General features: G+C 56.7%; 6 protein-coding genes and 1 long non-coding RNA gene across 24 annotated transcripts; 6 read left to right on the top strand and 1 right to left on the bottom strand.

Moving 5' to 3' along the window:
• The first annotated feature begins 254 nt into the window (after positions 1-254).
• IPO9 (importin 9) lies at positions 255-35,646 on the top strand. Of its 3 annotated transcripts, none has more exons than XR_013992626.1 (24): positions 255-485; positions 14,158-14,219; positions 14,441-14,527; positions 15,172-15,373; positions 18,284-18,372; positions 19,067-19,153; positions 19,489-19,608; positions 19,711-19,811; positions 20,003-20,061; positions 20,525-20,676; positions 21,378-21,476; positions 22,262-22,368; positions 22,736-22,875; positions 24,869-25,028; positions 28,128-28,354; positions 30,063-30,211; positions 30,641-30,769; positions 31,400-31,675; positions 31,890-32,099; positions 32,611-32,744; positions 33,417-33,539; positions 33,902-34,009; positions 34,197-34,273; positions 34,665-35,646. XR_013992626.1 is itself a non-coding variant. In XM_081038901.1 (24 exons), exons 1-24 carry the CDS (start codon positions 323-325, stop codon positions 34,773-34,775), a joined length of 3,129 nt encoding a protein of 1,042 aa, XP_080895027.1. In that variant the 5' UTR covers positions 255-322; the 3' UTR covers positions 34,776-35,646. The 3 variants fall into 3 exon arrangements, 2 of the variants coding, with proteins under 2 accessions (XP_080895027.1, XP_080895028.1); XM_081038901.1 differs by having other exon boundaries at positions 31,933-32,099; XM_081038902.1 differs by lacking the exon at positions 255-485 and adding an exon at positions 5,620-5,701 and having other exon boundaries at positions 31,933-32,099.
• A 4,902-nt stretch (positions 35,647-40,548) lies between these two features.
• SHISA4 (shisa family member 4) lies at positions 40,549-46,639 on the top strand. Its single transcript, XM_081038943.1, has 5 exons — positions 40,549-40,764; positions 41,103-41,274; positions 41,895-42,028; positions 42,552-42,668; positions 42,873-46,639. The coding sequence occupies exons 1-5, from the start codon at positions 40,719-40,721 to the stop codon at positions 42,917-42,919; spliced, it is 516 nt and encodes a 171-aa protein (XP_080895069.1). The 5' UTR covers positions 40,549-40,718; the 3' UTR covers positions 42,920-46,639.
• LMOD1 (leiomodin 1) lies at positions 43,769-70,874 on the bottom strand. Its single transcript, XM_081038942.1, has 3 exons — positions 68,413-70,874; positions 47,125-48,778; positions 43,769-46,498 (listed from the first exon to the last, which is right to left on the bottom strand). Exons 1-3 carry the CDS (start codon positions 68,671-68,673, stop codon positions 46,281-46,283), a joined length of 2,133 nt encoding a protein of 710 aa, XP_080895068.1. The 5' UTR covers positions 68,674-70,874; the 3' UTR covers positions 43,769-46,280.
• Positions 48,645-68,549, top strand: LOC308493140. Of its 9 annotated transcripts, none has more exons than XR_013992638.1 (9): positions 48,645-49,355; positions 49,476-49,648; positions 51,456-51,621; positions 53,833-53,940; positions 54,161-56,107; positions 56,666-59,923; positions 60,044-60,121; positions 66,649-66,754; positions 67,219-68,549. It is a non-coding gene; the product is annotated as an uncharacterized lncRNA (long non-coding RNA). The 9 variants fall into 9 exon arrangements; XR_013992640.1 differs by having other exon boundaries at positions 48,645-49,648; positions 54,161-54,333; positions 55,997-56,107; XR_013992641.1 differs by having other exon boundaries at positions 48,645-49,648; positions 56,666-56,816; positions 57,474-59,923.
• Positions 70,875-73,916: 3,042 nt separating the features above from the next.
• Positions 73,917-84,533, top strand: TIMM17A (translocase of inner mitochondrial membrane 17A). Its single transcript, XM_081039425.1, has 6 exons — positions 73,917-73,974; positions 78,020-78,119; positions 78,247-78,310; positions 80,649-80,777; positions 81,486-81,596; positions 83,701-84,533. The coding sequence occupies exons 1-6, from the start codon at positions 73,949-73,951 to the stop codon at positions 83,787-83,789; spliced, it is 519 nt and encodes a 172-aa protein (XP_080895551.1). The 5' UTR covers positions 73,917-73,948; the 3' UTR covers positions 83,790-84,533.
• A 2,352-nt stretch (positions 84,534-86,885) lies between these two features.
• Positions 86,886-105,186, top strand: RNPEP (arginyl aminopeptidase). 4 transcript variants are annotated; one of them, XM_081039418.1, is made up of 11 exons: positions 86,886-87,045; positions 96,500-96,640; positions 96,877-97,025; positions 98,607-98,723; positions 99,254-99,489; positions 100,558-100,671; positions 101,416-101,528; positions 101,668-101,776; positions 102,764-102,988; positions 103,838-103,980; positions 104,657-105,180. In XM_081039418.1, exons 3-11 carry the CDS (start codon positions 96,901-96,903, stop codon positions 104,813-104,815), a joined length of 1,341 nt encoding a protein of 446 aa, XP_080895544.1. In that variant the 5' UTR covers positions 86,886-87,045; positions 96,500-96,640; positions 96,877-96,900; the 3' UTR covers positions 104,816-105,180. The 4 variants fall into 4 exon arrangements, with proteins under 4 accessions (XP_080895544.1, XP_080895545.1, XP_080895542.1 ...); XM_081039419.1 differs by lacking the exon at positions 86,886-87,045 and adding an exon at positions 92,551-92,739; XM_081039416.1 differs by lacking the exon at positions 86,886-87,045 and adding an exon at positions 93,148-93,582 and having other exon boundaries at positions 104,657-105,186.
• Positions 105,187-106,281: 1,095 nt separating this feature from the next.
• On the top strand, positions 106,282-112,361 carry ELF3 (E74 like ETS transcription factor 3). Of its 5 annotated transcripts, none has more exons than XM_081039423.1 (9): positions 106,282-106,420; positions 108,714-108,884; positions 109,071-109,292; positions 109,478-109,573; positions 109,707-109,826; positions 109,958-110,047; positions 110,137-110,253; positions 110,933-111,128; positions 111,653-112,361. In XM_081039423.1, exons 2-9 carry the CDS (start codon positions 108,722-108,724, stop codon positions 111,765-111,767), a joined length of 1,119 nt encoding a protein of 372 aa, XP_080895549.1. In that variant the 5' UTR covers positions 106,282-106,420; positions 108,714-108,721; the 3' UTR covers positions 111,768-112,361. The 5 variants fall into 5 exon arrangements, with proteins under 5 accessions (XP_080895549.1, XP_080895550.1, XP_080895548.1 ...); XM_081039424.1 differs by lacking the exon at positions 106,282-106,420 and adding an exon at positions 108,254-108,336 and having other exon boundaries at positions 109,964-110,047; XM_081039422.1 differs by lacking the exon at positions 106,282-106,420 and adding an exon at positions 108,254-108,336.
• Positions 112,362-126,475: the final 14,114 nt, after the last annotated feature.

Below are 126,475 nucleotides of genomic sequence, written 5' to 3'. Positions count from 1 at the left end.
CTCCTAACGCAGTGCCTTCCACCTGGGCCGACCACGGGCTAAAGGCCTCTACTCCGGGCGCGTTTGCTAACTCGCTGGTCCCCGCCGGGAAAGCCCGCGAACGAACCGCCCCGGGGCTCCCGCAGAAACCCCGAGCGAGTCCCGGGACACGGCTGCAGTGCTCGTCCCTGCGGCAGGGGGCGCTGTCTCCGGAGGCCGCGCCCCGGCCCCGCCCCCGGCGCGCCGCCGCTGCGCACGCGCGGCTTCGCGGATTGGCCGCGCGCGGGAGCCGTCGCGCAGTGGCGGGTCCGGGCCGCGGGCCTGGCGGGCGCAGCGCGGGAAGATGGCGGCGGCGGCGGCGGCGGGCGCGGCCTCCGGGCTGCCGGGGCCGGTGGCGCAGGGCCTGAAGGAGGCGCTGGTGGACACGCTCACCGGCATCCTGTCGGCGGTGCAGGAGGTGCGCGCGGCCGCCGAGGAGCAGGTTAAGGTGCTGGAGGTGACGGAGGGTGAGTGAGGGGCCGCGCGGGGCCCGGCGCCCACGTGGGCCGCGCGGCCGGGCGAGGCGCCGTCGCGGCGCGAGTGTGGCGGGCGAGCGGGGCGTGCGCGGCTCCGTGCGGGCGGCCTGGCCCCGCCTGGTCCCGCCTGGGTCCGCCTGGTCCCGCCTGGGTCCGCCTGGTCCCGCCTGGGTCCGCCTGGTTTGGCCTGGGTCCGGCCTGGTTCCGCCTGGTCCCGCCTGGGTCCGCCTGGTCCCGCCTGGGTCCGGCCTGGTCCCGCCTGGGTCCGCCTGGTCCCGCCTGGTTCCGCCTGGTCCCGCCTGGTTCCGCCTGGTCCCGCCTGGGTCCGGCCTGGTCCCGCCTGGTCTCGCCTGGGTCCGGCCTGGGTCCGCCTGGGTCCCGCTTGGGTCCGGCCTGGTCCCGCCTGGGTCCGGCCTGGTCCCGCCTGAGTCCGGCCTGGATCCCGCCTGGGTCCGCCTGGTCCCGCCTGGGTCCGGCCTGGTCCCGCCTGGGTCCGGCCTGGTCCCGCCTGAGTCCGGCCTGGATCCCGCCTGGGTCCGCCTGGGTCCGCCTCCCGCCTGGGTCCGCCTGGTCCCGCCTGGGTCCCGCCTGGTCCCGCCTGGGTCCCGCCTGGGTCCGGCCTGGTCCCGCCTGGGTCCGCCTGGTCCCGCCTGGGTCCGCCTGGTCCCGCCTGGGTCCGCCTGGTCCCGCCTGGGTCCGCCTGGTCCCGCCTGGGTCCCGCTTGGGTCCGGCCTGGTCCCGCCTGAGTCCGGCCTGGATCCCGCCTGGGTCCGCCTGGTCCCGCCTGGGTCCGCCTGGTCCCGCCTGGGTCCCGCCTGGGTCCGGCCTGGTCCCGCCTGGGTCCGGCCTGGTCCCGCCTGAGTCCGGCCTGGATCCCGCCTGGGTCCGCCTGGTCCCGCCTGGGTCCGGCCTGGTCCCGCCTGGGTCCGGCCTGGTCCCGCCTGGGTCCGGCCTGGATCCCGCCTGGGTCCGCCTGGTCCCGCCTGGGTCCGGCCTGGGTCCGGCCTGAATCCCGCCTGGGTCCGGCCTGGTCCCGCCTGAGTCCGGCCTGGATCCCGCCTGGGTCCGCCTGGTCCCGCCTGGGTCCCGCCTGGGTCCGGCCTGGTCCCGCCTGGGTCCCGCCTGGTCCCGCCTGAGTCCGGCCTGGATCCCGCCTGGGTCCGCCTGGTCCCGCCTGGGTCCGGCCTGGTCCCGCCTGGGTCCGGCCTGGTCCCGCCTGAGTCCGGCCTGGATCCCGCCTGGGTCCGCCTGGTCCCGCCTGGTCCCGCCTGGGTCCGGCCTGAATCCCGCCTGGTCCCGCCTGGGTCCCTCCTGGGTCCGGCCTGAGTCCGGCCTGGATCCCGCCTGGTCCCGCCTGGGTCCCTCCTGGGTCCGGCCTGAGTCCGGCCTGGTCCCTCCTGGTCCCGCTGGGTCCGGCCTGGATCCCGCCTGGTCCCGCCTGGGTCCCTCCTGGGTCCGGCCTGGGTCCCTCCTGGTCCCTCCTGGTCCCGCCTGGGTCCTGCTTGGTCTCGCCTGGGTCCCTCCTGGTCCCGCCTGGTTTGGCCTGGGTCCCTCCTGGTCCCGCCTGGGTCCTGCTTGGTCTCGCCTGGGTCCCTCCTGGTCCCGCCTGGGTCCTGCTTGGTCTCGCCTAGGTCCCTCCTGGTCCCGCCTGGTTTGGCCTGGGTCCCTCCTGGTCCCGCCTGGGTCCTGCTTGGTCTCGCCTGGGTCCCTCCTGGTCCCGCCTGGTTTGGCCTGGGTCCCGCCTGGGTCCTGCTTGGTCCCTCCTGGTCCCTCCTGGTCCCGCCTGGGTCCCGCCTGGTCCGGTGTGGGTCCCGCCTGGTCCCGCCTGGGTCCCTCCTGGTCCCGCCTGGTCCCGCCTGGGTCCGGCCTGGTCCCTCCTGGTCCCTCCTGGTCCCGCTGGGTACCGCCTGGGTCCGGCTGCCGCTCCCGTGCGTCTCGCCCCCCACGCCGCGCGGGCCTCGGGGTCTGGGCGCGGCCGGGGACCCCGGGGCTCGGAGACCGCGCGGCCCGCAGGCCTTCCCACGCGGGGACTGTCCGTGGTCGGGCCGCTCTCCACGCCCTCGCTTGGCTCCCGCGGGGCTGGGGGCTTTGCTGGGAACAATTGAGCGCGTGTCCCCTACATGGAATTTGCTCTCCTCCCCCATCACGATGCCGCTGATGAAAACGAACGTCCCTCTAATGAAATACATGGCGATGTGGGACCTGACTGGTTCAGGACGACTTCGAAGGTGGGGTTGTCGTTGTCATTGTCCTCAGCATGTCAGGCCCGGAGAGGAGAGCAGCCTCCACTGGACAGAACAAAGGGACAGGAGAAAGCTGTGACAGCCGCGCTGCGGCTTCACCTGAAGGACTTGCAGCCTTCCAGGGGAAGCCGTTCAATCCCACTCATGCCTCTGCCTCCGTGGGGTGTGAAGGAGGAAGAGGGCAAAGCCAAGCAAAGGCACCTCAGCACCGCAACTTACTGTCACTACTGAAGTCAGGGCAGGTGCCCTTCCTGGTTGACTCCCGGTGTCCCTGATGCCCCAGCGCAGCGTCCTAGGAAATGTGACCCTCGCTTGTGTTGAAACTGCCCACCCGCATCCCCACTCGGGCTGTGGCCCTTCAACTCTCGCCAATGCCATGGTGTCATCTAGGCCAAGTCTGTGATAAACTTCCTAGGGTCTTTTTAAAGTTCTAGTCTCTCCCTTTCTTCATCCTTGGAGGTGAAGTGCAGAAGTTTGAATTTGGTCGAGGCCACTGATGGGAATAGACTGAACCCCTGCCCCCGCCCCTAACTGACAGGTCGTGTGCCGGCGGGCACGCCCGGGGGCATGGAGGGAGGCTAGGTACAGCTCAGCGTCAGTGGGCAGGTAGGAAGACGCGGGACTCACGGGGTGGCACGTGGTGTACAGGGTTGGCTCAAGTCTAGAGTTCAGTGCACTGCATTGGGCCCTTTGGGACTGTTTTTTTAAATAGTGTGATGCCTCGTTTATTTTAAAAGTATAGAAATTCACCCCTTTCGTTACACGGCGGATGGCGATCCATCCATCACATACAGTACCTCACCTCTCTCCTCTCCTCTCCCTGTGGCCTTTATCAAGTTGCGTTTTGCCTTTGGGCAAAGAGTCCCCCTGTCCTACGTTCTGTCTGAATCTCAGATGTTTCCTCACCATGGTCGGTAGCCACTGCCCCCCTCTTCATAAAGACACGGCACCTGACCTCCCAACCAGCGTTTAGCAATACGACTGGCCTGATGACAGCGGCAGGACGTTGCTCCTGCTGCTAGAAGGCCTGCAGGCCCAGGTGAGGAGCCAGGCTCGCAGATGAATGAACAAACAATTTTCCGCTCCTTTGGCATTGCTTCATATTTTAGGCGGGGAAGCACTTGCCTTTTGGTCCTAGGAACTTGAAGTTCCTTAAAACTTGAAGTTAATGAGAAATCTGGGCGTTAGTGTTTATTATTATTTGTGTTCTGGTAATCTTTTGATCCTTTTTTGGTGCCACGGGCTCAAGGTCGTTTCTAGTCCATCGTGCCTTCAAATAATAAGCCTTTGTGAGCCATTTTTTATTGCTGCACATGGGCGACTGGTACCAGCTGATGCCAGAGATGAATTGGTCTGTTCCTTTTGATGAGCAGGTGTGCCGCCTTCCTTGGCTGCCTCATCTTGAAGCTTAAGTGGGAGAATCTCTAATGTAATTTGGGGCAAAAGGGCACAGGTCACTTGTCAACTCCCTGTTAAATGGACAGACAAGAAAGGTTGACGTGCTCTGACCAGATTCCCGGTTAGATTCAGAAGCAGTTCTCTTAGGAAATTGAAGTTGCTGGAGCCCAAAGTACATCCTGGTCATTTAGTCTGCCAGCTGATGTTTTTCAAGTAGTAAGTTGCCTGTAATTAGTTGACATGTGTCAGCAGGAGCCCATTTGCTTAAGCCAAGGACGCATGTAATGGGAGAGAGTCACCTGACTATGGGTCAGTTTCAAAAGGCTCAGGATGGGTTCTTCCTCAGAATGGTGTCCTGGAATGACTTTCCTGAGCCCCTGTGTTTGCCATCCTCTCCACTTACGTGGTACTTGAGGACCTCAGCAAACATTTCTGAATCGTTAACGGTTAATTAGAGAACCGTCACCATCGCCACCAGCAGACTCCCATCCTGAGTTGAGAAGCCCGCCTCTGGCAAGTTGGGAATTCCTGTGTTCCCCAGTATCCCAGCAGGTGCTTGGTAACTTGCATCTTTCTTGGGGTTGAGATTTTGAGTTTGGTCAGCAGCGTTGGCAGGAATGGTGTTCTTCCTCAATAGAGCAAAAATAAAGGGCTGTTTGATCTGTGAGAGCATTTTTTTAATTCCGTTTATTTAATAGGCAGGGTCATGTCAAGTGTTTTATAAGCATAGTGGTTAAAAAGACTGGAGAGTTATGAACTGCCAAAGATCTCTTGCATCAAAGTCTTCCGTTCTCTACGCAGCTTCAGCAACGCCTCTTGTCTGGCTTACAAGATGATGACTTCTGAGAATGTCAGCGCTTGATATTTGGTGTATTTATGCCTTGCTGATTTGTATCTTAGAGGGGAGTTTTGCCTTCTTGTCTCTCGCCTTTCCTCTAAGAGCAGCGTCACTGAGTGTTGGAGTGGGTTGCTGCTTTCGTTCTCCAGACCAGCGTAGCATAGCACCTGCTTTCTTTGCTATATGGCTAGTTTAGACCCAAAGGCATTTTCTCTTTTTAGTTATTTCCTTTTGTCTGTTAGAAATGGAGACATTTCCCCCCTCATTTGACTTTGGCATAGTTTTTGCTGTCTTGCTCCCAGCACATACCGTGTTTCCTGGAAACTAAGCCCTAGCATGAATTTTCAGGATGACATCCCCTGAACATAAGCCCTAATGCATCTTTTGGAGTACAACTCAGTATAAGACCTGGCCTTATTTTCGGGGAAACACGGTATGTCACAGAAAATACTTGTTTTTCTTTCCTTCCACCACCGTTACTTGAACCGGGGAGGGGCACTCACCTCTCCCTCCTTTGTCCTGACATCAGTTGCTGCCCAGGGTCTGCGTTGCTCCCCCATCTTAGAGGCCTAGAGAGGTAACCCTGCCGGCTGGGACTTTGCTTTCTGGTTCTCATGGGCACTTTTCTGGCTCTCTTACAGTATAGCATAAGCACTGTCACCTGCGAAGGGCGCCCCTCAAGGATCCAGACGCACTCCTGGGCAGAAGGCGGCCGCGCTCGGAAAAAGGCCAGTGGTGGGGTTTTCTTTGTCCTTTCAGCTGTGGTTTTGTGGTGTTTCCCAACCCCCCAAGCCAAAAGGGGCTTCTCCAGAGCTCTGCTCAGCGCTCCTTCCTCCTAGACCATCCTGTTCACACTTCTTCGTACTGGTAGCTCCCCTGACTGTCAGAGCACTGCCAGGTGTCACGTGTCTAGCAGGCCTGTAGGACCACTGGCGTTTATGTCTTCTCCTTTGTCCTGCGTGCTCTCCTACGCCAAGGTTTAAATAGATAATGTTTTTGCCTAGTGGGGTGAAAGGGGAGCAAGGATGACGGGAGGGAGCAAAAGACTAGAAGACCAGACAAGGGGTTCAGGAAAGAGGGCAAAGAATTTTTTAGGAAGGAAGTCAGAGGATACCATTTCGGATTGGATTAAAGGCATAACCAAGAACCTAGAGTCGGACGTAAACCCAGATTAACAGAATGGGTCTGTCCTTATTTCACCTGGGGAAAAGGACCTAGAGAAATTACAGTTCTTAAGAAAAATGACTTTAGAAAGCTAACTTCATACCACCCACTTGGGAGCGATCCCCTTTGGCTGACTGCATAGATTGAATCTCAGTGTAATCTAACTGGTCCTTTCCAAACAAAAAAGGCAGCGATGTGTGTCTGTGTCTCGTATGTTTTCCTGCACTAATCATCTCCAAGTACGTTATTCAGCTGTTCTTTCTAGTGCTTTCTAAAGAAATTATGTTAAAGACACCAGTCAGCAAAACTAGAAGCCCCCCAGCACACACTAAAATAAATACAAGTCCTTTTTTTTTAATGATATACTTCATTGTATCCCTCCCAGAAAGACTGTGTTGTCTCTGTGAAGAGAATGTTGTAAATGGGGCTGTTACTGCTGAATCCAGTGAGGCTGGGAGCGACTGTTGACTAGATTTCAACAGGTCAGAGAACTTGCACTGTCCTCGCGCTTTCCCTTCTGTGCAGAGCTCACCTCCACACCGCGCCACCACCACTCCCGAAAGGCTTTTAAGTACACGGAGGTTTTCTGGTAGGAGATTCTCCCGTGGGCCTGAGGTCCCTCTAACTCCAGTTGGTGTCTGTGTAGACAGATAAATTGGGCTAAATAAAATAATAATTGGTAAGAATAATAATTGATGTTTTTTCCCTCTTGTATCCCCCTGTAACCTAGTGAGGTCTTTGTCTTTGAATTTGGGGGGTTTCCAAACCAGAACTGATCATATACATGGTAACTGTTTTTGAAACTAGGAGCTGTAGAGAAGAAAATCTCTTCTGTTCATCCATCTGGTTTTTAAATTTGTCTGTAGTTACTGGTGATGATGTTCTTTGCAGATTTTCTTTCCCATTAAGACTTTTGAGCAGAGTCGTCTTACTCGAACTTTCAAGCTGCTTCTTTCCAGTGTGGAGGAAATAAACTTTCAGAGACAATCCGTCTTCCAGACGCTTATTGCAGGTACAGACTCCTGCTGACTTGGGTCTGAGGGCCCCATCTGAATCTGAATCTGAATCTTCTGATGATCTCTCCTTGTCACCATCCATTACCATGATGAGTGGAATTGGGGGTGTGATCTTTGAAGGTCACCAGACAAGATGAAAGCGTCCCCAGCCTGGCCGTCATTAGGAAAAACGTACTCACACTAAGTTTTTCTCTAAAAAAGGAGCCTTGCCATTCTCAGGTATATGAGCAAGGACCCCAGAGCAAGCTCTGTGTGCAGTTCTCCGGGTCTTCATGCAGTAATGGCTCCTCACTCGTTCCAGCGTCCCTGAGGGGAAGTGCGTGGCTTCTGTCCTGTCTCTGAGCTGCAGTGTTACCCCGCAGCTGCGACAGTGTGTGCTTTCACTGCAAAGGTGATCGTCCGGCTCAGTTTAAGCTGTAGCATCTCACGTTTCAAGCCCTTCTCAGAAAGATTCGTTTATTCCTCTATATCTCTTTCACACTGTATTGTTAAAGATTCTATCCATCTTGATCTCGTTTTAGTTTGTCCCTGTGGTAATGAGCTAAAACCTGTGCTCTTGCCAGGGACATGAAAACCCATCCTATCGTGGTCCATACAAAAATCATTGAAATGGCGCCTTAGAAGAAAACTGTGTGGCTCAAGTGGTTTACGAATTTGCCTGACGTCATTCTGAAGGACGTCAAGGAAAGCACCCCAAAATCGGTTGGCTGTATCCAGGGAGACCAAGCCTGGTAGGCATTGACATTCTAAGCCGACTTGGGGCCATACAGTTAGCACCCGTTATCACACTACGTGTCTGAAGTCCAAGGAGGTATGAGCAGCCTTGCAAGTTCTCTTTCTCCTTCTTTGGGTGGCTTTCACACATGGATGCTTTTGGGTTCAACTTAAACATTGGTAGCCAAGAGGTCTTCCTAAATGATGTCTGACTCATCTGCATTTAGTTCTGAAAGTTGGCGCCCCTATCTTTGGGGTTGTAGACACCTACTGTTTCTTCTGCTATAAATGGGTTCTATAGCCTTACCAGACTCTGAACTAGCTGAACTAATCCTAAGAATTAGAGTGGGGTTCAATATCTTTAGAGGTAATTCTGCAGGTTTCAGGTGTTTACTGTGGTGGTATCACTTAATAAATGCTTCAGAAAGAATATGGCTTCTTTTGCAGTGGTCTTGCAAAAAGTCTTCTTTCCTGAGCGAAGTGATAGGTGTCATCAGATTGTACCGAAAACTGCAGCTTAAAATAAGGGTGTAATAAGAATGAGTTAAGTAGCTAAGATTCAATGAGGTGCCAGGACATAAAACTAAAATGCAAAAATCAATAGCCCTTATAGTCACAAACAGTAAAAGGTTAGAGGACATAATAGAGGCATTAAAAATAAAAGTTTACAATAGCAACCAGAAAGATTAAACACTTTGGAATAAAATTAACAGGAAATGTACAAGAACCTACTAGGGGAAACTTTTTAAACATTCCTGAAAAACTTAAAAGAAGACTTGAGTAAATGGAAAGACCCATGCTGTCCTTGGATAGGACTACTCAGCATTGTAGATGAATTAAACAAGTTGATTGTGAAGTTCACAGAAAAACAAGCGTGGAAGAATAGCTCCAGAATCACTGACTAAGGAAATCTATGAGGGGACTAGTTCTACCAGACATGAAAACATCGTATAAAGCCTCTGTAATTCAAACAGAGCATGGCAGTGGCATACGAATAGACAAGTGGAGCTGTGGGATAAAATAGAAAGTCCAGAAATAGTTACAGGTATCTTTGGAAATTAGTAATCCAAATAAAGGTGGCATCTCAAATCATTGGGATAAAGACAGACTTTTTTAAAAAGCTGCTGGGACATCTGGGTAGCCATTTGGAATTAGATCAGTATGTTACACCATACCAAAAATATAAGTTCCAAATGGATTAAGAATCTAAATATTAAAAAAAAATAAAACCATACAAGAAAATATTAGTGAATTTTTTTCTTTAACTTTGGCACATGGAAAGGCTTTCTGACTATGACTTGAAATCCAGAGGCAATAAAAGAAAAGGTTGATAAATTTGACTACATAAAACATTTTTAATTTGCATGACAAAAAATACCATGTAAAAAGTCAAAAGACAGCTGACAAACGTGGAAAATTTTTTCACAGCATATACTAGACAAGAGGATAATTTCCTTAATATATAAAGAGCTCTTAAAAATTAAGAGACAAAGGACCAGAACGCCAAGAGAAAAATGGGGGGAGACATGGACAGAGAATTCACCCCTTCCCCCTAGAAAAGACAGTAAAACAGCACTGGAACTTACTAAAGAAGTTTAAAGTCACTCATGATTAGAGAAATACCAGTTAAAACAACACTGAGCTACCATTTGTCATCTATCAGACTGGCAAAATGTTTCAAGTATGAGAACACATTCTGTTGGCGAGGTTATGAAGAAGCACTCTTAACATGGCTAGTGGCGATGCAGGTGCGGTCCTTCTGGGGGAACATTTGGCCACACCTGACAACACTGCGTTTCCTTTTGACCCAGAAATCCCACTTCTGGAAATCTAAACTGAACATACACCTTCAACAATATAACAATACACACCCACAATATTATTTACTGCAACATTGTTTGTAAAAGCAAAATACTGGAGGGATCTAACTGACCATACATAGGAGAGTGGTTGAATAAAGTATATACAATGGTATATTATGTAGCTGTGAAAAAGAATGAGGAATCTGAACTGGTTTAGAATGAATTCCAGGATATACCGTGTTTCCCTGAAAATAAGACCTAGCCAGACCATCAAATGTAATGCGTCTTTTGGAGCAAAAATTAATATAAGACCCGGTCTGGGTATTATACCCTGTATTATATTATTATATTATATTATGTTATATATGTTTTACCCGGTTTTATAGTAAAATAAGACCGGTCTTATATTAATTTTTGCTCCAAAAAGACACATTAGAGCTGATAGTCTGGCTAGGTCTTATTTTTGGGAGAAACACGGTACTGGAAACTGAAAGAAATCTAAGTGCGAAGGAGTATCTGTATACTACTTTTCATGTAAACGAGGGTATAAGAAAATCACATGTATCTGCTCCTTAATGCAAAAGAAACACAGGAAAGATAAACCAGAAGTAGTTCAGTTACCGACAGGGAGTGGTGGTGAAGGAGTGGAAAGAAGTTACTGGGGAGGGACATTCTTGGAAGGTTCCTTTTTGTATCACTTTGAGAGTCATCGTCATGTTTTACATACGTGCACCCAAGGGAGGCGCCCACAGTGGAATGCAAGCGGTAACAAATAAACCTACTGCATCACAAATGAGTAACATAACAATATTACCAGGTGTTGGAGGAGAAAAGAATTCACATAAGTAACTGGAAAATAGTGTCTTGACTGCATGTAGTAAGACTAAAGTCAGAAAGAACTATACACAAATTGTTTTCTCTAGTTAATACATGTTTTTCTTAAAAGTGTGGGTTAATCATTCCGTAATTAGTTTATTGGTAGAATAATATTGAACAAATAAGTAAATGTGTTATAATTAATGAGAGCCAGTGTTACCACTGTCAGAGGAAGAATTGCAAATAAGGAGGAAAGTGGAGTGAACCTCGAGGTGTTGGTTGGCCTCTGAGGCATGAGTGCAGCTGCCTCGAGCCTAGGATGCGGTATGTCCAGAAAACCTCCTAAACTGCGAATATCGTAGGTTGAAAATGCACTTAATACACCTCAGCTCCCAAAGTCCAAAGCCTGCTTAGCCTAACCTACCTTACATGTGCTCAGAACACAATTTCTAAAGAACGCTGGCAACACAGTAGACTGGAGTGGCACTGTTTACCCTCGTGGTCGCGTGGCCGTGGGAGCTGTGGAGCGATGCTGTGGGTCAGCACCATACCGCTAGCCCAGGCAAAGATCAAAATCCAAAGTACGGTTTCTGCAGAGTGCATATCGTTTGGCACCACTGCAGAGTCAAGCAATCGTAAGTGGCACCATTGTAAGTCAGGAATCCTTGTGGGTGGGTGGGTGGGTGGGCGGGAGGAAGGAGGGAAGGAAGGGTGGATGATGGATGGAGGATGGGTGGGTGGGCAGGTGGGTGGATGGACAGATGTGTAGGCTTAGGCTAGTGTAGATGACCCTTGACCCATGTGGACTTGTACTGTGCAGGTCTGCTTATACGCAGTCATCTCACGTGTGGTGTACCCACTGCAGAGGGGACAGCAGTACCTTAACGGTGGGGAAAGCCGGCAGACCCCACATTACCAGGTGACAGCGGTTAATTAATGTCACCAGGAATAAAATTGATAGACACTGCCCTCCCTGGTGTGGTGTCCTGAGGACACATCGCCTCTGGTTTTCTTGCCAAGAGCCCTCAAGTGATCAGGACAAACCTCCGTCAAAGGCACGTAGAAACAGTCTCCAAATAACTGGTCCTAACCTACCCACGTGTCCCGGTCATCAAAGGCAAGGAGAGAATGAGGGGCCGTCACCACTGGAGGAAACTGAGGGAGCAGAATAGCCCAGGACAGTGTGGGATCTTGGATTGGAAAAAAAAGACAGTGGGGGAGACTGGTCGGACTCCAGTGAAGTCCAAGTGCCGTTAACAGCAGCGCCGTGTGAGTTTCTGGTCTGGTCCCTGAATGACGGGTGGGTAAATGGTTATCATCAGGAACAGGGGTGAAGGAGAGCCAGCTTTTCTTTAAGTCTAAAACTTCAAAACAAAACATTTTAAAAAATAGAGATGTAGGTCATTTTCAGTAGTTTTTATCCTGTTACTTGGATGAGCCATGAACATGAAATGTGGCATGGACCACTTAGGTTTTCTGTTGCATAAATGCCCTTTGGACGGCTATCCCAGTGGAACTTCCCATGGAAAGAAACTTGTTACATAGATAAAAAAGACAGTGTACTCATGATGGGCAATAAAAATAAGAATAGCACAATAACTGACTTTTTTTAGTTACAGAGTTTTTATTTTTCTTGTGTTGAGAACTTTTAAGATCTATTCTTGTAGCAACTTTCGAACGTGCAATACAATATTAGCTGGGGTCACCCTGCCGTACATTATTCCATCCCCAGGACTTACTGATTTTATAACTGGAAGTTTATACCTTTTGACTCCTTTCACCCACCTCCCACCTCTGACAACCAACAATGTATTCTCTCCACCTGCAAGTTTGTTTTCTTGCTTTTGTTTTTAGATTCCACATGTAAGTAAGTATCTTTTAGTGTCTGACTTACTTCAGTTGGCATAACGCCCTGGAGGGCCTGCCGGTGGTGTTGCAAATGGGAACATTTCATTCTTTTTCCTGATTGAGTAATACTCCTTTGTTCTTTATCCATTCGTCCATCCACGGACACTTAGGTTGTTTTCATATACAGGTAAGTAATGCTGCAGTGAACATAGGGTGTAGCTATCTGTGAGTTAGTGTTTTCATTTACTTTGGAGAAATACCCAGAAACAGGATTGCTGGGTTGTGTGGTGGTTCTGTTTTTAGTATTTTGAGGACCTCTGTACTATTCCCCACAGCGGCTGCTGCGCCATTTCTACCCCACCACTGTTCACAGGCTCCAATTTCTCCACAGCTTCACCAGCCTTCGTCTGATGGTTTTCTGGTCGTCGCCATCTTAATGGGTGTAGGTGGTATCTCGTAGTTTGGACTTGAGTTTCCCTAATAATTAGTGACATTGAGCATCTTTTCATGAGTTTATTGGCCATTTGTGTGTCTTCGTTGGAGAAATGTCTGTTTGAAGTCTGTTGTCCATTTTTGAATTGGGTTATTGGTTCTTGTTGAATTCTAGTTTGCTGTATGTTCTGGATATCAATCCCTGGACAGATATATGATTTGCAAATATTTTTCCCATTCTGTAGGTTGCCTTTTTACTCTGTTATAGTGTCTTTTGATGCACCAAGTTTTTAAAATTTTATGAAGTCCAATATGTCTATTTTTCCTTTTGGTTGTCTGCACTTTTGGTATATCAAGAAATCATTTCCAAGTCTAATGTCATGAAGCTCTTCTCCTATGTTTTCTTCTAGGAGTTTTATCGGTTTAGGTCTTACATTTAGGTTCTTGATCCAGTTGAGTTAATTTTTGTATGTGTGTCAGGCATGGCTCCAGCTTCATCCTTGCACATGTGGCCGTGTAGTCGTCCAGCACCGTTTGTTGTAAAGACTGTCCTTTCCCCATTGAGTGGTCTTGGCACCCTTGTCAGAAATCATTTGACCGTGTATGAGAGGGTTTATTTGGGGCTCTGTATTCTCTGCCATGGGTCTGTATGTCTGTCTTCACTCCAGGACCACCCTGTTTTGATTCCTGTAGATTTGTACTAAGTTTTGAAATCAGGAAGCTTGAGCACTCCAGCTTTGGTCTTCTTTTCCAGGATTACGGTGACTGTTCAGGGTCCCTTGAGAATCCATATGAATTGTAGGATGGGTTTTTCTATTTCTGCGAAAAGCATCATTGGGATGTTGATGGGGATTACATGAAGCTTGTAAATTTTAACTTGGGGGTCAGAATCATTTGTAGCCTCCCACTGTGCGCTCACTGCGAGACCGCTGCTTGCCTTGCTTACTGGGCGCTGTGCATTTATGACCGCTGTTGTTTTTAGGACTAAGCCTGCGAAAGCCAGAGTTCCTTAGACTTAATCGTCTCATCTGGGGTGTGTGTCTGCGTCACTCCTGAAACCTCACCTTTGGTTTTTCTTTGGGTAACTTGGTAGTACATACCACATTCACTGGTTCAGGAGGCAGCTGCTGCCATCTTGGCAGGGAAGGTGGCTGGGAGAGGCTTTGCCGTGAAGGGAGAAGGTGAGCCGCTGCTGGAGTGCTGGCTGCACAGCGTGCCCGTGGGTCCGCGTGTTGGTCTACTGTGACTGAGTCTGAGAGGTACAGTGCTTTGGGAGGCAGCGGCTCCAGCTCCTTTCTGACGTCGTTCTTGCTGGTCTCAGGGTGAGAGCTCAGGGAATTGCTGTGGCTTTCCTGCGTGCCCTTTGACTCACGGTAACATTTTCTCTTTCAGAATTTGGTGTTCACCTGGCAGAGCTGACCGTGGACCCCCAGGGTGCGTTAGCAATTCGTCAGGTAAGTCCAGACCAATCGGTCCAATTTATAAGAAATTTCCCTTTTGCTAATGAAACTTTCTTATGGGAACGAGCAAGAATGCGGCCAGTCTATAAATAACCTAGGGTTTGGTAGCAGCTTTCGATACACTTCCCATGAATGGATCAGGCCATCTGTATGGTTTTCCGGTGTGAAGAAAGCCTTTTTCTTGCTGTGTAACATGTGCCTTCTTCTCCTCACAGCTCGCATCAGTCATTTTGAAGCAGTATGTGGAGACGCACTGGTGTGCCCAGTCAGAGAAGTTCCGGCCTCCTGAAACTACCGAAAGGGTAAGGACAGTGAGCCGGTCCGTCTGCCTGTGATTGGAGGACCCATCTGACAAGGTGGGGCCGTCCCCACTCCCGGACAGCAGGGGCAGTCAGAAGACTGCAGAGAGGCTGCGTGGGGAGCCGCGTGCGCAGATGAGAGAGCTCGGGGCAGAGGCTGGCCTGTCTCCAATCCTGTGTCTGCCCTTTGCTGGCCATGAAATACTAGGAAATATTCACCCTCTAAGCTCCAGTTTCCTAAATACCTAAAGTTAGACTGACAATTCCAACTTCCAAAGACTTGTGTGAGGGTTGAATGAGGTAGTGTTTCTACTTAGTACAGTGCTGTGCGGCCACTCCGGGCCCCAAGGAATTTTGAGGTACAAGGTGGCGAGCGAGGCAGTCTGCTGGAACTCCCTGCAGTTCCGGGCATGTTGTGTATCTGTGCTGTTGGGTATGGCAGCTGCTGGCCACACGCGGTGCCGAGCACGGAAACTGCCGGTGTGACCGAGGGACTGAATTCTTGCCCTCCTTCCGCTTTCACTGTAAATGGCTGCTGAGGCGGACGGCCAGTACCTTCTGCTCGTGGTTTCCCTCATGCGCACACCGGGTGGGACTCGGCTGCCACGTGCAGCTGGCTCTCACAGCAGGTGGCCTTTCCTCTGCAGGCGAAAATCGTCATCCGGGAGCTGCTGCCCAACGGGCTGCGAGAGTCCATCAGCAAGGTGCGCTCCAGCGTGGCCTACGCCGTGTCGGCCATCGCCCACTGGGACTGGCCGGAGGCCTGGCCGCAGCTCTTCAACCTGCTCATGGAGATGCTGGTGAGCGGAGACGTCAACGCCGTGCATGGAGCCATGCGGGTGCTGACAGGTGGGTGCCAGAGCCTCTTCCCGGGGTCGGGGGTCAGGTCGCAGGTGACCAGAGGCACACAGGAAGCTGTGGGCTGGCGGGACTCCGGCCAGCGGGACTGGAGATGTGAGCTCTCGCTGCCCACCGTGGCCCCTCCCTCCTGCTGTGCTGTCTCCATAGCCGCCCCCCCCCCAACGCCACTCCCTTCCAGGGAGTTGAGGGGGCACCGCACAGGGGCTGCCCCCAGACCTTACCACTCCAGGGTGACGGACAGTAGCTGGGCACTCATGTCAGCTCACAGTCCGCCTTTGCCTTGACCTGACTCACTAGGTCTCCTCCTCCTTGAACCAGAGTCTCCTTGTAGGTAAAATTCATGTAACGAGAGTATCTACGTCAAAGGAACGTTTGGTCGTTTAAATGAGCTAATCGACGTGAAGTGTTACTAACTGAGGCTATAAGCACACCGTAAATTTTAGCCATTATGATTGTCCTCCTTCTTACGTATGGTTTTTCTATTAATAGTTCAACCAAGTCAAAATTAAGAATTAAAATACAAGAAAGAAGGTAAAAACAGTGTAGCTATAAAACCCTGGCCTTCGTGCAGCCGGCCTAGAGAATATGTAGCCTTTGGCATCTTTTCTTTCTATTCTGAGAAGTTGATAAAGATACTTGAACTTTCAGTCCAAGATTTGATGGGTACTTTTTCTCAGCTTGGTTGACTGGTCTGTCCGTCCCTCGCAGAACCTGTCTTCACAAATCCCGAGGTCTGGCCTGAGTTTCCCCCCCTGAGTTTCCTTCTTCCTGCCCCCCCCCTGTTTTGCCTTCAAGGAATCCTTACCCGGACATCAGCCATCTTCTGTTGCCCTTTTACAAGTCCTGTTTCCCCTCTGTTCATACAGCTTTGTGGAAGTTCCACCTGTATTTCCCCTTTCCCTAGGATGTACTAGCTTACTGAAACGTATTCTTGCCTAGTGATGAGTACCGTTTCTCCTTTTGGAATCTGTTTACCGAACTTGGCATCAAGCCCCAGTTGTCCTAGCGCATGTGACAGTGATGGTCGGCAGGAGCAATTCTGTGTCCAGAAGCAAATCCCGTTTCTCCTTTCATTTCAAACCCCCTCTTCCCAGGCCTTGTATTCACACTGATTACCTGTGACAGGTGCTCACTGTGTAGAACAGAATTGCCAAAACGATGACATCGTTCCCTGCTCGGGTTTCCCCTCACGTCTCTTGTGTGACTCACTCTCCAGGCAACTTCACAGACCCCTCTCCTTGGAATTAGCCTTCCAGGATTCCTTACTCACAAGTTCTTGGCACCAAAATATCAGTGAACAGATATGTTGTCTGCCAAGCAAAGGGAACCTTGCCTTCCAGTCTCCCAACACAAGTCCAGCTTGTTCAAAACGGAGGTTGTGCATTTATCATGATTGGGAGCTAAGCGCATTCATCGTGCTGGACTGAGGGGATGGCTCTTCTGTCAGCCTCAGGAACAGCATCAGATGGGGGGGGTGCACCCTTTTGTGACGGAGCCAGCGGACATGGGACAGGGCTGCCCCATCTGTCCTCAGATAGCCCTCTGTTTTCACCTGGGGCTAGACCGTGCTCTGAGGATAGCAGAGACCTGTGTGGAGACGGCAGGACGTGGGTGTGTGGACAGGAACCCGCAGGAGGATGGGCTGGCTGTCCTCAGTCGGCCTTCTGCAAGGCTTCCCATTAAACTTAGGACATGAGAGAACCAACTCTGGCTGGCGGTGTGGAGGGAAGGCAGATGGCAGCCAAGGAGGGACACGTTGTTTCCGTCTCAGAGAATTTTGGAGATTGAGGTGTTGCTGGTGTCCCAAGCTTTTCCTGAGTTGCTCAGTGACTTCAGAAAACTTACTTCGGACTCAAGCTTATCAAGTGTTAATACATTGAGACCACCAGGAATGATTATAGGAGAGTAAAAATGTGGTTAGGCTCTTTATTCGTGGAATTAAATTATGCCACCTTTTTCAAAAAACTTGTTTTCATGAAAGGCATCCATTACACTTGTGTGGACTGATTTCCAAAATAAAACACTCGTTACTGTTCAGTTCAGGGTTTGTTCTTCAGGAAGAATGCACAGCTGCTTAAGAAGACTCAGCCTTGAATATTTGGTCTTCATTTGACTCTGGTGGTGATATTGCCCGAGAGTGTGCAGAGTATGGACTTTGGAAAAGCCCACTTGCGTTTCCTGATGTATGTCCTGAAAATGTCCCAGCCGCCTCGCTCTATCCCAGCGATAATGTGGAAGAGCCGGGAAAAGCAGGTCACATGAGCAGGCATCGGTGCTCAAGGGCTCTCACTGCACTGCTTAGGACAGGAAACCCCGGTGCCTTGTGGGGTTTGTGGACGCGAGGGGAGATGTGAGCCCGTGTCCGTCACCATCTGCGTGCAGGCGGCCCCGCGCCGCCTCTGTCTGGTGGAAATCGCTTTCTGTTGCCGTGAGCAGCAGCGTCTGGCTTCTAGGTCAGTGAGTCGTTCATTGGAAGAGCAGCGAACAGGAAGCTGAGTGTGCGCAGCTGTTCTGTTCATGGGAGCAGGGGACGACTGGAAGCAGCCGGAGGGCCCCTGAAGGGTGGCACATGGCACAAAGTAGATAATGCAGGGTTTTCCTCAGGGGGCCTCCTGGGGACTTCTGCCCACTGCTGTCACAGGTTTTCTCAGCACTTCTGTAAAGCTTTTCTTTCTTAATTGCGCTTGTTTGCCTTTATCTCTATATTGTTCTCTTTCCCCTTATAACAAATACTCAGTAACTCTTGCGACTTTCTTTCCCCAGGACAAGGCCACCAGGCCAGTGTCCATACCTGTACTCTATCTGTGGGGGTGCTACCCCCAGAAGCAGCTTGAAAACTTTCACACTCAGTGTGTTTACAAGGCAACCTAGTTTTACGATACTGCTTTTTCTTTGCAGAATTCACCCGAGAAGTGACAGACACACAGATGCCGCTCGTCGCTCCTGTCATCCTCCCAGAGATGTATAAGATCTTCACCATGGCTGAGGTACGGAATCACAGCTCAGGAGCCACTCGGGCTCCGGGCAGCCCCGCCGCCCAAGTGGGGCACTGGTGTGTTTGCTGCTGAAGATGAGAACGGACAAAGATCTGAGTCTGCATTAACCGTAGACCATTCACTTTGGGTAAAAGTGAAAGAGCCGCACTGTGTCTTCATGTGGCTTGTGCCTCCTGGCCTCCTGTGACCCTTTATGCCACCTGGAGCCTCCCGTCGAGGCACCTGTGCCCACGGAGCCCCGCTGACTGTCCGGAAGCAGCCTGTCACCTTTGCCATGCTGGGCCCCTGACACTGTACGCCTATTTGGTGGCTGAGCAGAGGGATGGTAACTCACGCCCCGGGAGTGTGAGTGCCTGAGGCGTGGTGTCTTAACCTCCCTGCTCCTCTCTGGCCCCAGCCAAGGGCCTGCATTTTGTAAGAAGAACACTGACCGTGTTGGGGTTTCAAGCAGGACCCAGCCTACTGGGTTTCGTCAGACTGGCCGCAGAGGCCTATGTCCGTGCAAGGCTCGCTCCAGTGAGCCCTGGCATTTTGCCGTCTCCTGGACACGAGTGATGGCGTGCCCCATCTCCACGGGAATCCAGCCCCGTGTCAGGGTTGAGAAGCCATAGTTGGTCTTCTGCTCACAGGTGCACAGACAGGCGCACGCAGCGATGTCATGGCCGTGCTGTAACTTTCTTCTCAGGTGTATGGCATTCGGACCCGCTCCCGAGCTGTGGAGATTTTTACCACTTGTGCCCATATGATCTGTAACATGGAGGAGCTGGAAAAGGTGAGTTGCAGGCGTCCGGCAGCAAAGTCGTCAGCAGTGCCTGTCTTCCTGCGATGTGGCAGTACCAGCACGCACACGAGCCGGGTGCTGGGTGCTCTGAGCACGGCGGGAAACTGCAGCTCCCCTTAGCCGGGATCCGTTCCGCACTCTGGGGCCCTCTCGTGGGACACAGTCCAGTGGCAAACACCGGTCCCTGTGACGTAAGAGTTGGTCTTCCGCAGTAGCTCTGAGGAGGCCGAGGGGGCCACCCGCTGCCCGTAGAGCTGCTCCCCTCCAACTGGACCCGAGCTGAGCACTGCACGTGTGCCCAGTGCTGACGTGCTTTCTCATGCCAGGGCGCAGCCAAGGTCCTGATCTTCCCCGTGGTGCAGCAGTTCACAGAGGCCTTCGTTCAGGCCCTGCAGATACCGGATGGCCCCACGGCGGACAGTGGGTTTAAGATGGAAGTGCTGAAGGTAAGCCCTGCTGCCAGGGGGGCGGGGGCACAAGTGCACGACTGATGCCGTCAGTTTCCTCCCGTGTGACTCAGCCTGGCGTCTCTTGCGTTGAACTCTCAGGCAGTGACAGCCCTGGTGAAGAACTTCCCGAAGCACATGGTGTCCTCCATGCAGCAGGTCCTGCCGATTGTGTGGAACACGCTGACCGAGAGTGCAGCTTTATATCCTTTCCAGAAGTGGGGGCCGCCAGCGCGCCGGCTGGGGATTAGCGCCCGGTCTCGCATTTTGTGAAATGAGGTCTTTGAAGGCCCCCCTCTTAGTGTTAGTGGGTGTCTACGCTCAGTCTCCACCTTCCCCTGTCGAGTGCATGCAGAGCAGACTCTGAAGTGTCTTTCTTTACTCATCATCGTACCTACGTGAGGACAGAAGTCAATTACACAGAGGAAGTCGAAGACCCTGTGGACTCCGATGGTAGGTCGTGTGTGTGATCTGACCTGGGAAAGGGGGAGAAGCAGACAGGGACGGAGGCCGCCACCCAGAGGCTCGCTCTTCACTGAATGTTCTGCGCTTGCTTCCCTTGGCGTGTAGGTGTGGGGGGAACCGGGCACCGGCCCAGCCAGCCCGCTCTGGCGTTTCACTGCTTGTAACTTGGGGGCCCCAGATGACGAGGCTTTCCTTTCTATGTTAATAGTTTTAGGAATTTAACAGCAAAAACAGAAAATGCTGTAAAATATGTTTAGTGTTTCTGATTCTTTGAGTTGAAAAACCGAAGAACGTTTACTATCCTCAGTTTCTTTCTCTGACACCTCAGCCGACTCTTCCGTTCCCTGGGGAGCAATAATTAGCAAGCGCTTTAAATATTCATTAGTTTAAAAGATAATGTAGTTTGTGTCCTTTTGCTTTCTTGTCATTCAAGCCTTCTTATTTCCTGTAGGTGAAGTGCTGGGCTTTGAAAATCTCGTCTTTAGCATTTTCGAGTTCGTCCATGCTCTTCTGGAAAACAGCAAATTCAAAAGCACTGTGAAGAAAGCCTTGCCTGAGCTGATCTACTATGTTCTCCTGTACATGCAGATCACTGAGGAGCAGGTAAACGAGACACAGGAACAGCACACGTTTGGGAAGTCTACCTTGACTGTGACACCTCGGACCAGACAGCAGTGCGTTTCTAAAAGCAGACACTAGCAGAGTAACTTCCTGTGGCGTTCTAGCGACGCGTTTGTGTCACTGTGTTGCCAGGTCCCTGGGTGTTGGGGTGTCATCTGCTCCTGTACTGGGTAATTGGGCTCTTAGAAGACTTGGACTTCACCTCTGTAGGTAGGGCCGCTAACCAGAGGCCCTGACACCTGCCAGAACCCGTTCTTTCTCTTTAAATAGTGAGACGCGGAGGTCACATCACCAGCCTGGTGCTGGGTCTAAACTAGACCAGAAAAGATCTCATAAGATAATGTCTCTCTTTGATAAGCAGCACAGGAATCGACATAAGTGTCACGTTAAATATCCCATCAGACCTAATATGTTCAGAAAATTGGCCTATTGAAGCGTCACAGCTGACTGACTTAGCAGAGCCAGTGACCTGCCACATTCTGAACTAGTGTCCTGGAGAGCGATAACCTTGTACTGATCTCGTTAGAGGATTCGCTTCTCTACGTCAAAGAGAAAAGACTTGAAGCTAGACTTTTGTTCTGGATTAACACAAAGGTTGAGGTCTTCCTATGTGCACGGATGAAACACGGGGCATGTGAACCGGAGTGGCAGTCTCATAGACACCTGCCATCGTCATCTTTCAGATTAAAGTGTGGACCGCCAACCCGCAGCAGTTTGTAGAAGACGAGGACGACGACACTTTCTCCTACACGGTCAGGATTGCAGCTCAAGACCTGCTCCTGGTAAGGGGGCCGCCTTGACGCCCCACGGTAACCCTATGCAGGCCCTCAGCTTCTCCTCTTTCTAGACCTCTGACTTTCTAGACACCTTAGACTTTGGGGGAGAAAGAACAAGAGAACATCTCAAACGAAGTGTGAGACTCGGGAATTCCAGAGTCCTAGCTCCTGGTTCTGATTGACAGGTAACTATTAGGTATAGAGTTGTGCAGAGGATAAAGTGTTCTGATCAGTAGTGGCGGTTTAGTGGGGAACATTTCCATTGAACCCCCTCTTCAGCAGGAGTCTGGAGCACAATCCAGAAGTTGGCAAACGTAAAACAAAAGTGAGATTACTGGGGGGTGACACCCAGACACCAGCTCTCTCTGCCTCTGACTGGGGCTGCAGTTCTGTGAAGAAGCTGCCCCATGCCACCTGTGGGTGGCCGGTTTGTTCTCTTTGTTGTTGAATTCTCATTAGACTTGAATATTTCTGAGCACCCTAAGTCCAGTGCGTAGATTAGCCTTTATTTCCACGGTCAGGCTCCCAGAAAATAGTGTCAGGTCCGTTGTCACCAAAGCTGGGTCTGTCGGAGCCTGGCAGTCTTTGGAACGTGGCCAGAGGGATCTGCGCATGTCGTTAGCTTTCCATCGCCTGGGCACTCAGAAATACACTCAGTACCCCGATGTCGTCAGAGGCCTGATCAGAGCTGAGCACGTGCACGTGAAAGAGTGGAACTCACGTTTGCAGCTTGCAGCTGAAATGGGTTTTGCTCCCACGGGGAGGCTTATTAGCCCGTCTCCTCTCCCCAGGCTGTGGCCACCGACTTCCAGAATGAAAGCGCAGCAGCCCTGGCTGCTGCAGCCACTCGGCATTTGCAGGAAGCCGAGCAAAGCAAGAACAGTGGCACTGAGCACTGGTGAGAGTGGGCACCAGGGGGGCCACGTGGTGGGGTGGGGGGATGTCACACGGGCACATCTTGGGTCTCGGATCTGTGGAGCCAGGCTGGCTTTGTGCCATCTGTTAAAGCGGCCCTCTCCACCTTGAAATAACTGCCTGAGGTACCTTTGTTTTGCCCCTGTTTAAAAAGCCTTGAAAGGAAGTTCTGTAGCTTTGTTTTGAATTAGAAAGCTCTCTTTACTGACTGGCTGTTTTCAGCCATAGGTTTAGGTTGGAACGGCCGGGGGATGGGCTTTGGGTCACACTGTACTGGAGCGCCCTTTCCTGAACTGCTTCCCTCGCATACTTGTCTTTGCGGCAGTGTGGTTTGCTTTCCCCTCTGGCAGGTGGAAGATCCACGAGGCCTGCATGCTTGCTCTGGGCTCAGTGAAGTCCATTATCACGGACAGTGTGAAAAACGGCCGGGTCCATTTCGACATGCATGGGTTCCTGACCGGTGTCATCCTCGCAGACCTCAACCTCTCAGGTATGTCTCGGCACGGTGCCAGGCTTCTGGAAGACTTTAGGCCTGGCGTCACCTCAGTTACGTTGTCCACTGAGATAGGTAAGCCAGGCACTCACGTGTCCTTTGGGGGAAATTCTTCTTCCTGCCCTAGAGCTCAAACTTACCTGCACCCATAAAACAGCCCAGAGACCTCGGCTCGAGCTTCACCAACTGGGAGACTAAGTTTGCCTCATTCTTCAGTCTTCCTCTCAAGCCAGCACTCAGGTCACGGCCATTTTGCGTTGGAATAGAACACACATCTGGCTGCTGTGCCGTGAGGGTTCTGGCTGAGTCCCGCCGGCAGCAGTAAGCCCAGGGTACCCTCAGGCAGTCTGTCCCCCTCATTCTTCCTGCTTGTTTCCTGTAATTTCCTCCAGCTGTATTCTTGGCTGGTGTCCACTAATTAAAATGTTCCCTTCTCGTGGCGCATTAACTCCCTGCCCTAAAAGGAAAAGGTAGCCTGATGTTTCGGCAAGGCAGAGCGCCTACGGGCCGGCATCTCCAGTCCCATCGTGGCTTCTGCCCCTGCCATCTTCCTTACAAAACGCTGTCCCCGCCAATTGTGAGCACGTAGGCCTGGACACGGGGTGGTGTCTGTGCCATTCTCGGTCCCCACCGGCCCCTTCTCCACGGGTAGCCCTTGAACACATCCTGCTCTGACGAGCAGGTACTGTCGTGTGGAATGAAAGTGTTGGAATTTCTCAAACCCATCGACGTATTCTTTGTAGGATTTGTCTTGGCAAAGAATCTTTAAAAATTCATGGAGATCTGAGGATATTTGTGTAAAGACTGGCAAAACATTTAATATTGAGCTTATCTTCATGCCTACAGCAAAGAGCTTTTTCTGCCCTCGCCATTTTTAAACTTTTTGGTCTCAGTTCCCCTTTACACTTTAAAAAATGATCAGTGATCCCAAAGAGATCATTGAATTGCTATAAATTTCATGTATTATTTAATATTAGAAATGAAAATGGAAAACGTTTTAAAATGCAAACACACATTCCATTAGCTGGCAGAGCCGTGGTGTCACACACCATGTTACCCCTGGAGAACTCCACACGGTACACTGTGAAAGAATGAGAGTGACAGGGCAGGGCATGTCCTGGGGCTACTGTGGAAATCATTCTCACATGCGGGGCTCCCAGGACAGCTGCTGCTCTATGTTCTATAAACCGGTTTGGAACGGTTAGGCTGGCAGAGTGTGTTAGGTTCTGGTCAATAGGTCCCATCACGTAAATGTTTATCGTGCATGTGACTAAATTAAGCCCTGTGCCGGGCCGAGCGGTGTGGTCCTGTCCTCACCAGCCTGTGGTGGGCGGGGTGGTCGCCCTGACACCCGGGCTGGCAGAGCAAAGTACCTGACGTGTAGGAGGCTGAAGGGGCGGCTGACAGCAGCACAGGGCTGCTAGGGTTTCTTCAGCCCGCACGGGCAGTTGGGTAATGCAAGGAGGGCTGCGGCCCAGAAACAGGACACGGGAGGTACGTTGCTGGGAGCGTGTGTTCCCGAGATTAGGAGCCGTAGAGGGAGATCACGTCATGCGAGAGCCCCTCCTCTCGGGGCCTTAAATGCCGTGCTGACGGAGGGCTCTTTACTGGGTAGACTGGAATTTATTGGCATTTTAAATAACAGAATTCCAGAGCGATGGTTTATAATGTCCCCGTTGTGGCCCAAGGCCGTGAAGACATTGAGAGGACTCACTAGTAGTCCAGCGGGAGGACAAGAGCTGGGTGGGACGGGTGGGAAGCTTTCTTAGTCTGAGAATCGCCACGGTCCCTTTCGCTGCTAGTGAGTAACGAGTGAAATGGGAAGATGATTGTGCACCGCGGGCCACACGTTGGCTTTCCCATTCTCTCAGCCGAGTGTGTGCATTGCGTGCTATCCTGTTACTGTGACTAGGCGGGCGGTGGAGGGAAGGAGGGGCGAAGAGCAGGCACGTGTACTGTCCAGCCCCTAACTGCTCTCTCTTCCTCCCAGCGTCTCCTTTCCTCTTGGGTCGGGCACTTTGGGCTGCCAGTCGGTTCACTGTTGCCATGTCCCCTGAATTGATCCAGCAGTTTCTACAGGCAACAGTTAGTGGTCTTCATGAGACACAACCCCCATCAGTTCGCATTTCTGCTGTGAGAGCCATCTGGGGGTGAGTACGCCACCTTAGGGCGATGAAAACTATTTTGAGAGAAAATTACTCAGAATAGAGGCCCCAGACAGCAGTTTTCCAGTGGACTGTGTTGCTTGGAAATGTTTGACGAAGGTCTGCAGAATGAATGTGGGACAGGAGAAGAAGCCATACCAGCAACATGGCTTCTGGGAGCCCTCGATGAGTCCCGCTCCCTCTTCCCCAGTCCCTGGGAATTCACCCCAGCTCTGGGGGCCAACGGCCTGATGCTCTGGGACATGGTCACTCGCATAGGGTGGCCCGGCAATGAATTAGAGAACAGGAGTAGAGCTCAGGTCATTTTGTGGATTGATTGCTCTGTATTAGAAACCAAAATTGGGATAATGTGGCCTGGAAACACTGCCTGTTTCTTCCCAACTTTACCTCCCTTTCACTGCTCAGTACTAGGGGCTCAACAATCATTTATTTATATTCCTGCCCAGGCTGGCGAGAGCACTGTTATTTTCAAGTCCAAATTTAAGAGTCTCAGTTGACTCCTAAACACTCCCTAAAATCCTAGAAACAAAGCTGTCTCCACCTGCCTGCACTCTTACCTTTTGAAGCAGGGATCGAGATATCGTGCATTTAGGGAGATACCGTGTCTTTAGAAAGCACTAAGGGGCAGTGATGTCAGTGGGATGGCTGAACGAGGCCTCTCCCGCATGTCTCGTCCTCATCAACACGTGCGCTTTGGGGAGCTGAGCCCCAGGGACAAGGCCGGGAAACCCCGGTGCCATCCACTTTCCAGCAGCTGACTTGACAACCGTTGTCGGCTATAGACCTGGACAGGTCCATACACCAGGGGACACTGACCCCCCCCCCACAGACCGGAGAGCCTTGTGAGACTGCAGCAGTCCAGCAGAGATGACACCCCCCATTGGGGCAGAACAGTCGAGACTGGACACTGAAGAGGGCCATCAGTCAGACCCGAGGAGGTGATGGCTCTGCAGAGGGCAGCGCCCAAGACTTTGAGGGGCGTGAGAGATCAAGGCCACACGACACCACACAGGACAGCGGTTCTTCAGGGACCAACCCCAGAGACGCCGAGATCTGCAACTCGCCCCGTAGAAAGCTGAAAATAGCTGCTTAAAGGAGCTCGGTGAGCTCCAAGGAGACACAGAAAGACAGTTTATGAAATCAGGAAACAAAATGAGAAGTTCCACTAAGAGAGAGAAATCACAGAAAAGAACCAAATGAAATCTGGTTCCAAAGAACACAATGAATGAATGAATGAAAACTGCACGGAGAGCATCAGCTGCTGAATGGCTGAAGCAGAAGGCACCTGTGAGCCAGAAGACGGGGCCTTGGAGATGATCCAGTCAAAGGAGGACAGAGAATGAAGCATGAAAAAGAATGAAAATCACCTTCGGAAGAGAGCTGTCGGCTGCATGGTGGTACCTGAAGCCACAGGATAAACATCTGGCATCTTCCTCGGGCATCAGTTTTCCGTGAAGACTCTGGGACTGAAGATGAAAGTAGGTGCTACGGATAATTTCTTAAAACGTTTGAGCTACGCTGGCTTCCACTATAAAGTGACCTCCCTCGGCATGGCGTGTAAGATCCCCTGTGATCCGACCAGGTGGTGTGCTTTCCAGACTGTCTAGTATCAAGGTCACCGAAAGGGCACAGTAACCAGGCCTTTGGCGTGGAGAAGCGGGAGGCGGCAGGGCACCAGTGAATCCATAGAGACGATGCGGAGCAGACGTGGCTGGGGAGTCGCAAGCTGAGCAGGCCAGGCGCCATGTCCACTCTGAAGAGTCAGATCAGGGCGAGCTGGTGTTGAAAGTCAGCGTGTTTTGGGCCAAGAAGAAGCCCGGACAGATCCGGGTCAGACCCCACAGTTCCCCATCACTGTGGACCTTTGAGCCCATAAGACACTTACCAGTTTGTAGAAAAACATTTATTGAGTGTCTGGGGAGGGCCGTATTCCTGTGTTAGGTTTTTTAACAGAAACCACGTTTTTATGGATTTTAATTGCCACTCTAAAGATAAACCAAAGTAAAGACTAGTGTGTTTTTAATAATTGTATCCCACTGGGCGTGGTAAACAGCACCCAGTAGTTATTGATTGACTAAGACGTGACTAAGGTGGGCGATGTATGTATGGGAAACTTCAGCCCTACAAACAGTACACCAACTTTTATGTGTGCACAGAATGTGTATCTAAATTGATCTCATGTTAGAATGCACAAAAACCCCCAAAAGTACAAAATTTACATAATGTGGAAGCTAAAAAATAATTTCCTAGTAAATAACAGTTATGTTGGAAGAGATGTTAAAACACTGTATTTGGGAAATAACAAGGAAATCGTAGCTCCGAATCTTAGGAATGTGACGAAAGCAGTAAGTAGTCTGAGGAGTCAGCATTTCACTTCATCTTCATAATTTGGATATAATGACACGAGTGGGATTTACTCCAAAACAGAGTGGGAGACGGACAGAAGTATTTGCAGGCAGTAGCAAAGACCAAAGCAGAAGTAAAGTAGAAAACAGAAATGGTCGGGGCTGGCCCGGTGGCTCAGGTGGTTAGAGCTCCATGCTCCTAACTCCGAAGGCTCCCGGTTCGATTCCCACACGGGCCAGTGGGCTCTCAACCACAAGGCTGCCAGTTCAATTCCTCGAGTCCCACAAGGGTTGGTGGGCTCCGCCCCCTGCAACTAAGATTGAACATGGCACCTTGAGCTGAGCTGCCCCTGATCTCCCAGATGGCTCGGTTGGAGCGCGTCCTCTCAACCACAAGGTTGCTGGTTCGACTCCCGCAAGGAATGGTGGGCTGCGCCCCCTGCAACTAGAAACGGCAACTAGAAACGGCAACTGGACCTGGAGCTGAGCCGCGCCTTCCACAACTAAGACTGAAAGGACAACAACTTGACTTGGAAAAAAGGCCTGGAAGTACACTGTTCCCCAATAAAGTCCTGTAAAAAAAAGAAAACAGAAAATGGTCATGCCGACATGTATAAAATATGCCACAGAAAGAGGCAGACACTCGGTCGAAGTAGCTTGGTGACGCTGCAGGTACACACGCTGTCCGCGGGGTTGGAGGGATGCCCTGCTGAGTCCCTCTTGCTTGCCTTTCTCACAGTTACTGTGACCAGCTGAAAGCCTCGGAGAGCACCCAGGTCCTCCAGCCTTTCCTGCCCAGCGTCCTGGATGGCCTGATTCACCTGGCAGCACAGTTCAGCTCCGAGGTCCTCAACCTGGTGATGGAAGCTTTGTGCATCGTCTGCACCGTGGACCCGGCATTCACGGCCAGCGTGGAGAGCAAAATCTGCCCCTTCACCATCGCCATTTTCCTGAAGTACAGCAACGGTATGCCACCGGGGAGGGGCGCCTGCTGGAGGCAGTGGGCGGTGGCTTCAGGGGAGAACCACCCTGGGGCTGGTGACCTGCAGCGTCGGAAGCAAAGAATGTGGCTGTCAGTCAGCAGAGTAGGCGCTGTCAGGGCGCCGGCCCCACTCTGATCCGAGTTAAGCGCTGCCGAGCATCGCGATAATTCAGAACTCTGACGACAGAGTCGGAAACTGAGCAACTAAGTCACAGGCTTCCTGACAGAGGCCTAGAGCTATAATTTAGAGACGGAGACAAAGGCTTGGGAACAGAGCATTTCTCCTGTGTGTTGTATGGCAGCACACGTTTGAAAATGATGAAGAGATGGATTAATTATGTCCATAAAATGGGATAATATGTAGCCTTTCAAAGCAATATTGAAAACAATGGCAGAGAGCTTATAGAATGTGAGTAGTTTTCCAGAATACATAGGACATAATCACCAGTGTAGTTTTGTTTTACCAAAGGATTTTGTATGATAGGAAAAGGATGATACGTATATAGGAAAAAGAGCAGGAAAAAACACATCAAAATGTTACGAGTACCGTGTTTCCCCAAAAATAATAACCTAGCCTGACAATCCGCTCTAATGCGTCTTTTGGAGCAAAAATTAATGTAAGACTGGTATTATATTATATTATATTATATTATATTATATTATATTATATTATACCTAGTCATATAGTAAAGTAAGACAAGGTCTTATATAAGACCCAGTCTTATATTAGTGTTTACTCCAAAAGACGCATTAGAATTGATGACTTATTTTTGGGAAAACGGTGGTTATCTCGAGGTGGTGGATTATGGGAGTTTCCTTTCATATCTTCCTGCATTTTCTGTGGTATGTTATTAATACTTTATTATCAGAAAAAAGATGGTGGGTATTTATTTTTCAAGAGGGCGCTCCAGTGTGGAATCTCAGAAGCGTGTGTTGGGCTGGGGGTTGGTTACAGGACATGACGACGTCCCAAACACTTCACAGGATTTGCTCTCTCACCTACACACATCACTGGAGTGGTTTCCACGTGACACTCTTGGAAGTGCCCGTTCCCTGCAGCCATCCCGTGGTGGTCCGTACACGGTCCACTTACCCGTCCGCGGATGGACACGCAGTCGCTTCCGTTAACACAGGCAGGCAGCAGTGACGGGAGTGTCTCCTGCGTGGGCCTTGCCTGCTCGGGCAAGGAGGACGTGGACCAGGCCGCAGCCCCACGCCCGAGGCTCTGCCTGGTGTCCTAGAATAATGGCTTCGGGGGTTCTGTCTCATGACTGCCCCTAGGACCAGACAGCCGTCCTCCTTGACACACGGGAACCGGGAAAAGTCAGTGTTGGGCACTTTTTGAAAGTTCCGTGTGTGTTAAGTATCAGTGGGACTTTTTTCCTTAAGCCTTTGGTTTCACCATCCATCTAGGTTTCCTGAGAATAAAGACAGTAAAGATTTGCCCCAGAAAAGGCTGCATTTGGTTTTAGGGGTACGTCTCACTGACTCCCCCTGACTTAGTGACCCCATGCTCACTGTGCCTCTTGGAGAACTGGCATCTCTCCTGTCCTTCCAGGTTATTCATGTGGCCCCACTAGGTCCCCGGTATGTGACACGTAATCCCAGCAGAAGCTGGTATGTAGCTTAGGGCCACACAGAAGCACATGCAGACCATCAGGCGGGGGTTCCGTGTCGCCTTTTCCTCTTCAGACCCTGTCGTCGCCTCGCTGGCCCAGGATATCTTCAAGGAGCTGTCCCAGATCGAAGCCTGCCAGGGCCCCATGCAGATGAGGCTGATCCCGACTCTGGTCAGCATCATGCAGGCGCCGGCGGACAAGCTCCCAGCAGGGCTGTGCGCGGTGAGTGGAGGGGGTGTGGGGGCGGGGCTTCTGCCAGTGCCGCCTGCACAGCCCACCCCACTGACAGCAAACCCGGAGCACCACGTCTTGGGTGATTTCACTGGGCTCCTGTGCCCACAAGAACAGTGGGTGATTCTTGGGACTTTAAGGAAACGGCTCTTGGTCCACAGGAATCCTCAGTGGATGGGGCAGAGCACCACCCCAAGTCAGCACCACTGAGTGTCACTGGCTATCTAGGCCACTGCCATGTGCCACTCGCCCGCTGGCCGGACGTGAGGAGGCTGAGAGCTCCGCCCACCTCCTCATTCCTTTTCTCTCAAAACCGTGCTCTGGTTGCTGTGTTGCTCCCACACAGGAAGGAGCCTGGTTGTGGGGCAGCCCCGGCCCCATTGTGGAAATAGTCCTGAGCCCCCTTTCTTCTCTCCTCAGACAGCCATCGACATCCTGACCACAGTCGTGCGGAGTTCAAAGCCCCCCCTTTCCCAGCTCCTCATCTGCCAGGCTTTTCCTGCTGTGGCACAGTGTACCCTGCACACAGACGACAACGCCACCATGCAGGTATCTCACCATGTGACTCACAGGGACGCCAGCCCCACAGGCACGGGCTCCTGGGAGGCAAAGGAACCGTTTCGTGCTTCTGAGATCGAAGCCTTACACCCACATTTACCCAAAGAACCAGGACGGGATATGTGCAAAAGCCGGTCATTCATGCTTCGGGGGTTCCGACTGTAGACGTGGACACCCCCCTATGTCGGTGTCACTGCTGTGGAAGAGGTGGCAGCATAGGGCTTGGGCCATAAGGAAGTCTTTTCCGGATATTTGTTCTATTGATAAAGTCAAAGTGATGGGCTTTTGGGAATCCTAGGTGCCAGCAGTCCCCAATAACTTCTGCTGCTTGGGCGGTTTTCCAGTCCCAGAGGTGGTCTTGGTGGTTACGACTGTGTGCCTGTCCACTGTCCCTTGTGATCAGAAACACGCATTCTGGAGGTAGCTGGGTAGGTAGGGCAGGGACTGAGTGTGTCTAATGGTGACTCACTGACGGGCGAGGGGGCTGAGCCCCCACAGCCCTCGGGGCTCCCCACTCTTAGGGGCCTAGGCCTCAGCGGGCAGCATTTGCTGTACGGACTGAGGGCCCTCTGCTGTCTGTCCCGCTGTTGATGATCTGGCCTGCCACCCTTGTCTCCCCAGAATGGTGGCGAATGCTTGCGGGCCTACGTGTCAGTGACGCTGGAGCAGGTGGCCCAGTGGCACGATGAGCAAGGCCACAATGGGCTGTGGTACGTGATGCAGGTGGTGAGCCAGCTCCTGGACCCCCGCACGTCCGAATTCACCGCGGCCTTCGTGGGCCGCCTCGTCTCCACCCTCATTTCCAAGGCTGGGCGGGAGCTGGGCGAGAATCTGGACCAGATTCTGCGTGCCATCCTCAGCAAGATGCAGCAGGCTGAGACGCTCAGCGTCATGCAGGTGAGGGGGTGGGAGAGATGGAGTCAGTGGTCAGGCCGAGACGCTGGGTGTCACGGGGGGCGCTTCCCTCACGCCCGGGATGGGGTGGCGTCAGCGCACGGTCCTGGTTACCGTGCTCTCGGACTGGACTGGTAGGACAGTCGAGGGAAATCGTTCTGTGTGGACTCAAGAAACGCTGGCAAGGACAGCTCCGTGTCCTGCCCTCCTGTCGCAGAGATCGGTCTCCCTGAAGGGCGCCCCCTCTCGTCGCCTCCTAGTCCCTGATCATGGTCTTCGCCCACCTGGTGCACACTCAGCTGGGGCCCCTGCTGGACTTCCTGTGCAGCCTCCCCGGGCCGACCGGCAAGCCCGCCCTGGAGTTCGTGATGGCCGAGTGGACCAGCCGCCAGCACCTCTTCTACGGGCAGTACGAGGGCAAAGTCAGGTGGGGCCTGCAGGCGTCTGTCCTTCCTGGCCGCGTCCCGGCCTCTCGGTGCCATGTCACACTGCCCCTTCCTTGTACTGCTCTTCCCTTCTCTTTATTGCTAACCTGTCTGACCGGAAGAGCTGCCACCCTGAAGTGCCCCAAAGGCAGCCCACACGGGGGCACCATGTTTCCTCATCTGTCGGCTGCAGACCCTCCTCTGTGTCAGACCTCACGCAACCGAGCACTGTGGTGGCTTCTCCTTCTGACCCTGGACTTGGGTCCCACCCACGGGTCCTGATCCCCCATCGCACCTCCTAGCAGGGAGCCCAGTGTGAAGCTTGCACACACGGCTTTGCTCCCCAAGTGTCCCCAGTGGAGCGTCTGTGGACGCTGAGCCCCAGCTGAATGGTCCTCTCCTAAGAGTAGTGATCAGACGCTCACCGTCAGACAGTCTTAGGATGTGACTGCTCAGCCCCTCGGGGGCCGTTGGGCTGGGGGCTGAGTGATCCTTCCGGACTCTTCCCGCCAGCTCTGTGGCCCTGTGTAAGCTGCTTCAGCATGGCATCAACGCAGACGACAAGCGGCTGCAGGACATCCGCGTGAAGGGCGAGGAGATCTACGGCGTGGACGAGGGCGTTCGCACGCGCTCCAAGTCAGCCAAGAGTGGGTGATGCTGGGGACGCGGGGTGGGGGCCGTGCGTTTTCATCTCTACGTTAACTATAAGTGTTAGTGCGGGCTTTGGGGAGAAGCGGCCGAAAGCAACAGGGGTAAGCAACAGGTCCAGACACGATGGTCCCTTCCTGTTGTTGGACGTCAGGAAACGTCCACTCAGGCACCAGGGACCCACCCGGCTTTGTTGGGGCTCTAGTACCAGCAACCCCGCTTTGTTGGGGCTCTAGTACCAGCGACCCCGCTTTGTTGGGGCTCTAGTACCAGCGACCCCGCTTTGTTGGGGCTCTAGTACCAGCGACCCCGCTTTGTTGGGGCTCTAGTACCAGCGACCCCGCTTTGTTGGGGCTCTAGTACCAGCGACCGCGGCGCTTTGTGGGTGGTGAGTGCACGGCTGCTCTCGGGCCTGGGGCTTCCTAGTCCCCTGTGCTGCTCCAGCGGCAGCCCCTGGGACCAGCACGTGCTCGGCAGTTACTTGGCTCCAGCCTGCTTTCTGGCAAAAATGTCGCTCCTCTAATTCCCAAGCTCTCGTGTCTCCCAACATCTGAAACCTGGTTACACCAAGTGGACTGGAATTATAGAACTGTGCGTCGCTCTCTGCTGGCAGCAGCACAGGCGTTGCCAACAGTGAGCCCAGTGACAGCCTGACTTTCTCTCCTTCCCAGACCCTGAGCGCTGGACAAACATTCCCTTGCTGGTCAAGATCCTAAAGCTGATCATCAACGAGCTGTCCAACGTCATGGAGGCCAACGCTGCCCGCCAGGCCGCTCCTGCAGAGTGGAGCCCAGGTGCCCAGGCCGCTCCGCCGGCTGCCCGCGCGCATCCCCACTGTCAGGGTGTCTGTGGGGCTGACGGAGGCGCTGCTCCCAGGCGCTCCCTGCACCTGCTCTGGCCGGCGTGCGGGGCAGGCAGAGCCGCTTGCAGGGAGGCAGCTGCCGCGGCCCTTCCAGTTTGCTTTCCCTCCAGGCTGCTCAGCCCCTAATCGCCCGGCTCTTCCCCCCAACTTGCTGGGAGGTGCGGCCGTCCCTGGTTCCTCCCACCAGGGACTCCAGGCCACATGGTGGAAACCCGTTGGGCTCTCTGTCCCAGCCCGTTTGGCTTCGGGAAGGGACAGTGTGCGTTACCCCAGCTGCTTCTCGTCTCCAAGTAGATGACGCCAACGACATGTGGGAGGACCAAGACGAGGAGCAGGATGAGGAGGAGGAGGACGGCGTAGCCGGCCAGCTCTTGTCCGACATTCTCGCTACAAGCAAATACGGTGAGCGTGTGAGGAGCGGAGTGTGGGAAGTGCCTCTTCTGTGCGTGCGGCAGCGGGAGTCGGGTGCCAAAAGGGCATGGGTGTTGGTGGGCCCCCGCGTCCCGTCAGCCGCCCGGGGACACCTCGTCCCCGCCTCGTCCCCGCGGCCTGTGCCTGATCCTCCCTCCCGCGCGGCTGTGTCTCACAGAGGACGATTATTACGAGGACGACGAGGAGGACGACCCTGACGCCCTGAAGGACCCTCTCTATCAGATTGACCTGCAGGTGAGACTGTCCAGGGGACATCTTGCAAGTGACAGTGTCTCAAGCCACGGACCCAGGGACACGGGCTCAGACCCGTTTGTCGCCCCCCCTGCAGCCTCAGGGCTGAGTCCCTGGCTTGCTGCGTGGTCCCAGGCTCGGGGAGGCCGGGCACTTTCCCCGGTGTGTTTGCTGCCGGTGCTGTGAGGCTGGAGGATGAGATGCGTTCTTGGGGAGCTGTGTCCCCTGTGGACCTGAGTCTCTGGGTAGAAGCGAAACTCGACCCCAGGAGTAGACAGCCCTGCCTCGAGCGCTGGCCTTTGTCTGAACGCCCGAGTGCCCGTAGCCCCTCGTGGTTCTCGTTAGGGCACACGGGTGACCCGGGGCCGTCGTGACACCACCCTCCTCCCTCCAGGCATACCTCACGGACTTCCTCTGCCAGTTCGCTCAGCAGCCCTGCTACGTGATGTTCTCCGGCCACCTTAACGACAACGAGAGGCGGGTTCTGCAGACCATCGGGATCTAGAAAGCGAGCCTTTCGTGCTGGCCCATCCGCCTGGCCCAGCCACCAACCATTTTGCCGCCCTCGGGCATGGAGATGCACTTTCTTCTCCACCTAGAGTGGCCTCCTGACTCTCGGCCCTTGGCCTTTGCAGAGTGACAATGACGACCATTCAGACCAAGCTCACAGTGCTGTCACGTGGGAATGCTGGAACAAAGGACACCTCAAAGCCCCCCGGAAGATCCCCGAGCTCTAGAGCCCTTTCCTCTCCATGAGCGCCCCCACCTGTGTCCTTCCAGGCCTCTGCCGGCCCGTCCAGAAACATTGCCCACGACAGTCGTGGCCAGGGCTTATTGTGCCCTGCCGGGTGCACAGGAAGTGACCGTCTGTTCCAGATCACCCACTGGCTTTCACAGGACGTCTGATGTGCTCCGATTGGAGTGCCCTGGAGAGCGGGTGCTCTCTGCCCTCCTGCTCAGGCGTCTGGGTTCTCGGTAGGAATGGCAGGAGCAGCCCCTGGCTGCGGCCTCGAGGCTTTCCCCCCTGCGGACAACACTACGGCTCCCTGTCGGAGGACGTCATCTTGTTCCTGCCTCTTTGCATGACAGCCCCTCCCCAAGCTGTTCCTGTGTATACAGACGTGCTCACACACAAACGAAGCCAGACACATGGCAATTTGTTTTTCCTCTTTTAGAACAAAAAGGGGGAAAACAGATTTTTTTAAAAGTCCACCTGACCCAACTATATTTAATATGCCTCCCACACGTTTCCACAGACAGATAGTCAAAGGTTACTGCCTTCCCCAGAGACCCTCTGAAGTGGTTAAGTTGTAGCCCTGAGATTTGCAGCGTGTATTTTTCTAGGAGAGTAAAGTAATCTTTACACATGAACTCAGTCCGAGGAGTCTCAGCCCCTCTGCCTCTGTGCCCTTGAGAAGGAAGATGAAATACGGGAAGGCCTAGGTTGAAGCCATCCGGACCCCATGTGCCAGCTGCCCCAGCCACAGGCGACGCCAAGAACGGGTGCAGTCCCCTCGGTGTCTAAGGAGGTCCCTTCATTGGCAACTTAGTCTGCCATGGGTCCACAGGGTGTGTCAGGATAGAAATCAGACAGTGCCCCTCCCACACGGCAGTCTGAGGAAGCGGAATGGGAAGTGCGTTCACCTCTCCATTGTCAAAGAAAGGGCCCCGCCGTGGGGCTTCCCCGTGCACACGTCCATGGAAGCCTGAGGATTCTGGCCAGTGGTGTCCTTGTGTCCAGCTCCCGCGGGGGTGGGAGGCGGGCGGTCAGCGCTCGCTGCCAGCCAGCTCTGCGCCCAGGACAGCCTGTGCCTGAGTTGGGGAGTCCCTGATGGTGGAGAAGCATGGCGGGTCTGGCCCGCTGGCTGTCAGGAAGCCAGCCGGACCTCGAGACTCTGTCCGTAGTGACCGCAAGGCCGTGCGGAAGGTCCAGTGCTCACGGGCGAAGCAGCCCTCGGCTTTGGCACCGAAGCTGGGTCTCGTGCCGGCTGCACTGACTGCTGAGAGCCGGCGTGTGGGGCTCCCACACAGACTGGTACCCTCCTGGTTTCAGGGCAGGACCGGGCCTGAGGAATGGGTCCTCGTTGCGGTGGTGGGGGCACCCTGCCGTCGGACCCAGTGGTGTGCAGGTACTTCTTGTTTTTCCAGTGTGTGTCACATCGTCCCTCGTCACCAGTGCAGCAGGTGCAGTGTGGGTCGTGCCCACTGCTGACGAGGATGACTTCTGAGCAGGAAGAAGAGGTCTGCCCCAGGCCGTGGGACTGACCACGGGTGGTCTGGGCTCCTGGGTGTCTCCTGCATCTGGCTTCGTCCTGGAAGGGCAGGGTCGGGCGAGCGGGTTAGGAGTTGGCAAGCCGGGCGTGTGAGTGGCGCCCTGGGCTGCTCTGACACGTCACCGAAGAGCACCTGGAGGCCCGAAGTGACGGCCATGAGTCAGTAGAAGTGCCCCCAGAAGCTGGCCCCCGTTGGTAGTCACCCATCCGGGGAAAACCCCTCTCCACGGGTGGAGAGCAGATGGGAACCACACTCGGTCAGGATCCCAGTGGCACAGCAGCCAGGAGGAACTGTCGGTGACAGTCCCAAACCCGGATTCTCTGCCTGTGTCTGCTGGACTGCTGCAGCTGCAATGCCAGCCGTCTAACAGGGACCCCGTCTTCTAGTCGGGGGTTTGTGAGGAGGTGGGGAAGGGCAGCTTCACTGGTCTGCCTGGGGTTCGGGCTGCACCGGCTTCCCAGCCCGCCTGCCGCCTGTGGTTTGTACTGGAGCAAGAGCTGTGAGGGCCTGGCTGGGAGCCTCCGTGGTCCCTTCGAGTCGAGAGTTGCTGACACGACGTGATCACAGGTGGAGGGAGGAAGCTAGGGCGGTGACACCCCTCGCCTCCTTGGTGTCCCCATCTGTAGGACGCGGAACTTAGCACCCACCTCGGAGTAGCCTCAAGTGGTGAAGTGTCCCATCCCGTGTCCCCACCGGCCATAGCGGGGAGCCCTGGTGGCTCATGGCATTAGAGTGCTCAGTGCAGCTCGGCTGCTGCTGCAGAGTCAGGGTCTCGGTGACCGAGGGGAGGATAGGCCTCCCTGTCTGGGGAGCAGGGCAAGTGGGAGGGCGCCCGCCCCGCTGGGCTGACCCTGCCCCGTTCTGATTGGAAGTGACGGCGTATTGGTTCCCTTTGCTGAGCTTTCTCCTCCCCTGGTCCCAGGACAGCCCCACACTGGGCACCTCTGCAGCACGAGGGCAGACCTGGCGGCCGGCTGGGCCTGTGGGTCCTGTGGTGAAAGCCCGAGGTCTTGGAGGAAAAGGGGGAGAGGGGGAAAGGGGTCCCAGCAGACAAGGAGGGAACAGAAGTCCATGGGGTGTGGATGGTGGGAACTGTGCCATGAGTCTGGCAGGGCACCTGGAAACGACAGGACTTTCTAAGGAAATGGTGGTACGGGGTCCCTGGGCGTGGGGCAGAGAGCCGTGAGGACGGACGGCCTGCGGGGCTCGCCTCAGCCTCGCTGGGACCTTTCTGTGAGCCTGGGGAGGAGCCTGAGTCCTCTGTCCCGGGTTTACAAAAAGGTCCCCCAGTAAGACTGGTTCCTGCCCGGCCGGCACAGTGGAGATGGGCTGCGCTGACTCGGCCGCCAACGGGAAGAAGAAATGGTGTTTCTCCCGCCCTGGCCTTTGTGGCGTTGTGCGGGGCCTGTCCCTCAACCCAGGGCAGGTCCACAGGGCACCGGTTCCCGGCCAGCCCTCGCCCACTCAGGCATCCTAGTGGATCTGACTGAGCCATGGTCCCTTCCTGAGTGAGGAGCGGGGACCGGGGGCTGGGGGACCCATCGGCACAGCAGGCACCGTTCTCCAGCTAGTGGCTGAGCACGATCCCCAGCCAGACGGCCCTTTATCAGCGGGTGACTTGGCGAGTGTGATGAAAGACCTGGCCTCCATTCCCTAGGCCACCGACCAGGCTTGAAGTCAGCACATTGCTGGTTAAAGAGCGCTGCCCTGCGTGGGGCTGTTAGCTGTGACTGCTCCACTCCCAAGTCCACTGCTGTTCTCGGTGCCCAACCTGCCGTGACAGCAGCTCTTGCCAAGAAAGACCTGAGCCTCTGCAGATCCAGCAGCTCCCCTGTGCATGTGGCAAACAAACCCAGGAGGGAAGGGTGGGCGAGGGCTGAGGCGATATCCCTAAGCCCTTCCCGGGAGGGGGTGGGGACAGACGGGGACAGCTGTAAACAGCCTTCTTCCCCTCACCCCCAGATCCCAAAATAGCCCTGTCTGCCCCCCCTCCCCGCCCCCAGCTGGCAGGGCTGTAGACAGAGTAGGTGCCCTTCCGTGATCCCCTGGCTCCCTCTGCCCGCGGGCTGGGCTGGGTGGATAATCCGCTACCCTCCTCTCCACACGGGCTCCTGTCGGGAGTGAGGGCTGGGCACCAACGTTCCCCTGAGTGCGTGCGGTTTGCCAGGCGTAGCGTGGAGCGTTCTAGACCCAGCGTTTAGGTAGAGGCGGCGAGTGGAGAGGCACAGCCTGGGCCTCGAAGTCACAAAAGCCCATTTCAAGTTCCAGCTCTGAGCTGGAAAATTCACTATTTCCAGCCAGTTCCCTCTTCTACACAATGGGACATTCATCTGCGCCGTTAGCTGCGAGTGGGATTTCCAGGCACCCTGGGGAGCAGTCCGGGCCCAGTCCGTCTTCTGTGTCGTGTGGTCACAGATTAGCGTCTGCCTCCCGCTTTCTAGGACCCGTCCCCTCACGGGGGCCAGGAGACGGGCTTGGTGACAGGACCCTCCTGCATGCTCTTAACCTGGAGCAGGTACGTGAGGCCCTCCAAGCCTAAAGACGCCCACCACCAGCCAGGCCCGGCCTCTCGGGACTCAGGCCCACCTGGTGACAGCCCCAGGCACCAGTGGCCCACTAAGTGCCAGCTCTCCCCTCTGGCCTCGTCTGTCACCTCCTGTCCAAAGGCCTAGAATTTTTCAGTGAGAAAGTCACTGGTGCTGCTGCGAGCGACAGCCAGGGGTTGGAGGAAAAGAACAGGAAAGTAGTCAGAAAGGGGGACGTGTCAGGAGCTCTGTTTAGCTTGGTTTTGTTTTAATGGGAGACACTCGAGGTTTTGTGGGGAAGGAGAAGGTAAAGGCCCTGAAGAGAAGGGACAGTGAGGACAGGATGGACCCCACGGGTCCACGTGGGCCCTGGCGGGTCCGCCCGCCCCGGAGGCATTTAGCCAACAGCAGTTCCTAGGCCAGGGCTGGGTGGCAAGTGACCCACGGCTGCCTGGTCCCTGCGTCCATGGCACACCGTCTAGGGGTGGTGGCTTGAGAGACGTCCCCCGGTGCCCTCTGCACTTCCAATGTGCTGCATGAGAAGTTAGACACCCCCCACCATCAGACCAGCAGCCACCTCCTGGTGCAGGAGCTGAGCCTGTGCCCCCGGGCGGGGTACCAGCGCCCTTGGGCCCAGGACGGGCAGCTCGTCTGTGACTCTCTTCCCCTAAGCTATTCAGGTTGTGGGGTCCCCTCACCTAGAACCCCCGGAACTCGTCCACAGCTCCTGCTGTTGGGCCCAGGGACGCACTGTTGCCCCTGCCGTCTGGCTGGTCAGCTGAGCGAGTCCTGTAACTCTGGAGCCCTCCTCCCTCTCCCCAAAAAGCAGGGTGATGGCAGCGCATGCCCAGGGAACTGCAGGGTCTCAGATGAGGTACACGTCCTCGTGCTTTGGAAAGAGCTGTGTGTGGCCAGGAGTTAAGGCGGGTGTTTGATTCTCTCCGTAGCCTGGTCTGCGGGTTTGGGGCAGGCCCCCCGTGTAGCATGGGGCAGTCCCCAACACTCAGGTGCATTTGTAAGGCGATGGACCCCCCACCCTACAACACTATCTGCCCTGTGACCCCTGCCCTCTGCTCCCTGACCATGGAGTGTTTCTGCAGGACCGTTCTCTGAAAAGGGGGTGTCTGCCTGGATGGGTCACAGGTGGCCAGCAGCCTGTCATCCCACTAGTGAGGCCATAGGCTGGTACATGCCAGCACTGCCCACTGGAGGGGGAAGGGGCCATCTCAGGAAGCCAGCGCAGCTGGCAGGGTCCAGGCCTGTGGGCACAGTGGGGACACAGCTGCCTGCCTTTCAATGGGTGCCTGTGTTCTGGGAGTAGAGCTGGGGTGACTCCAGGATGCCCCGGGCTGGACGTTGGGACACAGGAACGTCCAGCCCTGCCCCTCCAGGGTTGGCCACGTGCTTTGGCCTTGGCACCAGGATCAAGGCTTCTGGGATCTGCGAGCCTGATTGGGCGCAGCAGGGGGGTGAGGCATGGGCCTCAGCTCCCACGCAGGAGCCAGCGCTGAGCCGGGACAGGCACGGCCACGCGCGGGATTGTGAGCTCCGCATCTGGGAGCGTGGCCGGTGGGCGGGGTCACGGTGCTGGGACCTGTCAGTCCGGCCCCCAGAGACGAGCCTGCCCCGCAGCACCCCTGCCCCGCGCCATGCCGCTCGCTGTGACCGCCCTCCTGGTGCTGGGGGCCCCCGTGGGTAAGGGGCGGGAGCCAGGCCTCAGGTGGGCTGGGTGGAGGGGGAATCCTCGGTGCGGGGTCCCCAAGACCCTGGGGGTGCTGCGAGTCCACAGGGAGTGGGAGGGAGAGGACCGGAATCCGGGCCCTGGGAAGCTGACCCGGGGTCGGGGTCGGGCTGAGATCCTCAGGGTGGACACAAGAAGCAGCTCTCAGGTTCCAGCTTCCAGGGCTGGGGCGCACCGTAGGGAGGGGTGTACTGTGGGAGACCCCTGGAGGGACCCCGGGAAGGGGCCCAGGGGTTGGGGATACAGGCAGCTGGAGAAGCAGCCTGGTAGCCCTGACTCCCCGCCCTGCCAGTGCTGGCCGGTACCAGCTGCCTGGGGTACCTGGACGAGAACGGCTCCTGGCACCCGGGGTTCAGCTGCCCAGCCTTCACCTTCTGCTGTGGGACCTGCCATCGTCGGTACTGCTGTGGGGACCTGAACCTGCTGCTCTCCAAGTGGCAGCAAAAGCGCTGCCAGGGGCTCAGGTGGGCCGGCCGCGCCACTCCCCCGTCCTCCTCTCAGGCTGCCCTCCCTCCCGCCCTGCCTGGTCCACCCACATGCTGATGGGAACCCTGGGCTCCCACTTGGTGACGCAGCCAGGAGCAGCCTATCTGTGTGATGAGGTGCCTGGGTGGGCCGACTGTCCCAGGTCCTTCAGAGAGCCCTTCCCTTGGTCCTGTGAGACCCTGTGGAGTCAGGACTAGGGTCACAGCCCAGACTGCAGTGCAGTTTGTGGAAGACGCTGTGGCGTGAGGTGGGAGACTGGGGTCCATTCCCAGGCCACTTCTCCCTCGCTGTGGCCTCCGGTCATGGTGTCCTCTTTGTAAAATGAGGGCCCACTAGTATGAAACATGGGGTGGCTATGAGTTTGCACCGGGACCTAAGGACCATGCCTCTTGGTTCCACGGCACCTTCCAGTGCTACTGTGAGCTGCAAGTCCCCAGCACCCCACGCCAGCCTGGGGGCTGCACAGCCTCGTGGGAAGCGGGGCCCCCTCGGTCTCGCCCAGGTCCTGGCCAGAGCCCACAGGCCCCCAGGCCTCGGCTGCCTCATGCCCAGGCCCGTAGCAGTGCTGCCGTCTGAGGGGCCTGTTTTCTGCATCAAGCCCCAAGGCCGTGGCAGGCGTCGCCTCTGCTGTGGCCCTGTTTGTGGCCGTGGTCGTCACCAGCCTCTGCTGCTGCCTCTGCACTGGCTACCAGCTGCACCGCCGGTACCGGCAGCCGCACCGCCTCTTTGAAGGTAGGGGCCGTGCACGAGGGCCTGGGGCGGGGGGTGAGCCCGTGTGCACACGTGGGCCTCGCACTGTACGCTGCGCTCACACGCTAGTACTCAGACGCCAGTGTGCCGCCTTCCGTGGGGGGTGCATGCGAAGGACTCCCACGTGCAGGGCTGGCGCTGACTGGTGTGCTGCCCGAGTGTTGGCATGTGACTGCACATGCCCAGACCTGCTGACACCATATGGGAGAGCAGAGTGGCAGAGAAGGGCTGGGGGACCCCTGGGGGCCGCTCTGCTAGATTTCAGGCCGCTCCCCTGCAGCTGCCCTCTCCTCGCCCAGGTAGGACAGCCCCCTGGCTGTGCTGTCTGGCTCGCGGGGTCTCAGACCCGCTGGAAACCATGCTAAACACAGATGGGCCCTTGGAGGCTGCGCCATCCTCTGCACAGCTAAGAGGCCAGAGGGCAGGGCCCAGAGCTGGTCACCTGGGGCAGGAAGAGGAGGCGCCCGCTGGAGGTGGCGCTTTCAGTGCTGCTCCTTGTCCCCAGGCCAGGCCATTCCTATGACAGGCCCTGCAGCCCTTCAGCCTGGCTTCCTGTACCCACCCACTGGTCCTTCCCCGCACCCACTTTACCCGGCTGTGCCCCCTACACACAACCCTGCAGGTAAATGACCAGCCTGCAGCCCCTTGTCCCACCTGCTTCCACCCCTGCACTGGGACGCTGGGAAGTCCCCCGCCCCCTCTCTCACCCCAGCCCCCTCCCTCCAGCTGGAGACTTCCTGCTCCCCAGGCACCCTGCAGCCCGGGGCTGGGGATGGGGATACTTCACACCCTGCACACCCCTGACCCTCATCCCTCTTGCTTTCAGCTCCTCCCCCACAGATGCCACCACAGCCGTCCTACCCAGGAGCCTAAGGAGCCAGCACTGTGCCTGCTGCCCCTTCACTGATGGCTGTGTTACCGGCAGGGTCCCTCTGTTCAACAGGCCCAGGCCAAGCCCTGCCCTGCGCCTTCCTGGGGACCGAGCCCCAAAGACGTGGGACTTGGTCATGAATGAGGGCCGGTGGGCAGGGCTTGGGCTCGTGGATTGTTTGTGCCGGGGCCAGGGGAGGACATGAAAGCCTGGGTCACAGCCCCTGTTTCCTTATGGCCCCTCTGCTCCCAGGATGCCTGCTGCTGCTGCTGTGGGCAGAAGCCCTGCTCTCAGCCACCCCACTGGATTAAAGCTGTAAGGACGCAGCTCACTGCGGGCAGCTGCCCATCCCTGAAGTAGGGACCAGGGGCAGGGCTGGAGCAAGCGCCACCTTCACCGCACCATAGGCAGGGCCACCGCAGGCTGAGAGCGCTCGGGTCTGGTTTCCACTGCCAATGAGGTGGGTTCTGCTCCACTGGGAAGAGGGCACCCATATGTACCACAGAGCTTGCTGCGGGCTGTCACCCTTTGGGGCCACATAGATTGTGTTTGGCCCCGTGACTCTCTGACCTTATGTATGTCTCTGAAGGTCCCCAGGTCTCAGTTTGCTCACCTGCAGAATGGGTCTGTCATGAGGGTGGAATACACATGTGAACTTGTCCTTCCTCCCTCATCAGAGGGCCCAGGACACACTGGTGCAAGGTGCTTGTCACCTGCCTTGGATCCTCGGGACCCCAGCAGGTCACCTCCCTGAGGCCCATGTCAGTGCCCACCACTGGGAGCTAGCTTCCTGTGTGCCCCCTGCCGGCTATCCGGGGACACCAGGACTTGTTGGGCGACAGAGCCAGGGAAAGGAGTGTACAGGTTTTAATTCAAGTGGGGAAAGTGCCACTGTACAAAGCACCGCCAGCCAGCCACTTCCTGTCCCGCCTGTCCCCCGCCCTCGGTTTCCTCCTCTCTCCACCACAGGCCCCCACTCCTGGCCCCCAGGGTTGCCTCAGGCCTCTGGGCTCCTGCTAGTTCTGGGGCCACAGCTGCAAATCCACCTTCTCTCTGAAGGTGGGGGCAAGAGGTGGGAGCTGGGGCCACAGGTGTCCTGGCTCCACACTCAGGAGAGGGCTTCCGCGGGTCATCCCAAGGTTGGGAGCCCCATCTCCTCTCTCTCCTGAAGCTGGGAGGTGCAGGAGGTTTGCAGGATAGGTTTTCAGAGTCTCTCGGGATCACCCTGCTTCTCAGCTAGTGCCGCTGAAAACCAGGCTGCCCCCCAGGCCAGGCGGGTAGAGGATGGGAGCAGCAGTGGGGGTCTCCGGGATGGGGGTCTGCGTGGTGTACGTGGGTCCTGCCTCCCAGGGAGGGGCCGGGACCCTGAGAGGAGGTGTGGGAGATGAGCACTGCATCGCCGGAAGGCGGAAGGCGGGGTTCAGGTGCAGGCAGGGGTCCTGGGTGCATGGGGGCCGGAGGGAGCTGAGGAGGCAGCCCGAAAGCACCCACTGGGGGGGCCGAGGGATAAAGGAAGGGAGGGGAAGCTCACCGCTAGGGGCGGATGGAGGCCCTGTCACCAGCCCTGGCCGAAGAGGGTTGGGGACCCGTGTGGGAAAGGTGGCAACCCGTGACACGCAGGCTCGGGGACCTCGGGGGTCCAGAAGCGCGGTGGGTGGTGCCCGCATCCAGACTCTATGCTTCTTAGAAAAGGCCCCTTGTGGGACTGTGACCGTGGTCCGGCCTGGAGCCCGGGGAGGGCGGGCGGGGCGGGAGACCAAGGGGACCTCGCTGGGTGCGCGGAGGGCACCCCGGTCGGCAGGGGCCTGCGCCTGGCCCGTCACCAGGTGGCGCTGCGCTCCCGCATCAGGTCGCGGGTGGGGGGGACACGTCTTCCGTGTCGGGCGGTGCCCCCTCGTCGCTGGTGGACAGTAGGAAGTGCTGTGCTTTTCTCGGTCTGTGTAAGTTTCTCTCTCGTTTGCTGGAAAAGGCTTCCTAAGGTGGCACGTGCTGCGGCAGCCTTAGGACTTGGAGATTGCGGCTGCGTCCGTCTCCCGGCAGCCAGGTGAGGAGGGACACCTGAGCTGCCCTGTCATTGGCGGGTGTGTGATCACGGCCCTGCCAGTGAGAGCCTCATCTGCGAAGTGGAGGGATGCTGTCCCCCCCTCCGAGCTGCAAGGTCAGCTGCAGCAAACCAAAGCCCGCAGCCAACGCGAGCACGGGCAGACAGGGCAAGTGGAAGCTGGCACCCTTGAGGACCCTCTCCTGGGGACAGCAGGGGCTGAGGCTGTGCCTGGCACCTGAGCTCTGTTCCCACGGCTAGCCTGCCCTCTGTTTTTGGCCAGACCTAACACGACAATCCTGCTTCCTAGGAGGGGTCCAGCCTGTACCCCAAAGATGGTGCCACTGCTGTGCTCCCTGCAAGTGACCCAGACCCAAAGTGGCAATGCCCCAGTGCTGCGGGGTGCCAGCACCTTTAAGCTTTCAAACCAGAAGGATGCCCATGATGTACCCCAAGAAGGTGTGGGGGCTCCCTCTGGTCAGGGCTGGCCAACCACCAGGGCAGGGAGTGGGCTCAGTGAGTAGGGGCCAAGGGTGCTGCTCCCCAAATGGTCACCTTGCTTCTCTGCCCACTTCCTGGGCTGCTGTTGGGAGCTGGCCGTGAGCCCACAGTCAGGGAGTCATGGAATGAGCACCCCCGGAGCGTGCTGATATCAAACCTTCCGGGCCCTGGGCCCCACTCGCCGTCACCCCTGAGGGCGGCCCCAGGCGGCAGGACTGACGGGCTCTAGGCTGTCCCCACACTGTTCTTTCTGCGGAGGTGAACTTGTTTCATGGCCAAGTCGGGGGGCAGGCTGGGAACCTGAGTTTCTAGAATCCTCCAGGGAGCCCGTCTGGACCCTCACACAGTACAGAGGTGGGCACAACCACACAGCTCAAGGCTTGTATATATTACCAACATCTATGGGAAACAGACACAGCCGTTCACACAACAGCAGGTGGCTGTGGGGCAAATGTCGCTTTGGCATCAAACCTCCGGGTCCAGCTGCTGTCTGTGGCTCTCCTCCCCCTGGAACGCACGCCCGCCAGCCCTGTGCAGGGGCGTCGTGGCCTGGGAGGGGTTTGAGGCCCTCCTCCCTCACCCCCTGGCCTCCCACCTCTCAGTGTCTGCCACTGCCCTGCACAGAAGCCACCAGCCCACAGCTTTGCCCAAGGGCTCCTCAGAGGCCTGAATCCTGGCCCAGGGGGGCAGCGGAGCTGGGCTGGTGACATCCCTGCGGCACATCTTCCCTGGATCAGCTTGGGCAGCTTGCCAGCTACGGGGGCCCCGGGCATGCCATCTTCTCAGTGATGGGCTAAAAGGACTCTTCTTGTCCAGAAACTTCAGCTCCAGGTAGAGAAGAAATGCTCGGAGAGCCTCAGGAATAAGGAAGGGGACGCAAGAAGAGATGCCGCCCTCCTTGAGCACGGCCCAGCAGGGCCATGGTAGCGGTCAGCAGTGGTGGCGCGGGGGTCTGTGCAGCCCTGGGAGGCGAGGCCTGGGCCTTCGCGGCCATGGAGGGTGGCACCCATTCCTACTGCAGCAGTTTGGGCACTTCCACCTGTAAGGGCAAAGGGAAGACCAGTTAGGGGAGGGAGCTCCTGGCACCTCCCTCTTCTGGGGGAGCAGACACCTCAGCCCGTGTCTGGGGCGTGAATAAACGAGGTGCTGACACAGGCGCCATTTTTCCTTTTCTGTGAAAGCTGGCTGCCATCAGTGACCACTGCGAGCGATTACGGTTGGGGCTGTCCTTCATCTCTGGTGTGTAGCCCCAGCTGGCCATGGGCGCGGTCACCCAGGGAGGGGGGACTTTGGGGAGCAGGGCCCAGGAGGGCTGTGTGTGTGTGTGGGGGGGCTCCCAGACACTTTGGGGATAGGTGGTTGGATGGGTTTGCTGCCCAGGGAAGGAATGAAGCTGGGGGCAGGCGAGCTCCTGGAGGAGAAGCCAGTTTGGCTGTAGGTGGAGAAGGTGGGGCTGCAGTGAGAGGTGAAAGGAAGGTCCTGGAAGGGAGACTAGCTCCCTCTGAGGGCCATGCGTGCGTCTGTCTGGAGGCAGGAGGATGGACCCCATGACCCTGGGCGTGTGCTGCCTGCAGCCTGACGCAGCTCCCTCTGCACTGTGCCCTGCGGCCCCCTCCCCTGCAGCCCGGCCAGCCAGCCCTGCGGCCCCCTGCCCCCCACACCTACTTAACTTCTTGAGCTGCTTCAGGTTGCTGGAGCGGATGGCGGCCAGGAGCTGGTCGCGCGAGTTCTTCTCCTGGGCAGGGAGGACTTTGTCCCCCATCTTCCTCTGGGTGGCTGGTGACAGTGAGTTCCTCAGGCTCTCCATGATGAGCGGTGGGGCCAGGGGAGGTGGGGGTGGGGGGGGAGCGGCCGGAGCTCCCCCTTTCTTGGGCGAGTTCTTGGGGGAGGCCTTTGGCGATGGCTGCGGGGAGGGTTTGGGGGAGCCCTTGGCGGGGGCCCCGGCCTTGGGCACCCCCAGCAGAGCGGCCTTGTCGCCGCCGGCCTGCGCCTGCCGCTGCTCCTGCAGCCGCTTCTGGCGCTGCCTGTCCATGTTGCGGCTGAGCAGGCCGGTGACGGCCATGCGGGGCCCGGCCAGCTCGAAGTGGTAGCCCAGCTTGAGCAGCGTGCTGTTCTCCCGCAGCAGCTGCGCCATCTCCATCTCCGTCTTGCCGCCGCAGATGTGCCGCTGGTTGTGGAAGCGCAGCTCGGTGAGCGTGCTGTTCTGCAGCAGCGCGCGGAACACGGCCAGGATGCCGCGGCCCGTGATGTGGTTGGAGTCCAGGTTGAGGCTGGTGATGGTGCGGTTGGCCTTGAGCATGATGGCGATGGCGAAGGCCACGTGGTCGTCGGCGCGCGTGTTGGCGAGCGCGAACACCCGCACGGCCGTGTTGAACTCCAGCGCCTCGGCGAAGCGCACGAGCACCTCGGGCGTGATGCAGTCGGAGTTGTTGACGTTCACCTCCGTCAGCGCGGGGTCGTTGCTCCGCACCCGCTCCAGGGCCTCGTCGAACACGCCGGGCGCCGCCTCCTCCGGGCCCGGGGCCCCCTCTGCGGCCGCGCCCCGCCCCTGTCCCGTCGCCGGCGGCTGCGCCCCCGTCTGGCCTCCCTCCTGCGAGTCCCCTCCCTTCCCGTCCTTGTCTCGGCTCACACCCGTGCTCTTGTCGCCACCTCCCTCCTCCTCCTCCCCGGGGGCGGCCCTTGCGTCCCCCCTCGCGTCCCCCTTCGTGTCCCCCTTTACGTCCCCTTTCACGTCCCCCTTTGTGTCCCCCCTCGCGTCCCCTTTCGTGTCCCCCTTTACGTCCCCCTTCGCGTCCCCCCTCGCGTCCCCCTTTGTGTCCCCCTTTACGTCCCCTTTCACGTCCCCCTTTGCGTCCCCCCTCACGTCCCCCTTTGTGTCCCCCTTCACGTCCCCTTTCACGTCCCCCTTTGTGTCCCCCTTTGTGTCCCCCTTCACGTCCCCTTTCACGTCCCCCCTCAAGTCCCCCTTTGTGTCCCCCTTCATGTCCCTCTTCGTGTCCCCCCTCGCGTCCCCCCTCGTGTCCCCCTTCACGTCCCCTTTCACGTCCCCCTTCGCGTCCCTCCCGGCCTCTGTCTTGTCCACCGCAGCCCGGACCCGGCCCCTGTCAATGCCTCTGATGACTTTCTCCCCCTTGGGCTGCTCTGTGCCTTTGCCATCGGCATCATCTTTGTCCCTCGAGAAGCTTTTCTTCAACACCCCCTTGTTTGGCTTCCTCCCCGGGTCTGAGTCCTGTCTGGGGCCCAGGGCCTTTATGCTGCCATCTCTGCCCCTTTCCTCTCGGTTCTTGGCATCTGTCCTGGTCTCCACTTGCTTGCTTTCCTAAGAATTTAGAAAAGAAAAATAAACATGAGGAGCTGGCTGGACAGGGAGCGGAATGAGACAGGGGGTGTGCGGGAGCCCTTACATAACCGCCTGGGGCTTCCATCCACTGAGGACACCACAGAAGGAGGGGGCTCAGGCTGCAGACAACGGGCTGACATCACACCCAGAACCTCAGGCTCCTGAGACACCAGGCGGACACTTGGGGACGCAGTTCCCTCCAGGGTCCGTGGCTGGCTGGCACTGCCCTATTCTGCCCAGTGGTTTACAAGGAACATGGGCAAAAGGAAAATCACTAATTCTGGTTCTGGCTTTATTTAAAAGTTTTGACTTTGTGTCCATCACGGCTTTTTGCATTAAGTTTGATGTCCTACGATGTCCGTGAAAACAGCAGTCGTGGTGACCACTGAGCCCCCGCACTTGCTGCCCCAGCGGCCGGCAGTGCCCCATCCCGGCTGCTGCCTCAAGCGTAGGCCATGGGTTCTCAGACCCTGAGAAACTATTCTACAGCCAGAACCTGTCCAAAGGGAGAAGGTTGGAGGGGCCAAGACAGGGCTGCTGACATCTGTTTGAGCAGGTGGGGGCGTTTATACATGGTCTGCTCTCATCATCTCCCCGAAACACGAGGGGTGAGGGCACACCTGCCCCCCAAGGACGTGTGGCTTTCTGCAAACCCAGCGTTTCCCTTGTTTTTTAGTAGAAACTGTGCTAACAGGCCTGTCGGCGAGGAGCTCTGGGGCCCGCCCGGTCAGCCATCCTGTGACTCACTGAGAACAGGAGGATGGTCTGAGACCAGACACGAGGACACAACAGACACACCAGGGCCACCGGGACCTCAGGGGCGGCACGTCAGCGTGTCCTTCCCTAAAGGTGTGTAAGAGAAGAGACTGGCCTGCTAATCAGAAAGGCCTCCTCTTTCCAGAGTGCGGGGGGGCCTCCATCGCACCCTCTGGCCCAGAGGGCTCCTCGCCCCACCCTCCCAGAGAGGCCGGAGAGCTGCTGGGCGCTATGGAAACAGTTTGTACCTGAGCACAAACACATGGCCCTGGGGACCAGCCTGGGTTGTTTAGCAGCAGAAAGTCCTTGGCTGCTCTGCTGGAATCACAACAGGCGGCCAGGGGGCACAGGGCCTGGTGAGACAGGCCCTTGGAATGTGCCTCTCCCTCCCCCTCGCCCTGCCCGGGGCCTGGGCAGGGCCAGGGGCTCGTGGGGCTGTGGAGATGGACCAGGGGCACATGCGCCCCCCACGCCCCCCACGCTCACGCTGGCTCCAGAAGGGGCGGTGACTTGACTGTACCTTTATTTCTAAGACAGGAGGGAGGCTGTGCAGCAGGAGGCCTTGCTGAGGTCCCGATGGGCCCTTTTGCCCACAGGCCTGTGACCTGCCCGCCCTCCTTTCCCCAACCCCCAAGTTCAGCCGCCCACCCATGAATACTGCTGCCCTCTTGTCCTCCACTACCCAAATGTGTGTCCCGCAGGACTTCTCGGAGCCCACCAGGCACTGCCCGGCTGCCCCCTGAGGTTCCCACGCCGCTCACACAGGCCTTGCTCAGAAGACTGGGGCCCCAGAGAGATGAAAACGTAACCAATTTCTCCTTCCAGGAGAAGGGACTTCAGACCTCTCACAGCAGCAGCCAGCTAGTCGGGGGGCCTCCACTGACCCTCCCCCTTAGAGGTCATGCTGCCTGCCTGGCCTCCCCCAGGGGCCTGCGCCCGACTGCCCAGAGCACCCCGCACACCATCTCCTCCTCTCCTGGCCTGGCCCACCTCAGCTCAGGGCTCCCATCCAGAACCCCCCACATCAGGACTCAGTTTCCAGCTTTAACTCTCTCCTGCCCTCTCCCCTGTCCCGCTCTCAGGGTCTTTCCCAACCCTGGGGGATCTGCCACATGTCTGCTCTTGGGGAGGTGTGCCAACCCTTTAAAAAGAGCCTAATGAAAAACAGGCGGGGGTGTGGGGGGGCTGATTAATCATCGTTTTCCTCCAAACAGCCAGGAATGAGCAGGCTGGGCTGGCTTCCTGCCCAGAGCTCAGACACGTTGCCTTAAAAGGAGAAGGAGCCGGTCCTCGGCCAGTTGGGGCCAACTGCTTTGCTTCTAGGACTGGTTGTGCATGCACCCTGGTGACCCCCATGGGTCATTCCCGGCCTGTGTCCCTTTCCCTCGGGGTAGATATGACAAGGAACCTCCACCAAGCTCAGGCCACTGGCCAGTGATGACTTCCCCTTTGGGAAAGCTTCAGGATTAGGGGAGCGCAGCGGGGGTGGGGAGTTCCTGGGGAGGCAGGGGAGCCCTGTAAGTCTCTAACAACCTGTGACATGGCTCAAGGGGAGGGGCAGCTCCTTCCCCATGGCACATGGTGTGGCTCTGTGTTTGTCACTGGGTTAGGACCCAGGTGAAGGGTCTTAAGTCGGCTCCTATGGGCGGAAGGCAGCACCCTTGTCCCACCTCACGCCTCCCAGGCTGCTTCCGCTGGAAGTCTTACCTGATTGGACAGAGCATTTCACCACCTGCACCACCAAAGGGGCAGAGGAGAGAATGGTCTTCCTGTGCCTAAGGCCCCAAACATGAGCCCTTCTGAGGGCAAGGCCCCGGTGCCCTGCGAGCTCCCACTGGCCACCCCAGGTCCTCTTTTTGCCAGGAGCAGTGACCTCTGCAGACACCCCTCTCCCCCACAGATGCCGGCTGGCCGGGACTTCTCAGATGGGAGGTGAAGGCCCAGGACCGACTCTGCTGGTCAGTTGACCTTCCAGCCGCTTGCCTAGGAGGGGGACAGAGCCAAGGAGGGCAAGACCAACTGGCAACAGCTGCACCTCACAAGAGATCTCACTGTCACCGATTCAGGTGCATTGGCCCCTGCCCCAAAGCGAGGCCCAGCTGGCCCCCTCAGATGTTCAGGGCCCAGCCCTAGCTGTGTCCCCCAGGGCTGCCTGCTGGGGCCCTGAAGGTTTTAATCTGGAGGCACCCACACACCCCAACTCAGGCTCCAAACTGGGAGCAGGGACTCCGGGGTCCCAAACTCTGCCATCAGCTTACTGTCCCCAGGCCTGGGCAGAAGTCCCTGAGGATAGTGATGGGTGTGTGGAGTGAGCTCATTACCCAGCTGGCCGGCCCCTTATTCTCCTGTCCCAGACCTGTTCCCAGGGCTCGAACCCTGCGTGGCCTGTCCCAGACCTGTTCCCAGGGCTCGAACCCCTCGCCCTCTCTCGTCCCTGGTCCTGCCTGCACCAGGTCTCCCCACCAGCCACCACGTCTCAGAGCTCGATGGTACTGTCCTGCTCTATGAACGCAGCCCAGCAGAGCGCTGGGGCCAGGGCCACACTCCCCAAACACCTGGTGACTTCTAATCACTGGCACTGCAGCTGCCAGGATCATCTGTCTACAAGCGAGAGCAGGGAGACGCTGGCCCCGGTGGCCACAGGGCCTGGCAAAGGTCCCTGGAACAGCAGCTCCCTTACAGGGCTGGTGGGGAGACAGGGCAGGACAGTAGCAGGGCCCAGGGCTCATGGGGACCTCCTGCTCCATGGAGCACTAGTTCTCTTACTGTTTCCCACAGAGAGAAAGAGTGGGTTCTCTTGACCGGAAGTCCAGGGGCTTAGCTGGCTTTTGGGGAAGTAGCAGCCCTGGGCTGGGCATCCTGAGGAGGACGGCACTGCCTGTGTGGCAGCAGTCCTCTCCGGAGGCAGACGCAGGTCCTGTGACTGACAGTGTCCCCTAGAAAGCCCCAGGTCCCCGCTGGGCTTATTGCAGACCCTTTTGCCTACACTGGCATGGGTGCACACGGGCTTTGCAGCCAGTGCCTGTGTGACAATCCCAGCGGTGCCCTACCCGAGCTGTGTGACCTTGGGCAGGTGACTTACCCACTCCGAACCTGCGCTGAGATACACAGAATGCCACTGACCAAGGGAGCTCCTCACAGGGTTGTACGTGGAAGACCCAGGCCTCAAACCGAGCGAGGGCCTGATGCCAAGAAGGGCTTGAGCAGGAGACGAGCTGCCACGAGCTGGGTCTCCGTGGTGGCAGGTGGCAGGCGGGTCCCCTCCTGCTCGAGGCCCCTGACCCCTGCTCAGTACTGTTTCGCAGGGTGATATTAAGCACTTAGTCAGTGGTCGGTGGAACTACATTTTGTTCTGTTCCATGAAAAGTGAAATGGCCACACCCCAAAGCCTGGACAGCTGCCAGGAGGCCAGAAGCTGGAAGGGGGCAAGTTGCTTTGGGAATCTCCCCTAAACGCACCCAATCCTGTGTGACAGGGCAGGGGTGTGGTGGCGTGGGGACAAGTGTCACCCCTCTAAAGAGGTGACAGAGACCTGCGAGTGCTGGGTCCTCTGTGGGCCTTGGGGTACAAAGAGGTGACTGTCCTCTTGGGCCAGCCCACCACCAATCCCCCACCCACTCCCACTGCATTCATCAGGAGGTGTGTGTGCACAGCGTCCTGGGGACACCGTGTGGCCGCAGGTGGTTCAGCCCCTGCATGCCAGTGTCAGTGCAATCCACACACATGGACATAACGAGCAAAGTCGGGGGCTTGTGCCCCTCATCCCCCAAAGAACTGGAGCCAAAGAAAGGCTCCAGCATGCTCAGGGCTTCGGAGGGGTCACCTTGGTCACCCTGGGGCACGTGTGCACCTGGGAAGCTCTGAGCTGAGAGCTCCGGGTGCCTCGTGCCCACGCTTACCGCCTGCCCTCGCGCTGCCTCCCAGGCTCAGCGGCCAGCCCACTGGCGAGCCTGGTGCGGGGCCGGCTGCAGGCCGCTCGCAGGTGGTGGGGCCTCAGGTCTGGGAATGGCACCGAGCTTTCTAGGACAGGCAGGGCAAACTCACGGGTCCCTCCTGGAGGAACCTGGAGAAGCTCAGCCCATGGCTTTGAGCCCAGTCCTTCTAAGGGGCAGGCTCCCTCGTCTGGTGCCAAGCCCTCAGCCTGGGAGCCTCAGAACCAAGAAGCTCCCAGCCTGGCCACCGCTAACCTCAGCCAGTGCTTTCAACACGCTGCTCCTAACTCACAGGGCCAGCGTGGTGGCTCTGGTAGGTTGTCACCCTTATTGTCTGTTTTACAGAAGATGTTGACGCCCCACATCACCACTGCCGTGTGAGGAAACTGGGAGCCAGGCTCCAGAGTCTGAACTTGGCCTCTGTGCTACGTGGGGCTGCGTGAGGGGCTGCACGTAAGCCTTTCTTCCCCCTAAGGCCCGGTCCGTCAGCCTTCACACCCAGCCGCCCAGCTCCGACACAGGGGTGCTGCCAGCACCCATGGCACCTCAGCTCTGGGGGACAGCTCGGTGTGATGAGCTGGGGGGCTGCGGGGGGGGGCTCAGCTGCCAGGAGCCCAGGACTGTGGACTCCATGAGCTCGCCGCCTCCAGCTTCCTTTACTGCTGTTCCCTAGGCGGTTTCATCATGGCCCTGCTGACCACCCCAGGACCTTAGAAATAAACTTGTGAAAATTCACCACCCTGGACAGCCCCATGCAGACCTGAAGTTTGTCACCCAGGAGTCACACATACGCGTAGGGAGTGAGAACCCAATGCCCTGTGCCTGGCGCTGGGCTCAGCCCTGCGGGTGAGGGGGCTGGGAGAGGCCCCAGCGCTCCCCTGGGTTTCAGTCCAGGCTGGGGGGGCCCCTCTGGGAGGGAAGCGCCCCATAGCCCTGGCCAAGGCACAGTGGGGGGAGGACAGCCTGGCGAGAAGGAGGCCGAGGCCTGCCCCCCACGGCCCCTCCTTGCACCCTCAGCACTCGGGTCTGTCGTCCAGCGTCTCCCGTGTGTCCCCCCCTGTGAGCTCTCCCACACTGCCTGCCAATGAGACTCAACCAGAAGGGTTTGTGTGCTGCCTTGGAAGAATAAACCCAAAGGCTGATGGTGCCACTAGGAGCCTAGGGAATAGGGCAAATGAGTGCGTGACAACACTGTCATTTGAGGTGGACGTGGGAGGCGAAAATGTGCTCTCCGCCCACTCACCAGTCAGAGGCAGGCCCAAGGCTGAAATGCCAGTGGGTGGCCCAGGACCTCGTCTGATTTCTTAGCCGCCATCCCCCAGAGCCACACCCCCAACCCTTCACCCCAGTACCCCTTAGGCCAGTGGGCCTCCTGTTGGGAGGCCCAGGGCAGGTGGAGCTAGGGGTCCAGCAAGGGGTGTTAGGTGTAAGGGGCCAGGGCTCCTGGGAGAGCCCTCCCCCTCTGGAACAAGCCCACCTTCCCACACCCTCTGCCAAGGAGACCAAGCCTGAGACCACCCTCATTCAGGGACCAGGCTGCACGTGCCACTGCCCCGTTTGTGCCCTCCGAAGCTGGCTCTCCCAGCTCCATCCCCTTCCTTCCCGCCCAACACCAGCTGTGACTGGTGGGCACACCCTGTGTGTGTTACACTCCTGGGGTCCACGCTGGAATGAGACCCGGACTCTGGCTTGTCTGCAACAGCTGCCCTCCCTGCTTCCCCTCTGATCGGGGTCCTTCACGTTCTGGCAAAACCCCTCCGCAACCAGGCCCTGCAGGAAGGCCCAGCTCTGGGTCTCAGGGGCCTCCCAGGTGTGGGCCCCCCAGGGCTTCCTGAGTGACACTGACGGCTGGGGTGACAACAGTGCCACGGGGTGGGCAGCAGGCTTCCGGTAAGTCAGCTGCCCTCCGGGTGGGGTTCCCTGGCCTGCAGCACTTCCCCTACCCCAGCTCCTCATGGCAACCATTTCTGCTGCCTCCTCCCAGGTATAACAAACCACTCATGGGGAGTCCCCAGCTGTCCGCCGGCCTGCCGTCACCCCGCTTGTTCCTCCTCACCACCCCAGGGCCTCTGCCCCCAGCCCCCCTTCCCCTCTCCTGGTTCCCCTCTCCCGTGGCTCCTTCCTGCCTCCCTCCCTGGTAAGGCACCCACCTCAATCCCTGGCCCTCCCAGGTGCTGCCCTCTCTTCCCTTTACATCCAAACTTCCCCCAAAGGCATCTTTTCTGATCCCTATTCATTGTGGTCCAAAGCAGTCTCCCCGCCGCCGCGCGCAGCATTCTGGGGAGGAAAGCTTCATTCAGGTCGTTACAGGCCTCTCGCGGCTGAATCGGCCTTACAACTTGTATTCCTTATCTTGCTCCATCGCTTGGCAAGCATCTGACAGTGCTGGCCCGGCAGACGTGGTCCAGGGAGCCTTGCCACGGCCCCGCGCGCACAGCCCCTCCGGCTCCCTCCAGGCCGGTGCCCGAACGGGTGTTCTTATTTAAGCCCCCTTTGTTCTCACCATCAGACCCTGGGGGACAAGTCGCCTTGGCACTCTGCCTGCTCTGTTCTTCGCTTCCTCCCAGCACAGACACGACCCCGAGCCAGCCTGGAGAATACCGCAAGGGTCCACTTAAAAGTAAGCCATTTGTCTGAGTGCTGGGTCCCCCTGCGGCCCCGGTCTGGCTGCTCACCCAGGGCTGCAGCAGGAGCCACACAGCCAGCTTCCTGCCCACAGTAAACAGAGGCTGCAATGGCTAAGTCAGGACTGGGGGCCTGGGCCACGCACTCCGAGGGCTGGGCGCACGGCTGACCGCTGTGCTCTGGCCATCTGATGTCCTCCTAACTCCTGGGACAGTGCCCCACACCGAATGCTTCTGGGCCTGACAGGAACACTGGACACGGGATGGCCAGAGTGGGGACCCTTCATCCCACCGTCCTGTTAGACCTTGGTCAGCTCCCTGGCCCTCCCACAGCCTGCTGTGCTCAGGGTACCAGCTCTGGCCACCTGTCTTCTCAGCCAGAGATCTTCCTAAAAGGCACACAGGGTCGGTGGCTGCCGAGCTGTCACGTGGAGTCCAGACCTCTGAGCTGGGCACGCAGCCCTTCAGCTGACCTGCATGGCTTCTGCCTGTCACCTCCTCCACACTGACCCCGGCCACAGGGAAGCACGCATGTGCCTGTCCTGACCTCACAGGTGCTGCTCCTGATGCCAGGACGTCCCCTCCTTCTCCGCCTGCTGTTGGGGGACAAAGCTTGGGCGCCCGCCGCCCAGCCACCTGGTTCATCTCCTCGTATGTGCTCACACACGCTTGTCCCATCCTCAGGTCATTTCAAAGCGATGGCAGGTATGATTTCACATAAACACTTCCGTGTGTAGCTCCAAACTTGGAAAAGACAAGTGTGATACATTCGCCTGCCTGAAACACTGCTCCACGGCCCAGCCCTGGGTTCGGGCCTCCTCGTGCCCCTGTAGCAGGCATGGCTCACCCACTTGTCACCTGTCTGCACTTGTCACAGCTCAGTCGTGACCCCTGGACTAGACGGTGAGAGACGGGAGGGTGAGGGGACCTTCACGTCTGTCCCCAGCACTGGGCTGCACATAGCTGTGCATGTTCTCAATAAATATTTTCTGGGAGGTGGTGAAAATACGTCAGTCCCACTTCCAATGGCCCGACCAGGTGGGCTGTGCTTGAATACTTCTAGTGACAGGGAGCTCAGTCCTTTCTGAGGAAGCCACACCTTTGTTTACAAAGCTGGCCCAGAAAGCCCTGTGGTTCTGGGGCCGTCCTGGGGCCGCACGGAACCAGGCACCTTTGTCGGCAGCATGAGCACTCTGTATGCTCTCCCGTTTCGGTTTATAGTGGCCTCTCCAGGCCGGAGGATTTCACCTGCGAGACCGAGCCCCTCACTCCATCACCCGACCTTCCCGACTGTCCCTGGTGCCATGTGTCTAGTAAGTCACCGTTCCCCTCTCTCCTGTGCCCACATGCCTGACACTGAAGGAGGCCACCTCTGAAGCTTTACTCTGCCTCCTCCCACTCTCGGCTCCTGCCATGTGTTCCCGGGGTCCTGACTGCGTACACGCCACTGGACATCCCTGATTTCACCCACCGGCTTCCTGCCCTTTGCTGCCTCTCTTCCCCTACATCTCGACTTCCCCCCAGTACAGTGAGCAGAGCCACCTCCCAAATGTCCTGGGGCTTAAAGACTCGGCTTAAAGAGTCGTGCTCAGCTGCCCCCCAACCCTGACTGGCTCCCCAGTGGGCCCTTCTCTCAGCCAGCAAGGGGCATTCCCTGCGCCTCCTTGCGCCTCAGCTGCCGGGAGGGACTGGCTGGAGAGCTGGGACAGCCCTGCAGCCTGAGAGGAAGACTCCAGGACGCTGGCAAGGGCCTGGAGCCTGGGGAACGGCGGCTCGGTGGCTCGAGGGGCGTCACTCTACTGAGGTAAAAATCCCCAGGAGTCAGCCTTGGAACCCATGACCACTGCCCTGGCCACAGCCCTGCCCCCCAGAGACTTGAGGAGACGGTGCAGGAGGCCGTCATCAGATGGCGGGAAGGGGACAGGCAAGGGTGCAGTGCGTGCCCACGGCTGTGTCCCCGCACGGCCCTTCCAGGGCATAAAGAGCTACAAGGTGCAGCTGCCATTACCCGAGGCTGAGATGGACAGTGAACCCAGACCCAGAGCGTTCTGGGCAGACTGGAATCCCTTGGGCACAGGAGACGAGGCAAGAGGGAACAAAACAGGCGAAAGGTGACTTCCTGGGGACAGGCCGGTGGGGACTCCTCTGTGACAGGTGACGCAGAGCAGTGCCCTGGGCCAGAGCCTGCAGACTTCCCACCTCACGTCTCAGACAGACGGTCGGGGCCTCGGCCACGGGGCAGTGGCGCCCGCACAGGCTCCTCACCAGAATGACGATCGGTCAGATGGGTGTTTCACAGAGTGCTGTGTCTGGCAGCTGTGGGGGTGGAGCTGAGGCGGGACAGAGTGGAGGGAAGAGGGCACCGAGGCCCCCACACAAGTCCAGGTGGGCAGTGAGGAGTTCTGGGGCCGAGGCTGAGCGGTGGCACAGGTGACGTCGGTGGCATCGCCGCACAGGGGCCCCTGTGGAAGCCCAGAAGGCCGAGCGCTCCTGGAGGCACTGGTGCCTTGGCGAGCTGGCCCTGCAGGTGACGGGCTACTGGGTGCAGGTGCTTGTCCTTCGTTCCCCGTGGGAGGGAAGTGCTGCTTTGCTCTAACTGCTGTGACGTGGGCTGGCCATGGTACTTTCCAGTGTGTCTGGGAGCAGGAGGACGGATTGGCTGACCTTCCCTTCTTGACGTCCTTCCGACACCTGGAACGTTCCAAGGCTGGAGGCTGATTCTCTCTTTAAGTGGCAACAGTTCTTTCCTCCCAAGGCAAAGGGAGCCAGGTCCATCTCTGGGCCACACACACGGACACGCTTCCGGGACCTCGGAGAGGGAGGTGGAGGTCTGCCTGGCTCGGGCTCCACCCTCTAAACGACACGGGTGCCTTGCTTCCTGGGCTCCAGGCATCTGCCCTGCAAGGCCGACCGTCAGCCCCTTTCCAGGGCCCAGTGCCTTTCCTTTCCTCCTGCACGTGCATTTCCCCATCCGGCCTAAGTCTCAACTGGGGGAACAGCGTGTTAAGGGCTCTGTTTGTCACTATTTGGCTGGCTCTGTCTCTCCAGGGATGGGTGCCAAAGCCACGGCAGGAGCCTGTGCTCCCCGAGTCTGTCTGTGAAGTCTATTTATCGGGAACCGTGCAAATGTCCAAATACAGGCAGATGGCTGGGCCCAGCACATGCTGGGCTGTGATACCAACCACTGAAAAGGAGATTTGGGGAGACTTCGAATGCAAGAAAAATAGCTGGAAACAATGTGTATGTGAGTGTGTGTGTGCACAAGATGACCTCAAGTATCCGAGGAAAGTGCAGGTAGAACCACACCCTCGGAAGTTTGACTGTAGCTACTATCTTTAGCTAATAAGACGAAGAATTACTGGTTATTTTCTCTTGTTCCTATGTCTGTATATTGTCTACAACTAGCCTTATTACACGATAATTGCAAGTTATTTTCTGAAGCAGTAACACCTCGATGCTCTGTGTACCACCGGCACTCTGCCTTTAGGGCGAGGATTGCAGGGGCTAGAAGTAAAAAGAAAGTGTCCCCATCCTGAAAGGTACCTGGCCACTGGAACGCTTGAGTCTTCAGTGCACAGGGCTCCTTACTGGACATTTTCCTGGTGATTTAGAAATTACAGTATGTTTTCAACAGTAAAGGCCCAGGGATGGGCAGGCTGCCACTAAATGGCAAGTGGAAGAGACGCTGGCGCTGGAGGAGGTGAGGTGACCCATCCTGGGGAAACCTGCTGGGAGCAAAGTGGCCTAGGAACAGCCTGTGTCAAGTGGCATTCCAGGAGGAAAATGGAGCCCTTGGTGCCTAGGTACCCACTGTATGTGATGAGTTAATTTCTCTCCTGTGTGTCTGAAATGGGACCTGCTCATCAGCATCTGCGGAGAGTTGAGGAAATAGTCACTAAATTAAATTTCTATGGGGCTTAATTCTCTTGTAGAACCCTGGCGGAGAAAAGTTGATCGTTGGCAATGAGGAACAATCCGAGCTCTGCGCCCACAACTCTGGCTCTAATCAGGCAAGTCTGTGTCCACATGGCCACAGAGCCTGTGGGTCATCTCACCCACACATCCAAACATGGGCCCCAAACGGGGCCACATATGTGGCGTTCGCAGGGACTCTGCTCATCGCAACTGCTCTGCAGGGGCCATGCTGGTTTTTCTAAATCTAGAGGCACAGCTGCTGAAGTCCAGATATTTTAGGGAAGAACCCAGATGATGGGAACTGAATGCTCATGTAGCTGTGTACGAAGCAAATTATTAATATCCTTTTAGGGTGGATCTGTGGCCCCAGAGATCACAGGCAGACTTGAGTGGGTCAGGCTGGAAATGTCAGCCTGTAACCTCAGATCCCTAGAGAGCTGGGAAAGAGAACAAGAGCAGAAGGAAAACATGCAGCACGTTAGAACTGAGTCCTAGAGGCTCGTTCTGTCCAGAGGAGACCGAAGGGACACATGGCAGTCACCAGCCCAACAACTGGATCCCAGAATGTCCCTCTCTGCACTGATTCAGTCAGTTGTTTATAGAAACTGGAAAAAAGGCATCACTGCCAGTGGGCCCTTCAGTTGAGGAATTGGATGCCAAACCTCTTTCAAGTAGTGTCAGAAGAGGACAGATGGGTTTACAGGGTGTGCAGATCCCACCAAGTATGACAAGATGGTATTCGTGCCTTGTTTGTTCAGCAGCAGACGTTTATGGAGCCAGCCATAGGGACAAGATGACCAAGTCAGCCTGGCCCTCAAGAACTTGGGGAAGCACAGAGATAGATGGTGCAGACAAAGTGCTGTGTACGTGGGACAGACAGTGACAGAAGGGGCAGAGGGTGCTTTGTGAACACCGGTGGGGGGGGTCAGAGAAGCAGAAAGCTGCTGTCACCTGAGCTGAGAGAGGAATGAGGAGTGAGAGCTCAGCACTGCAGCTAGAGGTGGTGGCCGGGCAACGGCCAAGGGAGAAGGAAAGGGGGGTACCCCCGAGGACAGAACAAAGGGCCGACGCCAAGCAGAAGGATATGTATTAGTATTTATTAGCCAGACAGAGAAGGAGGTGGCGTGTGGCCACGGGCCTTCCCAGCCATGCTAAGGAGCCTGCACTTGCTCGTGGAAGCCCTGCTGAGCAACCGAAGCCTCTAGGCAGGAGACGGCCACCATCGTGCTTTCACTGTATAACCAGACACGGGCAGCTGCGGGGAGGCCACAGCGCAATAGGTTGAGAGGAGGGGCAAAGGAAGCAGTGGGACCATGGCGTTTTTTCAGGCTGACAAGTGGTACGGTGACAGCAGGAGGAGTGTATCCCCGAGAGGTGCTGGGGCCTGGGGAGGCTCGGGGCAGGACAAGCCCCGAGTGCCCACCATGGAGCTGCCACCTGACTGCACAGTGGAGAACGGACGCAGCAGGAGCAGTGGGCTGAGGGGTGGGCTGGGGTGACGATGACTAATTTATTTTTGGACAAGTTGAATCTGAGACACTTGAGGCGCCCAAGAGGAAAGCGAATGATCTAGAACTCAAAATAGAGATCTAGGCCAGAGATAGAGAGACAGCCTGTGGGCAGCCGCGGAGCCGTGGGGTTGGATGAGGTGCCACGCAGAGTGCACAGGGAGGCACAGCCCTGGAAAACAACATGCAGTCCTTCGAGGAAGGGCTGCTCTGCGAGGAGACCGGGCAGAAACAGCTGGAGGCGGCCCCAGCACGGGCGAGTGTGGTGTCTGGGCGCCGAGGGAAGCCGGCGCTTGCAGACGGAGCGCGTGGGCAATGCCACAGCGGAAACAAACAGGGCACTACTCCAAGTGTGCCCTGCAAGAGCAGCAGGAGGTCCTCCCTGGGAGGCCTCGCCAGGGACAGGAGAGGAGAGAGCAGGGGCAGAACCTGCGTGTCTGGCAGCCCATATGTTTTCATAGCGGAAGAGGAATTTGAAGGTGTTCTCACCTGAAGGCTTCAAGTTTCTCAGGGAAATATGACACTAGGTCATCCACTGAGGTGAAAAGAGAGATGGTGGGACAGGAGGGTGTGGAGAAAAAGGCAAACGTTTGAGATGAAGAGGTAAGAGGGACGCGGAAGGGCTGTGGGCAGCCTGGGAAGGTTCCGGGGTTCCATGCGTGCAGTGTGGGCCTTTCTGCAGGTCTGACCAGCAGCTGGGGGCACGTGCCATGTGGTCGGTCTCAGCCAGGCTGGGGCGCAGAAATGGAGGGGGCCCAAGCACGAGGCCTGAGCATAAGGTTGAGAATGGCCGCAGTAAAATCGGAGCTAAACAGGATGTGTAAAGCAGGAAGGGCGCGGAAGTTGAGAAGTATGTCCACACTGGGAGGAAGTAGGTCAGCCTGTGGCGATGGGGCGTGAAGTGGGAGACACCTTTAAGCCACCACCTTTGGGCACGTTAGAGTCCTGGGCAGGGGAGTCTGACCTGGGTTTTAATCAAGTGTGCGTCTTGATGGGGGGGGGTCAGGAGGGCAGAAAGCAGGACGTGTTCTGAGGACACGATGGCTCTCAGACATGGGTGGGCGTCATCAGAAAGGACGATGCTGGCAAGCAGCCGCTTAAAAGTCTACTGTTTGCAAATCACTACGTTAGACCTTCTCTCAGCCTTTGTACTCCATCTCCAGGGAGACTCTCCAAATCAGGCCACAGAACCCCTCTTTACAGGTGGAGAACGCAAAAGTCACTGTGCATTTTCTGTGACCCAGAACCCACTCCTAGGTACATTCCCCGTTGAAATGACACCACAAGACGCCCAAAATGTACAGAAATGTTCCCAGCAGCATTGTTCATAAGAGCCCCAACTGGGAACAACCCGATGTCCATTAGCCGTGAAGTGGGTAAATAAACCACGGCACGCTCGGCCAGAGCAGTACAGTGCTTCCCTTGAGCAGTGAGAGCTTAAGAACTGCGGGGACCGGCGCAGAGGAATGAGGAGAGAGAGGTCGCACTGCAGCTGGAGGTGACGGCGGGGCAAAGGCCCAGGGGCTCGCTCCTGGCGCCGACAGGCCTGGCTCACAGACACACACAGAGAACACACTGTGCGGCCTGTGTTTACAAACAGGCCAGGCTGGCCCCTGGGGCTGGAGTCAGGCTCCGGTCCTGGGGGAGCACAAAGGGCGCAGAGAGGAGAGGAAGCTGGGGCCGGGCCTGCGACTCCTGCGTCCTGGTCACCTTGCCAGAGTCCCTGATGCTCTACATTTGCGTTTTGTATGTAATTGATGTTTCGACAAAAACGTGTGTGAAAAGAATCCATTGTCAAGTAGATACACCACGCAGACAGGAAGACACTAAAGAATGAAAACAGAAGCAAAGCTTATAAACGTGCGATGCCTGTGGGAGGCCACACGGCTGGTGGTCCAGCTGGGATGCGTCCGCCCCGCCCCACCCGCTGGCCTTGCAACCCCAGCGCTTGTCTGAGCACAGCAGCTGTCAGCGGCGTGCTGGGAAAGGACCTGTGTGTCCGCTTCCCCTTGGGCACAGGTGGTCTTGGGGACAGGAGATGAACGCACGGGGGATGAAATCTACGGGATTCTCCAGCAGCTCTGACAGCTGGCTGTTGTCTGTTGACTGCTCATGTGGGCTTTCGTCTCCGGCAGTGCTGTCACGTTTTCTCTGCCTTGCCAGGGAGCACCTGTGACTACTGTCCCAGCCTCCCAAGGGTCCCCACGTCAGTTCGGCCTGAATACGCCTGCTGGTGTTGTCTCCCCCAGAGCAGCACCTCAGACACCGAGCTTGCCTTCCTTTGTCACCCTGACGCACCCCTGCCCGTCTGCGGTCCTGCTTCCCCACAGGACAGGACGGCAGGCACCGAGACCGAGCCTCGAGTCCAGGCCTCCCGCCCTTCTCGCCTCCCTCCCGGGTCATCGGTGTCCTGTCTATGGCACCAGCCAGTCGGCATGTGGCTGTGAGGTCCTGAGAAATCCTCGGTACCAGCTTCCATCCTACCTCTCTGTTTCCCGAGGCTGCGGGTGCCCTGCGCATGTGGCCCACGTCGCACTCACTCCCCACCAGGGAACTCACGCTCCCCAAGGCCCAGGGGCCCCCCGTGCTTGCAGTTGCTATAGTTGATTCTGTTCTCATCTTGGTAACTTCTCAGCAGAACAGACATGGTGACGGTAGGGACCCTCCAGTTTGCTCAGCCCCTCTCTCACTGGCTTCTGTGGAACCCCTCGGCTTCCCGACCTCTGTCTCCTCCCCCAGTGCCTCGTGGGGCGCAGTGGGGACCCTCCCTGGTCCTTCTCCGCCCACAGCCCCCCTCAGTGGTCTCTTGCAGGCTCATGGCTTTGAACATAATTTATACATGGATGCCCCCAACTCGAAACCCCAGCCCTACGTCCCACTGAGCTCCACGCGGGTCCGCCCTGCGCTGACCCCACACTTCCTGTGCCACGAGGCCTTCTGACTACAGGGAACTGAACTCGTTCAGACCACAAGCCGACCGCCTCAGAGCCCGCCGTCCTGCCGTTCCCTCGTTTAGTCAATGGCGTCAGTCACCCAAGAGCGCAGGCAGGGCCGGTCACCCCAAGTCCGTCAGCCAGTCCCATCTGTGCTGCCCTTAGCGCTTCCTGAGTCTGACCTCTTCTCCTCAAACCGTCCTTGACCCTTTGTCTGAACCACTTAGCACGTCCACTGTCCCAGTGAGGGGCCGAGGCAGGGCCAGCCCTGGCCCCGGGCTCTCCACTCACTCGCCATGAGCCCGACCCCCTTCTGTGCTGGTTACCCCAAGAGAGATCGAAGCTCAGGGCAGCGCGGCCCGGTCTGCAGGGGCCTGCGTGCCGTGGCCCAGGCCTTTCCTCTTTCCCCACCAGGCAGGCCTCTGAGCACGAGCGTCTCGTCCCGCCCCAGCCCATGCTCTGTCGCTGTTACCGTGTGTGTGCGCATGCACACACGTGTAGACTTTACATGGCCGAGGACGGCACCCTGACCGCTGTCTTCCATGCTCCCAGCACCTCATCCAGCTTGCACTCGGCTTGACCGTGGGGTGCTGACACTGGCACGGACACACCAGGGGGCTGAGGCCGGGCAGGCCGGCCAGTGAGGGCTTTGTCCCCCAGTCATTGGGACCCAGACCCGGCCCTGGACAGCCACTGCCCCCGACGGCCGAGCCATCTCCTGTCCACCTGTCTGGCTTCCCTCTCCACTCGCCCAGCCAGCCGGCTCTCATACCGCCGTCCTGAGAAGGGGTGGTGCTGGCGGCGGTGGGCACGGATGCCTCAAAATCCATCACATTGAGTTCTATATGTGCAGATAGAGATTTATACCCTAACGAGCACCAGGTAATGATAGCAAGCATGATCACGATTATAACAAGCGCCTGTGGACCCCCCACCTGTGCAAGGAACAGCCAGCTGCTTCCCCAGCTCTGCACAGAGGCCGTGCTCATGCTCCCGGGAGCGCGTCCACACTTGTCTAGCACTGGCTGGGTGCTCTCTCTTGCCCGCCATCACCTACTCTGCCCTCCCCACCGGGCCCCCAGGGCTATTTAGGGTGAGTAGCCAGCAGAGTTAGTCCCTTTACAGAAGGAAGGCTGAGAGCCGAGGGCTGTGCTGCCCAGGGGCTCCCGCAAAGCGCAGTCTGTGGGCTCTGCAGTAGCTGGGGCCTCCCGAGTGCCCCCACCCTGCAGAGATACTGTGGACACTGGGCTGTGACCTGGGACAGGTGGGGGAGGAGGTGCTGGAGCCTGAGCACCAGTGATGGACAGTCAGGAGGCGGGGCCAGCAGCCACGGGCCAGTGGGGCTGCTGCTGGTTAGCTTCTCTGAAAGAGCTCCCCCATCCCCAGCTCAGCTGCCCAGCTCCTGGCTGAAGCAGGTGCTAATCCTGTGCCCCTGGGAACGCCAGGGAGGAGCCAGGCGGCAGGCTGGAGGTTGTCTTTCCCACTTGGGAAGGAAAGAGGACACACGAGCTGACCTGTTGGGATCCGGTTCCTGAAATCGGAGCCCAGGACATGGTTCACTGCAGCAGGCTGCACACCTGCCCAGGACTCTGTCCTCTACCTGGAGGGAAGGGCTGGGTGGAGCCAGCCGAGAGCCAGCTCTGCCCCTTTAATGGGAGGCGGGAGAGCAGCCAGGGGGCAGCTCTGCCCAGGCCTCAGCTTGACGCCCTGCTAACATTCATTCACCCGCAGAGGAAGAGAAAGAAAACTGACCTGACAGCAAGGTGGCAGCAGGATGGTCACACAGGCCTGGTGTCAGTGGTGCCTGAGGCCTGAGGCCAGAGCCTGGGGTGGGCTGGGGACATGCTCAGGACACAGGTCAAGTTCCCCCCAGTCTAGACCCACCCCACACGAGAGCCAGAGTCTGAATCCTGGGGCTCCTCCCCCCGCGGAGGACCCGGAGCTCAAGACAAGCCCCTGAGACCCATCACCCAGCTCCTACAGGACCAGGCAGCGGAGCCTCAGCTCAGACTCGCCGCGGCCACGTTGTTTTGCGAGCATTCCTGAGTCCGCTAAGTGTTTTCCATGACAGCTCAGTGTCCCTGTCTGAGAGACACGCACCCTTCTCAGAGCGTGTTCACCACACCGTCCCACCTACGAGGGCCTAACCAGGATTCCCTAACCCACTCCTGCTTTTAATAGGTCCGCTCCCGGTCACGGCGCTGGGACGAGCTGCCACACCAGCCAGTGTCACAGGCACCGCTCCTACGACGACCCGTGAGCACGGAGCGCGTCTGCTGCTCTGTAGGTACGTCCTGTGATCCTAACTAGACGAGAAGCACAGCGCAGGAGCTGGCTGTGTCTGCAGCAACAAGTGTGCACCTGGCAGGGGTGAGGGAGGCGGGGCGGGAGGCGGGGGGACGCCTGACTGAGGCACACGAGGCACAAGGCCTGTGAGGACGAATTCCAGGCGCGTGGAGTCTCCTCACACGCCCTGGCTTGGGGGTTACGAGTTTCAGTGCTTGCGGCCTCGGGAGTATCTTTCTGGGTACTGGGAGCCACTGGGCACACGGCAGGCACGGAACCTGGGGAGGGGAGCAGCTGCACAGTGACACTTTAGGGTCCACGTGGGGGTTCACGGGGGGCCGGAGCCTTGGGGGCATTCTGTTTCTTTCCTACGACTGGATTCCCATGTGGAGGCAGCAGGCACTCACAGGAGGCCCTTCTCTCATTTCCTCCCCAAATGTGTTCGTATTTGTTCATCACTGTCAGAGGCAGACACCCTGCCCAAGGATAGTGCCTTCTGAGCCTCCCGGGCCGGCGGGGGACCGACACAGACCCCAGGTCCTCTACGTCCCTCTCCTTTGTCCCCTCCCCCGCCTCCCCACACCAAGGAGCCAGGGCTGTGGCCACAAACGTGCTGTGACAAGTGTCAGACAGGCGTGTCACACAAGTTCCAGATGACAGCACTGCCCTCCCACTTCCTCGGTGACAATGATCCTGTCACCTGAAGCCCTGAGCGTCAGTTTCTACAGGAATAAAACAGGATGGGAACTGAGGAGACTGAACGTTTTCTTCCAAGAACTCACAAGTGATGGACAACGTGAGAGAGCCGCCAGGGGCTTGGCCGGTTTCCTGCTAAACAGCCTTCCTTGTGACAAGGGGCCTCCAGTCGCTCGCAGGTGGAGCTACTCACTTTGTCCCAAGAAAACCCACAGATGGACGCACCCTGCACGCCAACCCTGGACAACAGAAAGCAGGTTCTGCTTGGGCAGAACCTTCCAGAACAGTCACCCTCGCCCCGCCTCTGTCCCTTGAGGGGGTTGGGGGCAGAACGCTGCTGGGAAACATCTCCTGGCCCAGCCCCAGCAAAGGGCCCGTGCTGGCTAACCAGGAAAGGAGGGGGAGATGCTCCCTCGAGAGGCTCCTCCAGAAAGCGCACCCCGCTTCCCAGCCTTGCAGCTGAAGCCACACACTTCCCGCGGCGCAGGCCCTCCAGGCCCCACTGTGGGAAGCCCCTGCCCACCTGCCCCGAGCCTCCTCACACAGTCCACGTGCCATGAGCTGCCCCGCAGGCCAGAGGGCTTAGAAATGAGCTGTTCTCCACAAGGAGGGTTTAGCTTTCTCCTCTCGGCTGGCAAGAGGCTGCAAGCATCATTCTATCTTTCCACCCCGGCTCACAAGAAGATGGGATGAGTGTGAAGGAAAACCCACAGGTGCCAGGTGCCAGGACGCCGCCCAAGGACAACCTGCAGCTCCTCGTCTGACACTGCGGCAGTCGCGTCTGCCAGCACCGCACACGCCTGCTTTTACAGGAAACGGGCCGGCTGCCCACTGCCCACTCAGGGCAAGAGATGGGTTCTGAAGCTGGAGCCTGTGCCACGCACTTTTCTCCTACGGCAGAAGCCGCCACGCACAGGGGCTCCAGCCCCCCACCGCCCCTCCCTCCGCGCTGCGCTCACTCACGTCCACGGACAGCTCCCTCTGCATAAGCTTCTTGGTCTCGTTTTCGCAGAAGTTGAGCATGGCTTCCCGGCTGTAAGCGCCCGTGCACGGCCTCTCCGTCTGGTTCTTCTGCCGCAGCCCCGCCGGGATGCTGCTGTCGGGGTCCGCCACGTCCAGCTCCTTCTCCAGCTCCTCCATCTCCTCGGGAGACAGGGTGGACAGCAGGCTGTCAATGTCAGGGTCCTCACTCACCTGCCGGCGGTACTTGGCTACCTTGGACATCTTGGCAGGGGCTGCGGCAGTCTGGGGGGCGAGCTGATCTGGACGGGGCACGGTGGGCTCGGGCGCAGACCCCAGCTGCGGGACGTGCCACAGGTGCTGGGCTGGTAACTGGGAGCGGCAGCCTCCCCACGCCCAGGGCTAGTGGCCCTGGCTGAGACCAGCGGCCAATAAGACGCGGTGACTGCCCGGCCCTGAAAGGAGAGGCCAATCCCCCAGCAGGGGTGGGCCTGCCTCACCGTCAGAGCGGTTTGAAACTTGAGGACATTCCAGAGAATCTTGGAGCGCTGTGTGACCAAATTTAGTACAGAGCATTTAGCCTTTTAAAGACAAGGGGGCCACGCCATGAGAAAAAGATACAAAAACGCAGAGGCAGGCAGACGCAGGTCCCAGCCCGGAGCGCTGGGGGAGCAGGGACGGCTGTGGGCGTTCGTGCCCTTCAAGCGCACAGTGACTTCTCGCAGGGACGGGATGGTTGTCTGGGTGCCCTGTGGTCAGCGCGGGGGCCCACCGAGTCCTCTCTCCCGTCTTGGGTCACGTCAGGGCTCTGGGGTATTTATAGCCCCAGGAAACACACCCCACTTGGGATCCCCACCATCCTGCCCTCGCTCTCTGCTGCCGCAAAAGCCTGAGTGCCCAGCACGGGCGGACTCACAGCCCTGGCCACTTCTTCAGCTGCAATAAGTCCCCACTGAGACAAGTACCCACACTGCAAACTGGCAGAATGTTTGGGGAAGACAGCACAACCTGCAGTCAGGAAAGCCCCAAAGGGCTGTCAGTGCCCATGAAGCACCCAGGCTCAGGGGAAGAGGTTGGAAGCTCCCTCGGTTCTCTGCTTCTTCTGGGCATCTGTGGACAGACCTCCTTTGGGAGGCCGAGGGGAGCCGCAGGGCAGGTCGCCACCCACATCTCGGTCCAGAGCACGCTTCCTTGTGTCTTCAGGGAAACATAATTCTGGGCTCTTAGGAGAGATACTGTTGCAACTGGGCTGGCATGTCTCATAAAAGGGCTCCACTGCTCATCCATCACCTGCTGTGCACAAGTCACAGAGACATTCAATCTCCTGGCCCCGCCCTCCCGCCACCACATCGCTTCTAGAAGCCCTGGTGTAACCCATCGGGCTAGATGGTTCGATCTTTCCTGGCGTCTTTCCATGCTAAGCCAAGACAGTCACTTGATCAGCATTTGCCGAGTTCAGGGATCGTCTGGGACAAAACTGGGCCCTGTGTTTTACGCCCAGTCGTCCCACTTCAGGTTAGGGCTGAGCAGGGCATGGTGCTGGCTGGTGGGGCTGGAGCGCAGAGGTGAGGCAGGCAGACCTGAGAGGGCGCCAGGTCCTGGGGTCGGCACTGGTAAGAGGCGGCAGGCAGTGTGTCAGTGAGTCCGTGGGTGCGTCAGGCTTTGTTCTGAGAGTAGGGGATGCAGCTAAAGATAGAACAGAGAGCAGCCCCTCGGGCCTGGAGCCCATTCTAACAGTGAGGATACTCAACAACTTGTAGTCGGTCACTAACAGTGAAGTCTACCCAGTGCCTCAGAAGACGAGGATGAGGCCGTGGGCAGGGCAGCGCCTGGGGAGGCCGGAGAGCAGGCCGGTCCTCGGTGACGCCTGGGCTCTTGCAGAGACACACCGTGTGAGTGCACTGCTGTGTGGGGCCTGAAAGGAAACAAGCCATTCGGGGACACAGCACTGACTGGCGGCTGCGTGGTGGGGGTGGGGCTCGGGTGGCGGGGGTCGATGGGTGCCGCATGGCAGCCAGACCTCAGAGACCACTATGCAGTGGGCACACATGTGGAAGACAGCGCGGTACGTCTGAGCGTGCGGAGCCCTGGACGGAGTTTACCGCCGTGCACACAGTGTGGGCGCTGCAGGCCGACACAGCTGTCAGCTCCTGGTTTTGCTACTTACCAGCCACGCAACTCTGGGCCAGCCTCCCTCTTCTCAGACCCAGCTTCCTCCTCTGTAAAATACGGACAGCAGCTGTACCAACCTTGCACAATTGTTGAGAACATTAAATTTGAACATAACACGAAACACTTTGTTGACATACCTGATACAGGTAAACTCTCAATAATTAGTAGCAGTTATTCTAATTGTGTCTATTTACTCTTGTCCTGGCTTCTTTCCTCCCCATCCCACCTCTTCTGTCATCTTTTCCTTTCTATCCTTCAGCAGTAACCACCCTCAGCACACACCACACGCATGCTCTCACCTGGTTCTGATTCATTCATTCATTCACGCAAGCATTTATTCAGATACTGCTGTGCGCCCTCCCAGGCCCGACAGGGAGAAAGGCACAGAAAGAACGACAGAGCGGTTATTGTCTTTTAAGTGCATGACTTAATGGGGTAAAAAATGATTGTACAGTAAGGCAAACCAGAGCCAGGGGGAGAAGCAAGTGTCGGGAGCCCAGCAGAAAACTCGAGTTCTGTGGGGAGGGCTGGGGGGTGTCCCAGAGGGCTGAGCTGGCCCGAGTGGGCTTAGGCAGGCTGGGGGGCGGCGCACCCCCTGCTCCAGCCCCTCCCAGGACAGTCAGTCCTCATGCTTGCTCTCGCCCAGAAGGAGCTTTTTGGAAGAGGCATCGTCTTCCGGGACTCCTAGCTCTGGAAGCACCTCGGCCCCCCGCCACCCCCAGTCAGCTGAGAGCAGCTCCTTTCCAGGGACCCTTTTTCCTCTGGCTTTTACCAAGAGTGTTCACTCCTCCTGAAGTGGGTCTGACCCTCTTCACAAACACCCCCCTCCAGGCCCTGCACCTCCTGGTTTCCCTTCTCTTCTAGGCTCGGTAGTCTCTGCTCTACGGACACTCAAAAAATTAACCGCAGTTTCCAGATGTGAAGTCAGGACTCACGGCCGCCTAACCACAGAGAACCCTGGTGTCTTCTCTGCCTCAGGTCCCACACTCCAGAAGCGGCCCTCGTGACGTGCCCCAGTCTGAAGCCTTTTGCTCCCCAGAGCCCCCAGGGCTCCCCATGGCTCACAGACCCTCAAAGTTTTCCCTTGAAAGGCATCACAACTGGGGCTGGAGGATGGGGAGCCCAGAGCCCAGGAGGGCAGCCTCCCCGACCCCTGCAATGAGGGACCACGGCCCCACCTCTGTAGGGACAATTGGTTCTCCAAGGTCGGAATTCACTTCCACCTGAAACAAGTTCATCCTGGGTGTCAGGGGATGCTCGCATGGCCTCTTCCCCTGAGAAAAACAAGTGCTGTTGTGTAGGAGACGGAAGAGAAAGGGGAGAGAGATCCCGAGCTCCAGCCAAACACCTGGCCTGTGCGTGGGGAGCAGGAAACCAGCACCAAGGTAACTAGTGTGTAGGGTGGTTCTCGTTTGGGCCGAATGACCCCAGAAAAGTCACATTTTCAGGAATATAGGGTGGCAGTATAGGATAGCAGATAAGGCCACAGGCTCTGGAGTCAAATGACATGGGCTCAAATCTGAGATGTGTGACCTTGGGTACGTTATTTAACCTCTTGGGGCCTTCGGAAATGTCAAGTGAGGATACTGCAAGCACCTCCCTGAAGAAAGCAAGGACCTCTCACAGGTTCTGGGCTTACAAAATACACTCAGTGAGACAACGCGTGCTAAGGGCACAGCGCAGCGCCCAGCACATCATCACACGGGTTCTCTCTTGGGGGAGCTGGAAGGTTCTAGAGCAGCCGACTGTCTCCAGAAGCCGCCACTGGCCTGGCCCGGCCTCCTGAGATGAGCAGAAATGGGGAGAGAGCTCCGCGACAGAGCACAGGTCAGACCATTGTCTTCCTGAAAGGACAGCAGCGGGAGGGAAAGAGGGCAGAAAAGAGGTGAGAGAATCCCTTCCCACCCTGAGCCCAGCCGGGCTAAAACCCCTTTGCCCGCCAAACAGCACTGGAACCCCAAACCCGAGCGCTGGCTGTGGGAGGATGCTTACTCGTCCATGCCACTGCAGTGTCTCGGTGACGGGGGCAGATGGACCTGGGGGCTTTGGAGCCAGGAACACGGCTCGGCTGGTGACCTGGGGGGTGGAGCTCTTTAGGCCCCCAAAGCCTGGGGCTCAACGGAGCTCCACCTGCCTAGGTCCAGGGGCCTGGAGGGTGGACGTGCGAGGGTCAGCAGGGGCCGGCTGTGAATGTGCAGTCCGCGCTCTGCGGGCTGGGTCCAGTGGGCAGGACTCCTGGCTCTGTCCCTCACTGTGGCCTCTTCTCGTGCGCGGTCCTGTGAGGACACCGAGGGACCACAGACGGTTCCTCTTGGTCTGAACATAAACGTATGGTCTTGGCACGTACAGCCCAGTGCTGTCAATGGATCTGCTCTTGCTCGGGATTTTCCTGACGACGTGTTCTGTTTTCCAGCTGTCGCTACTGCAAGAATTGGGCGTTTAGTGCACGCGACACGCAAAATGTGTTCACGGACGGCCAGGCATCTGGTGAACAGGAGGCTACGAGCAGCGGGGGTTTAGGGCAGGGAGTCCGCCCTGGGCCGCGGCCATCGGCCCGCAACCCGGTGTTAATTGGCCCAAAGCAAATTCCAAAAGTGTGTTTCGTTACTGAAATACACCAGGCGAGGCCACGCTACTTGGCCCGGGGCGCGTGGCCGGCTGTCTGCGCATTTCCCCGCATATCGCATACGGCCCTTGGAGGAAACGGTGGCCAAAGTCCGGCCACCGCTGCTCCGGCGCAGGAACACACGGCGCGTCCCGCCCGCCGCTCCCGCCGCTCCCGCCGCCCGGGGCACCGCGTGGTTCCCGGCGCAGCCCGGGGCCCGGGGCCCGGAGCCCGGCCGCTACCACGTGGAGCGAGGCCCCGAGGAGGCGCCGTTGTCGCTGTCCCTCCGGACGAGGGCCACGCCTCGGTCCCAGCTCCTCGCCCACAGCGGCGGAACACGTGCCACATTCCAGCTCCGGGCCGGAAGGACCAAAACACTGTCGCCCCAAGGGCCACGTGAGAGCTTCACGAACGACGTCAAACTGGGCGGCATTAATTCACAGCCGGCAGCCGAAGAACTTAAAAAAGGAAAACTATTCAGAAAGCGTGTGAACGCCAGCGGCAAGACACCTGGTTTGTGTCAGGCCACCGAGCTTCCGGTGACAGGGAACCGGAAGTCCTGGTCGCCAGGCGATCGGACCCCCGCCGGAGGACTGGGGCGGGGCCAGACTCACGCTGCTCCCGACTCAGGGCTCCCATTGGCTGCGGGGGGGACCGGTGAACCAATCCCCGCACACCTTGACGCCCTCTTCTGGCATCACTACCGCTTCCGGGCCAGGCCCCGCCCCACTCTCCCGGCGTCGCTCGCGCGCTGGAGTCAAGATGGAGGAGTACGCTCGAGAGCCCTGGTGAGTTTGGCCGGCGTCCTCGCCCGCCTCTGCCCCTCTGCCCTCGCTGCTCTCTGTCCAGGCTCCCGAGGTCGTGGGCGCAGGTGTGGTAACCGGGGCGGCGCGGGCCGCAGCGGCGCGTCGGCCTCCCAGCCCGGGCCGCTGGCACCCAGCCGCCCGGTGACCTTGCGGTGGGCGGTGAGAGGTCCGGGCGTGGGCTGCGTAGGGCGAGCTGCGGAGTGCGCCCGCCCGGGGGCCCGGCCTGCCGGGTGCGGGGTCGGTCACCGTGCCCCGCCCGCCGCCGCGGCCTTGCACACGCCCGGCTCCTGCGTGGAGGGAGGGAACACAGGCCGCGGACGGCGCCGTGCTCGTGGGATCTTCGTGTCGTGATGTGTCGGCGTTTCGGATGAGTGGGACGTGAGCTCCTGTGAGCAGGGGCTTCTACTGCTGGGAATTCTCCCGTGGAGGCGAAGGGGCCGGAATGATCGGGAGAATGAGAGATAGGAGCACGTGTTCTCTGGAAAGCCACGAGCAGGGAGTCCTTCGTCCTTCGTTCGTTCGTTCGTTCATTCGTTCGTTCATTCATTCGTTCATTCATTCATTCGTTCGTTCATTCGTTCGTTCATTCGTTCATTCATTCGTTCGTTCATTCATTCGTTCGTTCATTCATTCGTTCATTCGTTCATTCATTCGTTCGTTCATTCATTCGTTCGTTCATTCGTTCATTCATTCGTTCGTTCATTCATTCGTTCATTCGTTCATTCATTCGTTCGTTCATTCATTCGTTCATTCATTCGTTCATTCATTCATTCGTTCGTTCATTCATTCGTTCATTCATTCGATCGTTCATTCATTCGTTCATTCATTCGTTCAGAGCTTACGGAGGGAGGGGTCTGTGCCCAGCTGTTTGTTAGGCTCCCGGCCTAGAAGCGTGAGTAAGTCCGGCACACGCAGCTCCTTATAAAAGAGCGTGTTTGCAAACACCAGTCTCAGGCTGCGCGAGTTTACAGGCCGCTGGGGTCGTAAGAGAAAAGCCAGGTCGTGTTATTCGGGTTAGGCACCTGTTTTACTGTGTGAGAGCAGGACCTCGGGTGTTTTCAAGTTGTGCCCAAGGCTTTGGGATGTTAGGAAGTGAATTTAATCTTTTTCCAGGTGGTTCACACCCTTCTTTTTATAAAAATAAACTTGTTGGGGTAACTTGGTTAATAACATAAATTTCAGGTGTCCGCTTTTATAGCACGGCCCCCGTGTACTCTGTGGTCGAGAGGCCCTGAAGCCTATCTCCATCCTGTACGTGACCCTCTTCATCCTCGCCCAACCCCCGTCCCTCTGGTAACCTCCATTCTGTTGTCTCTGAGTGTGGAGTTTTTGTTTGTTGTTGTTCATTCAGGGACTTTACGCTACCAGCCATGTTGCCTGCCTCGTGCCTTCCCTCAATGGGTGTTTCAGCATCTCCCAGCTCTTTAAAATTTCCTTCTCCAGAGGTAATTGCCCACCATCCTGGATGTGCTCAGACATGCAGAGGTCAGCACATGGTAGGCTGCTGCGAGCAGTTACTGTTAGACATGAGTGACATGGAGGGTGACACGGGGTGGCGGGAGAGTAAATTATTTAACTTTTTTGAGTTAAAGATGTTACAAGAATAATGAGTTTTCATCTAGTCATTCATTAGGTGGCCCCTTTCCTTTCTCTCAGTGCATATGTTTGGGAGCAATACAGTAGGTTTTGTAGTCAAACTGCTTTGATCTTTTGGACTGTTTGGTAAGAGCATTTTCTCGTCATCCAAGCTCAAACTAGCAGCATCTCCCTCCCACCCCCACCCCATAAATAGTCTGAATTCTTTCAAGACTTCTGCCTTTCAGTTCCTATTGAAGCATCTTACGTGGCGTCCCTACTGCCTTTCTCAGTAGCGTCCTGATTGCTTTCCTGTCTCCAGCGCCCTGAACACATCATATGGACTTAATCATCCTAAAGTAGGACTTGCCACATCCTACTTTGTATCGTGTTTTCTTTTCAAAGACCCTTAGTCTTTATGATACAGTGGAAAGAACTTCGGGGCTTTGCAGTACTACATTTTGTATTTAAATTGGTTCTACTAGTTACCGCTTAGATGACCTTGAGCAAGTTACTTAATCTCTGAGCCGTTGTTAATCTATAAAATGGACATCAGACAGGAATACTCTTTTGCAAAGTTAAAAGATAAGGATTCCAGAGGAAAACAGCATAGCTTTCTTGAAAATCATGGGTTTTATTTGCCTTATGAGGCACCTGAAACATAGTTGATACTTATTAAATGATAACTTGCAATCTTGTTGCTGTTAGTTACTGGTTCTCTGTGGCCTATATTTGCCTGGCACGTACAGGCTCTTAGATCCGGGCTTCAGCCCTTCCCGTAGCCCATCACTTTCCTGGCAGGAACATTGTGGTTTAGCAGGACTTTGTTCAGAAAGTCTTCTTTCTGTCTTGCCCCTGTTGTGGACATCCTGTCTTGGAATATATACGCTGGCTGCTCCCTGACCTGAATTCTGCTGCTCTTTACTGGTTCTGGAATGCTCATCACTTTCAGCTCCAACTAATTAATTACGAGGTCATTCGGCTACATCTTTGAAAGTTACTGACCTACCCATTCAGGGAGCCACTGATTCATTCTCCTGTGTCTTTCCTCTTTACTTCCTGTTAACGTTTCTACTATTTTAAGGAAAGTTTCCTAGTGCTCTTTAGTCCCTCAGCTGCTTCTCAAACTGTTAAAGTAAAGTCAGGTCCCCTGTGCTTGGGGCTAAATGATCGACTCTGATTCAGTAGGTCCTGGGTAGGGCCCCAAGAGTCTGCATCTCTGGCAAGCTCCCAGGTGCTGCTGGTCTTGACCTCAGAAGCAAGCTGTGGGTAGCACGGGCCCAGAGCACCCTGCCAGCAAGACAAGTGGAGTATCTTCTGCCTGCGGCCGTTGTTCTGTGTGGTCCTGAGTTGTGTTACTTGAAAAGGATATGTTTAGCCTGCACAGTTTTGCATTCCTGTCTGGCGAAGTCAGAAATTACTCATTCAAATTCTCCAGCAGCATCAGTCTGCTGAATTCACAGGTTTACTTGAGCCGGGTAGCTTGCCCATAGGCTCGTTATAGCTTTTGACCCTTGACACTAGATAAAAGAAAAATCTTTTATTTATAGTGGGTTGAAAATGAATGTAACTATTCACAGACTTTTTTATAAGCCAGATTCCTAGACTATTACCATGTTTCCCCGAAAATAAGATAGCCGGACAATCAGCTCTAATGCATCTTTTGGAGCAAAAATTAATATAAGACCCAGTCTTATTTTACTATAAGATCGGTTCTTATAACATAGTGTAATATAATACCCGGTCTTATTTTACTATAATATAAGATCGGGTCTTATATAATATAAGTATAATAAATTAATATTTATATTAATTTTTGCTCCAAAAGACACGTTAGAAGAGCTGATTGTCCGGCCAGGTCTTATTTTTGGGGAAACAGGGCAGTTCTGATCAGATTACTCAGACTCCAGTGTGTAAGTTAGGGCACTACATTTGGATGCTAGCTGGGTTTATAGATTTAACCTCTAATTATTGGATATTCCAGTGTGTTAAATGGATCTGGTACAAACTGGAGTTCTAAACGTTAACTTGGGCTCAATAAACCCAGAAAGAATTTCAAACTGAAAAATATTTCTTCCTCTGCACCAGTTGAATCTCCATTCTTTGGGTCTCCGCTTTAAATTGTGCTGTAGCTGGAAGGCTTCCCTTGATCCCTAGGTGACTGGACCAGCCTTCTTGATTATAATATGATTTCCTGCATGTGTGTTTACTCTCGCACAGTGCCCAGATAAATGAGTGACTAAAGTGTTGCTGACGTGTAGCTTAGGTGACTTGGGGCTGCATAGATGTGGAGTGTTGGGAATCCTTTATCTTTGCCGGTGTTTTGGGGCTGAGTGTTTATTGGTTGCAGAGGACTCTGCATTGTCGTCTGTTGTACCACTTACTGGGTTAACAAGGGTTTTATGGTTCTTGCATGAGAAATACGGCCATCTCTTTTTTCTCCTGTTCTTAGCCCCTGGCGAATTGTGGATGACTGCGGAGGGGCCTTTACCATGGGTACCATAGGTGGTGGCATCTTTCAAGCAATAAAAGGTTTTCGCAATTCTCCAGTGGTAAGTACGTGGATGGTCTTATTTTATTATCACTTGAAACCTGGGTTTGCTGATGTCACTGACGGCCCCATCAGTGCGTTGGAAATGTATTATACTTCTAATATAATTTTGGTTCCTGTTTTTATAGGGAGTAAACCACAGACTACGAGGGAGCTTGACAGCTATTAAAACCAGGGCTCCGCAGTTGGGAGGTACGGACACAGAATTTCTCCATTTGTGCTCCAGACTCTTGCTGTTTATTTGAAGATGAAACTCTGATTTCTCCTTCTTTTTTACACCAGTTACTGAGCTTAGTTCAGTCTACCAGTTTGTTACAAATGAATATCTCTGTAGGTTCTTCTTGATTTACGGTTTATTCAGAAATTAACTTGAATTGCTGCTTCAATTTGAAAGTCTTGTCTGTCCTTCAGGCACATGATGGTGTTCTGTTTTGTCTTGTTTTCTGCTCTTGTCCAGAAGGAAGACAGTGTGTTTAAGGCTCGGGTTTGTAAGAGTGAGGAGTGGTGGCTCCCGGGCAACAGCTGAAGACAATGGGATGGGAAGCCTGGGGTTTCGTGGGAGAGAAGCCGAGTGAGCTGGTCAGGCTCCTCTCCAGGCTTGGCTTGTGGACATTGTCCAGAGCTCAGTGCAGAACTAGAAAAGGGGACATTGATTGCCCCTTTGAAGCTCGGTTATTCAGAAGCTGGGAGAAGAGCGGTGATAAGAGTGTGAAGTTTCCATTCACTTACACAGAAACAGGGTAGAGAGGCCACACAACACGTGAGGACGGCAGACTTACTGCTTTGTCCTCCTCAGTGATTTTGTGCGGCAGGAGACGCCAGCTTCTCTTTGTCTTGGGCATGTTTTCCGCTAGAGGACAGTCCAGTAGCTAATAGCCACTGTTGACTGAGTGCTTGTTATGTGCCAACCTCCCTCCTGAGTGTTTTACAGCATGTTTTTATTTACCCTCACAGCAACAGCAGAGGTAAGTGCTGTGTCCCCGTTTCCCAGGTGAGGACACTGAGGCTCTGAGGGTTGAAGTGATGGTGTCGCTCTCCTTTCCTTTCTTTCCTCTGATAAGTGTACAGCCTGAAAGGAAGTAGTGGCGACTTGTCCTTTGTTTCCATGGTTACTGTGAAGGATGGCAAGTAGTAGTAAAATCCACACCGATCTGGACCTCCCGTGCATGCAGAAGCCGTACGGAGTTTCACAGGTTTTTACATGTCTGCTTCCGTCACATAGGCATTTTCAGTAAATAAAAAAGCATGTAACTGTCACAGCCAAGAAGAGCCTAAGAGGATGTGATGACTAAATGTCCTGTGTCCTGAAACAGAAAAGGACATAAAAACTGAGGCGATCTGAGTGAAGTATGGACTTCAGGTAATAATGGTCTATATTGGGGCATTAACAGTGACAAATGCACTGTGCTAACGTGAGATGTGAGGACCTGGGCAAACTGGGTGTGCGACACGTGGGAACCCCCCAGTGCTGCCTCACGACTTCTCTGTAACTCCCAAGTTTATTAAACAAAGCCAGCCAGGGTGATGCGGACGAAGAGTGTATCAGGGTGTGTGTGACGTGGGATTATTTGTTTCGCATCCTCGGGGTCCATCTTTTTAAGGAAAATTGAGAGATATTTATGGTGTCTTGAATTTTAAACGTACTGGGATGACATTTTCAGTGTCATGCAGTGAGCACTTACTGAGTTCTTCCAATTAAGACCCAGAGCAGGCAGCCTGGGAAGGTCGAGCCGTGTCCTGCAGGACCTTGTATTTTCATAGGGGAAAGAAAGATGTTTTACGCGTAGAAGAGTAGAACATAGAGAAATTAAATCGTCTGTATGTCACCTGGAGATGCTGACCATTCACGTCTTGGTGGTGTCTTTCGGACTGTGTGTACTTGTGTATGTGTGGGTGTTTGTGTTTTATTTTGCAAATTGTTACTGTGTTTAGGAAGGGTTTATTTTAAGAGCCGAGTAATCTGATTTAGGGTTCTTTTTAGTTTCACGCTTGAGGCCTCAAGGGTAGAAAGGAGAGAGAAGCGGTGGTTTCTACTGCCTTGAACCTCCGTGATTCCGTTTGTATCATTCACGTGCCACGTTGACATGTGTGGGCTTACACGTGGAATGCATTCCAGAAAAGCTGGATCGCTTGTGTTCCCGTTGGTGATTTTCATAGAGTAGTGATGCTTAATGAAGAAAGGAAAAAGTAGAGGTGAGGCACGGTGGTAAGAGAGCAGGAGGAGGAAGCAGGGTGGTTGCTTTTGCTTATCATTCATTCTGGAAGGGAGATTTGAAGGCGCTTAGCCTGCCTCTCGGGCCTGCCTCATTTCTCGGAGGTTTTGGGTCACTGCTAATCCCCAGCTGCTACAGTACAGCCCAAGCTTTGTTCAAGAGATAGCATCCTGACTTTTGTTCAGTGCTTATTGATTCAAACTTGTGTTTGCATGTGTTTGTTTGGAGTGCTCTTATTTAAACTGATTCTTTACCATAACATTTTAAATGTAAGATGAAAACATGCAATTTGTGTTGTTTTGTTTTTAAATCAACAGGTAGCTTTGCGGTCTGGGGCGGTCTGTTTTCCATGATCGACTGCAGCATGGTTCAGGTCCGAGGGAAGGAGGACCCGTGGAACTCCATCACGAGCGGGGCCTTGACAGGAGCCATCCTGGCAGCACGAAGTAAGCGCTCGTGCAGACACACACGTAGAGCAAGGCTCAGGGAGCCCCTGCCCTAACGTGGTGACATCTGGGCTGCATGAGACCGAGCGCTGCTTAGCCTGGTACAGCATGAGTGTGTGTGGCGATTTGGAAAACAAGCAAGAGGGTCTGGTCTGTTAGGAATGTTTGAGAACAAGAGCCGAGTTTGAATGTGTCCCTTACAGTGGTTAAGAGCACTTTGCCGGACTTTTTGTGCCACCGTTTCCTCATCAGTTCTCTGGAATTAATCGAACCTGCCACGTGGGGTTGTCAAGGGAAAAAGCCCAGAACCACTTTCTGGGTCTTTGGGACTCAGCAACCCAGAATTCTTTTGGGCTCAGTGGTTTGGGCCAGGAGTTGGCAAACATTCTGCAGAGGGCCAGGTAGTAAATATTTTAGGCTTTATGGGCTATGAGTTTTTGTCACCATGATTCAGCTCTGCCACCATAGCACGAAAACAGCCATAGACAATACATAAATGAATGAGCACGGCTGGTCCAATAAAACTTGATTTACATAAACAGGCAGTGAGCTGGATTTGAGCTGTGGCCCATAGTTCTGACTCCTGGTCCAGCGAGTGAGAAAGGTTTGGGGCTGGGGGCTGCACGTAGCTGGATGGACACCTCTTTGCTGTAGCTTACGTAAACAAGGTTTCCATTCAACTGATCTCTCTGTTATTAATGTATTCAGATGGACCAGTGGCCATGGTTGGGTCAGCCGCGATGGGTGGCATTCTTCTAGCTTTAATCGAAGGAGCTGGTATCTTGTTGACAAGATTTGCCTCTGCACAGTTTCCTAATGGTGAGTCTTTTTTTCTGCTTAATACCATCGCTCAGACAGTTTGGAATGGTTTCCTAGGATTTGAAGGAAACGTGTTTTGTCTGCTAACACGTGGTAGTGATTTTATGTTATGTATCAATGTGCTGTGGGTCATGAGGATAGTGATAATGGGCTGATTCTATTTGAAAAGCTGGACGTGATGCAGTTACCGTGTTTACTCACTGGAGTTCAAGTGCTTTGGTTGGTAAGTTGCTCTTGGTTGTCTTCCCTTAGTTCTCAGGTGTTACCTGCGCCCAGGTGCTCATTCTGAGAAAACGCTCGTCATCCCAGAGGTGCTTGAAGAGAGGTGCTTGCAGATGTATAACAAGAATGGTGGTCGGTCGGCACGTTCTCACTGGACACGAGTGTGCCAGGCGCTGGGGATGTCGTGCTGAGCAAGGGCTCGTGGTGGGGACACCGGCCAGCACGTGCACAGATAGATGAGTCCGATTGTGTGACTTGCTTTGAAGAAAGGGTCCTCGGGGACCCTGTTTGTGAGAAGTGATGTGACGTGTTGTAATTGTCCTGTTACCCACAGACAGTTGGGGAAGGTAGAGTGTGAGCCGAGTGATCTCTGCACTGCCATGGCACCTCAGCCCCGCTGTGCCTTGTGACTCGGAAAACTCAGTTGTCTAAACGAGCCCTCATTCCTGGCTGCCAGTCTGGCTCCCGTTCAGGCTCTGTCCTTGACGGTGGAAGGAAGCAAAAGATACCGCGAGGATCCTAGTGGTGACAGCTTCCCTGGCCTCTGGGGAGGGAAATGAGCCACGCAGGGAGCCAAGCTGAGCCTGCAGAAGACGCGTGCAGAGTGAGGACGGGGCGCGGCGCCCAGCGGACTTGTTCCCCAGGCGCCCAGGGCGAGCTGCAGCGCCTGCGTGGCAGGGCCAGACGCACTGCTCATCAGAGCTGGGGTGACCTGGACCCTGGACTTAGGGCTCTGGTTATCAGTCATGACTCGGAGTTAATCCTATTAGTAGGAGGGTCACTTTCTAACTTGTTTGTACCAGTTTTGTGTGAAAGACTTCGCATAAAACAACAGAAAGGTCCATGTTTCCACAAATTCAGAAGTTGATGAGACAAAAACTTAGCTGTGTTGTCTTATAGAAATTAGCCTCTGTGGCTTTGGGCTTTCTTCCTCAGGGAACCTCAAAAAGAGTGCATTTTATTTTGACAGGAACTGTGGGGCAGGGAGGGGGGAGCGGGGGGGAGTCTTTGAAAAGTTAATCATTTCCCCAATTAACTTACACGAAAAAGTCCTTAAAACAGTAGGAAAAACTAGGTAATACTGTATCTGAATGGTAACAGTGGTTCACCTTGCTTTCTCTTTTTCTCCCCATGTCTTCTCGAGTGTTCGACAAGGTGTAGGTGCTGCCTGGTAGTGAAAGCGCTTGTGTGTCAGTGGCACGAAGCGTTGGGGAGCCCAGAACTTCCCACTGCTCCCCCCTCCCCCATCACGTAGCTGTCAGTCTGCGTCAGGTCCCCTGGGGAAGAGAGGGCTATTCCCAGGGAAGTCTTTTTTTTTTTTTTTTTTTTTTTTTAAAGAGACACATTTTTTCTTAGTCCCCCGGCCGTCCTGTTTGTGAACTAAATCCCGTCAGACTGTTTATGCAAAATAGGGACAGCTTCCCACTTCAGAACTCATTTCCTACTTGATCGGTTGTAGAAATTGGATTGGCTAGTTCTCTTAAAACATGACTAAGGAACTTAAACTGTGGAAGCAATTTTAAGGAGCCACTGAAGATCGTATCAAGAGGTAGGTGAGACGCTTCCAGGCGGCGTGGCAGCTGGTTGCAGCAGTTACCAGAAAGGTTTGGCTCTTGCTTCTTGCTCTCATTGGCCTGTCGGACCTTCCTGGCCAGCAGTTGAGAGCTGTTGGCTCTGGAGTATAAGAGGAGCCGGTCTGTCGTGTCACCCACCCTGTAAAGTCACCGTCACAGGAACCAGGCAGACCTACAGAGAAACTGAGCTTACAGACACCTCGTGTGGACTCATGTTTGTCGAGCTGATTGATTTACTCTCTGCAGAGACATGTTCTTCTCGATGATGTAACTGGTGGTTTTTATAGTCTTCTCTCTCTCAATCGCAGGTCCTCAGTTTGCTGAAGACCCCTCGCAGTTGCCGTCAGCCCAGCTACCACCCGCACCTTTTGGAGACTACCAGCAGCAGTATCAGTAGGACTTGTAACGGAGTGAGCTTTAGTTCAAGAAGGATCTCAGCAGCATGTGCGGCCGCTTCCTAAACTACAGGTGGTGCGACTGTGGCCGATAGGCTACAAAGAGACATTTAGCACTTTTTCTATTTAAAGGAACGTGGGGGGTGTTAAACGATGATCACACGCGAATGGCAGGTGTGATCAAAGGAAATGTCCAGTATATTTAAAAGAAAACATTCAGTGCTTAGAAGATGAAGGACCAAAGGGCAGGCAGCAGAGAAACATGCTGTCACCTCCTTGGGGACTTCTCCGCCTGGTTTTGTGTGTGCTGTTAGTCAAACAATAAACACTCCTGGAACTTGCTCCTTCTTTAAGATAACCTGTAGAGATGTACTTTCCATCCTCCGCTACTTCAGGTAGTGCAGAGTACGTTGGGAATCGCATGTTTTGTGCTTAGGCCCTCGTCCCACTTGCAGTGGATTGTGTGTGAGAACCGTGCCGGCAACATGATCCTTCCACAGAGGTGCTGTGTGGATCGAAGGCCGAGGGAAAATGCTTCCCTTCACTTGGCAAGGAAAACACACTTTCTTGGTTTGCAGGATGTCACACACAAAACTCCACCTTCGAGGCGACTGAAAACCCCCGAAACAGCTTCCTCCAGCGTAGCCGGTTCTGTGCGAGGACGCTTCCCTGAGGGCTGCTGGCACGGGGGGCGGGGGTGCTGTTGAGTGTTGCTCGACAATAAAAGAACGTGCTGTTTTAATGTGTTCAAGTCCCCGAGCTGATCTGCACAAAGGCTGTGTTTGGGGTCTGGTTGAGCCTGGAAATGGGTCAGCATTTCAGAATGGGCCATTTTCCTGATTGACCCGAACGTGGCACGTGGCCCTGGAGAAGGCATGATGCCGCCAGCCCCATCTGCCTCGGGTGGAGCGCACGTCCGCTGGGCGCGGTGGGCACGCTTCTCGGGCCGACACCGTCCACAGGAAGCGTTTCATTCCTAATGTGCTTTGGTCCTTCGTGCGTGTGGTACAATAACATCATATTTATCACTTTAACCAGTCGCAAGGGTCCAATTCGTGGGTTTAAATAGTCCCAGTGTTGTGTAACTGCCACTGTTATGTGTACCCCAGACTTGCTCATACCGACAAGCTGTACCCATTGAACACAGCGCCCGTTCTCCCTTCCCCTCAGCCCCTGGGAACCACAGTGCTGCTTTCTGTCTGAATTTGCCTGCTCCGTACCTTTAAGTAGACCACACAATATTTGTCCTGGAGTCTGTGATTTCATTTAGCATAACGTTTTAAGAGCCTTTCAAGTGGTAGCACGTACCCATATCGTATTCTTTTTGATGGCTGACTCATGTCCCGTCGTGTGATTGTCACACTTTTACCCATTCAGTTGGTGATGGGCTCTGGGTTGTCTTCTCCCCCTTCTGACTGTTGTGAGTGCTGCTGTGAAGCCCGGTTTCAGACGGCCGTTCCAGGCCTGCTTTCAGTTCTGTGGGTGTCCGCCAGGAGGAGTTCCTGGGGCATCTGGTAGTTCCATATCTTTCTGAGAAAGCGCCAGGCTTTCCCACGTTTTCCATTCCCAGCAGCCTGCACAAGGTCCCACCTTCCCACTTCCTCACCGGCCTCCTGGGAGGTGTGGCGTCTCCTGTGGGTGTGGTTTGCATGCTACCATGATTCCCTGAAAATAAGACCTAGCCGGACAAGCAGCATAAGACCAGGTCTTACATTAAGTTTTGCTCCAAAAGCCGCATTAGAGCTGAGGTCTGGCTTGATCTCATTTTTGGGGAAACACGGTAGTGACCAGTGGAGCTGTGCTGACTGGCATTTGAACATCTATCTTCCTTGGAGATTTGTTTTCGAGGCTGTGGCTCTTTAACTTTCAGTCAAAAAGACAGGAGATGCGTATCAAGAGCAATTCCAAGCCAGCAATGGGAATTACAAGCAAGCTTCCATGTCTTAGGGTGTCCTACCAAATTCCTTCTCTTAAGCGGAACCAGTTTGCGAAGTAAGCTCCTTCCTTAGGAATTGTGATTCTTTGGGGGTTGGGTATACGTGATACTGGTATGTTTTTGCCATTTTATTGGTTAACTCTGGTGCTTCAACTGAGCATATCTGAAGCAATCCTTAGTTATGGATGAATTTTCTGGAATTAGGGGTGGGGTGGAAGAAAAGAAGCTTGAAAAAGATGGAAAGCCAGTTCTTTCTAGAGAACTTGAAATTTTGTTTGCTGTGTGCGGGACACTAGGTGGAATGAAAAGCCTAAAGTGCATTCCTGGCTCCATGCCCCTTCTGCTTGGGGGCTGTCCTCCCCTGTCCTGCAGCTCTTGCCCGTGGCGTGGCGTGGCGTGGCATGGCACGGGAGCTTGCCTTGAAGGCAGTGGTGCAGACTTCCCCGAAGCGTCTGGTCTGAAGGTGGGGCTAGAGGAAGAAAGGTGAAGGAGCTTTTCTCTGAGCCCTGGGTACCATCTGCCGTGGCAGCAGGGGCGTCCTGCCACTCCCCAGCTTTTTCACTTGTGCTCTTTCCTCAGCCCCCTTTTGTTCTGCTAACATCTCCAAAGACCCAGCTCAAGTGCCTCCACAGCTTGGGCCGGGTCCCCCTGTACCCCAGGGTTTGGCTTTGTTTTTGGTTTTCTTTCCCTTTTATCTCCAACATTTTTTTTCAATGAAAACTTTCAACCTGTAAAGTTGAGTGTACAGTGAGCACACACCCACCACCTAGATTCTGTAAGTTCAGTAAAGAATAGAAAACCAGATGGTTTAGGTTCAAATAAGTGTCCTCTTAAAATACTGATTTAATACATTTAACAAATATTCTAAAACTAATTTGGGTATGCTAGAGTGGAGCCCAGAATAAAAAGTAGAACAACCAACTGTTTTAATTACCAAAGGAAATAACTGGAGAAACAAGCAGACAGGAGGGAGGCCTTCCCTCGCTCTCTCTGGAACCATCTCTGGGACGCTGTGAAATTGGCACGGAGTGATTTCGGAGGGGTTTGGAGGACGAGGGTACAGCGACCCCTGCTGTCCCTACACGAAATGTCTGCGGGGTGAGCGCGGTGACAGCGCCACCCGTGGCCTGTTTCAGCTGACACCCCGTCTCTGAGCTCGCTCAGTCGTATCCCGGCCGGGCCGCCGGCAGCCTGTTTCCTGAACGACTGCGCCCTTTCGTCCCGGCCCCGCGTCCCCGCGTCCCCGCAGCCGCAGCGCTGAGAGGTGACAGCCTGCGCGCGGCCTGCAGCTTCTCAGTGGATAACGAGTGACTCGCAGGCAGGTGCGCGCGCCGATTGCAGGGGAGACGTGACAACCGGGCTGGAGTGTCAGGCGCCCGAGCGGCGCAGCGCCCCCGTCGTCTGCACGGCTGGGGACCGAGCCGCGGGGTCTCTGTCGTCCCGGCCTCGGGCCGCCGCCCCCTGGCGTGTCGCCCCTTCCACCAGCGGGCACTGTGACCCTGAACTGGGGGCAGCACTTCCGCGCGTGTCTGCACCGAGTTCGTGGTGACTTGAGATGCTGGGAGGGACTCAGGTGGCAGGAGGGGTGCGTGTACCTGTGGCCCCGACTCGGGGACGGGAGCACACCCAGGCTCCGTTCCCCGTTCCCCGTTCCCCGAAGCGCAGGCCGCATCTCGCGTGTGCGGTGGTGACGTCCTTCCTCTGCAGGAGGCAGTCGACTCGTGACCCGGATTGTGCGCCTCGTCGTCGCCCGAGTCCCGCCGGTCGCGACAGCTTGTCGGCCTGTCCTGTCTGCGACCCGGGTGCTCGTGGGGGGCAGTGCGGTTCTCGCGAGGAAAGCCGGGTCTGGGTCTGGTTTCCTCCCGCGCGTCTGCGTCGCTGGAGCGCAGGGCTCGGCGTGCGCGCGGCGTGGGGGGGCCGGACCCCGCGGGTGTCGCCTCGGCCACTTGCCGGGTGGGGCCGCTGGCTCCCTGCCCTGCGCGTCGCCGGGGTCCCTTAGGGGCGTCTGGGAGGGGACGCCAGAAACGCGGCAGGTGGTCGCCGCCACCCTCGGCAGCAGGTGGCGCCGGACGCGGGGCTGCCGGTGACGCGGGGGCCGCCTGCCCACCCGTCCTACGTCCACACGGGCTCGTGGGCGTCGCCTCCCGAGGGCCTGCGGTCCACACCGTGCGGCGCCGCGCGTGGGGCTTCCCCCTCCCGCCGGTGGGCGCCCCCTGGGGCGGCGGAGCGCCTTTCAGTGACGAGGCGCCCCCACAGCCCTCTCGGTGTCCCTGCGTGAACACAGCGGAGCCCACGCCCCTCCAACCTCGCCCCTCCCTGCGGCCCCCTCTGCTGTTGCGGCGGCGGGAAGCCCGGCTCCCGGCCGGTCACCTGCTGGCCGCGCGCCCTCCGAGACACGCGCGCCCGGAGCCGTGCGGGCCGTGGGCCAGCCGTCACTCAGAACACTGCCCCGGCGCTCTGCGTCCACGCTGGCTTCAGCGCCGTGCTTCTGTCGTGCGTGGGGGACACTGAGCAGTCGCCGGCTGCCTTCCGTCCTCCCACAGCTTGGCTGATTTCCAGACTTACACGTGGTGCAGTTCACGCTCGTGGGCGGCTTTGTGGATTTTGACACCACGACGTGACACGGGACAGTCCCATCACCTGTGACGTTTCTCATGCTGCCCCTTCGCAGTCACTCTTCCCTCCGTCCCCTCTGACCCCGGCAACGACTGAGTGGTCCTCTGTCCGTGGCTTTCCCTGGTCAGGTGTCCCGTGAGTGGGAGCCCGGAGCATGGAGCCCGGGGCCTGGTTCTCATCCACCAAAGTGCTCTGAGTCCCGTGTGACGCGAGGGAATGCTTTGTCCCTTTTCAGTGCCGAGTGATGGCCCACTGTGCCGGCGTGCCACCGTCTGGTCATTCAGCGGCTGGAGGATGTAGGCCTTGTTGCCATTTGGGGGCAATTATGAAGAAAACCGCTACAGACGGACATTCACTTGCTGATTTTTGTGTGGCCGTGTTTCCATTTCTCTTGGTGAATAGCCAGGATTGCTGAGGCCTAAGGAAGGCATGCACTAAGCGATTCGCGTGGCCGTGTCTTGGGGTTTATTTCGCGTTTCTCATGACCAATGACACTGAGCATCTTTTCATGTTTATTTGCCACCTTCATATGTTTTTGATAAAGTGTTTGCTCAAACCTTTCACCTGTTCTTGTTTTCTTTTGTTTGGGTTTGAGAGTTCTTTTACAGAGGGTGACAAAAAATGTTGACACATTTTAAGAAAAAAAAACAAAATTGTAATAATATATACTGATAACAAAAGATGAATACAAGCCATGTGCATATATTTGTTTGGCAGCCCTGTATATGTGGGTACAAGTTCTTTGTCAGACATGTGCTTTGCAAGTTCTGTTTTTTTTTTTTTTCACTTTTGTCAAAAATTAGTTGTGTGGGTCTGGGTTCTTCTCCGTTCTGTCCCACTGGTCCATGGGTCTGCCCTTCCCTCACTGGTGTCACACTGTAGCTGTCGTAACTGCAGAACCTGGTGGCGTGGGGTCCTCCAGCTCTGTCCATCTCTCCCACTGCTTCTTCTGCTGTTTGGGCTCCTTGACTGTCTCTTCCCCTATACATTTTATGATGAGCTTGCTGATGTCCCCAGAAAAGCCCGCTGGGACTTGTATTGGGGTTGAGTTTCATCAGTCTTGAATCATCTTTAGCTTACAGATCCTGCATATAATACTTTGTCAAATTTAAACCTACTGTTTCATTTGGGGAGTGCTATTTGAATGGCATTGTTTTCAAGTTTTGTTGTTTATTACTACAAGTAGAAATGCAGCTGACTGTTATATACTGACCTTGTACCCTGTAACCTTGATGGACTCAGTTATTAGTTCTAGGAACTGTTTTGTAGATTCTCTGAGTGAGATTTCCTCGTAAACACAACGTTGTCTGGGGTAGAAAATGCTTGCTCTCTTTCCAGGCTGTGCGACTGTCCTTTCTGTTTCTGCCGTATCGCCCGGAGCCTCCAGTCCAATGCTGAGGAGGAGCAGTGAGATATGAGAGGCGTCCTTGCCTTGTCCCCCTGTCCCCTCTTGTCCGGAAGGGACAGTATTCATTCTTCACCATTAAGGATAATGTTATCGGTAGGATTTTTGTAGATTCTCTTTATAAGGTTAAGGAAGTTCGCTTTTGTTCCTGCTTTGCTGAGAGTGGTTGTTTGTTTCGGTCATGAATGGACTTTGTCAAATCCTTTTTCTGTAGTCTGTTCAGATTATCACATGGTTTTTCTTCCTTAACCTGTTAAAAGGGTGAGTTACGTTGATTCATTTTCAAGTGTTGAACCAGGTTTGTCCTCTAAGGATAAACCCCCTCAGTCATGTAGTTAAATGTAGAGTTCATCTGGGCCTAGAGGGTTTTTGTGTTGGAAGGCTTTTTAACTACAGATTCGCTTAAACTGATTTTAAGCGAAACAACATATAACGAAACCAATTTTACCTGAGGCGAGTTGATATAAATAAGAGTTAAGTTCCTTTTTGTATTATTTCTGGATTTGATCGGTTCCGATTTTGGTGATGGTTTTTGCCTCTGCGGTCGTGAGGAATATTGGTCTGTAGTTTTCTCGTGATGCCTTTGTCTGGTTTTGTCATTAGAGCAATGCTGACCTTAAATGAGCTGGGGAATGATTCTACCTCTTCTGTTTTCTGGAAGAGGTTGTGTCAGATTGGTATTATTTCTTAGGGAAATGTCAGATAGAGTTCATCTGGGCCTAGAGGGTTTTTGTGTTGGAAGGCTTTTCAACTACAGATTCCGTTTCTTCAGTAGATACAGTTGGCTCTCTGTATCTGAGTTTCACATCGGGATTCAACCTGCAGCACCTTGAAAATAACGTTCTCCATGAGTTCCTGGAAACTGATTTTAAGCGAAACAACATGTAACGAAACCAATTTTACCTGAGGCGAGTTGATATAAATAAGAGTTAAGTTCCTACAATGTATTTCTGGTCACAAAAACTTCGCCAAAGTTCTAAATAAAGACCCTAAACACTTTTCATATTAAGTATTGAAATAAATGTGAGTTATCCATACATTTAAGAAAGATGAATAAAATCAGGGAAGATAATGACTTTCTAACCTGCTGATCCCTGTTCAGGGTCACTGGGCAGGAGCCCCTCCCGGCAGCTCAGGGCACAAGGTTGGGACCCACCCTGCACATGTCACCCTTCCATTGCAGGGGCACTCACACTGGCACAGTGTAGACATGCCAGCTCAGCTCGCATGCACTGCTTTGGGGTGTGGGAGGAAACGGGAGGCCCCAGAGAAAACCCACCCAGACCTAGGGAGAACCCACACACTCCACACAGACAGAGGCCCCAGCAGGGGAGCAATTGTTTTTTTCTCATCAACGTTGTAACAAAATGACTTAAAAGAAATGTTACTTGAGGACCTGCTGTATTGGGGAAAAGTTACATTGTTGCCGACACCTACTTGATAGTAGTTAGGCTACAATGGTTGCCTGTGTACTGAGCATGTAGACTTTTTTTCTTGTGTTATTCCCTACCTAAACAATACAGTGTAACATTTACTTACATTGTCTCAGGTATTCTGGGGAGTCTAGAGATGATTTGAAGTATCCGGGAGAATGTGTGTAGGGTGCGTGCAAATACTGTGCCATTTTATGTAGGGACATGAGCATGGTGGATTTTGGTCTCCATGGGGGTGGTCGGGTTCTGGAATCCCGGGGTCGGGGGACGACTGCATAGGACTTTTTAGGCTAACATTTCCTTCTTGAGTCAGCTGTGGAAGTTTACATCTTTTGAAGTCTCAGTCTATTTCATCTCTGTGTCAAATGTATCAACAGGGCTGTCGTAGTTTCTTTTTATTACCCTTTAAATTTTAGGGGTGGTGGCATCACTGCTCTTGGCTTTCAGGGAGATGTTCCCTTTATTCTACTAGACAGTGAGCCTGGTTCTAAAAGGAGACACCATTTGTTGTCCAGGGGTGTAGGCTGGGGTTTCTCAGCCGTGGCATTGCTGTTCCAGGCTGGATAATTCTGAGTTGTGGGGCTGGCCTGTGCAGGGGAAGAGGTTCAGAGGTTCCCTTTTCTTTCGCTCACTCTTCCTTTTTGCATCTCATTCTGTCCTTTTGTGATAATTTTCCTTCTTGAAGTAATTCCTTTAGAATTTCTTTTGTGGGAGTCTGTTAGTGGTAAATACTCGATTTTTGTTACCTATAAATCTATTTTGCTCTCATTCTTGAATAATAGTTTAGCTGAATGTACAGTTCTAAATTGATGGGTGTTTCCTTATTGTTTTGAAGATAATGTCTTCTGGCCTCTGTTGCTAATTGGAGGTCTGCTGTCGGTCCAGTTTCTACCTGTCATTCGTTTGTAACTAACCTGTTCTATTTCTTTTGCTGTGTCTTCCTCAATTTAACTAAAACATGTCTACATATAGGTTTATTTTTATTTTTTTGCTTGGAATTTGTTGTGACTTTTAAACCTGTAAAATCATGCTTTGCATCAGTTCTGGAAGATTTCCAGCCATTATTTTGAAATGTCCAAGAAGTGTTACATTCTAAACATTCAAAAGTAAAAAAATCAATACATAATGGAAGCAGTTTGGGGAGGAGGTGGCTTGTAGTCAGCGTGTCTCCCTGCAGAGGTCTTCCTGACTCTGTGCTGTGACTGGGGTGTTAGATTCCATCTAGAAGTGGATCAGACATGTGGGAGCCACACAGAAAGCACAAGGAGAATGACAGGAAGGGGGCCACTCATGTTCCCAGGAAGGAGCTGGCGCTAAAAGGAGAACCGTGGTAACTCCAGAAATGTTTTCCCTGCAGCCGAGGGTAATACTCTGCCCTCAGCAGCGTTCACCACAGGCTGCGTGCCTCTCCCTGTGCTCCACGCCCTCTGCTCTTCCCAGGTGATTGTTGCACAGCACACGGAAGTGTCGTGCTCTGGAAAGCCAGCCGGACAGCGCGCAGCAGCGGGTCTGCGCCGGACTCGCCAAAGCTGCGCCCCCAGCATGCAGCCTAATGGCGTAAGGTGGGTGCTCGACGGAAACACCGCATCAGAATAATTTGGAGGTAGACGTATTGGCCTAATAGGCACCAAGCAAGCGTTGTGCTCAATGCCACATAAAAGGCGTTTTCAGAGTTTTCGGATGTCACTAGCCAGTAAGATCAAGAAAACTTAACACTGCCTTACATGGAATTTAAAAAAACTCTGCCGTATTCATTTCATAAAATAAAAACAAAAATAATTAAGACTATGAAACGAGGAAACACAGAACAGGATGCTATTTCCCTTTCTGAAAAGCTCCGGACGGGCGCGGTCCCGCGGTCACTGGCGGGCAGGGTCAGCCGGGGGCTCGGCCTGTCCTGGGGCGTGGCCTCCGCGCGCGCGTGCAGGGCGGTGGGCGTGGCCTGCGTGCGGGGCGGGGCGTGCGGCACAGTCGGTGGCACCATGGCGAGCGGAGGCGCTCGGAGCCGGGCCCCGCGGGCGCTGCACTCGGCGCGGGCCGTGGACGTGGCCTCGGCGTCCAGCTTCCGGGACTTCGAGACGCTGCACGTGCACCTGGCGCTGCGGGCCGACTTCGGGAGCCGCACGCTGCGCGGCACGGCGGCCCTGGACCTGCGCTGCGTGGCGCCCGCGGGCGCGGCCGAGCTGCGGCTCGACTCCCACCCGAGCCTGGAGGTGACCGCGGCGGCGCTGCGGCGGGGGCCGCCGGGCCCGGGGGGGCCGCCCGGCCCCGAGGAGCCCGTGCGCTTCCACACGCGGCCCTTCGCGCGCTACGGCTGCGCGCTGTGCCTGTGCTTCCCGGAGCCCCGGCCCGCGGGCGAGCGCTTCCGAGTGCTGCTCACCTACCGCGTGGGGGCGGGGCCCGCGGTGAGTGTGCGGGGCGCGCGGGGGCGCAGGGGCGCCAGCGGAGGGGCAGCAGGGGCCTCCCACCGCCAGGCGCCGCCGCCCTCCGCCCTCCGCGCGCTCCTCCTCCAGGCAGGCGCCCTGGCTCCCCTCCTCCGTGCTCGGCACCACTGCCCTGCCCAGCCCTCCGGCCTCTCCTCCCTTCTCTCGCAGTGACCTGTCCAGATTATCCCTCACACCCTCTCCTCTCTGTGCCTCCCAGCACGTCGCGTGTCCTGCGTCCTCTTCCGCGGGGCAGGGAACATTGTCCTGGGCGGCTTGCTGGATGCGGAGCTCTTCGTCATTTGGACTTAATGTCCGGTGCTGACTCAGGCCTTCGTGCTGTGCGTAGGGCCACAGGCGGAACCAACTCTGGACCCGGATAACTAGTTTTAGTTTCTTTCTGTGAAGTCCTGGATTTGCTTAACAAAAGAATTTCAGTAAAAGTGAGAATTGGTATTGGAGTGTACAAGGCTTTACAATAAGGTGGCTTTGTCTTCATTGACTCCTTGCCTTACATGGGTGGGTGGGCTTTGGTAAATAAGCTGTGGCGGATATCTGTACGTCAGAAACCCTCCGTGGAGAGTCCTTAGGCTGTGCTTGTAGCCCTGCGAGAGATGGGTGGGTTCTGGGCTGCTTGCCTGCGACCAGTGGGTTTATCTGGCTAGCAGTTCACCTTTTGCTCTTACAGCTCAAAGGGCAATTCCCTTTGCATCTTGCACCACTGGGGGAATAAAGGAAATTATGAGAGAACTTGTTTTAAAAATGAAAGTCCAAAGCAATGCAAACTGACCTTTAAGGCAAAGGAAAATCCTAGGGCTCCCTGGGGATAACAATATCTGGAAATGTGTTTGGTTCCTCTGTGATATTCTGGTTCCTGGTTTGGGGCAGGAAGTATAGATTAGACAGGATAATGGAAAAATTAAGCCCTCGTTGAATTTGCCTACTGAAAGTGTTGCCTAAAATTAAATATCAATACTGAGGCACTGTGGCCGAGAGCCATTCTTTACAAAGCACTGTCCTTTGCACCAGGAAGGTCTCCATTGGTGGCACTTGTCTTTATTCCTTCCTCTCATTGCCCCCCTCCCAGGAGAGCTCTCACCGTAATCCAGGACTTGAGACTCTTTCTATAGTGTATGTACTGCTTTATTCTCTTCTCCGTGTCAGTAAAAGAGAAAGGAACGAACAGGCAGGTGGAGTAAGGAATTACGGTGCAGGGCGATGGCCAGGCCTCGCCGGAGAGAGGTTCAGCGAGCCGTCTGCGGACCTGCCTAACCGTGCCTGGTACCTAGTGAGACAGCGCTGTGAGCTCTCGATGTCACGCCTTGAACTTTTGTCATAGATTGGATCAGTTCAGACACAGAAAAGCTGAGCAGGCAGTGCAGTTTCCGTGTGACCTCCACACACTTCCCGTCGCGTTTTCCGGGTGGAGTGCGCTTGGCGTCCTCAGTGCCCCACTGGCTGACGCGCTGTTCTGAACTGCAGCCCGAAGCCCTTTCTGATGTCCGTAGTTTTTACTTAGTGTCTCTTCTGTTCCAGCGTCCCATCCAGACTACCGCAGTGTATTTAGCTCTCACGTCTCCTTAGGCTGCTCCGGCTGGGACCGGTTCCCAGACTGTCCTCGTCTTGGGGGGACTGACAGTGCTGAGGAGTGCCGGTCAGGGGTGCGGTAGGGTGCCCCTCGGTTATTTTGGGTGACGTTTCTCTCATGACTAGGCTGGGGCCGTGGGTTTTGCCTTTTTAAAAAATAGACTTTATTTTTTAGAGCTGTTGTAGATTCCCAACAAGACGGAGTGGGATTTCACAAAGGTGGGGTGCCATGTTTGTCACACACTGAGAATACATAGTGACCACATGCTGAGCGACTGGTGCTGCCGCGGTCACGTGGCTGAAGTGGCTCTGTCCTCGCCACTGAGAGGTTACTCGCTTCTGCGGCTTCCCATTTGTATGTACTGTTCTCTTTGTAAATAGGCTCATTAAACTTTTCACACAAAGAAACCAAAAACTCAAGCAAAGAAAAATATCCCTATGTGATGTCCTCCTGCCTCTTAGATAGTCCCCAGTGTTCAGAGCCCCTCCCCACAGCTGGCCAGGCAGCCCCCCCACCTGTGTACCGGAAACGCACCTCCTGTTCCCAGGGCCCCCAGCCCACACCTGCTGGTGCCTTTTGGTGGCGCCTGAGAACGCTTCTCCCATCCTCCAGCGTGTCCGTCTTTCTCACTTTCGGGGCCCAGCCAGTCGCTCTGCTTCTCCTATGAAACTTTCCTGGAATCCAGTCTTGTTTTGAAGTTCTAACGGCACCTGGTGCTGACATATCCTCCATCCTTCCACGAGTATACTATCTGTTGTACGTGAACCTGATTTTGCTGGAGGTGAAAGTGGAGTTTGTCTTGATTGCTCAGATCTGCCCTGGGTTAAGGGTTAGCAGAAAACCCGAGACTCATAGCCTGTAGCTGTGTTTATTCTGAAAGGTACACTGAGAAAGGAGAACACGTTAGTCACAGGCTCCTGCCAGTGAGCGTCGGCTTTGCTGTGTCTTTTATCACAAGTTCAAATAAAGCTGCTTCCGTTTTCGTTTCTTGATGAGAAATGACCACAGCGAGAAGGACCCAGGAGGAGATGACAGGGTCAGAGCCAGGCCTGGAACTCCTCAGGTGACCCGTGGGGCTCCGTGAGGCATGGACCTATGAGGCTGTCTCTGACGTGTGAGGTGGACGCCACACCTTGGCATGGATTCCAAGGGGGTGAACACTCACCAGGAGAGGACGTCACAGTCGGGGCCCGATGGGCTGGCAGAGAGATTGTAAGGATGAACTAAAACTGTCCCGTAGCAGCTGACTCCTTGTCTCTGGCTGCAGCAGCTCACGTCGGGTCAGTTCTGAAATGGCCTCTGCTCTCTTAGGTTTGCTGGCTGGCTCCCGAGCAGACAGCGGGAAAGGAGAAGCCCTTTGTCTACACCCAGGGCCAGGCGGTGCTGAACCGGGCCTTCTTCCCTTGCTTCGACACTCCTGCCGTGAAATACACGTATTCGGCCCTGATTGAGGTAAAGGGTGACCAAGACCTGCCCGTGGGTCTGGAAACAGACCTTCACGTCTAGGAGGCCGTGTGACTATGGCATCCGCCCCGTTGGAGCTCTGAAAATTCCTCCGCCCACAGAAATGTTATCTGCGAAACCCATCAGTTCAGCCCGTTTGGTTTTTGGAAGGCAGCCCAGCTCACTGCCATCGCCGTGCAGGTCACAGGTCGCAGCCATCAGCAGGAGGCTTTCTCTGTTGTCAGGTGCCAGATGGCTTCACCGCTGTGATGAGTGCCGACACCTGGGAGAAGAGAGGTCCCAACACATTCTTCTTCCACATGTGCCAGCCCATCCCCTCCTACCTGGTAGCTCTGGCCATCGGAGATCTGGTTTCGGCAGAAGTTGGACCCAGGTAGGAGATAAAGATCATGGGCAGGGTAATGGGGTTGACGCCTGAGGATCTGAGACCCCTGAGCGGTGGCACCAGTGGTCCATGCGGTCTGGAGGCTCCGTGAGGCTGGAGCCTGACCAGTTAGTTCTAATCCTGTGTCTGCAGTAGGGTCACTGCTGTCCTGGGCCACCTGCAGAGTGACGTCGGGGGGTGGGGATCCTACGGTGTTAAGTGGGAGGGTGTTCCGGCAAAGGGTGCCCCCAAACCCAGTCGTCACCACAGGAAACTGCTGGGTATCCCGCGGTTCCTCTATTATGATCTCTTCTATCCGTACACACACTCGATGAGGGACGTATTACTGTGTCCATTTTGCAGATAAGCTGACAGGCTTCGGTGAAATGGTTTGTGCCGTCCCATAGCTGGCAGAACTGGAATGCAAATTCAGGTGTAAATTTCTTGTGTAAATTTTGCACTAGCATCTGGTGGGGAGATTCCAGCTGGACTGAGAGCGTCCTAGTCTCTTCTGACAGAGGCGCATGTGCTGGCGGCGATGACATGGGTTCAGGGACTTCGTTCATTGGCTCCCAGGCTGGGGATGGAGGGTCACGAAGTAGTTCCTTGAAGACACTCACTCCTACAGGGTCTTTCTCAGCCTGCTGCCCTGTCACATGATCTTTGGTGGCTGCGCTCCAAGTGGATGGCCCATCCAATTCCCGGGGTGGAGGGTGGCTTCAGAATTTCTCAACCTCCTCTCTTCAGGGAGCCTTCTGTCCCGACTCAGCCGCCGCCACTCTCTAGAACCTGGGCAGCCATTACTGTGACCTGCACCTTATTGCAAACTGCAGACCCCTTGGCCTCGGTCGTTCTGAACCCACGCTGCTGACCTTCCAGCGCTCTGGTGGCCTTGCTCCCACTGCACCCCTCCGTCTGCCCCTCAGGGTCCCGGGGCCCCCAGCCTGGCCGCGTTCCCGGCTTGGTGTGTGGTCGCTAAGCTCTCACCAACAGGCCAGCACCTGTCCTGCTGTCCGCTTTTCACGGCCCAGTCCCAGTTCTCCCCTTTCCTTTCTTGTTTCTCACCTGGGGTTGGGAGGTAGAGGAAATTAGGAAGCTGTGCATACTGCCACCACACATTTTGGGTTTCTTGGGAAAAGTTGGAATTAAAGTTGAAATAGACATTTGTGTGATTTTTGAGAAAAACTATAAGTGTCATCTTCAACTGCAGGTGTGCGTTCAGAATTCCCTCCCTCCCTCCCCTCCCCTCCCCCCCACCCTCCCTCCCTCTCTCCCCCTCCGTCTACCCCCAACCTTGGAGCACAGCCCATGTCCTTCCCCCTCAGCCAGGTTTCTCACTGGTGCTGTGTCACCCGTTTCCCGCTTCCACCCCACGAGACCGACCTGGGCTCTTGTTAGGCAGGTGTGGGGAGGCCTCTTGGATCGGTGCTGCCGAGCTGACCTCGCAGCTCCTGTCTGTCTAGCTGCCCACACAGTCACCTTCACGTTTCTCCAACATGAGGCAGAGGCCCTTTTTTTACAGGTGTTTTCAGGCTCCTGTCCCTGCGATGGTCTATGGACACCAGTCTGCCTTCTCTGTTCTCTTGTCAGGAGCCGGGTATGGGCCGAGCCCTGTCTGATCGGTGCTGCCAAGGAGGAGTACGATGGGGTGATAGAAGAATTCCTGGCAACGGGAGAGAAGCTTTTTGGGCCATACGTGTGGGGAAGGTGTGTTCTCATGGCTGGCCATGCCCTGCCTCCTGTTTGTCCCCTGTCTCCGGGTGTCCCCCTGTCTGCAGCCCCAGAGGGGAAGGGCTGAGCCAGGCCGCATGCACTCTTACGGGGCAGGGAACCTTGAGGGGAGGCTAGGGAAGCGGTGACAGCAGGCCTCGTGCCTTAGCTCTCCTGGTCGCTGGAGGCAGCCCCCACCTCGTGTTTCCCTCGAAATCCTCAGACTGTAGTGTCCTCAGAGAGGCGACTCTCCTGGGTCTCTGTGACCGCGAGTTGGCCACTGGTGAGCTCAGGTGCTTGGAGGGAGAATGGGGGCAGAAGGTTTGGAGAGCAAGCCTGGGGAGGGGGAGTCCTGGCATGTTGCCTGGGGACCCAGGAGCCTGGTGTCATCTCAGCACCTGCCCTGCGTCATTCCAGCCTGTCTGGTGGCTGCATCTCAGCGTCTGAGAAAGAAGCTCCTGGCCGGAAAGGGAGGCAGGTCTGCCCTGGGGAGCCCAGGCCTCCCGTGACCTCCCCCTTCCCGGCAGGTATGACCTGCTCTTCATGCCGCCATCCTTCCCATTTGGAGGAATGGAGAACCCTTGTCTGACCTTTGTCACCCCCTGCCTGCTGGCAGGGGACCGCTCGCTGGCTGATGTCATCATCCATGAGATCTCCCACAGTTGGTTTGGGAACCTGGTCACCAATGCCAACTGGGGCGAATTCTGGCTCAACGAGGGGTTCACCATGTACGCCCAGAGAAGGATCTCCACAGTCCTGTTTGGTGAGCTAGCCCCCGTGTGGTGGCACTGAGGGGTGGGGTGGGTGGGGGTGGGTCTCAAAAGAGCGTGGCCTGAATGACCCTCCGGAGCCGAGGCCCCCACACACACACCTAGGCTGCAGCCGCACTCCTGCTGTTCTCCCTGCAGCCGGGCAGCCCTGCAGGACAGTGGCCGGTTGTCCCCTGGCAGTGGGGTCCTTGCTAGTCAGTCAGATGAGTGCAGTCACCACCTGTACTCATAACCAGCTTTGTACTAGGCCCGGTGGGAAACGCGTCCTTTAACAGCTCTGCAGCGACGCGGTGAGCCAGGTGTTCTCTCCTCTGTGTGTGTGAGTCCATGTGACTGAGCAGAGCTCCGTGCCCGAGCCACGTGGCCGGTGAGGGCAGACCCTCCAGCCGAGCCCAGGTGTGCGTTTAAAACACTTGCCCAGTGCTGTCTCATTATTGAAGACCCGCTGTATCAGGTGCTTTCAGAAATACATTTATTATCTCTCTGACCAAATTCTATTTTGGTGTTTATGGAAAAGCACACCAAGAAATATGCACCCAGCATCTCATCGTTCAGACAATCAGTGTGTTGGGCGCTCAGCAGCTTACCAGAGTCAGAACTCATGAGCACAGGGGCGGCCGGTTCAAACCCCCGGACCCCTTCCATTTTTAGGGACAGAAGGAGACGTAGACACCTGTTGAAAAATTTTGGGTGATAGTTGCTCTTGTCCGGTGGGAGCAGTTCAGATGAAAATGATCTGTTTTCATAAAAGATGAAATTACTACCACTGAATATATTACTCTGAATAAAAATATGTGGATAGGGAAAGGTCACTGTGAGAGGACAAGGTGTGACTCCACGTCTCCCGGTCTGGGAGAGACCCACAGCCTGAGCTGACCAGGCCCTGGGAGGCGCAGGGAGCTGGGGCGCAGGCCCGTTCTGTCCTGGGGTCCCCGGGAGGGGTGGACATTGAGCGCAGGGACTGGTCGTCTTGTGGCCACCAGGGGGCAGCAAGCCTGCCCCAAGAAGACGGCCGGCTTGATGCGCTGACGGGCCTTGGGCCTCTGGTTCCCTCTGCCCAGGGGCTGCCTACACCTGCTTGGAAGCTGCCACGGGTCGGGCCCTTCTCCGTCAGCACATGGACATCGCCGGTGAGGAGAACCCGCTCAACAAGCTGCGTGTGGTGATTGAGCCAGGTGCGGAGGCCCTGCCTGACACCCCCACCCGTTCCCCACTGGGGAACGAAGGGAACCGACCTGGGGACAGATGGCGCCCCCGGAGCGGGCTCAGCCATCCGGGCTCATGGCACGTGGGCGCTCCGTCCGGTCTGTGCCTCCTCGGTGACTTCGCACTGCATTTGTGCAGATTTGCCTGTCACCTTACAGGGCACTTCGCATTCCATTGTGTCCTCAAGCCAGACCGTGGGTTTGTAGAGGATTTGACTGAGTACCATTGAGCTGAGTGACTTGTCCAAGGACACGTGCTTTTGCGTTCTAGCATTTCTCTTTAGTTCCACACGTGACTAATCTCAGAGCCTTGTGTGCAGTTGAAGATAACGGTCCTTGGTGGCACTATGAGAATGAATGTCTCGTAGACTCGTGATTCGTTTATTTTAGGCTAGAACCACTCGCTGTTCTGGGAGGGGAGGGGACTGCAGGTGGTGACTAGTGGGGCTGGAAAGGCACCGAGCCCTGCGCTCCAGCCTAGGTGTCCATAGAACCCACCTGGGAGCCTGGAAGGCTGTTTCCCTTGTCCTTCCAGATGGTTAACGGCCCTCGGAGGCCTCCCCCAAGGTGGGAGCCAGGGTGGGTCTGGAGTCCAGCCTTCCACCCTCAGAGAGGCTGGCTCGGACCTCTTCCAGTTACTCGCGGAGGCTGGAGCTCCAGCAGAGCCACTAAGGTAACAGGTTACAAATGCTCAGGTCTTCTGCCCTCTGCCAGGTGTGGACCCAGATGACACCTACAATGAGACGCCCTACGAGAAAGGCTTCTGCTTTGTCTCCTACCTGGCCCACTTGGTGGGTGACCTGGACCAGTTTGACAAGTTCCTCAAGGTACCGTCCACTCCGCAGTTGGGGAAAAGGAAGACGAGCGGTCAGTATGGCTGGGCCAGAGCACGAGGGCAGAGTTCCGAGGGACGGGCTGTCCTCCCGTGGGAGCCAGAGCAGCTGAGGTGGACGTCCCCCCTCACAGGCCTACGTCGACGAGTTTAAGTTCCAGAGCATCTTAGCCGAGGACCTTCTGGACTTCTACCTGGAGTATTTCCCGGAGCTGAAGGCACGGCATGTGGACGCCATTCCAGGTGAGCAGAGGGGCCGGCCCACAGGCTTGTGGGAGGTCGTGGACAATGTCATCTCATCTACACCTGGGCAGACGGGGCGTAGGGGACGCCGGGTCAGAGTCATCTGGCAGGTGGCTCTGGGGGTCGGTCCAGGCCGCAGAGTGATGTCTCTCACCTCCTCTTGCCTCCTCTTCTCCTGTGTGTTTCCTTACACACCTCTCCTCATTTTCCTCGCCCCTGGGCCACGTGGTCAGACCCTTGGCTTGGCCCAGAGCTGCCCACGCGAAGCTCACCGAGCTGGGAGCTCGGAATTGCCTGAGGCGGCCTTCTGAGTGGGGTGGGTCTGAGTGCCACCTGAGGCCCAATGCCTAAGAATGGAGCGCACCCGTCACAGACGATGCAGCCGTTAGGTACCCCCACGGGCTGTGAAGTTGGAGTCACCTCGCGGGTTGGCAGAGGAGGCAGCCTCCCCTGACAGCGGGATTGCCCTGGCTGGTGGACCGCCCACTCTGGTCAGAGGCCCACCTGTCAAGGCCGTGAGCCTCAGTAGCGAATAGTTAATAATTACTGAGTGGTTGCCATGCAGCTGGCAGCGTGCTCAGCTCCTGATGTACATTTGTTTGTTTAATCCTCACCACTGCCAATGAAGGCAGGGCCTCTCCCCGCATCATACATAAAAGGAGGTGCAGAGAGGGGAACTGACATGTCGGGGCCTCCGGCTCATTGACGGCCGAGCTGGGATCGACCCCAGGGGCCTGGCCCAGAGCACCAGCTGTGGACGTCAGGGAGACGTGCAGAGTACCCGTCCGCTTGGTTCGGTCAGCAAACCACACTTTCACAGCAGGAAAGGGGCAGTTCCGTCTGTGCCAGGGTCTGGGCCTGAGGTGATGGGAGCAGGGCCGCGAGCAGCCAGAGCTGGGTGCAAAGGCAGGCGGCCCGAGGCCGGGGGAGTCACGTGGCCGAGTTGCCCGGGCGGCTACACAGGGTCTGACAGTATCTTCTCTCCAGGCTTTGAGTTTGATCGGTGGCTGAACACCCCTGGCTGGCCGCCCTACCTCCCTGACCTGTCCCCTGGGGACTCCCTCATGAAGCCTGCCGAAGAGCTGGCCCAGCTGTGGGCGACAGCGGAGCTGGACCAAAAGGCCATTGAGGCTGTGGCCATCTCTACCTGGAAGACCTACCAGCTGGTCTACTTCCTAGATAAAATCCTGCAGAAATCCCCTCTGCCCCCCGGTAAGAACAAGTAGGTTATGTCTTCGCCGTAGTGAATCACGGCCCCTTGTTCAGGGCTCTCTGTCGGGCCAGAGGGAGACTCAGGAAAGTTGTGACACTTGCTCCCGGATGGCTGCTAGGTGTCAGAGGAGAGCAGCAGGGGGATGCAGCACTTGTCGGGCATTGTGTCAACAGAAGGATACAGGTCACACGCACGATAGCCCCGGGGCCCAGAGTAGGGAGCCAGCGTTGTGTATCTGGGCTCTGCCGGTCATTCGTCTAAGCTCGCGCATGTGTTATGTCACAGTCCTGGTGACCTGGAGTAGGGGCTGTGATTATGTGGCCCCGGCGGCCGAGGCCTCCCTGTGCTCTGCCTGTTTGCTGCTCTGCCAGAAGCTGGCTCCACTGGGGGTGTCCCGTGAGAGCTGAGATGACGTAGGCTGGAGCAAAGTGGGACCGGGTCTTCAGGGACACACGTGCTGTGATCCAGGAGTGAAACAGGGTGATCGCCCCCAGTCTATGACACGGTGGGGACATTTGGTGGAAGAGACTCAGAAATCAAGGCAATTGTGACAAGAGGACGTTCTTCCCGTTTCGGAGCATTGAGCGGGCGGGATGAGGAGTGAGGTGGGCAGTTGGGACCCTCCAAAGCCACTCCCGGTGCCTGAGGGCCGTCATACGTCAGGCCGGGACCCAAGGCTCTGCTGCTGAAGTCATGGCTAACCCTGCCTACACTCGGCCTGTGGGCGTCACTCGGGTCAGTGCACCGGTGTCTAATCACCATGCTGTGCACCTGGAACTACCGTCATACTGCCAACTGTGAGCGAAAAATTAAAACGTTACAAAATATACCCCATTTCTCTTTCCCAGGGAACGTGAAGAAACTGAGAGACACGTACCCAACAATCTCCCAGGCACGCAACGCAGAGCTGCGGCTACGATGGGGCCAGATCGTCCTGAAGAACGACCTCCAGGAGGACTTCTGGAAAGTGAGGGACTTCCTGCAGAGTCAGGTGGGTGCCCCGCCATGCGCCCGGTAGTCCTGTGGGCGAGGGGTGAGGCCTGACGGCAGAGCCGGGGGAGCCAGTCTTGACAGGGAGGCCAGAGGTCAAGGGGACGAATGACCGTGAGGCTGTAGGTTCCCACTCCCCGGGGAGCCTGTGACTTGGGCAGGTTCCTACGCCAGCTGCGTGTTGTCACCCGGCAGAGCCTAGTGGGGAGGCATTGGGGCAACTCGGATGCTGGTGCTTGGAGCCCCTGAGCCCTCAGTAGGCTCCTCAGCCCCCAGGCTTCCAGGACTGGCCAGGTGGCTGACTGCGGGCATGCCCATTGTGCGCGTGGGTTTCCTTCTGTTGCCAGTGTTGGGCCTCACGTGCTCCTCAGCTCCGTGCGCTGAGCCTGGCGTCTGCCATCAGCTGGCTGCCGACCACTGGCAGCTCCCGGAGAGTTTGGGTCCCGCTTGTTTTGCTGAGTGTAGCTATCCCATGCTGTCCTGTGTCGTGGGGGCACCGATGTCGCCCTGCCTGGATGCTTGGCCCCGAGGCCATGCCAGAGCAAGGGCACTCTTGTCTGGGAAGCCCTTGTCCCAGCCCCGGGGCACCTGACAGGACTGCTGGGACCCGCCCTGGGGCAGGGGCTGGACAGACTCGGAGCCGGGCCGTGGTGGCCACGCGCATGTGTTTCTTGCAGGGAAAGCAGAAGTATACGCTCCCGCTGTACCATGCGATGATGGGTGGCAGCGAGGTGGCCCGGACCCTTGCCAAGGAGACCTTCGCGGCCACTGCCCCCCAGCTGCACAGCAATGTCGTCCACTACGTGCAGCAGGTCTTGGCGCCCAAGGGCACCTAGGGGCACCTGGGCTGTGGTGGCCCTGCCTCTGCCCACCGACCACAGCTTTCAGAATTGTTGTCCCCAGTTCCCATTTCCCAGGCACGGCCCTGAGTGTATGTCCCTTAGGACAGTCTGTTCTCCGGGCTTGATGTCTGTGACTCGTGGGGATGTCACTGGACCCGAGTCCTGAGGCCAGAGACCACCCCCTGGCTCTCAGTGCAGACCCTGGCTCACATGGGCCCCCGGTCCCCTGAGCGTCGGGTGGAACAGAGAGCCTTCTGTTTTTGCTGGTTCCTGAGTTGTAGCAAAGGGCTGCATTCTAGATATTCTTTTTATCCCGTTTAACCTTTATTTTAATAAATATTTTTGAGTGAAAAGTGTTTAAGTTGGAGTTGTAGATTGAGTGACTATGAAATTCCTTCTCTCAGGTGTCCCCTTTATGTGCAGGTGTCTGAGACACTCACTGGGGGAGACCTCGTCCTTAGGTAGCTCCCAGGCTGTAGGAGGTGGGGGCGCCACAATGCATGTGAAAAGCACGGCAACATGGCTGTAGTGTAGCTGTTCAGGAAAAACATGCAAACGAACGACAGCCCAGCCTTCTGAGAGGCAGGTACACTCCACCTACAGTGTCATTACCTCCCCCCTGCAGCCTCCTCCCCGTCCCCCCTTCCCCCTGCGGCCTCCCCGTCCTCCCCATCCTCCTCCCCGTCCCCCTCTCCACCCTGGGCCTCGCAGGCCTTGCGGGCTCGCCTGCCTCCCAGCCTGGATAACTTCATGTTCTGATGCTGTACTAGTCAGAACCGGTCTGACTTCTGGTTTCCTCGTTTCCAGTGGTACCTACGCAGTCAGCAGCTCAGGTTTGGAGTATGGGGTAAGGGAAGGTTACAGAGAAATACTTGGATACGTGTAAGTTGCCTTTCTTAAGTACAGGCCCCCGAGCCAGTCTGTGGCTCTCCCTTGGCTTGGGGAGCTCAGTGCAGGTCTCCCCGCCCTGCACAGAGCCCAGCACTTACTTATGAGTAGATTTGTTCTCAGCAAAATCAAGCTGCGGCTGGCAGGCTACGAGTGCGTCTTTCCCCACAGAGAGGGGACTGTGGGTCTCAAGAGAGGGTCTTGGGGCCCAGGATTGTACGGGCTCTAGGCCGCAAGCCTTTCCGGGGCTGTCCCTAGCAGGATGTCCCAGGCAAGGATGATTTTATGGCTATCCAGACGCCTCCCTGCTCCCCACTTACGGTCCAGCTTAGCGGCTCTGAGACCAGTGGCCTCTCCTTGTTGGCACAAGAACCTACAGCATCGAGGAGCCCCTAATAACGGTCACTCTGGGGCTTTCCTGTGACAACCCCTGTGACCCGTGGACTTTCTGCATCCTCACCAACTTGTTCCCCTGCCCCCTCGTTCACCTTGGTGACCACCCAGCCATCCTGTTGGCCGTGGCTGTCCTTTCTGAGTTCTGGGACGCGTGCCCGTGTGTGAGAAGAGGCTGTGCCCTGCCATGGGGAGGGCACTGCCCACCTCCACTGCACAGCCCCCTGAGCATCCTACCCTCCAAGGCACTGAGCTCAAAGCTCAGGCTTTCGCGGCACCTGCCAGAGCACCGGCTACTGCTGACATGACCACTTGGGGGTGAGTGAGCCTCTAGCCTGAGCAAGCCTTCAGCTCAGACCCGTGTCTCCCATGAAGGCGAGGGGGCCGTTGTCCTTCCTCTCGGCCTCTCTGGTCCTCTGGCCCCACCCTCGGCAGCCTTAGCCTGCTGCTCTCAGGGCCTGAGCCTGTGAACAGTCCTGGGCTGGGAGCCGGTTCTCCCACATTCCAGGCTGAGTGACTGGGCAGAGGGTGTGCCTGCCTCAGGCTCCTTGGGGGAGGCCCCTGGGGGGCTGGGGAAAATCCTGGGAGCCCTGCTGCCCCCCAATAGAGGGGGCCCTGGGCCTTAGCCGTCCCCTGGGTTCCTGCAGTTTGAGACACAAGGAGGGTGAGAAGCAGGTTCACCAGGCGCACTTAGTCCTCGGTCTGTGGGGTTAAGGAGAGGGCAGCCCTGCAGTCAAGTTCCCTGTTGTCTGAGTAAGCCCTTCACCCCTGAGCTGGGCAGTGAACCCCCAGGAGAGCGATACTCAGAGCCTACGTCATAGAGGAGAAGGAGCCAGGTCTGAAGGAGATCTTTGGAATCCTAAGGTCCAAACAACCTTATGATTGTTTTTACAGATGGGGAAACTGAGGCACAGAATCCCGTAGCTGGGGAAATAGCGGAAAGACAGGCTCCGGACTCCATCCTGCCACCCCATGCTGCCCCCACTCAGGGCCTCAGCGGTCCCTGGAGAGCAGCCCACATGTGAGGGCCTCACGCTGCCCTGGGGACAGCATGGCCGGCCGTGGAGCTGCACAGAGGCCCCTGAAGCCGGCGACACGTGGCATAGAGCAGCGGCACCAGTCGGTGGGCTTAAATCTAGGCCCTGCTACTCAATGTGCCCCATGTATGAAAAGGGGCGACCCTCCCTGCCTTACAGGGTTTTGTGAGCATGAAAGGGGACTGTGCTGAAAGTGCCTGTGAAAATGGGAAATCACACCAAGCGGCCCCTTTTCTTGTTTGAGTGACAGGGGTAGTCAGGCTCTGACCACTAGGGGGTGGCAGACGGCGCTAGTGACGGCCCTGGAGAGGAGATGAGGTGGGAGACCAGACAGGGACCCACAGAGCCCTGTGGCTGCTGCACCGCCAGCAGCCGGGCGGGAGGCCTGGGGGAGGCATGAGCAGGCAGGGCCAGGTCTCCACACGCGGCTGCAGCAGCACTGATGCTTGGTGGGGGCTGAGCAGGCCAAGAGCGCAAGGCCTTGGCAGCAAAGCAGGTGCCAGTGAGCAGGCCTCAGGCTGGGGACGCGGGCCCTGGGCGAGGCTGGCAGGCCTGTCCCCGCCCAGCAGCCCATGGACTCTGCCTGGGGAGCCTTTCAGCCTGAGTTCTGGGGTGTGGGGCCCCGAAGGTCTCCGGGCCTTCTCTCCCTACTGGGCCCTTTGTCCTCAGATCTCCGGACGCTTGGGGCTAGCAGCCTCTGCGACCTAGGTCTCCCCCCCTCGCCAGCCGCTCCCTGCCTCCCAGGCCTGCCCCCCACCCTCTGGAGGAATTTCCTGAGCCTGAGGGTGGCCGAAAGTACAGAGCTCTCCTCCCAGCGAGCCTCCCACCACCCGCCCAGGCCTGTGCCCTGTGCCCAACCCCAGAGGGTGCGGGATGACCGTCTGACAATCATTAAACCAGCCGGGCCTGATTTCCCAGCACGCCAGCTAGGACCCTGGCCAAGTGGCACAAAATATGCAAATCACCTGGGGCCAGGCGCCCAGTCTAAAGGCCAGGAAATCCCCTGGGTCCAATGAGCCACCAGCTCAGGTTACCGGCGGGCGGTGTGAAGGCCTGGCGGGGAGGGGCTCCACGCGGCTATTTAGGGCAGGCAGGCGTGGAGCCGCCCGCGCTACCTGGCCAGCCACCTGGATCTCCCGCCTGCCTGCCGGCCCTTACCTGCCTGCCTGCCACGCCTGCACTGCCACTTCCACTTCGGTAGGTCCCCACCTGTCATGTTCCCCAGCCTGAGCCTGGGGACAAAAGGGTTTGCAGTCCCGACCTGCCCCCTGCGGCTCTGTAGTGTTCAGTCCCCAGCAGGAGGGGAGGCGACGGGGCTGACCTGAGAGTCTGAGAGTGGAGGGACCATCCCTGGGAGGAGCGGGTGGACATGACTGCCCATCCCACTCCCGGGCCTGGCCTGCTGAGATGGGGGCCCGGCAGGGGGCCTGTGCCCCCAGCAGCTCTGAGGTCTTGGCCCTTGTGGAAGATGGGGTATCTGGAGAGATGGGGACCTTCGTGTCCCCAGGCTTGGCTGGAACAGGGTCGCTGGGGACGCGGCAGCCTGTCCCTCAGCAGCCTGCGTGTCTCCCCAGGTAGCCTCATGGCTGCCACCTGTGAGATCAGCAACGTCTTTAGCAACTACTTCAGCGCTATGTACAGCCCTGAGGATCCCTCCCTGGCCTCTGTTCCCCCTGCTGCCACCTTCGGGGCTGATGACCTGGTGCTGTCCCTGAGCAGCCCCCACATGCCGCTGGAGGGCGCAGGTGCGTCTGGTGGGGATGGGGGTGGGGGTTGGGGGGGAGAAGGCCCCCTAGGAGCCTGTGAGGTGGCGGGGCACTGGTAAGAGGCTGAGCGGCGGGCGCGTAAGGCAGGTGAACGCCGCCCTGGGAGGGCTCGAGCGCAGAGCTGGGCCGGGAAGGCTGAACTGCCGCTGTGCTGGCCCCTTGCAGAAAAGGCCAGCTGGCTGGGCGAGCAGCCCCAGTGCTGGTCAAAGGCCCAGGTGCTGGACTGGATCAGCTACCAGGTGGAGAAGAACAAGTTCGACGCGAGCACCATTGACTTCTCGCGCTGTGACATGGATGGGGCCACTCTCTGCAGCTGCGCCCCCGAGGAGCTGCGTCTGGTGTTTGGGCCTCTGGGGGACCAGCTCTACTCCCAGCTGTGGGACCACTGTGAGTCCAGGCCCTGGGCCCCCGGGGTCACCCGCTCAGTTAGGAGGCTGGTGCAGGGCTTGGCCCCATGTCCTGAGCCCTGGTCAGCAAGGCTGTGGGAGGGACCAGCCAGCGAGAGCCCCTGAGGGTGAGCCGAGTGGGAGGGACGCCAGCCTGGCCCTGACCCCTCCCTCCGTCCTCATCAGCTTCCAGTTTTCCTGATGAACTCAGCTGGATCATTGACCTGCTGGAGAAGGACAGCATGTCCTTCCAGGAGACCCTGGGGGACCCAGGCCCCTCTGGTGAGAACCGCTTCCCCCATTAGACTTGTCTCCCCAGCTAAGAAGGGCAGCAGGTCATCACACCTCTGGGTGGCCTCAGCTGTCCGTGCGTGGTCCTCTGAGCCCCGTCTGAACCCTCACATCCTCTTCCCAGACCATGGAAGCCCCTTCGGCCAGGAGATGTTGGACGACAGCCAGCAGGCCAGCCCCTGCTACCCCGGCAGCTACAGTACAGGGGCCCTGTCCCCCGGCAGCTCCGATGTCTCCATCACAGGTGAGGGGCCTCACCTGAGACGCAACCTTCCTTCCCCGAAATGTCCCTGAGACCCTGGGGCCCAGGCCTGGAACCCGTGCCGAGCAGAGGGTACAGGCTGCAGGGGGACTCACTCAGCCCACCTCCCCTAGGGACAGGCGTCTCTCAGAGCTCCCACCCCTCAGAGTCCGGTGGCAGTGACGTGGACCTCGACCCCACGGACAGCAAGCTCTTCTCCAGTGGTGAGTGGAGGCCGTCCCAGTGGGCGGTGCCGAGGCCAGCCCTCCGCCCGGCCCCACGCTCCTGACTTTCCGCTCCTGACTTTCCATAGATGGCTTTCCGGACTACAAGAAGGGGGACCCCAAGCATGGGAAGCGGAAACGGGGCCGGCCCCGGAAGCTGACCAGAGAGTCTCGGGAGAGCCTGGAGAGCAAGAAGAGCAAACACGGTGAGCCCTGGTCCCCTGCGCCCACTCCCTTCCTTATGGCCACGCACAGGCCAGGGCTGTGTGGCATTGGCCACCACCCAGCTGCAGAGCCTGGCATGGTGGTGACAGAAAGGAGGGGACACTGAGCTGCTGGAGGACGTTCCCTCTGCATTTGCCCCCCTCCTGCCTGCTGGGGGGCGTCCTGGGTGGTGTGAGAATGAAACTGCTGGGAGTGGGGAGGGCTCAGACCGAGGATGGGGCCTGGGTGCTGGCCCCGCAGCCCATAGATGGTTTCTATGCCGTCGGCCGGTGGCCCCGGGGAGGTCGCCCCGAGGCGCCTCCCTCATACCTAGTCCCCTCACTCACAAGCACTCTGGGCCTGGCTGTTTCCTTCCTGTCGCCAGGGGCTTATTGCTCCCAGGAAGCGGTCCCCTCGTCCCCCAGGCTGGAGCCGGCTCTGGGGTCCCATACTTGCTGAGCCGGCGAGCTGTTGGTGTGCTTGCTGTAGAACTGTGGCCACACCACAGCGTGTCCCAATCACTGTCACGTCCCAACCAGGCTTCTGTCGGTCTTGGAGCAGGAGCACGTCTGTGCTGTGTGATAGCCGGGCCTCCCGGACTCCCCGTCGGGACGGCACCCGGCATTCGTGGGCGTGTGCTGGCACGTGGCCAGGCCACTGCTGACGCCTGTGGTCTTGCAGCCCCCAGGGGCACCCACCTGTGGGAGTTCATCCGAGACATTCTCATCCACCCGGAGCTCAACGAGGGCCTCATGAAGTGGGAGGACCGGCGAGAAGGCGTGTTCAAGTTCCTGCGCTCCGAGGCCGTGGCCCAGCTGTGGGGCCAGAAGAAGAAGAACAGCAGCATGACCTACGAGAAGCTGAGCAGGGCCATGAGGTGAGCGGCCTGGCCGGGCGCCCGCGGGAGCCAGGGACAGCTGTCCGCGCTCCCACCTGTGTGTCCTGTAGAGTGAACGCCACAGCAGGTCTGCCCACTTTGTGGAGCGTGTGGTGACACGGAGGGAGCCGGTGGCTGGCACAGAGCAGCACAGGGAAGTGCGACAGCGTGTCCGCGTGACCCGTGAGGCACGCTGTGCGGAGAGCGTTTGTTGGCCAGGCCCACGTCGCCCCCTCCCAAGGCAATCAGGTTGCTTGTCTCTGGACCTCAGTTTCCCCCCGGATCACCACTAAGTCCTAAGATCGAGCCGTTTCATGACAAGCCCAGGGCAGAGTAGCAGCAGGGCCGACGGTGCCCCAGTCCCAGCTTAGGCCTGAGCGTTGCCTCCTTGCAGGTGGGACGAGAGGAGTTTCAGAAAGCAGGTCAGGTGCAGGTTGGTGGGGAAAGGCCACCTGAGGATGGGTCCGGGGCCAGAGGGGACATGGGTGGCGGCTGGGCGCCAATGACCACCCGTGTTGGTGCAGGTACTACTACAAGCGGGAGATCCTGGAGCGGGTGGATGGCCGGAGGCTCGTCTACAAGTTTGGCAAGAACTCCAGCGGCTGGAAGGAGGAGGAGGTTACGGGAGGTCGGAACTGAGGGTCCCAGTGGACCCGGGAAAGTGCATGGACTTGAGGCCGCAGCCCCTCCGGGAGGCCGGCCGGCGAGCTCCCGCGGTGCTGCGGAGGGAAGCTGAGGCTCCCGCTGTCCCCGGCCAGCTGCTCGTGGAACTACCAGCCCAGGGTTTGAAGTGACTTGTCCGCCGACGGTGCCGCGCATGTCGCTCCCTTACTAGTGCCTTCCGAGGCCCCTCCAGACATGGCTGCAGACGCCGCGGTCCTCCTGGAGGTGCCTGGTTGGAGGCGAGGAGGCCTGAGGCCCAGGGTGCCGTGAGCGAGGGGACAGGACACCCTGCACCTTCTTTCCAGACTGGCTTGGACCCGCGGGCGGGGGTCAGGGCGCTCCCTAATTTATGTGCTATAAATACGTCAGATGTACATAGAAATCTATTTTTTCTAAGACAGCCCCCTCCCCACTCCTCTCCTACCGAGTGCTGGTGGCCACACTGACCATTGTCGGCTGGGCCTGCGAGGGGTGGGGGTGCCGGGACCCTCAGCCAGGGCCCCGGCTCCTTTCTGCTGAGTGGAGGCACAGACCTCCAATAAAGTGCCCTCCGGGCTTTTTGTAACCTTCGTCTTAGCGGCCTGTGCACTGAAATGTGGGTGGCGACTCGGCTAAGGTCACGGGGCTGGGAGATGGACCGAGCAGGGTCGGCCGGTCGGAGGGGAGGCTGAGGCCGGCTGCAGGGCGGGGTTCCCAGAGCCACGGCCTGGCTTTGTGCTGCGCTGCGCGGGCCAGGAGGACGTGAAGCTGTTGACGACCCGGAGGCTTCCAGGGCCTGAGCTCAGAGCCGAATCCTGACGGTGTGTGGTGACCTTGGCCACGCTGGCCCCCTTTGGCTGCTTCCGTGCTGCGAGGTGGCGCTTGGACCTGAAGGTCTATCAGAAGCCTAGAATTGCATGTCCGGCCTTGTGGAAGAGGTGCTTCTGCATTCCAGCCAAGGTGGCTCTACGTTGACTGTAACCCGAATCCCAGCTCTTGTCATCTGACAAGAAATCAGTTGTGACCTATGGAGGGAGCAAACAAGGCAAACAGAGATGAGCCTCCATGAGAAAGGGCAGGGAGGGACTGGCCGTGGGCAGCCTACTCTGTGCCCGGCGCTGGGCCCCACTCGTCGCTCCCAGGATGAGACAATGGGGTCTGTCGTGCCCATTTTACAGATGTAGAAGGTGGGGTTCCACAGGCCAGTGACCGAGCCAAGGCCACTCAGGCTGTGTCTCGGTGCACCTGCCCCAGGGCTGGCGGCTGATGGCTTAATCCTCAGCAGGACCGGGACTGTCACTTGTCTGGATCCTGTGAGAGGACATTTCCAGGTGGGGTCTGCATGTAGGGTTCCTTATGAAGAATGGCTTACAGGGGAAGGTCCTTAAGTTTGAGCCCATCGAAACCCCGCTTTATAAGTTTAAAATGCTGGTTAGTGTTCTTAGAAATACGAGATTATTCACCAAAGGAGTGTGGGTCGGGATGGGCTCCTGTGCATGGGGGTGGGGTTTGCTCTGGAGAAATGGGCAGTCAGAGGACCGGGGGTAAGTCGGCTGGAGAGAGCAGTGGGTCCTGTGAGACCCTGGAAGCTCCTGGAACCGTCTGGAAGGAGCTTGCCTCTGACATGTGAGCAGGTGGCCTCAGAGGTGACGGGTGACATCACAGGCTTCTCCCCAGACAGACCTGTGGGCTAGCCCGCCAGGCACGTCCCCTCTGAGGCCCCTTCGGCAGCTTAGCCTAACAGTACCGTTTCTTGAGAACTCTCATGTGTTAGTGCCGTGTTGGTTTCTGCACCCACATTATTTTTGGGGGCCCCTAGAGCAAGGTTACCCTCGTTGCAAAGAGTGGAGGATGGGCCTCGGACACCTAGGGCACAGCCGCTCCACCTGCCTCCCTCTAAGGGGGGCAGTGACACCCACACTGGAGGTGTTGGCGGGAAGTGGGGCCCAGCCCCTTCATCCTCTGCCAAAGGGAGGTGCCGCCAAGTGCCACCCTCTGACCTTCGTCCTGTTTCAGTTTATGAGGTGCTTCCCTCACCCCATTATCTCAGGTGGCCGCACCACAGCCCATGTCCCTGATGGAGCTGGTGGCTTGGCTGGTCCAAGGTCACTAGCCAGGTGAGGAGGGCACCAGAGCCCAGGACTCCCACCTCCAGGTGGGAGCCCAGGTGACTGCTTTGTGAGGAGTCTGAGGGGCACCTGGGCAGTGCTGGGGGACAGGAGATGTGTTTCTTAATCAAGTCTTCCTCCTGGGCTGTGCAGAGCCCAGCAGAGTCCTGGGCTGGCCCTTCTCGCCCTCCCGGGCACCCTCTCTATCGGTGTCAACCCCCCTTACTCCCAACTCCCACCAGCCGGGCCCTGCAGGCTCCCACCTAGCGTCCCTGGGAGCCTCTGCCTGGGCGTGGCCCAGAGCTGCTGGTCACCTTATCTGCTTCATGGGATTGGGTGTGCTACCGGGCAGGTCAGAGGGAGGTCACCCCTCCCGAGTTTGGGTGTGCCTGCCTGCCAGCCTTCCCGGATTCTCCCACAGCCCACCCCCACCCACTTCAGGGGACACCTAGCTTCACCTGCCCTCCTGGGTGAGGTGGGTGGACTGACTGCTTGTACTGAGGGTTTATTTCCATCTGCCCTTCTTTTCCAGTTACTTGCTTCCACGGCTCTCCCTCCCTGAGCCGGTTGTCAACATCTCTGGGCAGCGACGGGGTTACCCATCCCAGCCCCTGACACAGCGCCTGGCACAGAGAAGGTGCTCGATAAATATTTGTTAAACGGCCCTGTGACTCTCCCTGCCCCGGCCACCACCTCCCCCTCAGCACACACTTGCATACACGCTGTCACACGGTCACACGCACCCCTCAGTGACACAAACCCAGTGTCACACCACAGTCACACACATGCACATACACACACGCAGTCACACAAGTTACACACACACACAGCCTCCCCACCGTGGGCTGACCCCCCAGGCTCACGTGGCCTCAGTCTCTATCTACACTGCTCGTCTCCTCCCTGGGGACCCACCGACCCCTCCTTGAAGCACTGCCTGGGCCCTTCTCCCACAGGTGGGCAGGCCTCGCCTCCCGGCAGGGCCCTAGTGCAGAGCCTGGGCTGCTGTGAAAGTGGTAAAAGGTTCCAGAGCATAAACCAAGCCCAGGGCTCCTCCGAGCTCAGTGCCCTGGACGAGGGCACAGGTCGCCTGCCGGAGTCGCCAGCCCTGCTGCCTGCAGCCCCCGGGCCTTTCAGAGCCGACCCCGCACACCCACACACCTTCTCCTGCAGGTGCGTCCTCAGCAGTCACCAAAACAGGAATGAGTTGCCAACTTTTTGAAATCAGGACAATTCTCAGAGAATAACTTAGAGGTGTGGCTTCTCTTCAGAAATCAGAAACTCTGGCATAGCTGGTGAGTCTATAGCCCATCCAGTCCCTTCCACTAGGGGGGTGGGACGAGGCCAGAGGCCCCGAAACGAGGGAGGGTCCGACTGTCTCACGTTCACACCATTTGCGCCCAGGTCAGTGCAGGCCATTGTCACTGGCACTTGTGCACCCGACTGTTGGTGACGGCTTCAGCCAGAGGCCCAGAGGCCAGTGCCTTGTCCCCTGCAGACACCCATCGCCTGCTGAGGGACAACCTGTTCAGCTCTGCAATGGCTCTTCCCATGTTTCTTTGCAGGAAAAAGCAGGCCTAAATTAGTCCTGTAGCACCTACCCGTGATTTGTGGTATGGAGCACTGGGTCTGGGTGAACTAGTCCCATTGTGTAGACCAGGAAACTGAGGCACAGAGAAGGAAGGTGACTTGCTCAAAGTTACACAGCATGCCCCCGTAATAAGCACCTATAAGGTAGGTGCCAAGCAATGTGCCAAGTTAGTGCTTATGCATGCATTCATTCTCTGAGCGCGTTCACTGAGTGTGCCTGGCTTCATGTTGACCACAGGGGACCCAGGAGGGGAGAGGACACCATGGTGTAGGGAGTTGAGGCTGGAGCCTAAGAAGTCCCTCAAACGTCTCCGCAAACGTGCCAAGAAGTGTGCGAGGTAAGATGTGCCCGCACTGCGTAGGAGCCTGCGGGAGCAGCCCCGGTGCTCCGCCGTCGAGGACACCTGAACCTGAAAGCTGGCTTCTGAACTCTCTGTCCTCCACCCCACAACTGACTCTGCTCTGAGGGGCTGAGCCGCGCAAGTGTCCCTGCTGCTCAAGTGCCTGATATCACCACCAGCCTCCAGGTAAGACAGGTGACTCCGACAGGTGACTCCAACAGCTGAGGCCTCTGGGAGGATGGGGAGCCAGCGGGTGTCCACTGTCGAGCTGTTCAGAGGGCTATCTATTAGGAGTGTCCCGTCCTCATCTTGCCGTGCACTTCCCCTCCTCCTCTTTTCTCCCGCCTCCCCCTCCTGCTACGTGCTGGGCTGGGCTGGGACAGCAGCAGTAGCAATTAGCCTAGCTCAGCCACCCGTTACTGGAACCTTCGTGTCAACTCTGGAGCTGATCCAAGACACCACGCCCAGGGCCCCACATGACAGTCTCACCTGCCCACCTCCACCCCTGCCAGCCTCAGTGACCCAGGCAGCAGCACGAGGGGAAAGTCCCAGCATTCTTCAGTCCATCCCCATCTACCCATGTGTTTGCCAGGCATGCTGGGACTTAGAGTCCTGAGATCGCAAGCCTGATCTCTGGCTGGTTTCTAACCACGAGGGAAAGCTGCAGGCTGGCAAAGGCTGGGGGTCGGGAAAGGAGAATCGGAATGGAGAATGCAGACGGAAGCATCCACTCTCTTCCCCAGCATTGTTTCAAGAGCGAGCAGCTCCAGACTGCGGGAGATACTACCTTTTGTAATCAAACTGGCAAAAACAGAAGAATGCTCCTGATGTCCAGAGCCGGTGAGGAGGGGAAGGGACACAGGTCAGCCTAAAGCTCTGCTCAAGTGTGAGCCTCTAGTGGCCCAGCGGTGACTCCTCCTTAGGAGCCCAAGAACTGTTTTCAGTGCTGTGCCTCATTTCCGGCAACTTACCCTCCAGATATACTTTTTTATTGGTGCGAGGATAACCATTGCAGCACTTTTAAAAAGATGATAAAATAATGGAAACAAAGCAAGCCACTTTATTGAGAAGTTCTTCCGCCCCAGATGCCGTATTTTACAGGTGCAAACTCTGAATCGTCACAACCCTCTGGGGTAGTGGGTCGGCCTCATCCCCATTTTACGGGTGAGAAAACCATGGTACAGAGGACTTAGGCCAGGTTAGTCAAGGCAGTAAGTGAAATGAGCACTCAACGCCAGGCAATTTGAAATGTGCCAGTTGGCAACCCAACAAATCAGCTTCAACGAATCTGTTTTCAGCAAATAATCAGATGCATGTGCAAAGATGTATCTGCAAGGAGACTCATGGTGTCTTGATAATAACCAAGATGTCCAAGGAGAGGGGATTTGTTAAATAAATCATCTCACACACTCCATGAGCACTGTGGAATCACTAGGAAATGATACGCGAGTATTTAATGAGGTGGAATGTTGTTGGTGATATGCTGTTAGGTGAAGAGGGCTGGCTGTATAGCAGCAGCATGTTCGTGTGTCTCAGTTTGGGTTTTCAAATGTAGAAATGACCAAAGGTGTCCGTATGCACTGGAAACAGCCTGGGAAGGAATACATCGGCTTGATAGCAAAGGTTACCTTTGGATGGTGGGGTGACACAAGATTTTTGTTTGTTTGTTGCCATGCCTGTCTGTATTGCCTGAATTTTTTATTGCAATAAGCCTGTGTTGCTCTTAAAACAAAAAAGAAAAGGCTTTTTCTATTTTGAAAAATAAACATTAGTAATTCAAAGCAAGTGAAGCAAACGACATGTCTACTATTTGGGATACGTCACCTGCGGCATGACTCATGTCCATACAATCTGGAATACTACGCACCCACTAAAAATGACTCATGGAAGCACTGTCGGCGGGCCAGGCACTAGTGACACAAAAGAAGCAGGACTAAGACTCCCCTAGTGAGGTCATCTGGGTGAGCAGACACTGACCACTCTTGGGGATTAACAATGCGATGAAAGTATTCACAAAGCGATTCTGAAACCAAAGAGCTGGGTGCAGCCCTGGGACCAGTGTGGTGGGTTCTGGGAAAATGAGTGGGGCCTCACAGGGCACAGAGATGGGGTCATCCAGGCAGAAAGAACGTCGCGGGATCATGTGAAAAGGTAAAGATGCCTGAAAAGGCCCTGTTTGCACAGAGTGGTGAGAACCCAGCTGGGCTGGAACACAGCGTTCCAGATGCGGTGTTAGAAACAGGGCTGAGAGGCTCACAGGTCCTGAATGCTTCGTTTGGCAGCCCCTGGGGGTTAAGGTGTTGGTGACGCGGTGACAGAGTTCTAAGTGTTCTGGAAGAATCCCGCTGAGGCCACTGCACAGGAAAGTGAACGGGATGCTAGCCGCCGGCCAGAAGGCGGCACGGTTCCCTGGAAGGACAGCCCCAGCCACCATCTGGCTGCACCTGCGTGGGGGGCTGCGGGTGAGGCCACCCAGCTGAGGTCCGTGGAGGAAAACAATAACACGTGACGTGTGCACGTCACTGGTGCCACAGAAGAAGACGGACAGGCAGCCCGGGGGTGTGATGGTGCCGTGGCGCTGGCTTTGGGAGCGGGTGGCGGGGAGAAGCGGAGACAGAGGGGACATGGCAATCTCAAGGGTCTTAGAGAGACGGAGAGGAGCCGGTGGTCCCGGAGAGCCACCTGTGAGGCGTCCAGAGAAGTGAGCACGGCTAGGAGCTGGAGGAGGAGACTTTGTCAGTTAGAGGTGGAGGTTTGGTAACAGAAAACGCACCTAATGAGTAAATGAATGTAGCCACCTCATATTTCATGAAGAAATCAGTGGCCATTAAGTATCACCTTTGACCCCCTACCTGGCGACCTCTGGCAAGGCTGAGGACCTTGAGCTCTAGTCGAGGGGTAAAAGGGTGGCATCTTGCCTGCTCAGCACAGGCCTCGCTCTCTGAGAACTGACAGGCACGAGGGTGCGAGGAACTGGCTTGGAAGGGCAGAGACGGGGGAGGGTGTGGGGTGCCCGGCTGGGGACAGGAACCGTTGGGGCACAGACATGGTGGCCTGTGCTCGTAGCACTGGGGTCCTGTCAGGCTTTGCTATGGGGTCTGGGGGCAGGTGCTTCTGTCTCCGTAAAACATGGCTGAAACGCAGTGCTAGGTGCATGAAAAGCCACCCCAGTTACTCAGAGGGGTCCCCCTTGCCCCCCATGCTCAGCGCCCGCCCGAAGCACCCTCTCCTAATGACTCAGGTCCTTGGGACATGGGGCAGCCAGTAGCTGGCTGCCACTGGTTTCATGGATGAATCTGGGTCAGCAACAGTTCAAAGTCCCTGCCCAGCCAGACAGGTGGGAGAACATGGCCCCAGGAGGCTTGGCCTGAGGCCAGGGCACTTTGTGAGGTGGAGCCATCGCTCGGCTGCCCATCAGGCACTTACAGAGGGGACGACAGCCCCCTGCCAAGGGCTCTAGGAGTGCGAAGTCTCCCAGGAGAGCTGAGGGACGCCCTCTGGTCCCCTTCCACTCCACCTCCCCGTCTGCCTCGCTGCTGCTCCCGGAGCTCCCAGCGGGACTCCTGCAGCCGCCCACCCAGTGCTGGGCTTGTCCTGAGAAGCCAGGCTCAGTGACAGGACGGCTGCTCTTCTAGCCGCTCGGGTCCCGTCTCTAGTCACCTCACGCCACGGCCTCACCAGCAGACCCCCTCCACTACGATTTGCTCTCATGTTTTCCTTTTAAATAGGCCAGTGAAGTAAGCCAGACAGAAAGGGGCAGATTCTGACGCTGCCACCCACAGAGGTCCCTGGAGGAATGGAGAGTAGAGGGTGAGGCCGGGTGAGGAGGCCTGGGGGGCTTCCGGTTTGGGAAGAGGACAGGGGCGTGGTCACAGGACAGCATGAACGAGCCGAGCCGAGTGCCACCCAAGTGTGTGCTTCAAAGCGGTGACAACGGTAACTTTTATTCTGTGTACATTGCATCACGATTTTAAAATGTTAAACTAATGGCTAACATTTAACTAATAGGGTGCTAGTGATATATGCAGTGCAGATAATGACACATAATAACGTAGTAATATCTGCCTGTAACCTAGCAGCCAGAGCGGTGCGGCCTGAGCCTCGGCAGTGTGTGACGTCCTCTGCTGTCACTGGGTCCACACGGAGTCCCTTGGAGGCCCTGACGAGAGACCGGCTGCCCTCCCGTCCGTGCCCCTGAAGCTGGCCCCTGGGGCCTGTGTGGCCTCTTTGCTGGGCCCCGAGCCCTTTCTGGAGGTTCACCGTGAAGCTCCCACGCTGTCCTCAGGCGTTGCCCCAATACTCTCATGTCAGGTAGGAGGCCATCCTGAGACACCCCGCCCCCACCCCCGTCAGCTCCCATTGCCACCTAACGCACTGATGCATTTGTGTTAATGTCCTTCGTCCCTTGGGCAGGCAGGGGTCTTTGGGTCACTGGGGACTCGTACCCCGGAGGAGTGCCTGGCGGGTGCGTTGTCGGTAAATCCCCGCAGAAGGCCGCGTGAGGTCCTGCACGCGTAGCCTCCTAAAGGCCGTGGCCCTGAGAGGCGGGCGCCGTGCTTCTGCTCCCCGCCTCCCAGCTGCTCGTGGCTGATGCCCTTCATGTGTCCTCAGCCTTCCGGCCTCCACATCCTCTCACGTCCCCCAAACGGAAAACGAAACCTAACAGGCCTCCTGAGCTCCGAGCGGCCATGTGGCGTGCTCTGGCCACTGGCTGAGCACCGTTGCTGACCAGCGGTGTCCTGGGCCTCACGTGGAGTGGAGACCATGGCTGGAGGGGCTCAGCGGCCTGGGCAGCCCCGCCAGAACCGCGGGGGCTAAATGGGCAGCTCGCGGCCCTGAGCGCCACCCCTTGTTGGGGCCGGTGCCGGCGCCGGGTGCCAGCCCCTGGGGTGTGATGTAAGCAGCCTGGGGTGGAGTGAGGTGCCAACAAGAGCCCGCTGCCTCTGGCCTCCACCTGCCCCTTGTCCTCTGTTTACATCTTCCTTCCCGTAAGGGAGTTGGGCGCTGGTCCCTGCTGGCGCCCAGCCAGAAGCACCTGCAGGACAGGTCGGGCAGAGCCTTGGGGGTGGGGCGCAGCTGACTGGGGCCTGGGGATCCAGTTCAGCTCCTTCCATGGCAGCACTGGTGCCAGGCACTCACCCGCTCGAGAGTGCAAGATGCCTCCGGGGGCTCACGGCCCAGGGAGGCCAGGGAGTGACGTCCACGTCCCCAGGGGCAGGAGGCCAAGACTTCCCTTCCTCAGCGGGCATTTCCTAGAAGGAGACCGAGGTGTAGGCAGAGAGAAGAAAGCTGGCAGTCGGATCCGCGCTTGAGCCACTGGCCCCTTGACCAGTAGTTACCACCCACGGCGCGGTGGCTGGACTCCGTCCTGCCTTATAGCCAGGGGGCTCTGTCCCTCCCTGAGCTTCGAGAGGGGCTTAGGTGTCAAGGGAGGCCCATCGGGTGGAAAGTCAGGAGGCAGAGGTTCGCTCCCTAAAGAAGAGCCACTTGTGTCCAGCCCCGGGGGCCTGCGGCCCCCAGGTGTGCTCCGGGCAGATTCAGGGCCTAGGGTAGGTGTGAGCCAGTGGGAGACCTTTCTTCCTCCGGTGGGATTAACCACCAACATCACGTGGCACGTGTTCTCCGCCCGCCTTTTCAGTCCTCTGCCTGCCTGCCGTGCAGGCCTGGGGGGCCCCCGGCAGCTGCCCCGACCCCTGCGTGAGCCCGTCTCCTCCCAGAGCCCACACACAACAGGTGCACTGTTGTCGGGTGTGCAGGGCTCCACGTATTCGCAGAGAGGGCTGTCGGGATGGAGGGGGTGTGGAAAGAGCAGGCGACAGCAGGGCATCTGTCATGAGCCACCCCTGACGTAGGAGTTCCCGTGATTCTTTGGGGTGTTAGGATGGCCTGGAGGGTCTCAGACCTGACCCCCCAGTCTCCTCCTCGTCCCCACAGTCCTGTCCAGACACTAGCACAGCGTGAGCCCAGATTCCCGAGGGCGTGTTTTCTTCTCAAGAAAGTTTGAGGGCGACTGTGTGTGTGTGTGTCTGTGTGTCTGTCTGTGTGTCTGTCTGTGTGTCTGTGTGTCTGTGTGTCTGTGTGTCTGTCTGTGTGTCTGTGTGTCTGTGTGTCTGTCTGTGTGTCTGTCTGTGTGTCTGTGTGTCTGTGTGTCTGTCTGTGTGCACAGAGAAATTTGATGGACACTCACCAATAGGTTATCACTTGTTATCTCTAGGGGTGTAATTTCAGATGCTTTTTCATTCCTTCTCTTTACCTTTTTTGGCGCCATTTGAATCGTATAATAACCATGTACTGCTTTTAAAAACTAACAGCCGTACTTAGGTTTAGTTCACTTGCCATAACATTCGCCCTTTAAAGTGTGCAGGCCAGTGCTTCTCAGTGCATTTGCAGAGCTGTGCAGCCATCCCCACCATGCCGTTCCAGAACCTTCCCATCACCCCAAAAGAAGCCCAGACCCATTAGCAGTTCGTCCCCATTCCTCCCCGACAGCCCCGTGGATCTGCCCGTTCTGGGCGCTTCACACAATGGAACTGGACAGCCCGTGGCCTTTTGTGACTGGCTTCATGTTCTCAGGGTTCCCCGTGTAGCAGCGTGCCTCACTCCTTTTTGTCATTTCAACACGTGATGTTTTCACGTGTGTCACCGTCTCCAATATGTCCCAGAAACCTGGGAGGCCTGGAGTTCAGTGTAAGTGTGAGGACAATATGTAACCTGTTTGCATGGCTCCTTTCTCAGAAACGTTTCCACTGAGCAGCTCTCGTTTGAAGATACAATGTGACCGTGACAGAGAAGGTATGTGCCCTGGGGACCTTGGGGCAGGTAACAGCCAAGTCAAGAGGGACCCTGAGTCATTCCGCGTGAAGGTACGTGCTCTGGTGATGGGGTGACGGGCCACATGCTGGCGGCACAATCCGAAAGGCTCTTTCGTGCAGGGTGTTGGAGGGAGGCCTCTCCCAGCACGTGACATGTGAGCAAGGACCTGTCTGGGGAACACGTGACCTCTGGAAACAGGAAACAGGAGCTGGGCCTGGAGACGGACAAGGGGGTACTTTGGAGGGACAGAACAGCTGCGTGCTGAAGCCAGCAGTGCCCGGGGACCCAGGTGAGACAGAGAAGGCACGGGGCTGCCAGCAAAGGTGTGAAGAGTGGGCTGTCATCGGAGGGCTCGGTGGAACCCTTTGACAGTGGCTCTCAGGGCTCACTGGGGGCCGTGTGGAGGGCGTGGGGCGCCGGGTGGGAGGTGGTGAGGGGTGGGCTGCGTGTGGTGTGTTTTGCTGGTGGATTACGTGAGAACGAGAGGGCGCCATGGTGTCGGGGGCTTGCTCAGAGGCTGGTAACGCAGCAGTAGGCGCAGGCCCCGAAGACCAATGGCCGCTGGGATTGCCGCCGTTTCTGAAACCCTTTACCCAGGGCTGGGGGGTCGGTGAGGGAAGGGCTGGGCTGGACAGAGGCTGTCTTAGGTGCACAGAGCAAGTACGGACAAGCCCAGAGTGGCCTGAGGAGGCAGCAAGCAGTGGACCCTGGCGAAGGGAAGGGCACCTGCCCCAGCTCCTGGTACCTATGCCAACCAGGCCACCGCGTGGTCTAACTGCTCTGAGACCTCAGACCCCGCCCTGTGTTCATCCTGCACCTGCTTCCTGGGGGATGGGGAGGCCCTCCCACCCAGACCAGTCCTCGTAACCTTGGACACAGCGGTGTAACCTGAGCTGGTCCGCTGGTGTGTGGGCGGCTGTGGTGTGTGGGCCCGGGGCCAGAGGACAGGGCAGAACGTCCGCTCCGGTGGCCGGTGGCTGGCCGAGCTGGGTGACAGCACTCTGCTAATAGGCTCGAGTCACAAACCCTGCAAAGCCCTCAGCTGGGTGGTCATCTTGGCTGCCACAGCACCCAGGGCATCTGTACCTGGGGAGGCCTGGCTGGCCACGCGGGACTGACCGGTATGTCCCGGGCCTGGCCTGCTCAGGGTCATCCTAGGAGACAAACTCCCCAGGAGGGCAGATTGGCCAGATTAGAGTGGGAGGCCTGGGGGCCTCACTGGAAACCTATCCTGGGGGAATGAAGGCAGGTGTGGAGCTAGTAAAACTGCCTTTTCTGGTTTTGTTCCCCACTTTATCTGGAAGGCCAGGCCCTGCTGACCCCACAAGGGGCTTTGGGAGGAGCCGGCAGGAAGCTGCAGGAGACCAAGGCCAGAGCATCCCTGAGTGTCTGGTCAGTGGCGTGGGGCCTGGGCAGGCCTGCGTGGGAGCCCCTGATGAACCTGGCCACCACCGGGCGACAGGTTTGCGTGACGCGACGAACACCCGTGGGGCACTGAAGCATGCGTACGACCAGGCAGTCAGGCAGCTTCTGTCCTTGCGGCCTAGACTCCGGTGACACGAGGCATGGACTCAAATTCCTACCCAGCGGCCCTCCGCCCTTCGCTCCCTCTCCTTTCTCCTTTGTCCATCCTTCTATCCGGCCATCCGGCCATCAGAGCCCTCGCCACGCCGCTTCTCATTGTGGGCTGAGCTGCCAGCCTAGGCCACCCCAGTACTCGGGGACTGTGCCCCGAGCACTGTTGGGCACTCAGCACTCAGCACGGTGACTGGCACTGAGTAGCTGCTCAGGCAGTCTGTTGGATGAATGAATAGACGTATGGCTGTCACCCCGCACAGGCTGCAACAGGCCGTGGAGAGGGCTGGGTCTCTGCTGCTCACAAGAAGCCTCGGCGTCTCGGGCACAGTGTTTGCTCTGTAACAATCGTTTAAAACGTGAACAGGCCAACGCAGAGTGAATGGATGACCAGAGCTCTGGGGGCTTTGAGTCAGGAACAATGGTGTCTTCCGGGGAGAGGGACACAGAACAGAGGGCCGGCTGGCCCCCGAGAAGGCTCCCACGGCAGGTGGCCCGACGGACGCTGTGCAGATTTACTGGTGGCCAGAGCCCCTGGAAGAGCATCTAGGGATGTGGGGGCCCCTGGCGGAGGCATCCATGTCACGGTAGCTTGTGGAACTGAGGTCACCAGGACGAAAGCTCCCAATGCTTGACATGAGGGAGGACCAAAAGCTGCCACAGCCAAGAGGAGCCTGAGGAGACGAGACGGCCCCTGGATAAGGTCCTGGACAGAAGAGGACCCTGGGGAAAGACCAACTTAATAATCCTGTCATTGTTGGATGACTGTGTGCCATGTGGTGTCAGACGCTGGTAAAGACACTGCATGTGGGGTGCATGGTGGTGGGGCCCAGGTGGCCCCCACGTCCCCAGTGCCATGCTGATCATTCTGAATTGAAGTTGTCTGAGAAGCAGCGGGTGCAAGAAGGACTCATTGGCCCACTGTTGTCCCCCTGGATGCAGGATGAAAACCTCCTGTGAAAGAAAGCCGCCCTCCTTGCCAGGGGAGAGACACAGCCTTGTCACCAGAGTTAAAGAATTCACGGCCCAAAAGCCTAATCAAACAGAGTCATTTTTCACTAATTTACTACCCAAAATTGGGGCGTCCACACCCAGTGAATGCGAGGGGTGGTCTAGAGTTCTGGCCATGGTCCCATAGGGGACGACCACGAGGTGACACTCACGCCGAGCTCCCCGCCAGCCCCTGAGGCCTTCATGCCGCCAGCCTGGCCCTGTCACCACCCTGCATCTATGGGAACCGGCTCCGACCCCGCCTGGGACTCAGCATGCTCTCAGGAGACCCGCCCCGTGTCACATCCATTCATGGCTGCCCAGGAGCCGTCAAAAGCTCTGCTGAGAGGACCCCATGGGGCACATGGCCCCATGTCAGAGGTCACCTCAGCCCCTTCCGGGGCTTTGCCTCAAGACAAGGGGCACAGAGGTGCCCGGGAGCCCCTGGGTGTGCAGCCTAGAGCTCAGCAGACACCCTGGGTTGGGGTCTTAGCTGGTAGCTGAAGGGGTACGCATGGCAGGGCCACCAGGGGATGGGCTGGGACAGGACGTGAGGGCTCAGAAGAAGGAAGGAATGCCGCGAGGGACGGTCTGCGCCAGGGCTGGGGCACACGGCCTCCCGGGTCAGGCAGGCCGGCTTCCAGAGGAAGGGAGGGTCCCAGGTCTCGGCCAGGCACACGTGGAGCCCCCACACGGCACACCGAGCCTGCCATTAGTTCCTGCTGCCGTCACCGTCTGGGTGACTCGACCTCGCTGGCGTATGCCTTCATCCAGTCACCTGTAACACAGGCCATTCCACCTCTGAGGATCAAATGAGGTCAAGCTCTGGCCCTCACACCACGCCCGCCCGGAAGAGCCCGTGCCAGCGTCACCATCATCACACTCACCACATGGAACCTGGGCCGTCCTGGTCTCTGCCCGTGGCTCCCCTGTGACTGCTAACAGTGGTCCCGCAGCTTGGACAGCAAATGACACAGTCGCCCGCCTGGGCCAGAGGAGCATGGCTGGCCTGCAACCCCAGTGCACACGCGCCCCAGAGGCCTCGAGGCCCCTCGACGCTGTCACCACTCTGGCCAGCCAGCCTTCCATTTGCCCTTCTTACTCCTCGGTTTTATAAACCCAAAACGTCGTCTTCACTTTGGATGTCCTTGTTGTCTGCCGTGCCTGGGCATGTTGCCTTCCGAGGACAGGGCCTCTGAGGTGTGAAACAGCAGGTCAGCCCTGGCTCAACGGATGCCAGTCTCGGCTGACTGTGCCCTCCCTCCCCCTGGTGGGTCCGTGCCATCCTTGC

Source organism: Rhinolophus hipposideros, assembly GCF_964194185.1.
Source record: "Rhinolophus hipposideros genome assembly, chromosome: 26".
In the NCBI taxonomy this organism is placed as follows: domain Eukaryota; kingdom Metazoa; phylum Chordata; class Mammalia; order Chiroptera; family Rhinolophidae; genus Rhinolophus; species Rhinolophus hipposideros.
The sequence above is the reverse complement of the archived record's forward strand: the minus strand, read 5'-3'. Positions and strand labels throughout refer to the sequence as shown.

Coding starts and splice junctions, on each gene's coding strand:
- IPO9 (XM_081038901.1), top strand. CDS start 323: ATGGCGGCGGCGGCGGCGGCGGGCGCGGCCTCCGGGCTGCCGGGGCCG. Junction 14,528..15,171: donor CTCCTGAAACTACCGAAAGG/GTAAGGACAGTG, acceptor TTTCCTCTGCAG/GCGAAAATCGTCATCCGGGA. Junction 19,154..19,488: donor ACATGGAGGAGCTGGAAAAG/GTGAGTTGCAGG, acceptor TTCTCATGCCAG/GGCGCAGCCAAGGTCCTGAT.
- SHISA4 (XM_081038943.1), top strand. CDS start 40,719: ATGCCGCTCGCTGTGACCGCCCTCCTGGTGCTGGGGGCCCCCGTGG. Junction 42,029..42,551: donor GCCGCACCGCCTCTTTGAAG/GTAGGGGCCGTG, acceptor CCTTGTCCCCAG/GCCAGGCCATTCCTATGACA. Junction 42,669..42,872: donor CCCTACACACAACCCTGCAG/GTAAATGACCAG, acceptor TCTTGCTTTCAG/CTCCTCCCCCACAGATGCCA.
- LMOD1 (XM_081038942.1), bottom strand. CDS start 68,673: ATGTCCAAGGTAGCCAAGTACCGCCGGCAGGTGAGTGAGGACCCTGAC. Junction 48,779..68,412: donor AGAGGGAGCTGTCCGTGGAC/GTGAGTGAGCGC, acceptor CTAAATTCTTAG/GAAAGCAAGCAAGTGGAGAC. Junction 46,499..47,124: donor GAAGCAGCTCAAGAAGTTAA/GTAGGTGTGGGG, acceptor TTGCCCTTACAG/GTGGAAGTGCCCAAACTGCT.
- TIMM17A (XM_081039425.1), top strand. CDS start 73,949: ATGGAGGAGTACGCTCGAGAGCCCTG. Junction 78,120..78,246: donor GTTTTCGCAATTCTCCAGTG/GTAAGTACGTGG, acceptor CTGTTTTTATAG/GGAGTAAACCACAGACTACG. Junction 78,311..80,648: donor CAGGGCTCCGCAGTTGGGAG/GTACGGACACAG, acceptor TTAAATCAACAG/GTAGCTTTGCGGTCTGGGGC.
- RNPEP (XM_081039416.1), top strand. CDS start 93,160: ATGGCGAGCGGAGGCGCTCGGAGCCGGGCCCCGCGGGCGCTGCACTCG. Junction 93,583..96,499: donor GCGTGGGGGCGGGGCCCGCG/GTGAGTGTGCGG, acceptor CTGCTCTCTTAG/GTTTGCTGGCTGGCTCCCGA. Junction 98,724..99,253: donor GGGCCATACGTGTGGGGAAG/GTGTGTTCTCAT, acceptor CCTTCCCGGCAG/GTATGACCTGCTCTTCATGC.
- ELF3 (XM_081039420.1), top strand. CDS start 108,509: ATGACTGCCCATCCCACTCCCGGGCCTGGCCTGCTGAGATGGGGGCCC. Junction 109,827..109,957: donor CTCCGATGTCTCCATCACAG/GTGAGGGGCCTC, acceptor CACCTCCCCTAG/GGACAGGCGTCTCTCAGAGC. Junction 110,048..110,136: donor CAGCAAGCTCTTCTCCAGTG/GTGAGTGGAGGC, acceptor GACTTTCCATAG/ATGGCTTTCCGGACTACAAG.